A 142,428-nucleotide genomic window follows, 5' to 3' on the forward strand; every position below is an offset into this window, starting at 1 on the left:
CACACACACACCACTGGCCTGGGCGCTGGTTTACACACACACACACACACACACACACACAGCACACTGGCCTGGGCGCTGGTTTACACACACACACACACCCCACACTGGCCTGGGCGCTGGTTTACACACACACACACACACACACACACACACACCCCACTGGCCTGGGCGCTGGTTTACACACACACACACACACACACACACACACAGGTGACACGGCAAGGTAAGACTGATGCCTGGCGAACTCCTAGGCTGTGAGCTCCCCAGAGCATGCCTCTGTTTCCATGTTTCTGGGGAGCTCTGTGCCTGGCCGCGGGAGGACCCCAGGAGTGGGTGGGGCAAGCAGAGCAACCTTGGGGAGAATCTCGGGGTCACCCTGCAAAGTCGAAAAAAGCAGTTGGTTTTCATGGACAAACAAGTTTGTCCCAGTGGTAGAACAGGTCACGTGCGGGGAGCCCGTGGCCAGCCCTGGAACCCGAGGCTGCGGGAGGCCGGCTCCCTGAGGGTTGGACCAGTGACGGAGCGGGACGGGGCAGTGTGAAGCCCTCCGGCAGGGAGCCGTGCCGGCGTGAGGGTCTCAGGGCCGTCCCCGGGGGCCGGAGTTCGTTCACAGAGAGGCCTGGGCCTTTGTAACCTCTGTAACCCGCCTGGCTCCTGCCCCTGACGCCCGGCAGGGGGCTCCTCCTGGGCGTCTGTGTTTGGGTTCTGGCAGCTGCGCTGATGAGCGGAACGCACCTCCGGCCCCTGCTGCTGGCTGCTCCTCTCTGTTTCTGGCTGTTTCCAAACTGAGAGGTGGAGAGGATGTCCCTTTCTGTTAAAAAATCACATTAAAAATTATGAATTTAATAACTTCCCAGCTTAAAGTTTTATTTTCTAAGGCCTCTGAGTAGCCCAATCTGACGGAATGCCTAGAAAAATAAGTCTTAAGAGGCCCAGATTAATTGGCAGCCCCCGTGCTTCCTGCGCTCACAAGTTCTCATTGTTCTCCGAGGGGCTGGCCATGACTCAGTTCCTCTGGACATAGCCCTCCCGCTCTTCGGAGACAGTGATCTCTGGGATCACTGGCAGGGCCAGGGCTGACTCACTGTGTCTTCTCATCCAGCTCGGCGCTGGGCCCCCGAGGACACCAGCTTATTAAATAACTGAAGGGTGGTGTCACCTTCAGCTCGGTGCCCCTGGCTTGGGTGCCGGCTGCCTTTGCGAGAAGCTGGTGACATCCGAGGGGCACTGGCAACCGCCCCGGGGGGCCTGGCATTGTACCGAGTGCACGGGTTTTGGATTCTGTGGAAGATTGTTTCCAAAGATGGCCACCAAACTCCACCAAAATGTCCCTGTCCCTCCTCCCACCCCTAGGTGGGGTCCATTGCCCTCTCCTTGAGTCTGGGATGCCCTTTGACCTGCTCTGACCCACAGAAGAAGGAGGGATGTTACTTCGCCCAGAGCTAGGCTTTAGTCCACCTGTGGGTTCGTTTCACTCTCTTGGAGTCCTGAGCCGCCACAAGAGGAAGTCTCCTGTCCTGCCAGGGAAACCGGTGAGGAAGGAGAGGCCCTGCAAAATGGGGCTCCCCGGAGAAGAGCGGCCTCGCAGGATGAGAAGCTGAGAGGGCCCTCTGCTGTGGGCAGATGCGTGAGTGAGGCCATCTTGGATCTTCTACACAAAACTGCAGCCGCCTGAGGAGCCAGACCACACTCCGTGGGTCAGACAAGCATCCCGATGAGCCTGCTGGCCAACCAACGGAGCTCTGGGCAAATAAAATGGCTTTCACTTTCAGCCACCAAGTTCTGGGCTAATTTGTTACACAGCAATAGGCAACAGATATACACTGATGTAGGGTGGTTCCCCCCGTCCCCCAATTTTTCACATGTTAAACTGTGTGACTGTGAGCAAAATTTTTTTAGCTTCCCCCTTTATATGAAAATAAAATAAAATAAAATACCTACTTCCTAAAATGAGTAGTAAACATGTTCTGGGGGACCTTGTCAGCCATGCCCCCTAATTTGGAGTCACCCACAAGCTAAATGCAGGGTTAGTCCTAGGTGGCCATGAATGAACCACACAGGGTTAGCACCAAAAACCATAGCACATTGAACCACACACAGGCACCGGACCCCAATGGGAAAATCCATAGGCCGGGTGAGCCTGTTCCATTTTCTCTTGAGATTAGAAACTAAGCCCAGAAATCGAAGGCAGGGAGTTGAGTCCTGGAGCTTCCAGGTCATGGAAAATCGAAGCCAGGATCAGAGTCACAAGGCGCCAAAGTTACACACGAGCTGAGGGAGTTGGAGTTCTGAGAGGCCAGGGCGGCCTGCCCACAGGGCAGGTGTGCGGACGGAAGTCCAGAGCAGAGGCTTCCGCTGACCTTCTCTCTCACTTTCCTGTCTTTATGCTCTGACCTCCTCTGAGGCCTCTTGCCTCTGGCGTGGGTAGGCAGCCGTTACTTCCCACCAAGTCGTCCCTGACCATATTTGAAAATGGATGTAAACACTACACACACAGTGGCTGCTACGTGGCGATTATTAATAATATTCAAATCTCTGGTGTAGAACAGTGTTTCTCTTTTTCTTCATAGGTCCTGGAGGCAGGGACTCTTTACCTACTTTCCTATCAAAATCTGTCTCCTGTCTTCTCATTAGGTCTGATGGCATCATCTTCTGCCCTGAGTCCCAGGGAGGATGCAACCTCTTTCTAAACTTCACACAGAAGCACCAGGGTTTCTCCTCTGAGGCCACAGATCTGCTGAGCTGGGGGGAGTGGTGGCCGCCCCTGAAGAAGGGGGAAGGAGGTCCAGGCGTGAGCAGCTCTGGTTTCTGGTACTTCCTGTGAACGGACCCACACAGAAGAGGACTTTTCCAGAGGTGCAGGCTCCAACTGGATGCTTTACAGGTTGGCTCCAGAGCAAGAATTTTCAATCTCTGGAAAAGAAGGACTCAGTCCTTTGATAATATTTTCCTAAGAGCAATAAATTCTGTGTCCTCGTTTGTATAGAACTTTCTCTCCTAGCCTGAAGCAACAGCGAATCCTTTCACTAACTAGCAATGTGACCTTGGGCGAGTCATGTAACCTCTTATTAGCCTTATTAGCTTTCTTGCCTGAATAACCAAGTTTCTTGTGGAGTTGTTGGAGATTCGAGATTGCTAGTGGCCGGCCCGGTGCTTGGCAGGTGCTTGGTGACCCGCTGCTTCCGATTCTCCCGGGACCTCCGGGTAGTCTGCTTCTCTTGTCCTTGCTCTATTTTATGGACCCAACTTTCATGTGTCCTGGACTAACTTGACTCTTATCAACTTCAACATTGAACTCTGCTTTCCTGTTGCCCTGGGTTCTGTGACCTGCCTTCGAGTCGCTGCCCCGCAGGCTCCTTCCCTGTATGAACTCAGGGCTGCCCTCCCATTCGGTTTATCGTGGCTTTGAAGTTGAGACCCAGACGCCCCTCAGCAGGCACCATCCTTCGGCTTCTCCCTGGGGAAGGGAATTGGCTATGCAGTGTCATTCATTTCTTGCCAAGATCTTCTTTTCATGTGGCTCAGGCCAGGGTTAAGGGGAAAAAGTAAATGTTTTAGAAAAGGGCCCTTCTCTACATTCTGTGTTGCTCTTCCCTTGAATCAAGGGAGATGTTTGCTAAGAAGACCTTAGACACAACCTGGAGGACAGCGCATCCTGCCTCCAAGCCCGGACCCTCCAAGGACCCTCTCCGTGGTACTTCTGCCCAACTGCTTACGCCAGCCCCTCTAACATGGGCAGCAAGCAGGAGAGCTCTCAGGCCTGTGCGTTTCTTTATCCTTTGCAGGTAGGGCACAGGCCCTGTTGGCAAAAGCTGGTTCAAATGCTGCTCACAAGCAAATAAATCACACATTCAAAAATAAGCATATCCAGCAAGAAATTAAAAATGGGGAATAGGTTTTTATGACACAAAAAAATTCTACATAATGTTAAAATAATAGGCCAATTTAGTCAATATGGTCTAAAAAAATGGGAATCAAGCTAGCCTGCATTGGAATTCGTACAGACCAAACAATGGATGGTTGTTTGAACACTGAACTTTTGAGCTGGTTCCTTTGTCTTGTTGTTGGCGCAACTCGCATCTGAGGGAAGAAGGCTGCTCAGAAATCTCAGAGTCTCCGCCAAACAGTAGAGCACATTCCTCAGATGGTTGAGCACCGTCTGTGGAAAACGACGGTGGGTGTCAGGGCGGAGGCTGGGGTGACTGAGCCGAGCATCCTTCATGCACAGCCCCCGGCACAGTGCTGCCCTGGTGCATCCTGCCCCCTCCCAGGCCTGGCTGCTTTACAGGAGAAACAGATTCACAATCTGTAGCCATCATCAGGTGATTGTCTGAAGTTGGCCTTCCCGGGGGCGGGAGGGTGGAAGGCTTTTTATTTTAATAAGCTCTGCATTTATGTAGAAAGAGAAGACAGTTTGTTCACAGCAGGAATGCTCTAATCAAGCTCCCAGTCTATGTGGGTGGAAGGAAAGGAAGTCTTTCTAACAGCAGCCGTGCTTGCACAGAATAAATAGATTTTTATCGCTTGATAGGAATTTATAATAATAAATCTCCTATTTCTTTTGGTAGCCATTTCTCGCAATTGGAAAACAGCACAATGCCTGACTCTACCTATGAGAGGGTCAATGTCACTATGGCGGAAGCATGAAAATACTGAGTTGCTGGTGGTTTTTTAAATAAATAATGCTTAGCCCTAGCTGGTTTGTCTCAGTGGATAGAGCATCGGCCTGCAAACGGAAATATTCCAGGTCAAGGGCAGATGCCCTGGTTGTGGGCTCGATCCCCAGTTGGGGGACTTGCAGGAGGCAGCTGATCAATGATTCTCATCATGGATGTTTCTATCTCTCTCTCCCACTTCCATCCTCTCTGAAATCAATAATATATATTTTATTATTATTTTTTAAAACCACACAAATTTATATAAAAAAAAGAAAGTTTTTTTCCCCTACACATTTTGCCTGTATTTGCTAAATTCCTACTTGAATTTAAGAATATTATAACAGGATGAGGATAGAAAAGAACTTTTGTAACCTCAAACATGCTTAATGATCAAATTCTCAGAAATATTTGTAATTAGCTCCTTGTTTTTCAACACTGAAATTTTGTCCATGTTCCTAAAAATAGTTCATTCACTATTGCCTTTGTTTATGCCATTAATGTGTTTATAAACAGCACACAGAAAATTTAGCCTAATATATCAGATTTCTTTTCAACTGGTAAATCCAAGTTAATGGGGTGTAACTTAATGTCTTTTTAAAATTAAACTTTTGTGTTTAGATTTGTCTAAAAATGTAAAACATTAAACCATATGATAAAGTAATTATGGAAATATATATTAAACAATTAAGGTAGGAGGTAACAATGACCTCCTTCCTTCCTCACCTGTCCTTTAGCGCCCATATCTCTCATCCCTGTCCACATCCCTCTTCTCCATCAGTAACCCCAGGTTTTTTTTTTTTTTTTTTTTGAGGACTGTCAACTTGGGGTTCTTAGCTTAGGACTGGCTTTTGAGTGAATTAAGCCCATCAGTATATGTGGCAGATATTATTTGCCACATACACTGATGGCTGTTTTTCTAGATGTTATTCTAAAATCTTCTAGAACCTTGTCACTCTTCATCAAGAGATAGAGGCTATGTACGTGCCTTTTGCATCTGGGTGGTTTTTTTGTATCTGTGTCAATCAACAGCCTAGGGCAGTGGTCAGCAAACTCATTAGTCAACAGAGTGGCAAACCGTGGCTCGAGAGCCACATGTGGCTTGGGAGCCGAGGTTTGCTGACCATTGGCATAGGGCAAAGTGAAACTGATTTCTGAACATCGGTTAAAAAATTGAAAACACTTTTGACTTGTTCTCCTGGGGTGCTACCCTATAAGCAGTCTGACAGCCCTCAGACCTCCATGCTGTGGGGAGGTCCAAACTGGCCCAACTGGAAAGATCATGTGAAGAAGCTTCAAGATTGCATGAGGGAGGGTGCCAGCCAGCTTCCAGTACCATCTACCCCTCCCCCAGTTTCAGCTCCCAGCACCATCTGACTGCAAATCCGTGAGGGGCCCCAAGCCAGAGTCACCCAGTTGAGTGTACCCAAATTCCTACCCACAGAAACCAGGAGAGATAATGAGATGATTGTTGTTTCAGTTCCTAAGTTTTGGAGGGATTTGCTACGCAGTGACAGATAACCAGAACCGCATGCCTCACCTCTCTGGCCGCAGTGATTGCTGCAGGACGGACATATGGCCCACTTTAATCTACTCAGCCTGTGCCAGGAGTGCTGGAACCCAGATTCTCTTCTCTGGACGCGCTGGCCTGAGTACACAGGCTCAGAAAGACACTGTAGCCATCTGACTAGCAAGAAGGGGAGACAGGTTGAGAGCAAAAGCAACAAAAGGAAGCAGAGCAGAGGGAGACATTGGGATGACATCATTGAGCCCTGAACCAAGTTGCATCTGAAGCTGGATCCATCCACGCAAAAAGTTTGGGAACTGCAAGTCACCGTATAGATAAAACAACTTAATTCCTTTATCCCCCAATTTTTCCCATTTTACTCCTGACCCACGACCAGCCAGACATTGGAAACCCTGAATACCAGGGAGCTCACCACCCTCTGGAGCACCTGTTCCATTCCCAAGCGGCTTTCATTGTTGAGCCCAAATCTGTCTTTCCGCAATAGTTGTCATAAGGCAAACTAAAATGTCTAACAATTCTCTATGTAAGAAGAGTGTCTAAGTCTCAGCAAGGCTCGTAAGAAAGAATTTTTTGATATTCAAACTGCCAAGATGGAGAAATGTGAGCTGGATGCTGTAATAATCAGCTAGATTGACAACTAGTTCAGTGTTTCCCAACCTTCTCTCATGATGAGAATCACCTGGTGGAGTTGTTAAAACACAGATTCCTGAATCCCAACTAAGAAGTGCTAAACTAGAATTTTTGGGAACATATAGGTAAAATTGCATACCTAACTTAGTGCTCTGTATATAAAATCTGTCTTAGAGCACTAGTTAAGTATACAATTTTACCTATATGTTCCCAAAAATTCTAGTTTAGCACTTCTTAGTTGGGATTCAGGAATCTGTGTTTTAACAACTCCACCAGGTGATTCTCATCATGAGAGAAGGTTGGGAAACACTGAACTAGTTGATCACTTTCTAGCTGAAGAGCTTTGATTCACCGATCAACCTAAATCAGCCTCAGACAGGAGCTGCTTTCCTTGGCCTCCTGGTCCTGGTCACTATGGAAACCAGTGGCCTGGTCAGGTCATTGAGGTTATGCTGTGAGTGACATGAAGCTGGGAGGGGCAACTGTTACATTAAATAAGAACCCAGGGTTCTCAGATATGCTAATATGCTAAAGAACTACGGACTCCAAGATTTAAAAGAGAAGCACTGAACGTTCTGCCCTCCAGTCTCCTCAGAATCACTGTATGAGAGAAATGAAAAATGACTGCGTTTGGCCTCTCATTGGTTGAGCATCAACCTATGAACCAGGAGGTCACGGTTCAATTCCTGGTCAGGGCACATGCCCAGGTTGTGAGATTGATCCCCGGTGGGGGATGTGCAGGAGACAGCTGATCAGTGATTCTCTCTCATCACTGATGTTTCTAATTCTCTCTCCCTCATCCTTCCTCTCTGAAATCAATTAAAGCATATTTGTAAAAAATGACTGAGTTCAGAGTAACACATATGGATGTAGACATATACTTGTCAAAAGGACTTGATGTAAGACAAAGGGGTTGTGCAGCTATCAAAAAAGTTCCCGTCGATAGCTTACAAAGAGATCACAGAGATGACCAACGGAGTTTAGATTTCCATTGCTTGTTATTGACTAGAGATGAACATGTCTCAACTTGTGTGGTTGTTTTAAATACTGTTCTGCCTCATTTCATTTATTAATATCAGGTGCAGCTAAGCTGCCTGAAGCAAAGAAAGTGCTCATTCCTCCCAGTCCCCCATCTTCAGCCTAATGCATGCCATACTCCCGGTTTACCTTCTCGCCAACGCGAGTGTGCAAGAGGTTCTTCCCTGGGCAAGAACCTCGGATAAGAGGAGGCCGTGGCCGGCAGCTGGATGCAGTGGCCATGGTCCATGGGCTGAGGCCGTTTCTGACGATAATGCATGGTGTGGGCAGAGGTTTCCAGACCTGAGGCAGAGAATTCAAGACGGTCTCTGTGAAGGGAACCTGCAAAAACATCCTTTGTCCAGCAGCGGAGGGCGCTCTGGCACGGGCTTGGGTGGGAGCGTGTTCCTTGTGTGTGTAGCGTGTTCCTCTGTGTGTGTAACATGTCCTCTGCGTGTATAACCTGCAGAAGCAGCCCCAGCCTCTCGGGTGGGTCCGGCCCGCCTGTGGCAACGCTGGCTCCGCTTGGAATAAAACCCACATGGAGAACGTGCAGAGGAAACTAGTGGAGAGGGAACTGGGTGTGTTTCAGACGTTAAGTCTGCAGAGAAAAATCTGTGACTTTTTTTTTTTTTTAAAGAAAAGCAAGCCCCTGGAAATGAACTTTGAGAGAGATCATTTGTGCAGGGAATCTTCCCAGAAGGGAAAAAGAAACAGTTTAAAAGCAATTCAAGTTTTAATAGGTTTCCCCTCCCCCCAACACCAGGAACAAGAACCGGCCGTTGGAAAACCAGCAGTTCACTGAGCCCAGATAGAGGCCGTGGGTGTGCTGAGCAGAAGCCGAAAGACATTGTTCTCTTGCTGATAAATGACTCGCTTCTCTGTTTAATAACTGCTCTCGTGACTGAGGAAATGACACTATTAACAACAGTGACCATTGTCCTGTTTGCAGCCCTGCTCACGTCTCTCTTTTTCCTTCCACTCTCTCCACTACACAGACACACCTTCTAAGTGGAGAAGTGGAGAAAAAATAAAACTGAGAAGGCAAAGCAGGACGGTGAGCTCCAGGAACATTCCAGAACCTCACTGCCTTTGCTGTTCTCTGCACGCTGGCCACCGCCCCCACCGAGAGCAGCGGCCCAGAGGCTGGGCACAGACTGGCCGGTTAGAATCGGTGTTGCGCTCACCAGACGCAGGACTTGGGTGAGTGAGTCCTTGGGGTGATGTTTCCTCAGTTACCAGTGAAGGTTGAAGCGGCATTGTCTTCACAGTGATGGCGCTGGTGTGAGAGTCCACTGGACTCCTAAACTCAGAATTTCCAACCTTATTTTCATTCTCGCCCCGGTCTCACCCAGGAGAATATTTTAGATCTATTTCTTCTAACTGTTCCCCACATGGAAGTTGGATCCCACAGTCATGCTATGGGAACAGAAAGAGAGTGCAGGTGTGTGTATACACTTGGTGCCACTGCTCCACCCGCCATCCCCCCAAATCCCTCGTGTTCAGGACCCACTGAGGCAGGAGAGAAGGCTCTTTACCACAAAGTGACACATGCCAAGCAGAGCTCTGAGGAGCGCCAGTCCTGGGCCTGGTCGTGGGAGCAAACAAGGGAATCAGAGCATGTGGTCTTCAGTGGACAGCAAATGCCCCAGGTGGCCAGAACCGTGCCTGCTGCAGTTTGGGCCCGGTGGCCCCTGGGTCCTTCCAGCTGCACTATGTTCTCCTCTCCATCCACCTTTGGTTGTGGAGCAATCACACCCGGCCCGTGTCCCCATCTGCCTCAGGATCCACGTGTGGGAGGCCGGGCTCTCCCTGGGGCCAGATCTTCAGGGGTCCTCCTCTCCAGCTCCATTTCCTCTATGTCCTGGCGCTATCTCCTCGCTACCATTCCAAGCAGCCGAGTTCCCTGTGGTCCGAAGGCCAGGCCTCCAGGATTGGAATAGTGATGATGACGTGAATGCCAAAACCCTGTGCTGGGAACCACGCACGCCAGCACATCTGTTTGGACAGAGGGACAGAGTAACCAGTTATCCTGACATGTGTCACAACATTTTAAAAGTAAAAGTTGCCAATCAACTTGGGTAAAACCAATTGAAGAGGTGTGTGTGTGTGTGTGTGTGTGTGTGTGTGTGTGTGTGTGATGTGTGTATGTGAGAGTGTGTGTGTGTGTGAGTGTGTGTGTGTGTGATGTGTGTGTGTGAGGGTGTGTGTGTGATGTGTGTGTGTGTGTGTGATGTGTGTGTGTGATGTGTGTGTGTGAGGGTGTGTGTGTGATGTGTGTGTGTGATGTGTGTGTGTGTGTGATGTGTGTATGTGAGAGTGTGTGTGTGTGTGAGTGTGTGTGTGTGAGTGTGTGTGTGATGTGTGTGTGATGTGTGTATGTGAGAGTGTGTGTGTGATTGTGTGTGTGATTGTGTGTGTGTGTGATGTGTGTGAGTGTGTGTGTGTGATGTGTGTGTGATGTGTGTGTGTGTGATGTGTGTGATGTGTGTATGTGAGTGTGTGTGAGTGTGTGTGTGTGTGTGATGTGTGTGTGTGATGTGTGTATGTGAGAGTGTGTGTGTGATTGTGTGTGTGTGTGAGTGTGTGTGTGTGATGTGTGTGTGTATGAGTGTGTGTGTGTGATGTGTGTGTGGTGTGTGTGAGAGTGTAGTGTGTGTGTATGATGTGTGTGTATGATTGTGTGTGTGTGTGTGTGGTGTGTGTGTGTGAGAGTGTGTGTGTGAATGTGTGTGTGTATGATGTGTGTGTGTGATGTGTGTGTGTGTGTGTGAGGGTGTGTGTGTGATGTGTGTGTGTGTGATGTGTGTGTGATGTGTGTGTGTGTGAGGTGTGTGTGTGTGAGTGTGTGTGTGAGTGTGTGTGTGTGTGTGAGTGTGTGTGTGAGTGTGTGTGTATGATGTGTGTGTGTGTGTGTGTGTGTGTGTGTGTGTGTGTGTGATGTGTGTGTGTATGATGTGTGTGTGTGTGTGTGTGTGTATGATGTGTGTGTAAAGTCACAAATTCAAAATACACTCACCCTCACCAAGGCTGTGCTGACATCGCTGATTCTGGGAGCATCCGGGAGACCCCACATCAGTCACCGAGGGGAGCAATTTCCTGGGGTCCCCCTCCTACACCAGACTCTCTGAAGTGGGGCCAGAGGTCAAGTTTAATGGACACCCCAAGGAAGTCCTTTGGCAAACGGAAGTTCAGAACCATTGGCTCTAAAATGCTCCAATAGTTTAGTTAGCTCAGAGGCAGCATCAAATCAGACTCCTGCCACGTCACAGAGAGATCAGTACCTTTGTTTATCCTGTAAATATGTCAGAACACGCATATCCTCGTGCACCTTTGGCGAGCATGTTGTATCTGTATGTGCTTCAAGTGTGGAGGCAGATGACAGACAACGTAGTCGAGCTAGTGACAGCTGTTCTCATCTCTGGAGAGGAGTCCCCACTGGAGCAGTCCTCCCAGGAGTCCACACCCTCCATAATTCAGGTCATGAAGAAAGATTTGACCCACCTAGGCACTGGGGGCCAGCGCTTTCCTCCCAGAGCGGTGACAGAACAAGATTAGCTTTGGGGGGGAGAGGGGGCAGGTCCAACCCGCAGCTCTTGTCCTGCAGCTGACACCGCCCGGGAGAGTGCAGCCTCCGGGAAGGCATAACTAACCTCACCTTCAACTGAAAGCAGCAGGGCTCATGGTGATGGTCAAACACAGCCTACCACGCCTTCCCAGTGCATCGCAAACGATTGCCATGTTTGCAAGGAGCTCAGCAAGAGGAGAGGGGGGCTGAGTTCTGAACCTGCTGTGAGGCCAGCATGGCTGAGCAGCCGTGAGAGGTGTAAGACAAGGAGCAGAAACCAATACGGACTACTCCAGTGAAAGGGGAAACTTACTACCAATATGTACACAAGCCGTGCTGGGCTGCCCACAGGGCACACACGAGGGTGCTCTGCTACCAGTGGGAGCACTCCATGTCCCTGCCTGCTGCTGGGGGAAGTGGGCTTCTTGCGATGTCATGACGAGAAGAATTTTCTGAGACTCGCATGGGAGAAGGAGGTACTGTGAAAAGCTTTGTTTCTGTGGAATCTGAGTTCCCAAGGCCCCATTTCTCTGCGCCCGGTCCAGGAGAAAGTCCCGGTTGCTTTTCACACAGCGAGGAGTAAAGCTCTGTCCGTGTGCTCACAGCCCAGCCACATCAGCTGCTCAGCCTGTGCTCCCAGCTGCAGTCCGTTGCCACATATTATACATGGCTGCGGAGGGAACACGGGTGAGAGCAATCATACTGTTGAGATTTGGCTCTGTTGACTAATGAGTTTGCCGACCACTGTCCTAGTTCATAGGTCGATGCTCAACCACTGAGCCACGCCGGCTGGGCATATGAGCCACATTTAAAAACGCCTGCTGCCTCAGTTTCTTCATCTGCCAGAATAGCACCTACCTCACAGGGTTTCAGTGAGGAGTGAGGAGCCCCTGAGCACAGCCTGGGCACAGGAAGTGCTCCAGAAGTGTCAGCCAGAGTTGTTATGAAAACTCTGAGGAGCCCCTGTCACCATCTGGATCAAGGAGGGAGGCAGTTCCAGGAAAAAGGGTGTTAATGGTTCACACGCTGGGCAGCTGGCCAAGGGCAGCAACTGCAAAGGGCCAAGGCCTGGGCCACATTGCCAAGCACATGGGGACGTGGAGCTCCCACAAGGGGTCTGCAGGCCGTGGTCGGGAAGAGGAGTGGACGGTGCGGGGTGTTACCGAGGAAGACGTGTGGATGGAGAGAGCGCCGCCCACTCACAGGCCGCTGAGCTGTCCAGGGAGCAGGCGTGATGGGAAGGTCAGGAGAAGGGACTGCCATCCTGGCTGCCGGCCGGGAGATAAGACTGTGTGAGCGGGCCGGTCATGTGGGAAATGACCGCGGAGACATTTACATCAAAAACGAACTTGAGCCAGAGAGTTGACATCTTCTGCTGGTCTTCTTTTGAGAACGTGACTCATGGGCCAGAGGCAACCCTGGCGACTGACAGCTGCGCCACTGCGACCTGGTGCGGACCTCCGTCCTCGGCCAGAACGCTCCGCTTGCTGGCGCCTAGAGAAGACCGAGCGTCCCTGTCGTGGACGTGGAGGAAGTCCGGACCCCTGGAGAGCAGAAAGGAAACGCTCAGGCTTACTCTAAGCACTTTAAGTCATTATCTCATTAACGTTTAAATCCAGGGACAGATAAGGGAAGTAAACGCAGAGAGGTAGGTTAGTTTGCCAAGGTCACTCAGCAAGTGGGACAGGGGGTGTGGCTGGCAGATGATGCCAACGCCTTGTCCTGACTTCATGGCCGACTTTTGGGTGTTGGGTGGGCCCCGAGAATGCTGACTTTTCCACCTCCTGCCCAAGTCTGTCTGCTTGTATGCCCCGGAGCCTCCCTCCAGACCTGCTCAGCCGACACGCCGGGCATTTCCGCCGGATGGGACAGCTAGTGGAGGACCCATCACCTGGGGATGCCGCCAGGCTGGATTACATGCTTGGGCGGGACCACAGGGGCTAATCACCCCCACTCCTAGAGGCCAGTGACAGGCTCTTCAACACCATACCACCCAGGCCTGTCTCCGGGCTCAGGCTCAGGGTGAGGCCACCATGTTTGCCAGGATTGACATCCTCTCTGTTCTCTGTTCATCAGTAACTCACCACACCCAGCCCACACGCCAATGGAGGGGGTCACCCAGGGTGTAATATCATGGGAAGTGAGGATCGCTGGGCCACCTTGGAGCCTGCCTACTCCAACACATTTGCTCAAAACACTTCTGTGAGCGCACATTGGTTTCCGACATAGTCCAATGAGGGTTACAAGGCCCGGAGATGGGAACACTGTTCCAGCCTCGCGTGTCGCTGCCTTTCCACATGCACCTGCCCTTCCCTGCGGGTGCACCGGCCTCAGGGATGCTCCCATGGCCTCAGCGCCGGGCAGCCATCAAAGCGTTAGCCAAGCAAATGCATCTTTCCCCCTCCTTTGGTTTAGTGGCCATTTATATGATTGCTTTAACTTTGCTTAATGATTGCAACTTTTTTCTCTTATAAGATTTAAATGTAATGCATTTTAATATCCTAAGAAATGTATGAAATTTTATATGTAACAACTTTCACACTAAAGCTTGCTAAAGAGCCACATTTAGAGAAAATGTATGTGTTGTTCATTGCAGCATTATTCACAGTCGCCAAGCAATGGAGGCACACCAAGTGCCCATCAGCAAACAAGCGGATGAAAAATGCTGTGGATATAAAAACACATATACAATGGAATATTACTCAGCCACAAAAAAGATTGGCTGGACCTGAGGGTATTATTCTAAGTGAAACAAGCCAATCAGGATAAAGATAGGCACCATATGATTTTATTTATATATGGAATATAAACAAACAAAACAGAAACAGACTCCTAGATTCAGAAGACAGACTGATGGTTGCTAGAGGGGCAGGGGTTGGTGGCTGGGTAAAAAAGGTAAAGAAATTAAGAAGTATAGATTGGTAGTTACAAAATAGTCATGGCGATGTAAAGTACAATGTAGGGAATTCTACATAATAAAGAGGTAATATGCAAATTGACCCTCAAGCCCTCACACCATCACAAGATGGTTGCCCCCATGTTGTCACAAGATGGCCGCCCCCATAGTTAATAATATTGTAATAACTAAGTATGGTGGCAGGTGGGTACTGGAAATATCCCAGTACAAAGAGTATATGATTGTCTAACCACAATGCTGTACATCTGAAACTATTAATAATACAAAATAACATTGAATGCAAACTGTAATTAAAAAATATTTTTTAAAAAGAAAAAAGAAAATGTCTGTGTTTCTATGTACAACATCAGCATTGAAATGGTAATTATGTCCTCAGTGTCTAAGACACTTGACCCAGAGGATTAACTTACGTCTCTGTCCTTTCTAACTTTTTTCAGTTACAAAATGAACAGCATCCCAGGAGGCCAGTGTCTCATTCCAGGGACCCCGCTGGTCCCTCCTGCCGCAGATGGAGAAAGCAGGGCGTGCAGAGAACAGAGTAAAGTGAGTAAGAGTGGAAATGGTCTTTCCTTTTGTTGTTGGAATGTACTGTTGCCCAGGCAGCAAGACTCAGACAGGGAGAGCGATGACAGCGAGGCAGGGGCGAAGGGACAGCCCTTGCCCTGGTGTTTGCAGCCCCTTACGCAGCACACGGAGGCTCGAGGGCAATGTCCAGGGCCATGGCTCCCTCTCTCAGAGCTCCTTTGGAGCTTGCAGTGCTTCTCCAGCCTCCATGAGCCCTTAAAACAGTGGCTTGTGGCTTCGGCCATTCCTTCCATCCCCAGCTCCCAAAACCTCAGCGCCAGCATCTCAGGGAATGTCTACTTTGGCGAAGCAGAGCATTACAAATCTTTCCCTAATCTCCCCTGGCTCCTGCCTCTCCCTTGTGCGCTGTTTGTTCCAGCACTCAGAAAACTGCTGGTCCCTTTATCAAACATCACAGTTTATAATTTCCCAAGTCTTCACTTTGGAGCATTTGGATGCCCCTGTTTGTGAAACAGGAAAGCATAATCAAGCCTCATGTCACATGCTCTCCGTGCTGGGGTCCCTGGAGGGTTTGCGGTTGTTTTTTTAGCTATTGGAATGGAATTCTGAAATCTATTTTTCCTGACCTAGAGCAAAACTGGGCCCCCCTTCCATACTCCAACCCTGCCCAGTTCAGTCTGGGACTAATATGGGTTAAGTCCAACACAATGGGGGCAATAGAGCTTGACAGTGAACGGGTAGGGGACTCTGGACTCAGAGATGAGCCAAGCATCACCTCCACAGCCACGCCCTGGCTGCAGCCAACCTGTGAACCAGGTGGCTTCCGGTGCTTGTTGTGAGACCCTCCCCAGGTGAGTGAAGTGATGAGCCCCTGGCTTCAGAGTTCCAAGGATGGGAGCTTACATTCTGCTCGGCCCCTTGTGACTCACTCGGGATGCGTGTCCTCCATCCGTGACGGAGGGAGAGCTGGAGTCCACGGCCAGGAGTTGTGAGGGCTGAAGGAGGAAATGCAGTGCTAAGAATAGCACCAGGAGGGGGCAGTGATTACCCCTGGTGTGGGGGCTTCCTGGGCCTCCCATCAGGCTTTGCTTCCCTACACATGGACCTCATTTTGTCCTTCTCTATCTTCTCTGGGCCGTATCAGGATGCTCATTCTCTTAGTGTCCAGCTTAGCGTACAGATAATAATGATGATGATGATAATAATAACTATAAGGAGACAAAGTTAATCAAAACCAAAGGTGTGACTAACAAGAAGCTGGACACAACGATGTCTTCCCGAGGACATGTCATGCCTCAAAGTATGCGTTTAATGAAAGCATTGGGTTCCCTCAGCGGAAATTCGAGCAGTGAGGGAAGGACAGGGCGGGGACTCGCATGTCTTCTCTGCAGTTACCGGCTCTTCACTGAGGGCAGCTTGCAGCGCCGAGCTGTCTGTGGGAACGGGGCCGTAGGGCTCTGGTAATCAGATGGGAGGGCTTGACTACGAGGAGATGCTCCTAAGATTCTTTGTTAACCAGAACCGCTGGCATAAATGACAGGTGTGCTGCAGATTGCGAGCAGAGTACAGGTGTGTGCAATTTACTTGGAAATGTATCAAAAAGTGAGGTGGATTGATAAATGGATAAAGGGTCAATAGCTCGATATATCTTGATACAACAAGTACGTTTAATGGTAGAATCTAGAAGGTGAGTCCACATGTGTTCAACATAAAATTCTGTCAACTTCGCCATGTTTGAAAATTTTCATAGTAAAAAGAAAAATGGGACAATTCCACAAAAAACAGTGTGACAGTCTTTCCCTAAAAGAATGACCAAGAGAGGTATTCAGGAAGAAAGTGAGCACAGCAGGAAAAATGATAATTGAAGAATAGTTTAGAATTTGGGAGGGGAATGATTAGAGTTAATGTGTTTTAGGTCCTGATTATTATTGAGAGAGAGTTAAGATATTAACTTTAAACTTGATCAATACTTCTGATCTGACAGGAAGTTGCTGTAGGGATTACGTATCATAGAAAAAAAACCCACAGTTTGCCACATGGCATTCTTTTGCTATATAAACAGGGGTTGGTAAAAGTAGGTTTAGAGTTGTAATACAATTAAATAATATAATCATTAATAAATAATAATATAAGAATAAACTGTTTCAAGTACCCACAACTGTAAACTTACTTTGTCCACCCCTGGATAGTAAAGTAGGAATGAGAGGGGACTTCCCTAATGATTGATAGATGGTGTTTAGCACAATGAGAGCCAATGTCAGTCACAATGGTGAAATGTTAAAGGACTTAATTTTAAATTCAGGAACAAGGAGATACCACAATAACTATTTCTTTTTAAAAAAATGTATTTTATTGAATTTTTACAGAGAGGAAGGGAGAGGGATAGGGAGTTAGAAACCTCAAGGAGAGAGAAACATCAATCAGCTCCCTCCTGCACACCCCCTACTGGGGATGTGCCCGCAACCAAGGTACATGCCCTTGACCAAAATTGAACCTGGGACCTTTCAGTCTGCAAGCCGACGCTCTATCCATTGAGCCAAATCAGTTAGGGCAATAACCATTTATATAATAACAAAAATCCTAGCTCTCACAGTGAGAAAATAAAAGTACAAGTCATGAGCATAGGAAAGAAAAAAGGAAAAGAAAACTATCATCACGGTCAGGGGATATAATTTAAGCTACATTAAACACCTCAAAAATTAAGTGTTTTAGCAAGATGATTGGATTTAAGATCAATATAAAAATCCATGGCATCTATAATAATAAAACCATATATGCTAATTAGACCGGACAGCTGAACTACCTTCTGGACGTCCTTCTGGACCACCTTTCAGATGAAGCTGTGGCTGTGAGGGCTGAGCCCCTTGCATGAATTTCATCCATCAGGCCTCTAGTTTATATTATAAAAATGTTATGAAGGAACAAACTGTAGCAAATGGACGAATCTTGGAAAATTTTTGAGTGTAAAAAGCAAGTTGAAGAAGGTTAATATTCATTATGGTACCACCATTTTTATAAAGTTCAAAAACAAGGAAAACTGAACAGCGTATTACTTAAAGATACAGATTTGAACCATTTTTAAAAGCAGCAATGAGAAACCCAAGTTTCAGGATTTTGCTTTCCCAGGCCAGCCAATCAGGAGGAGGCATCTGGGCCACTTGAAAGGTATTGGTCTCCTTCTTACGTTGAACGATGATCCTCAGATGTTCCTTGTATAATTATGTTTCCCAGCTGATGAAGACACTAAGGATATTTTCTATTAATGAACTATTACATTCAATATTTTTGGCACAAGCGAAAGCATCCGATGATTGCTGGTCATATTGCAAGTGTTGGGCTTTATTTTACCACTTAATTCTTATTTCCTAAGGGACTTCTCAGCATCATGAGGCAGGCCAGAGTGCCATTGTGCACTCTTTTGCCTGAAAAATAGCCTCTCCTTCCTTTCAGTCACACACCCTTTTTTCTGCCCAGCTACCTACGAATCAAAGACCCAAAGTGCCAGCTGACCGTTTGAGGAGCATTTTCCCAGCAGACCTCTTATTAAGAGACATGTCATTCCCAGCCAGCGTGCCTCAATAGTTGAGTGTCTACCTATGAACCAGAGGGTCACAGTTCAATTCCCAGTCAGGGCATATGCCCAGGTTGTGGACTCCATCCCCTGGGGGCATGCAGGAGGCAGCCAGCCAATCATTGATATTTCTCTCATCATTGATGTCTCTATCTCTCTGTCCCTCCCCTTTACTCTCTGAAATAAATGAAAAATTATTTTTAAAATTACAAAGAGAGAGAGAGAGAGAGAGAGAGAGAGAGAGAGAGAGAGAGAGAAAAGAGAGAGGCGTTGCACCCATGGCATCAGCCCTCCCCATCAGCAGATTGCCTGACTGTCTCACGGCTCAGGGCTTGGCGCTGTCATGGAAGCCCTTTTATCAGGGAATGGGCTTCTCAAGGCTTGACTAGTTCATGGACCAGTGATTTATAAACGTGACTTAATTGAAAGCATTCTCTTCAAAGAGCCCTGAAAAAACTTGACTTGGGGAAGTTGAGTTCAAAGCCCTTACCAGGCAGGTGTGAGGGGCCTGCTGTCCCCTTGCCTCTGCTCCTGGGCAGCTCTGTGGACTCGCTGGCTTTTTCTCTGCCTTCATTTTTCTTTCCTTCCATGTGTTGTGATCATATTAGCAGACTCCTTGGAGCCACTGGGGATTCATAGTTAAAAAAAACAACCTGCTGGAAATGTAAACATAGTGTACACAGAGGCACGTGGGAGACTTCCCCAGCAGCCCAGCTCCCCACCTGGGGATTAGGTCAGCTTGGCACCTGCCTCCTGGGGAGCTGGGGCCATGAGTCATCAGCTACTTGCTGAACTGGCCTGGGCATCTTTCCGAGCTGCTGGCCGGGCAGCGTGAAGACTGGTGTGCACCTCACAGACAGAGCGAGTGGGACCTGAGCTCCTTCCAGGACTCTGTTGTGCATGCATGCAGGCCAGCTTTCAACTGAGTCCCTCCGCAATGGCAAATGCCAAGGCCATGACTGAGTCCATGGGAATGAGGAGTTAGGAGCATATGATTTAATTAAAAGCACTATTTCTTCCAAAGAATAAAGAAAAAACTTGAGTGGGGACAGTTGAGTTCAATGCACTGAGAGGGCGGTGTGGGGTCCATGACACAGATGGGCCATGGCCAAGTCCAGGCAGAGGTGCTGACGGAGCAGAGTAGCCTAGGCATGGTGCTTCCCAGGGCCAGCGCTGGATTGTCCTCTCTGCTTCTTATGCTACAGTCTGGATCCATCTTGGTCCCACTAGGGGCCTTTGCATATTGGATGTTATAGTTGGGAGCATGGGGTGGGTGGCTGGGCACATCTCTTTGGGTTCTAGCAGAAGCTGACTTTAAAAGAAGTCCTTCATCTTTCTGGACGGCTTCTGCTTCTGCTTTTTCATTTAAAAAGTATTTTTATTGATTTCAGAGAGGAAGGAAGAGAGAGAGAAACATCAATGATGAGAAAAAATCATTGATCAGCTGCCTTCTATATGCCCTCTACTGGGGATGGAGCCTGCAACCTGAGCATGTGCCCTGACTGGAAATCGAACTGTGACCTCCTGGTTCATAGGTCAACACTCAACCACTGAGCCATGCTGGCTGGGCTACCATATTTTCTTTAAATATGCTTTTCTGCTCCCATTCTTAATCTCCTCTTTTTCTGAGACTTTATTACATTCATGTTAGTCCCCTAGATATCCCATAGGTCACCGAGGCTCTGTTGGTTTTGGTCTTATTTCTCTCTGTTCTTTAGATTGGATACTTTATATGGATAAATTATCTCTGCGTTCACTGCCATTTATTCTGCCATATCTAATCTGATCATCCAATTAAGTTTTTCATTCCTTTTATTCCTGAAATTTTCATTTTTTTATAGCTTCAATTTCTCTATTGAGATTCCCTATGTGCTTGCTCACTTAGACCATATTTACCTATAAGACTTTGAACCTATTTATAGTACCTGTTTTATTTTTATTTTTATTAAAAATATGGAATGCTTCACGAATTTGCGTGTCATCCTTGCGCAGGAACCATGCTAATCTTCTCTGTATCGTTCCAATTTTAGTATATGTGCTGCCGAAGCGAGTACTATAGTACCTGTTTTAAAGTCTTTATATACTAATTCTAACATAGGGGTCATTTCAGGGTCTGAATCTACTTACTGTTTTTGTCCTTGGTTATGGGTTAAAATTTTCTGCTTCTCACATGTCTAAAATTTTTTGTTAATAATCTGGATATTTTGTGTGGCACAGCCTAAGTTGCCATTAATTTCTAGAGTTGTTCTTAGAAGTTGGCCTTCCTAGTGCCCCAGCTGAGTAACTGGGATGCTAATGAGGGCTCTCATGCTGGCTGGGCTAGAATTCCACTGTTTTCTGCCAGTCCTGTTGGAACAATGCCAGCCAGCCCTTAACCAAGGACCCAGAGAAGCTTTGCAAAGTTTTCTAATCCTTCATGTGTCTATCTCTCCCCACTCCCAGTGCAACTACCTTCTCTTCTGAGTCCTGAACTTGAAATTCTGCTTTCTCAGCTCAGCAGGACTGCACTATGTTAGAGTGTTATCTCCTGATATTGAAGTCAGATGGTTCGCAGCCAGAGAGCCAGGTGAATGTGGGCTCACACCATGGACTTTTCTTCTCTCGGGGATCCCAGGCCTGCAGTGCCTGTTGTTCAGGGTCTGAAAACAATGCCCTCGTTTACTTGTTCAGCTTTATAGTCATTTATGGTGGCACTAGGTGCTCCAGTCTGTCCAGAAAAAGAAGTGCCTCTAGCCGAAACCGGTTTGGCTCTGTGGTAGAGCGTCTGTCTGCGGACTGAAGGGTCCCAGGTTCAATTCTGGTCAAGGGCATGTACCTTGGTTGTGGGCAAATCCCCAATGGGGGTGTGCAGGGGCAGCTGGTCGATGATTCTCTCTCATCGATGTTTCTAGCTTCCTATCCCTCTCCCTTCCTCTCTGTAAAAAATCAATAATATATATATATGTTTCTCTATGTGTTCATTTAAAATTCATGTGGTAAAGAGGAAAACTAAGATAGTTATCTTAAGTCAACTATTATTTCGAAGTCATTTTGAATCAAAAACATTTTGCATGCAAATATAGATGATATGTAAATGTTATGATTTGAAAAGTTATCTAAATATTAGATGTACCAATTATGGTTTTTGCTCTTAGGTGTTACTACTAGTTCTTGAAGATCTTAGCATGAGTTGTAGGAACTTATATTCCCATTGATACAGTTTCCAAGCATGCGATGACTATTTCCTTTAGTCCTAACACCAGATCGCAGGTTGGCCAGACCTGAGAAGCATGGACTATTATAAAAGTAATGACTTTATGAGAAATTATTTAAATAGAATGAGAGTTTAAGGTGCAGATATAGAAGGAAATTGCTGTTACATTTCAGATACTAAAGAAAGTGTGACTCAAAGAGGAGACAGATGTTTATTTTAGTTGCTTGAACTGCAGGAGTGAGAGTATGTTTGACATCCCCGAATACCATACAACCATCACTCAACCACTGTGGGCCACACGTGAGTCTTCCTGGAAGTTCTTTGTTGAATGTTTTCTTTGCTTCAGAGGTTAAACCTGGACTGTCCAGGGTCAGCCTCATGAGCCAGCAACATTTCAAGTGGAACCCTAATTAATGCGGTGACATTAGGTTCAATGGCATTTAGACATTTTAAATGAGTTCAGTTTAAAGGACTCATAAAAAAGATCTCATAAAAAGATGTGCTCACGCCGCCAAGTGCCTGTAAGGAAGTCTGCTTCCCTGTTTCAAAGGAAAGGAATTGTCAGCTCTCTGTGGTCAGTTCCACTGCAGTTTGTTTTTTTAGTGTCCAGTAAATTACTGTTTTCTATTAAAATCGGCAGAGACTTCTGGTTCAGGCAGGATGTGCCAGAGCACCTGACCTGAGAAGTATTTGGTAACTAGGCCAAGGCAGCCCCCTCCTGGGCCTGGAGACTGACTAGGTTAGTCTGAGGCCGAGGTTAAGGTGAGAGAGTGTGTGACCAACAGAGGTCATGAAAGGTTTGAGATGGTTAAGACTCAGGCTTGGAATCTGACCCACGCAGATTCCAGTCCTGTCTCTGACTGGGCAGACTAGCTTGGCCTCTCGGAAAGCAGTTTCCACATCTGCAGAATGTTGATCATAATTGCATTGGCTTCAACGAATCCGCGTGACGCTTCAGTGAGATCTTGTTTATAAGGTCCTGAGACAGAGCTTGAAGATAATAATGCTCAGTCAACGGTAGATGTTATTATGAAACATGCATGTCCCATGACTTCTCTGTAAGTTTGGGTCATAGGCTAGGTATGAGCAAGTCTTTCTCTCTTTTTTTCTCTCTCTCTCTTACCCCTCTCTCCTCCCCCAGTCCCTTCCCATGCCTTCAGAAGATTGCTACTCTGAGCAGCAGCTGGGCAGCCTCATGCTCATCCAGTGGTTACATAGGTAGACCTGTCAATGTCATTTTCAAGTGCTTGTGCTATGACATTAAGCAGACTTTGGGCACACTGCTCAGGATCAAGGGGAGCACTGTTGACTCATCCTGGAGTTTGTCCTGGGTGGGCCATGCTTTGTTAGGCCGGAAGGAGGTGTCTCTTGCTGGAAGCCCAGGAAGGGCAGGAGCTTTCCGTGAGAAAACCTCCTCCCTGGTAGGCTGTTTCCATGGACAACTACCCGGAGGATGCTTTCCGGAAGGTGGGAGGCTGGGAAAGGGTTTTCACGTTTGTAAGTTTCTGCATGGGTAAGCCAGGTGTCCCCCGAGATTCTGGCTGGCCTCTGTGCCCCTCACTCTGCTTGAGGTTCTTGATCTGTCTCCATTCCCCCCTGAACTGGCCTGCAAGGTGAGGAAATCTTAAAGCGGATAGTGTCATCTGGACCAAACTGTGCCCTGGATAGAGAACTTCAGAAACTAGAGAAAAGGAAATGTCAAGACTACTTCTGCTCCTCCTTCCCACCCACCTGGGCATCTGGGCCAAGGTGAACCCTAACCGCACCTGGTGAAGGACAGCTCAGCTTGTGACCGGTTCAAACAACGGTGACAATACTCATCAAGCTGCGATGAAAGCCTGTGCACTTGTGGAAAACTCTGCTGCTGAGATTGGAGGGAAAACAGAGCCAGCCTGGTACCCCCTCCTTGTTCACCTCGATGGCGTATGCATTTGAGCCCCTGAACCAGGAGGGCTTAGTGCAACACCTGGCAAATTTTAATTTTTTAAAATATACTTTTATTGATTTCAGAGAGAAAGGGAGAGAGACATTATGCTGACAGCGAATTATTGATCAGCTGCTTCCTGCACATCGCCTACTGAGGCTCAAGCCCACAACCCGGACACGTGCCCTAATCGGGAATTGAACCATGACCACTGAGCCACAGCACCCCATTTTAAACTTTTTTAAGAGGACAAGCCATAAATGTCTCTGTGATGTTTCACATTTCCAAGGCAAAGGAGCTCTCTGATGTCTCAGTGAGAGGGGTTTTGTTGGGGCCAGAACAACAGATGAGGTAGCACAGCCATCCCATCGGGCTGTGCACAGGGCTCGCTGTCAGCCCTGGTTCACACGCAGGAGCCGGAGGCCAACAGTGACCTCAGCTCCACTCCCCACTCCCAGCGCCAGTCACGGGCCTCAGGGCCTTGACCTCAGCGAGACGCCTAGCCCTCCGCCCAGGCCCCGACCACAGCTCCCGCTCCAGCCGCGGAGGGGAGCAGAGGTGGAAAGTTTACTGATTGACTCACTGGGGGACTTTCCAACTTGGAAGCCAGGATCTTCTTCCTGTATATTTCAGTAATAAAAAATAATTACTGCCGCTAGTGAATTTTTGTGCTAACCACCAGGTCCAGGCATCGGCGTTAAGCTCCGCCGCGGGGCCTGTGGTTGTTTTCCACAGCTGCCGAGCTCTGCACAAACTAGGACATGTCCAGCTGCTGGGCCTCCAAAGCATGGGGGAACGAGGACGTCTCAGACACAGGAGAACTGGCCGCTGGGCATGTCCTCACGGCAGAGCCCATAGAGGCTGCTTTTGGCTAACGCTACAGAGATGAGAGCTGCGCCATTGGCTGGAACTGTGAAGACAGGACTTTGTGTATCCTTCGATAGGGAGGGCATTGAGGAAGGGGAAGAAGCTAGCCCTGAGTTGGACTTAGGAGAGCAGATTCAGATTGAGATCAACCGAAGGACTTGTACACATGCATATAAGTACAACCAATGGACACAAAACTCTGGGGAGGGAGGACATGTATGGGGGGGGGGGCAATGGTATATGTACACAGATAATAATTTAATAATAATAAAAAGAGAGGCAGCCTGGAAAGCTGGGGCAGGTTAACCTCCTCGTTTCTGTCGCAGAGGAAGAGTCAGCGGCAAGAATATCGGAAGGGCTATTTGCGCGCTGTTTCTGAGCACCCAGTGTTGCATGATGGGAGCTAAGAAGCTTCATCATGACCTCATACTGGTCGTTGCAATACACAAACACGTGGTCTTATCTTAGCTGAGAATATTTACTTAGTGGGAAATTGGTGGCCCGTTTCTCAAAGAGCACAGATGTGTGGCATTTGTGGAAGTGGCCAGGCTCTGTGCACACGAATGTCACCAGGCCTGCGTGTCCTGCGTGCCTCTCAGCTGACTCGGCCACTCCTCCCTTTCCTTGGACTCCTCTTATCTTTCCAGTTACCCTTTTCCTTGGTGCTGAGAGGTTAATTAGGGAGCCACAGCCAGGGTTCTCTGGAGAAACAGAACCAAAATGAGGGCCTTCTATATGTGAGGAAAAATGCTAAGGAGTGGACACATGACTATGGGGCAGCCACGCCCAGAATATGCAGGGGAGGCCAGCAGGCCGGAAATTTGGGCAGAAGGTTTCTGTTGTAGTCTTTTGGGCGAACTCCTTCATTTTAGGAAATCTCCTTGTTGGCCCCATCCGGCCGCCAGCTGAGGAATGATGCGCACGTGTGGAGTGATCTTGACTTAAAGCTGGCCGATCAAACATGTTGATCACACCCACCAAAGACCTTCATGGCAGCATCTAGACTAGCGTTTGACCGAACCACTGGGCACCACAGAGCGGCCAAGTCAACACATAAAAGTGCCCATCACACCTGTGTCTGTCTCAGACACATTCCAGAACTCCCGTGGCTGAGCTCTGAGTGGGGCCACTGGCTTCTAAGCGTGGCCATCTTGGGACACAGAGAGAGCCAGGCAGACCTGACTGTCTTCTGTGACCTTGACAGGCGTGCACTCACTTCTGCTGTGTCCTACTGGCCAGGGGGTCTCAGAGGCCTTGGCTCAAGGGCAGGGTGCAGGATGCCACCTCTCATTGCACTGAGCAGGGGGCGGGTGGAGATATTGGTTCAGCCACCTCAGCAATGCAGCCTGTGTGGGCAGCCTCCGTGGGCGCTGTGTTTCCTGTGGACGGTGCATTCGTTATCCACCTTACATGGCCAAGGCCCCCCTGAACCCATGCTGCTGGCACTCCGTGAGCCCCAGGCGCCCCCTTCTCCTGTGGGGTACACTGCGGTTCCGCAGTTCAGCGACAGCCCGGGAAGACCGGCCAGTTGGAAAGAGTGAGCTGCGTGCTGGGCTCTCTCCCTGCTGGGCTTGGAGAAAGGTCTGGAAAGCAGGGGGCTCACCAGTCGCGAGCCGCTCCCGCTCCCGCAGCACCTGCAGCTGCTGAGCGGCTGTCTCTCTAACACCACCCCCTCGGACCTACCGACAGCAAGCCGGGCCAGGCGTGATGGTCTTTCTCGGAGGCCCCTGGTGACAGGCCACTCTCTGTCCAAGGATTCTACGTTCTAGTCGGAGGGGATGGACACCGCACAGAGCAGAACAGACGAACAGGCCCGGAGTAAGCGGTGGAGCTGCTGCGGGCATTGGGCGCCTGGCGCCCTCAGAGGGCCGGTGAACGGCTCTGCGGGCTCCTGGGTATGCCCAGCAGGTCCACGCTGGGGTGGAGGAGCTAGGGAGACCCCGGGCCTCTGGCACTAAGTCCCGCAGGTGGCTCAGCGCGGCCGAGGCGAGAACTCCCGATTCCTGGTGCAGGCCTGCCCGCTGCGGCCCCGGGCCCAGGCCTCAGGTCAGCGGGGGACGGAGGCTGGGCCAGGAGCTCTGTCCCCAGGGCCGTGTGCTCAGAGGCCCTTGAGAACTAAGTCAAGGAGGAACCCACTGAGAAGTACAATCTTCCCCGTCCATTCAGATCAGAAAAGGAGTTAATACTTCTTTCTTACGGAGTAGATTTGGTAAATACAATTTTTTTCCGGGTTAAGTTGCATTTTAAAAGCTCTCTGATGTGATGATTGGCAAAACGTTGGAGGTGAACGAAGGGTGCATGGGGGCCATTACTCTGCTCTATCTCTCTCTCCCTCTCTCTCTCTCTCTCTATCTATCTCTCTCTCTCTCTCACTCTCTCCCTCCCTCTCTCGCACTCTCTCTCTCTCTCTCTCTCTCTCTCTCTCTCTCTGCTTGAAAAGTCCTTGTACAAAAACGAAGTGTGAGTAAATAGGAGAGGGGCTCTCGCTTTCTCCTCTTAAAATGAGAACACTTCATTCTAACCACTTTTTTTTTCTTCACAACTAACTTTTGCAAAATGAACGTATAACTGTTCCCGCACCCGGGTTTCTGAAGCCAAACATTAGCATATTGAAGCGATTCGCAGGACTAGCTCCACCTTTCCTGTCACTGATGCCAGGAAATCTGGACAGCTCCTGCCCGGAGGGAATATGTTTGTGAAGCATCGGGAGGAGCTGTCGGAGATAGAGATGAACCTGGGAGCAGGGAGCAGGGTCGGGCCTCTCTCCTCCAGCAGGTCAGTGACCCGCATGCCGCCCGTGTCCTGCGATTTTAGTTTTCGAATAAGCAGAGGAGGCGTTTGCTCTGGATGCTCCACAGACCGAGCCTTCCCACAGTGGAGAGAGAATCCTGGGGTCACCGCGTGTCATAACTGAAACTACCACCGTCACTTGAGACAGACAGACGAGGAGAGAGCAGAATTGCTTTTCCGCGGACCCGAAGTCAGCACATCCCTCGAGCCTGTCAGAATGTTCACGTCACCCACAGGCTTCTCGCCTCCCAACCCTCTCCTCCCTCCCTCAGGCCCATGGTCGGCAAACTCATCAGCCAACAGAGCCAAACATCGGCAGAACATCGATTGAAATTTCTTTGGAGAGCCAGATTTTTTAAACCCAACTTCTTCTAATGCCACTTATTCAAAACAGACTCCCCCGGGCCGTGGTGTTTTGTGGAAGAGCCACACTCAAGGGGCCAAAGAGCCGCATGTGGCTCGAGAGCCGCGGTTTGCCGAGCACTGCCTTAGTCTGACCTGAGACCTCACGAACAGGAGCCAGGACAGGTGGGGAGCAGCCCTGGCTGCTGACCAGACTCTCACAGGAGTTTGAATTGATGAGATAACGGCACACAAGGTCATGCTCTTCCTGTGGAAGACGGAACAGACCTTTAGCCACTCCTGACCCGCACCCCCTCCCTGCTTCTTCACCCCAATCCCCACACCTGCACCCCCTCCCCACGACTTCACCCCAATCCCCACACCTGCACCCCTCCCCGTGTCTTCACCCCAATCCCCACACCTGCACCCCTCCCCGTGTCTTCACCCCAATCCCCACACCTGCACCCCCTCCCCACGACTTCACCCCAATCCCCACACCTGCACCCCCTCCCCACGACTTCACCCCAATCCCCACACCTGCACCCCCTCCCCGCGTCTTCACCCCAATCCCCACACCTGCACCCCTCCCCGTGTCTTCACCCCAATCCCCACACCTGCACCCCCTCCCAGCCCAGCTGTCCTGGGACCTGCCATGCCGGCACCAGCTGGCCCACGTCTGAATCTCCTCCTTCTACCCAGGGCTCTGCGCTTCCTCCAGGAGGCATTTCCAGCTTCACCTCCGCTGACCCCCTGCACCCTCTCCCCTCTTCACCAGAGGCACGTGCCCGGGCTGCTGTGTCTTATTTCTCCAGGCCGTGGTTCTTTTTGGTGTCCTTGGGGCCAGGACGATGTTAGACTCGAAGCCAGTGACCCCAGAAGTGACTCTTTGGCTGCTGACTTGATTTCAAGTTGCCGCTGCAGCCATTGTGGGTCACTATAGTCTTTCCTTTTTTCCTTCTTCCCTCCCCTTCCCCCTCTCCTCTTTTCCCTCTTCCTCCTACCTCCTTCCCCCCCTTCCCCTTCTTCTCCCTTCCCCCACCACCTTCCCCCTTTTCCTCTACCTCCTTCCCTCTCTCCACTACCCTCTACCCTTCTTTTCTTTTCCAATAAAGGCAACTGGGAAATACAGCCACAAAGAGGCCTGCCTGCCAAGGACCATCCTGGCATAAAGGACTTGGTGGGGTTACCTGAGGCCGGTCACCCCTGGGGCCTGGCCCTCTGCCTGGAGCGCCCTCCCCCAGAGCCCAGAGAGCTGGGACTCAGGGGAGTTCACACATCTGGCTGCCCCTCAGTCCCCGGCTTCTTTGAGAAGAAAAAACTCAACTATAGGAATAAGAAAATGGCAGTAAATCAACAACTACCGGTACTTTAAATGCAAATGGGCGAAATGCTCCAATAAAAAGACCTCTGGCTAACAAAGGCCAGCACTTACAAAGAATCAGGAGCTCGGATTCTCTGTGGGTTTGCATTCCACCCCCGCCTTCTCTGAGGTGGCCGCCCTGAGACCCAGTCAGAATCACCCCTTAGGAACGCAAATGCTTGTCCCAACGCAGCTTTGCTTGATGACACGCTCCAGGAAGCCAGGGGCCCACTGGGTAAAACTCAGCTCCCCTTTCCTGCCTTTGCTGCTTTCTCAAACACACTCGCAGGAAGACTACAGCATCAGCAGCCTGACAGTTTGGAACTGAAAGAGCCAGTCGAGGGTCTGGAATGTCATGTCTCTCCTGACTGAAAAAGCGAAGCGCTTTGAGGAGTATGAATCTGTGCTTGGCAGGGCTCGGCCTGGCGCCCGCTCAGTCTGCACAGACCACGCTGACGCAGGGACATCAGCCTCCGCCCTCCGACCGAGGCTCTGCCCCCCAGCCCTTGCGCACAGGACAGGAGCCCTCCTGAGAAGGGATGTGGCCCCATCACCGGGCCCCCACAGACAGGAGTGCCCCAACTGTCCCCTCCCCATCTTCCTGACCATCCGCTCCCACCAAAGGGACAAGCGTGGCTTTCCGCACCTGGCAGTGGGCGGAATGCCTTCTGGAGTGCGGGCGGCTGGGTGCGGGGCAGCAGCACCACGCAGTGTCCCCCTCCCTGGAGGCTCACGCATGGAGCTCGAGCTGTGTGACATACAATATCACGTTAGTTTCAGGTGTACAGCACGGCGAGGAAACACTTCTGTAACTCATGAAGTTCCCAGCCTGATAAGTGTGATACCCATCCCACACCATCCATAGTTATTAGGACGATATTGACTGTATTCCCTATGCTGTGCTTTACATCCCAGGCTTGTCTTTATAGCTGGCAATTCGCACTTCTTAATCCCTTCCTCTGTCAGCCCTTCCCTCGTCCCCTCCCCTCTGGCAGCCACTAGTTTGTTAGATTTCACATGTAAGTGAAATCATATGGCATCTGTCTTCCTCTGTCTGACTCATTCCTCTTAGCATAATGCCCTCTGCGTCCGTCCATGTTGTTGCCAATGGCCAGATTTCATCCTTATTATGACTAACATTCCATCCGTGTGCTACATCTTTATCCGTTCCTCTGAGATGGACACGGGGGTTGCTTCCATATCTCACCTGTGTGAGTCCTGCTGCAGGGAGGGGTGGATGCACGTGTCTTTTCAATTTAGTGTTTAGGTTTCTTCAGATAAATACCCAGCAGTGGAGCCTCTGGGTCCTTTTATCTCTTGCTATGCAGCCTTCATTTTAGAGTCTATTGATATTTTGTCAGATATAAGTATTTTGCTATCCCAGTGTTTATTTTTATTTTTCATTTCTATTTGAATAAGATATATTTTTCCATCACTTTACTTTCAGTCTCTGAGTGTCTTTCAGTTTGAAGTGTCTCTTGTAGACACCATACATAAGGTTCTTGTTTTCTCATCCATTCAGTCTCCACGTGTCTTTTGATTGGAGCATTTAATCTATTTGCATTTAAAGCGATTATTGATAGGTCTGTAGTTACTGCCATTTTATTATTCCTTTTTTTTTTTCTCCTTAAAGAAGCCCCTTTAACATTTCTTGTAATACTGGCTTGGTGGTAATGAACTTCTTTAGCTTTTTCTTGTTTGGGATCTATTGGTTTCTTGACTAGACCCCAAGAAGCCATGTTGGAGAGGCCCATGCAGCAAGGACTTGATGCTGGCCTCTGGCCCACAGCCAGCAGGCATCTGACTCCTGCATGCAGCCACTTGAACTTGGGTGTGGCTCTTTCCCCAGGGGAGCCTTCAATTGAGACCGCAGCCCTGGCTGACAATTTCATTGCAGCCTGTGAGGCACTGAAGCAGAGGGCTCAGCTGAGCTGTGCTGGGGGTCCTGGCTCACAAAAATGGTGCAAGAAGAAACGTTGTAAACCTTTAATTGACGATTATTTGTTATGCAGTAACTGATAGACGTAGTACCTTAAAAACATGCTAAACTATCTGGGGGTACATGATTGGGAGGTGCTATTATTGACAACTAGGGCCCAGGGGAACGTTTGCTATAAAACATGATAAAGAAGAAGAAGAGCACTTAATGCTGTAGTCACAGGCTGGTGAGGCTAGAGGAGCCTGGTTATTTGAGAAGTTGCTTGTGGATTATTTATTTCTCAAAACGACGTGTCTCACCCTTTGCTCAGCACCCCCTCTCTCCTCTAGTTGTTGTCCGATAGCCACCTGGGCACTGCTTTCCTGCCTGCCTTGTTGTCTCAGTGACTCAGTGGACCATGTGCCTGTCTTTGATTTCAGTTTATGCAAAAGGACTTGATCCCATTGGCTCCTTCCATGGCATCTAATGATCGAGTGCAGCTCCCACCCCCACCCCAGCCACGCTCAGGCCTGGGTTTGGGGACTTTATTTCCCAAGAGGAACCAGGATCTCTGAGACCTATCTGTGCAGAGAGGGGTTTTAGACATGGAACACTCTGTTCGAGGAAGACTTGGAGCAATCAGGGCACAGTTCATCCAAAATGAGTTTGTATAGGGCGACATTTAAGGGAATATCATCCACTTTAAACTCCGAAGCTTGGAGGCCGGCAGCGCCTCCCCCCTCCCCCCACCCCCCACAGCCTGCTGGTTGGGATCGCTGTTGCAAAGGGAATTCAGGCGAGAACGGGGCTAGAACACGGGCCAACCCATGCTGGCAGCGTCCCTTTGGCCTGTGGTCCTCTCACCACATGTGATCTCTGTATCCATTCCTGACAGTGGCGATTCCAAGCGAGCTCCCCACCGCAGGGCCTGGAGAAAGCCCAGGCCTTTGTCATCCAGGAAGTTGCTACACCCCCGCCCCCTCCCCCTGAGTCTCCATACATCTTGGCTTTACTCTGATTAATGTCAAAACCTCTTTCCTCCATGCTTTCTCTTAGTTGGAATCCAGTTGAAGTGGAGAATTTGCGTATTTCAAAGCCTACGGTTGGATTGGAGCATTCTTAATTCCTCCTCGGCCTTTCAGCCTGCGTTCTCAGATCCAGTGCTGGCCGCACTCCCCTTTAAGCTGCCTCCATGAAGCTGAGTCCTGCTATCATGCCTCAACGTTTGAGGAAATGCTGGAGAAGATTTCTGCAGAGAACAAAGTGCAGTGTTTAGGAAATTGCCCACATTATGTTGTCAAAAATGGGTTTTTCTTCGTAATTTGCTTTCTATCAGAGCATTTGGACTAAGTTTATTTTAAGCATTAACTGCTTGGGAGGTTTTCTTTAATACACCAGCCATTTGTATCTCCTTATTATGAAAGAACACCCCCCCCAAAAAAAAGAATACATCAGTGTGGGGACAGGTTCAAGCCTCAGGCTAATGAGAGGGCACAGTCCTCATGGCCACGTGCAAGTCCTCATGGCCGGGCGGAGCCTCCCGGCACAGTGAGAGCCAACAGCTGTGGTTGGGAGCTTGGACCTGTGGTCCGAACACTGGCCCCACGTGCCTGAGTGATAGAGGCTGCAAGTAAACAAAGCTGGATCGGGTGCAAGTAATTGAGGAGGAGTGAAACTCACAGAATGTTGAAAACATCTTGACCTCGCCCTTACTTTGCCTCATGGCATCGGCTATAAAATAAAGACACAGCTTGTGGGTGCTATCTCTCAGGAAGCAGCGTCCCACCGAGACCTAGCCTTGGTTCTCTCATCTGTCTTTTCTCAATCCTTCAACTGCCCCCTCTCAGGTTCACCCTTGGCCGCGAGGCACACATCACCACCTAGACCTGAAGAAAGATCAAGGGGTCCCTATGTGTGCTCACTTTCTCAGCCTTCCCTTCCCTCAGAGGTCTCCGGACAAATGTTAAATCAAGCATGGAGGTTCTCCCTCGGCAGGGCCATGCTTGATTTGACAGCCATCACCCAGTAAGGGCTCAGGATAATGTCATCCCCGTGGTGGGAAAGAAACACACCATGAGGTTTCCAGTCCTTGGGCCTGCTGCTCCCCAGTTGCTCACAGGCAGCGGGGTGGGGAACGGGGGGCAGTGCCTGCCTGTGGGGACTGAGCCTCTTTGAGGACCACGAGACGACGGTGGGATTCATTCTCCGGCCTGAGCTGCAGGGCCCGCCCGAGGACTTTCGGGGAGAAGGCAGGCTAGGGCTTCGGACAGCCAGTTAGCATTTTCTGGAAGAAGCCTGTTTGGTTCCTGTGTCCAGGCTAGACCCTGGGGCCGCGTACATGTGGGCTAGCGCTGTGGGTTCGCTGTTCTTTGCTGGCCTGAGCATTGTCAGATTTCCTGCTTCGCGGTTTTTTCCTTACTTTCTCCTTTGCAAGTAGGAAAGTGTGTGCTTCGCATTTTTCTTGAATGTGTTCTCTTCCCCCCAGGGCAGGGCTGGGTCTGGTTTTGTGGGCCCGAAGCTTAACAGGTTGGGAGGGTCCTCTTTGAGAAAAAGAATATACATTTGAACACAAAATATTGTAGGTACAAAAGCGCTGATATTCATTTGAAATGAGAAAAGAAGCCACAGTATGGTCCAGTTTTTAAAAAGCTGTCAAATGTAAAACATCACAAGGTCTAGAGAAATATCACACTGATTAGCTGCCTGACCATAGTATCCTTTTCCCTATGTCTTTGGCTGTATACTGTGGTGGCCTCCTCCTATAGCAGTAGTTTTTGTTTAGAGAGAGAAACAGTGACATGAGAAACACTGATGGGTTGCCTCACGTACACACCCAACCGAAATCAGGGTTTGAGCCCACAACCCAGGTGTGTGCCCTGGCGGGAACTGAACCAGCAGCGTTTCGGTGTGGGGGCCGATGCTCCCACCCACCACCTGAGCCACCGTTTTTGTTTTGTTTTGGTTTAACTTTTACTGTCAGCGCTGCAGGGAACCCTCCTGACTCCCTTTGCCCCAAGGAGATGGGTGTTTGGCAGAAACACTTGTTCCAGTGAGACTGAGCTAACTAGCTGGGTCCTCCTTCTCCCTTCGGCAGCACCACAGCTCAGACCCCGGAGAGGAGGAAACATTTCCCATTTTAGAGCCTCCAACAAGAAGATTCCAGAACCCCTTCATGCATTCAGTCAGGCAGTCAGGCAGCAACCCTCCACCGGGCGCTGATAGGTGCTCAGCTGTGGTGCTAGGGTGGGAGGCCTGAGACAGCCTGTCGGGGAGGCCGGCACAGCCAGGGGCGGGGGCGGCTGGAGTCCCTGACGACGGGGAGAAAGAAGGAAGGGGGTCGCACACACTGGCGGTCCCAGGCAGCTCTGGCTCCCACGCGTTTTGTGTGGCTGGAATGGTGTTGTGCTACGTTCATTTTTAAAATTAGGAAATAGCTGCCAATGTTGAAATATTTGGAAAAAATTTATACACACTCAAGAACACTTACTTCCTACACATTTACAACCTGGATTTCCAGTGTCTCTCAAAACGGTGGTGAGCAGGTTCCCAGCCTACGAGCTGGGAAGGTGGAGGTGGAGGTGGAGGTGGAGGTGGGGGTGGGGGTGGGGGTGGGGGTGGTGCCAGGCCTGGTCCCCACCCCATGGGGCTCCATCAGCTTTATGTGTATGTGTGTGTGTGTGTGTGTGTGTGTGTGTGTGTGTGTGTGTTATGGGTGAGGAAGGGGATGAGATTTCATTTATAGAAAGAGCTCCGCTGGTTTTGTTAGTTTTTTACTGTCTGAAAAACACTGTTATGACATAACTTTCCAAAACATAAACAGTCTCTTCCATGTTGGCTAAGTTCTTGGTGTGTTTTCGTTCCCTCCATATGTCTTTTGTGGACCCTTTATTCTGGGAGGCCCAATACAAATTGGGTGGCAAGTGTGGTCACATTATGCTAAAAGAGACCATTTTATGGTCACATTAGGCCTAAAATACAGTCGTATATAACGCCTTAAAGCCTAACGGGGCTATTTAGTTACCAAGGTCCTTCACAAATCTCATGTTAATGAGAAACTATGGAACTGGTTGTACAATTACAAGCTTCTAAAATAACCATTAAGTTCCATTTTTTATTAAATAAATCTGGACAGTAGTCTTTTGTAGAAAGAGATTTTCTACCAGGAGGAAATGGACTGTGAAGAAAGAACTGGCTCCTGAACCTTCTAACCAAACTGACCAAGCTGCCCCTCCCTCCGGCCCCTGTAAGGTGATCTCTTCCCATTTTCCTGGCTCCGGTGGAGAGGAGCAGGCGCCTCAGACTGGCATCTCCGGCTCTGCGGCCGGCCTGTGCTGTGGCAGAGGGTGGGCCTGGGCGCTCTCCGGGGCTGAGACAGGCTGTGAGCGGGGCCTCCTTCTCCTCCCTCTGCTCCTCACAGGCTTCTTTCCATTCTGGTTAGTAACCGACCATGTCTTACCTGTCACCAACGGGAGCACTTTATGTTTGCAAACACAGCTTTATGGCACCGGGTGGTTTCTTTCAACAAATTCGAAAACCCAGGGATAAATCCACATACATGGTCAGGTAACATTTGTTAAGGGAGCCAAGGGTAGTCTCTCAGTGAATGGTGTTAGGGAAACTGGATGTTCACATGTAACAGAGTGAAATTGGAGCCGTATCTGACATCACTCACAAAAATTACCTTGAAATGGATCAAGGACTTGAACATGAGACCCAAAACAGTAAAACTCCTGGAAGACAACACAAGGAAAAAGCTCCCTGACATTGATCTTGACAATGATTTTTTAGATACAACACCAAAAGCACAGGCAACAAACGCGAAAATCAGCAAGTGGGACTGCATTAAACTAAACAGCTCTGCACAGCAAAAGAATCAACAAAATGAAAGGCAACCCACAGAATGGGAGAAAATAATTGCAAACTATACATCTGATAAGGAATTAATATCCAAAATATACAAGAAGCTCATACAACTCCAAAAAAGTCAAATCTAATTAAAAATGGGTGAAGAACCTGACCAGACATGTGTCCAGAGCAGACATGCCAGCGGCCAACAGGCACAGGACACGCTGTCCACGTCACTGGTCAGCAGGGAGACGCTAATGAGACCAGTGAGATGTCACTTCTCACCGGCTGGAATGGCATCGAAGACACCAGACCGCCGATGCTGGCGAGGATGTGGAGGAAAGGGAGCCCTCGCGCCCCGCTTGTGGGAATGTAAATTGGTGCAATCAGTGAAAACTGCATGGAGCTGCTTAAAGAACAAACCAGCTAATAGGACTACCATGTGAGTGAGCCATCCCTCCCTGGGTGTGACGTCTGAAGGGAATGAAATCAGTGTCTCCAGGAGCTGTCTGCACCCACATAGTCATCGCAGCGTCACTCATAGCAGCCAAGACATGGAAGCAGCCCAGTGTTCACCGGCAGAAAAATGAATAAAGGAAACGTGAGATACACAACAGAATGTCACTCAGCCACAAGAGAGAAGATCCGTTTGTGACCAGGGGATGGACCTTGAAGGCATCATGCTAAGTCAGTGGTCGCCAAACTCATTAGTCCACAGAGCCAAATATCAACAACACAACGATTGGAATTTCTTTGGAGAGCCACATTTTTAAACTTCTTCTAATGCCACTTCTTCAAAATAGAATCGCCCAGGCCGTGGTATTTTGTGGAAGAGCCACACTTAAGGGGCCAAAGAGCCGTATGTGGGTTGGGAGCTGCAGTTTGCCGACCACGGAACTAAGTAAAGTAAGACAGAGAAAGAAAAATGCTGTATGACCTCTTATGCGAAATATTAAATAACCAAACTCATCGGAACAATAAATGCAATTGCCAGGCGCTGGGAGGCGGGGGAAATGGGACGTTGGTCGAAGGATACAAACTTCCAGTTTCATAAGATATTAAGTCCTGGGTGATGTACCACACGGCAGCCATAGTTAACAGCATATTGTACACTTGAGAGTTGTTAAGAGACTAAATTTTAAATGTTCTTACCTCTGTCACCACAATAAAATAATAGCAATTGTGTAAGATGATAACAAACCTTATTGTGGTAATCACTTGTCATATAGATGAGTATCAGATCACCGCATTGCACACCTTAACCTTACACAGTGTCCTCTGTCAGCTCCCTCTCAGTAAGCCTGGAGGGAACAGTGGTGTGGTGCTGACCCATGAGAGGCATAGAGGGAATTTGGGGTTAAGATGCTTATTGCTATGGCTCACATGGGGGCAATAATCAAGATTGTGAGGCTTCCCAGACCTGGAGGTGTGTTTGGAAGTTAGTGCAACCCAGTGCTGGCAGGTGGGGATCTCAGTGGGGCCGGGAGGGTTCCTGTCGCAGCCAGCGGGAGTGCGCAGCTTCTTCCTGGGCTGACTCTATGCAATTTATACATCCTGGCGGAGGGCATGTTGAAAGCCTGTTGATATAATCCTGACACCATGTAGACCATAATAAATGGGGCAGGCCAAGTAACCAAGGCAAATAATTCTACGCCTGAACTTGAAAAGCATATTCTAGGTATATAAACATACAGAATACACATGTTTATAGGACTGCAACAATGACAGTAATTTATCCACTTTTCTTGAGGACTTAAGAAAATAAATTGGGTCATCTTTCGTGCTCATTGTTTTCGGTAAAGTAACATAGATGTGCATAGATAAATATACAAGTATTGGCGGCAATTGGAGGTTTGCTACAATAGTCTAACCGCAGAACTTACAGTGGTTCTGCCTCAAAGGCAGCATATTTACCCTGAGATGGTGACTACAGAAATGCATTGGCGGGGGGTGGGGGGGGGGAGGCAGGGAAGCATATTCTTCAATAGGAGGGACGCTACCCACTTGGCCTGGCTCTTAGGTTTGTCGGTTCTTCCCGAGGCTGGGGACTTGGACCCGTGAAGCCATCTTCCAGGGCAATAAGAGCCCTCTCACGCATGATATTCTTAACAGCTCACATTTGGAGACGCCATTTAAGACAAGTCTAATAGAGCTGGTTTGACCCAGTTTCCAATAACGGTAGGAGAGTTTTTTGGGATTCATGTGGTTCTGCAGAGAATTAGTCTGTTTCTCTGTTAATTCACTTTCTGTGGGTCACCCAGTATTTCACTTCTCCTCTAAAACGTTTGAGAAGTTGTCCCTGATATGTGTCCTCCATCAGCATGCTCATTCCCAAATGAGGTCGACCAAGATGGAGAGTCTGAGGTCAGCCTCATCTGGAGTCTAGGCTCTGACTGCACCAGCAGGTAGGAAGGATCAGGGGCTACAGAGAAGGTTTGGTTTAACTGCCTGATTCTACTGCTGGAAGCATCAAGCCAACCAGGTCTCCGTCCCCCATGGAGGGGGTCCAGCTCCTGCCATTGCGTCAGGACGAGGACCCTGTGTGCAGAGCTGAGGACTGCAGTGCCCTGGCTTTCCCCGGACCTGGAGCCCAGGCTCTCCAGGGAGGAGGAAGCCCAGGGGTCTGGGCAGGTCCTCGGTGGGCTCAGGGTTCTCTGGATGCACGGAAGTCGACAGTCTGATGAGAGTGCTCACTTCTCTGAGAGACCCAGCGTTGCCTTGTCTGGCCTCCGTCCTTTAGAGTCACTGTGTAGGGACGATCGAATAGCCTGCTCTGAACCTTGGGTAACAGTCTCCCACATAAAGCTGACTCCTGTCCTGTCGGGAGTCTCTCTTCTCACTGGTCCTCTCATCTGTGCGAGGTTTGCTGTCCTCCCTGATTTTGTCCCTGCTGGCCGGCCGGCTGGTGTCTCTGTCCTGGGCTACAGCCTGTCTGGACACAGTGCCACCCAGGTGGCCTCGCTGGGCTGATCAGCTCTTTTGGATTCTATCAACCTAACAGCTTCTGAGTAGCTCTGAGTCTACCCTTGACTGACAAGGGGTTGAACCAACCAAAAGGAAGAGCTAAAAATTCATCTATAGGATCACACTCAAGGATGTGAACAAGGGTTTCTCTATGTTAACTTAAAACACACATATTTTCACATTACAAAGAAATTATTGCTTATTGTCCTGTAAGGGAGAAATTCTAGATCGTTCACGCTCCTGAACATCACTGGATAAGGATAACCAAAGGGGAAGGACTCACTAGGTTCCTCTCAGCGGCTTGTCTGGCATCTTCAGTCATCCCACTGCATCCTGAGAGCTTCTTCCCAAGGAAATGCTGCACAGGGATGGTCATGCCGTTCAGTGCTAACTTCCCCGGAGGTGCCCACACGAACAGCCCCCGCGGAGGAAAGAGCTTTCTCCTGACCAGTTTCCATTGAGTGAGCGAGGGAAGAGCGGCATTTGGTAATTGCTGGTCTGGTTCTCATGAGGTGTAAACCCTTGAGCTCAAATGTCCTCTTCTTGCCCCACGTGGTCTCTCTGTTCTGTTTGTTATGAAATGGAGACTGTGCTAATGGGCTTCTAATTTCGGGGAAATTCCGTGACCAGTTGGGATGTAGAAATGGCTTTGGTAGCTCACAGGAGTTCGTATTTATTATATAAAGCCCCAGCCTGGTGCCCACAGGATCCTCCCTCCGCCGGCTCCCCCGAATTCTGGGCGGGGTCCTGTGTCCCCGGCTCTGCAGACACCAACTGCGGCCCCAGCAGGTGAAGACAACCTTGTGGGGTGGGGAGCTGCTGGCAGTCACGGGGTTTGAGTCCCGGTTGGTGCCAGACTCCAAACTTGTGTCCTTACCCCTCTCCTCGTCGGTGAAGCCATCACTCCCCACAGGTGAGCAGGGAGAGCCTCAACCTCCCAGCTCGCAGTGTCATTTTAAAATTGTTACACGCTTAGAAGGTTACTTTTAGTTATCCAGGGACCATATCCATACTGGCCTGTACAGTTAGATAAAATTTACTTCTAAAGATCATTCTGATGCCATGGAGTGAGGCATCTCCACACACACGTGTGTTCTCTGTAGTTCATCCCCATGGAGACCCTGACTCAGCAATCAGCTACACAGCTTCCCTTTCTCCTCATCGCCGGAGGTGGGTCCTGGGGAGACTGAGGCCCAGCCTCGCCCCAGGACCAGGCTGAGAGGCTCCGTCTCATCTGAGGCTGTCCAGGAGCCCCGCGGCCCCGGGGTCAGCTCTGATGCCAGCCCGGCCAGGCCTCCTCGCGCACACACGTGAACACCGGCCCTTGTCTGTGGGGTCCCCTCCTCCCGGCTCCGGGCCTCCCCCTGCATTCCTGCGGCCGTGCGGCCTGTGCTGTTCCCCATTAGGCTGCAGACGGCGCCCTCAGATCCTCGCCACCATCCCTGCAGCGAACCAAGAAAAACAAACGGCGGTTGGCCACGGGCCAGACCTGGGCTGTGGAAAGCAGTCCTATCATCTGACCCTTCACAGCGTGAAACCACCCTTCTGCTCGCCTCAGGCTTTCCCCTCTACTGTACTTCAATATTCACAGAGCCAGCCTCAGCCTTCTTTCTGATCGGTGAGCCTGGGGTGCCTTCCCTAGACCTTCACTATCTCTTAGTGGTGTCTTTAGTATTAAAGTGGCTTCCTGTAGACGGCACGGTCTGGCCCGAAGCCTCTGCCTTGCAGTGAGGGGGTCCCTCCTGAGTATTCGCCCCCATGCCGGAGGGACGGACGTGGCCGGTGGGGCTGTGAAGGGCTTCCTTACACACCCCTGTTAATTCCGAGCGCTCTCCTCGCATCGTTTTGGAGTTCCTTTTCCTTGCCTCTGTATTTTTTCACGTGCACAAGTTGATCCGTTCTTTGCTGAATACGCAGGCATACTAGTGCTCTGCAGACCTACTAGGCCTGTCTCTCTCTGTGAAGTCCTCTCTCTCCCTCTCTGAATTCCCCTCTCTCTCTGAAGTCCCCTCTCTCTCTCAAGTCCTCTCTCTCTCAAGTCCTCTCTCACTGTCTTGCATTTTCACTGTGAGCCCTTCCTGCCTCCGTCTCCCTGGGCTTGAGCTCCAGCCTCTTCACTCGGGATGGCTCCCAGCCCATCCAGGTCCCCCTCCCTGAGCTGCATTCTGGAGACTCCGGTGGTCAGCTGGGGCAATTGTAGGCCTTTCTCCCTTTGTTTCCCATTTCTCAGATCACTGTCCGTCACTGCCCGAAGCTGAGTCTTAGAAAATGTTTTCATATGTTGTTTCTGTTTATTATTGTTTGAGGTGGAGGGTGAGTCTGTCCCTGCGGATGAGGGTCCCGGGCCCTCCCCCCGTAGTGAGCAGAGGCCGAGTGCAGGGGCAGATGGTGAGCCTGGGAAGGGTGAGGAGTCTCCCACTATTAGCCATGAAGGGCAACATGCTCTTGTTTTTTAAGCAAGTCCAACGGATTTACAAATTAAATTAGGCCACTTAGTTATTAACTATTTCCTTTTCTTAGACTTTTCACACTCTGTGATTGCCTTTTCTGTGGAACTTAAAGATATAAAATCATGGGAAAATAAAGTATTCTTGTATACAATTCCCAACAAACAAACTAATACATAAAACCTCAAGGGTCTGGGCAAACACGTGGGCCAATTCTGGGTGTCCATTTTTCACCTTCTAATCATGAGTCAGAATCACTGCTTGTAGAACTGCTGTCACACCTCACTGCAGAACGAATCGCCTCATCTAACGCTGAAGTGAGGGACATAACTCTGTTGTCACTTTTCTTTATATATAAGGACTATCTCCAAGTGTGAGGTGACCAGATCATCCTGCTTTTGGTGGGTCAGTCCCAATTCTTAACAAATTTTCCTGCTTCCCACGGCGTTTTAAAAAAGTCCCGATTTTTGGAAAGGATCTCTTTCCAAAAATCGGGACTTTTTTAAAACGCCGTGGGACGCGGGGAAAATTGTTGAAAATCAGGACTGTCCCGCCAAAAGCGGGACGATCTGGTCACCTTATCCAAGGGGAACACATCACAGTGAAACCTTCCTACAGGAATAATAGGAACTAGGTTTGCTGCGGGTTTCCTTCTTGAAGGAGAATGAAAATGCTTCGTGATTCCACCAGCCTGCCACGGACAAGGTCACAGGACCCCTCAGACCAGGGAGGCGGCAGGCTACAGACGCTCCACACGCTTCTGGGGAGGCCAGACAGCGTCGCAGGGAGAGAATTCCGAGGTCAGGGGAGGAGCCCGAGACACTGGACACGAGGAGAGGCAGTACTGGAAGAAGTGACAGGAAACCCGAGAAGCAGAGACTGAGCTCTCCGGGGACTCCCGAGCGTGCTGATGGCAGTGGGGCCCAGCCGTCCAGTCTCACTCACTCAGTGTCCTTTGTTGTTAGGAGAAAGACATGCAAACACAGTGTCTCTAAGGGTGTTTTAATTGCTCAGAACATGTGTTTGATTTAACAAGGCACCGGAACTGGACATCTTCCAACAGCCTTCCACAGAGGATGACGTTCGTGCCACGGATCTGGCTCACTCATCGCAAAAGAAAAGAGGAAAGAGTGGGTGGGACCCAGGGAGGTCTTTATCTGAGAGGGAGGGGACGTGATTCCAGCAGGCAGATACCTCCTGCTATCTGTTGTTTATCAATATCCAAGACAACTTCCTTCCCGGCCCCACAACAGGCAGCCAGAACTCTGCATTTGCAGAGGCCATTCTACATAGAGAGGAAGCGGTTTGGGAGGGGTGCTTTACCTTTAAATCTTAAAAAACAAAACCATGAGTAGCTGGAACATTAAAATAACTACAGCGCATTAAAAAGAATCTGTTTGCGGGTAGATTTTCGATTGCAGGAGACTCCTGGAAAAGTCTCTTTATCTTCCTGGCAATAGTGCTGTGTGTTACCTTGAGCTGCTCTATGCTGGTATGGTAACAGTGGGGATTTGTAACCTACCGCTCTTTTTTGAAAGATATATTTTTATTATTGATTTCAGAAAGGGAGAGGGACAGAGAGATAGAAACATCCATGATGAGATAGAATCATTGATCGGCTGCCTCCTGCACGCCCCACACTGGGGGTTGAGACCATAACCTGGGCCTGGGCCCTGACGGAATTGAACCGTGACCTCCTGGGTCATAGGTCAATGCTCAGCCACTGAGCCACTCCTTTTATTCTTTTGACACTGTTTCTGTAAATGCGGACTCTGGCTAATACGTAGCTTGCAGAAGAACATAAGAATCCTAGGAACTAACTTCAGAAGATCAGGCTCTGACTTTCAGTCACCCCTGAACCAGATTTGCTGACCTTCAACAGGAAAACCAGGGTGACCTTGGTTACGGTTACAGCGCCTTCAGGAAAGCTCCCAGATGCACTTTGTTATGGCTCAGCTCCCACCTTATCTCCTCCACCTGCTTTGCTCCTAAGTGTTTGTCTGCAGAAGTGGTTTCATCCACAGGCAACCCCCTATCAGCACCACAGTAACTGCTGCTGAACTGTGGCCAGAGTCATGCTCATCGGTGTAATAACAGCTCATTTAATAATTGCGCAGTTCAGGAACGAAGGTGTAGAGGCCCAGGCGGGAGAGCCCCAGGCGCCTAACCACAGACAAAACTCCGAGCCCGGGCACAGTCTCTCCCTGAAGCTGGGCCCGCAGGCGAGAGGCTTCAGCTGCGTTCCAGCTCCAGGCCCAGCAGAGCAGCAGGACCAGGCAGGCAACACCACGCTGCCATTGGAACCAGCTGCCCTGACTAATGACCCTCGTGCCGACCAATCAGAGGAGACCACTGGCCCCAGGAGAGCTGATGAGCGTTCTATAAAGGCCCCGGCCGCTGGGCTCAGGAGGTCAGCTCTTCAATTCCCGCCAGGGCCCATGTCTGGCTTGGGGGCTGCAGCCAATGGATGATTCTCTCATGGATGTTTCTGTTGCTCTCTCCCTCTCTCTCTCTCTCTCTCTCTCTCTCTCTGAAATCAATCTTTAAAAAATTTACCAAAAGTAAGCCCGCAGGAGGGAGGACCCAGCCTTCCCTGTGGGACATGCCAGCGGCTTTCCCCTCCTTTCCCAGGGGTGCTCACCCCTTCCCGCCCCTGCGACTCCCCGAACCTCTCCCCCCTCCACCTCTCAAGGCGCATCTCCCTCCTCAGCTCCAGGGCCCTTCTGCTGAGACTTGTTCCTGAGCTGGTTTCTTCCCCAGCTCACTCCTTCCTCTCTGACTCTGTAAATAAACTCGCCCTTATAATTTGCGTCTTGGCTCTGAACTCTTCGCCAGGACGAAGAGCTGAGGTTGCTGAACCGAGGCTGACGCCTGACAGAGGGCTCCCCCTTTTCCAAGCCTGAGCCGCTCCAAGTTTATCTCTGTCTAGACAGCGCTCGGCCCTCTGCTAGCACTGCCATCAGCATTTCTGCATGCGAATCGCTCTCATGAAACAGGCGTTGCCAATTATTTAAGTGTTTTTTAAAAGTTAAGACGTTTTACTTTCTAAACTTTAATACCTCATTTTAATTTCCCATGGAGCACCGTTATTCCAATGCCCGAACATCCGAGTTTAGGAAAAAGTCACAGCTCACCAGCGTTGGTTTGCTTTCTGGCTGTAACAGGCCGGGTATCCACGGCCGGCACGTGCAGCTGCCCCGGGCTCCTGGGCAGAGAGAAACCTGCCTGCAGGCCCGGAACCGGAGCCCCCACCCTGCCCTGCCACAGCCGCTGAGGTCCGAGAGGCCCCTGAAGCAGGTGTGGGGTCCTCTCCCGGCACAGCCGCCTGGCCAGCCGCCGGAGAGGGGTCTGGCTCCAGCAGCCGCGTTGGCAGGAAGTGGGCCTCTGGTGGGTTGAGGGGCCCATGTAGACACGATCCTGGGAAGCCAGCGAAGAAGGCCCATCGGGGGGAGACACCTCAGCTCTTATCAGGCATCGGGAGGGGTAGGGACCTGTGTGACCGAGGGTGGGAACAGACAGATCTAGAATGGAAGGAGCTGAGTGCAATCAAAGCAAGCGAGGCAGGGGGGGGGGGGAGGGCAAGGAGGGGGGAGATCCGCCCACTCACGATGGCACGTGTGCACCTTCCCGTGGGGAGCCGAGACCACCTGAGGCCACCTAGGCTCGGCCCAGAGGGGAGGGGCTGGGAACCTGGGCGGGAGGGGACTGAGGTGGACTGGCCTGGGCAGGGCCTGAGCAGACAGATGGGTGCTGTGCCCACAGGGCTTCTAGGTCCCCACCGACCCCCCCCGCCCCTCCAGGCTCCCAAGTGGAGATCCGGAGCCCCAAGAGCTGGGCCGTGAAGTGCACTTATGGCGGTGCTGGGTGGGCCACACTGTCCCCAGAGGACAGGGAGCAAGGAAATGGCTTCCTGCCTGCGTGCTGAGTCCCACGTGAGAAGCAGAGCAGGCACTGGGCCCCGTGGGGAGGAGGCGGCGTGCAGGCGGAGGATGGGCTGTGGGAGGGAGAAAGCCCCAGCTCCGTGGGGACAGGGTGAGGCGGAGCTGGCCTTGGGGGGCTTCAGCCACAGGCCCTGCTCAAGGCCCCTCCTGCCTGGTGGGGTCTGCCCAGAGCACGGGCCCTCAGGGACTCCCTCCCTCCCGCCGGGAGAGGGGCAGCAGGAGAAAAGCAGGACAGATGGTGAAGGAAGAAGCCAGTAAAGTGAAAGTGGCGAGAGCCAATGTTTGTAAACAACAACTCAGGTTTTCCAAATCACGGGTACACTTTCCACCCTTCACACAAGCATCCCCTCCTCTGGTGGTTTTCACAGGCACGTGGCGTCGGCCTGGCTCAGTGGGCCACCAGGGCCATGCTCCCTGCTGTACAGGACGCGGGCTCCTGCCTTTCGGCTGCCCTCTCTCTTGCACACAGTGTGACCGCACACAGTGTGACCGCGCACAGTGTGACCGCGCACAGTGTGACTGCAGAAGCTCCTGCCCACAGGCCATCCGTGGCCCCTGCCGCTGCCAGCTCCTCCAGTGCCACAGTCCCTCTCTCCTTCGGAAAGGCTCCCACCCTCCCGGTCTGCTCACAGGCGCCGTCACCCTCCCTGGCCGGGTCCCTCAGGGCCGTTGGCCAGCTGGGCCGGGGGCGGCCTCCTGCATTCGAACATGAGCTCTGGGCTCCCTGCCCCGAGGCGCGGGCGGCCGGCGGCGGCTAGGCCGTCCAGGGAGCGGGCCGGAGTGCAGGGCTCCCGTACGGATCCCCCTCTCAGTGTCACGTAGGCTGCCATCAATCCTGCGGACAGGAGGGAAGCGCTAGTTGTTAGCAAAGTGACGGCCCTGGGAAAAGCGCATGAAGTTCTAGCAAATCCCAGAACTCTTCTCGGCTGCTGACCTCACTGTGCGCTTTGCCAGGGAGGCTTGCTGAGCAATGACTTCACTTCTCTGTCCTCAGACTGGAACTCGGAGCTCTCAGGTGGGAGAGCCCATTTCACTGACTTGCCCTTAGCCCTTCAAAGAGAATCAGAAATACGGAATGGCCGCAACACACTTCCGAATCAGTCCTGGGATTTCCCTTAGAGTGTTTTCTCACTTCCGGGCCAAAACAAAAACTTGATGGTGACTTATTTTGATTTAGAGTCATGAGTTCTTAAAGGCAAACAGACAAATAGTTACCCGTTTGTCTAGACTCCTCTAAAAGCAGGACTGGAACCCAACACTAACCCCCGGACCTCAAGAAGTCACAGCATTCGGTGCCCCTGACCTTGGCTCCTGTAGCTGCCTGCCCAGACCCTCATCTGCTTGTCTTTGGAGGCCCCCTTTTCCAGAGTCTCCATGAGCCCCTTTCATTTCCTGCCCCCTCCCGGCCACATAGATTTGGCCACCCTGTCCATTGAGTCCCCACCGCGTCCCCACGATCCCGGTTCTGTCACACGCTAACACTTGATTGCACGGAGAGTCTTACACATGATTTCACTTTCTCAGCCAGGGTTTCTCAGTCCCGGCACTGTTGACATTGTGGACCAGGTAGCTCTTTGCTGTGGGGCTGTCCTGTGTGTTGTGGGAAATTTAGCAGCATGCCTGGCCTCTACCCACTGGATGCCACCCTTCCTCCAGGAGTGACAACCAAAACTGCCAGGCAGCTGTCCTTTGGGAGGCAAATGGCCTCTCCTGGGAACCGTTGTTCTAAACTCTAAGGTCAGAGGGTGGTGACAGGTTATATTACCTTTAACTTCCTAGCACCCAGCAGAATCCCTGCTCTGAGAATCGAGTGAACCAATACATGTCCATATGGTATTAATATTCAGTAAATGTTAACTTCTATTAACCTCTGCTCTCGTTGAGTGGGGAAGACAGATAATAACAAATAATCATGTACATCTACAATCAGCCGCCAATTCTAGAGCGAAGTCAGGGAAGGCTGCCTGCGGAGGCGATGCAGAAGCGCCATCCTGAAGGACAAGCTGGAGTTCCCTAAACCAGTGTCAGCACACCCAGGCAGCTTACAACTTCCTTCCTCCTAGGAGCTGCAGCAGAAACGAGTCCAGGAGGTCTGAGGAGGCCCGGGAGGGGGTTTCCTAAGGTTGTGTCCATTGAGACAGCGGTCCGTGGGCTGCAGAATTGTCAGCATTTCGGGGTGGAGACCACACAAGGAAATGCAAGTTAGAGAAAGTCTGATCTGTCCTCCAGCTCCAAAACCCTCTTCCTGAGCTGGGAGCCCAGATATTACCATTCCTTTGGACTCCACTCCTTTAAAAGAGAATTCTCATTTAAAATAATTTCTAATGATCCTCACCTCCAGCTCCAGTGAGTGCTCCTGACATTGGTTCCCAGTCCGGCTGAATGGTGGCTAAGCTTCTTGGTCCTCGTGTTCTTTTTGAAACTCACTAGGTTCTGTGTGAGGCCCAGGGTCCCCTGTGAACAGTCCACGTTCTTCAGAAACAGAAGAGCTTGCAAAATTGTGAGTTCATACCAGAGGGGTGCTCTAGAGAGGTCTCGTTAGCTATTTATGAGTGAGTGATCAAAAAGCAGGATTTTGTGAACTGATTTAATTTGCCTTTTTCACCTTGTGTGAGTTCAATTTCAAATCCAGCAAGACAGAATTCATAAATGGGATGGTGTTAAGAACCTGTAAACACTCTCCAGCACCCCCCTAGCTGGTCAAGGCCTGAGCAACTGGAGACCTTGAATGCAAGAACCAAATCACCAAACACCTTCTATTAGAACACAAACCTTTATAATTACACTAGAGGCCTGATGCATGAAGATTTGTGCAAGAATAGGCCTTCCTTTCCCTGACTATTAGCACTGCCTTCACTCCGGCCAGAGCCCCCTTCCACCTCTCATCTTGTCATGTCAATTTGCATATTCCCTCTTTATTGGCTGCGGGTGCTGCCATCGTTGTTGCAGAGTTATGGTCAATTTGCATATTCCATCCTTATTAGATAGGATATATAATTACATATGACTTAAAGGTGGTAGCCATGCAGAAACCGGTTTGGCTCAGTGGATAGAGCATCGGCCTGCGGACTGAAAGGTCTCAGGTTTGATTCCGGTCAAGGACATGTACCCAGTGGGGGTGTGCATGAGGCAGCTGGCCAGAGCCCCCTTCCACTTCTCATCTTGTCATGTCAATTTGCATATTCCCTCTTTATTGGCTGCGGGTGCTGCCATCGTTGTTGCAGAGTTATGGTCAATTTGCATATTCCATCCTTATTAGATAGGATATATAATTACATATGACTTAAAGGTGGTAGCCATGCAGAAACCGGTTTGGCTCAGTGGATAGAGCATCGGCCTGCGGACTGAAAGGTCTCAGGTTTGATTCCGGTCAAGGACATGTACCCAGTGGGGGTGTGCATGAGGCAGCTGGTCGATGTTTCTCTCTCATCGATATTTCTAGCTCTCTATCCTTCTCCCTTCCTCTCTGTAAAAAAATCAATAAAATATATCTTAAAAATAAATAAATAAAATAAAGGAAGTAGCCATACAATATGTTTAGGAGGCCCTGACCCTTAGATGGCCCAGTGAAGTGCAGGATCCAATGAGTCTGTTTGTGGCGTTATAAATATAGCCCCTGGAAGGTCTTTTAATTTGTTTTTGAACTGGTGTCAAGAAGAAAATGTCAAAATACTAAAGACAGAGTGAACTTACAATCTGGCCTCAAAGTCCATTAGAAGAATATTCATTCCCCTGATTTAAATACACAGAGGTAACTGCAGTCTGTCACATGCAGTGGGAGCAGAGGAATATGAAACAATCAGATGGCTACACAGAAGGTCCAATATGGGGACCTCATGAGTGAGTGTGTGGAGGTGCGGGGCCCGCACCATGTGCTCCATCAGCTCACCTTCCCCCCAGACCCAGGAGTTCCGGAGTTCGTCATCGCCATCACGCCTGGCACACTGTACAGAGTTGGATCTAGCTGATTTATGTTCATTAACACATACAGAGTTGGAACAGTACTTAAAGAACCTCTTGTTTAGTTATCAAAATGTGTTCCTTAATTGCTAACATTCCTTGCAGAAATTCCAGAGGGTTCCATACGATTGGGGTGGAGGCTGAGGGGAAGATAATGGGGGTCAGGGCCAGGCTCCAAGCCTCATCTTCAGCCAGACACTTTGCACTTTTATCTGTTATTTATATTAGGGTGCCGAATCCAGATCATTTATTTAAAAATGCTGTGAAAACATTACACTTCCTAACCCATGCTGAAGCTCAAGTGCACAGAAGGTTGAGAATAACCCAAGATCACATGATTAATTACTGGAAAAGTACAATGGGAGCTTGCTCATCTGAGTCTCAATACACTTTGCAGATTTGGAAATTATAGTCTCCATTTCAGATTTCAAAACTCTCTCATTAATCTCCCAAATGCCTCTTTGTAGTCCTGTGTATAAATTCATGCTTGTGAGTCGACTGGAAAAAATTCAGAAAAGATTCATTTTCTTCTAATTCATTCTCAACCATCAAATCCTTGAAATTACCAAGCTACTCTGTTGTCTTAAGCACAGAGCCTACAGACAAAGGCCCAAGCGAAGTTCTCCCATTTTGGAATCCATCTGAGCATTTGTGTAATTAATTCCAGGGATTGGATAAGGGCCTCAGGTACCATGCCACTGCTAGTCGCTGGGTAATGATGACTGAGGAAGATGCTGGGACTCCATTGACCACAGAGCTGATGCAGCAATGACCCGCAGTGTCTGCCATAGACGTGGCGGGAGAGGGTGGTGAGGTTGCTCCTCTCTGTTGGCCCTGTCCTCTCCTAAGCACCGTGTGTCGACTTAAAAATCATCTTAGAATTTTCCCCTCTTCCCAATTAGACTCTGAGTTTTTTCAAATTTGGGGACTGGGACTGAAATGTCTAGCAAATTGCTATATCTATAAATGTAGTGTTAATAAATAATAAGTGTGATGGAATTTAGCTGAGTTGAACTAAATCAAATCAAATTGACTTACATGGTTTATCTCCAATGAAACATCAAAGTAAACACTCAACAGGGAACACACATCCACTCAGAGGCCAAAAATATTTGCAACAAAAAAATAAAAACATTCTGGATTTGAGACTATCTCCCAACAAGTTAGTTTAAATTGGCAACAGGGTTTCCCAAAAATTTCTGTCTGTAGGGTGTCAAAGCAGAGGGCCTTGGAACAAAATGAAATCTAAGCAAAATGAAATGTATTCTGTGGTTGTGCTGTCCTTGGCTGCTGAGCTATCAGCATCATGAAAAGCTGGGAAAGATCATGAGAAACTGATCCTCAGACACTTGGAAATAGATGGTTAGAGACAGGAACGAATTAGCTCACAGAAAGGAGCTGGCACCACAGAGACCTGCTAGCACCACGAGGGCGGGGTTTCTCTCCCCAAATGTCGTTGTTGAGTTAACTGTCTCTTTCCAGAGCCTTCGCTCCCGGCTCTCCTCCACAGCTTCCTGGTCTCCATGCAAAGCAGAGAGGAGAATGCTTTGGCTGCTCCAGCAGAATCCCCTGGGCCTGGGGCTTGAACATCAGACCTTTACTAGTATTTCTCACCGTCCTGGGGCTGGAAGTCAGGGTGCCCATGTGGTCAGGTCCTGGTGAGACCCTTTTCCTGGCTCAGACACCTTCTGGCTGCGTCCTCGCATGGCAGGGGAGGGAGGGAGCAAGCCCTCTGGTGTCTTGTCTTCTAAGCACTCTACCCTCATGAACTAATCACCCTCCAAAGGCCCCGTCTTCTGACACTTTCACATTGGGATTTAGGGGTTCAGTATATGAGTTCTGGGGGCAAACCCACAATCAGTCCTTGGCCGAGTGTGGGAAGAGGGGCAGTCTGGCCTTCCTGGCTCCTTTGAACAGAGGTCATTAGCAAAGGAGCGGAGGTGAGGTCGCAGAGCTGAGTCATTCACAAAAGTCCTCCTGTCTCTCAGCCGCCCCAGCGCCTTTGCTCACCAATTCAGCCCATAAGACACGGGTGCATCCGTTCCCATGTCACTCGGCACACACCGTTGCCATCTGGTTACCTGTCTTTCGTCGCATCTAAGAATTGTGTTGGGGGAGCCCCAGGGATGGGCAAGTCTGTGACTCCCTGTTGTTTCTGTTCCAAGTCTCAAACCCCTCCACTTGATGCATGCTCAAAAGCTCGGTATTGACCTGCGTAACTGTAAATGTGAATCATTAAATGTAAGTGCCTAGAACATTCTCCCAGTGCCCAGGCCCAGCTGAATGCGGGTTGACAACGCTGAGAAAAGGTATACAGGCAGTCTTCACTTAGGGTTTTCTCCAAAAGACTTGTATACCAGCAGTGAAGTTGATTTTTCAGTAGAAACAGGCATATATAACATTATAACTCCTGTCTCATATGCATACACTTCATTCCCTCATGGAAAAATTTTAAGAAATCACTTTATGATGGTGTCACAGATCAGAGGTTTCCTTTGAGGAGGTCCCATCAGCCACATTTGGGGAGACAGTGGAAAGGTCTTGGAGCATCTTGGTGTTTTGGGGGGAATGGATCTAGAGGTGTCTATTTTGCACCAGTTATCATAGCAGAAACCAAGGAAGTATGAATATTTTGTAAACTGAGGGCTATCCCTTTAGGCCCAGATCAGAAAAATGGGTGAGTTTAGAATTTCAGACTGAATTCAGATTTTTGTTACTTTTCAGTTGCAAAAGTGTAGCTTTTGCTTTTTTCACAGAGAAGACAGCCTTCTTGGCTCCAGCTGAACTGAATTCTAGTCAGTGAGATACAGGTGGATCATCAGGGTAGGCATCCAGTTTCTGTTCCTAGGTGGATGGCATTGAAATTACAGAAAGAGGATGTGTAAATGCACTTGAATTTTAATCAAACCCAGAGCATATGATCTGAAGGATTCATGAGCCCATAACAGTCTAAGCAGTTCATCCACCATAACACGGTGAGTGAAGGAAACCGCGTGCATTTATGAACATGTGGCCAGCTCCTCGAGACCAGAGAACTGAGATACACCGTCGTTCACCAGAGAATAGCTGCAGTTTATTGAATAGTGACTACATGTGGGCACCATTTTATTTTAAACAAATTATCTTGCTCAATCCTCACAACGGTCTTCTGAGTATTTATCTCAGGTGCACCCTTCCTGCTGTGTCACTCTGGGGGTGGATCTCTCCTGCGTTGGGTTTACCATGCACATGGCCCAGCACGGAGTCTGGATTCCCTGACCTGTGTGCTGGGCATGGGTCCAGGCGCTCAGCACACCACATCCTCCACCTCTCGGAGTTCTTCCAATGTATGATGGTGTTTTACATGTCAACTTGACTTGGCTGTTGGCTAACATCATACTTAGTGCTGAAAGACCAAAAGCTTTGCTTCTAGAATCAGGAACAAGGCAAAGATGTCTACTTTTATCAATATAGTGAGGTCTTTGCCCGAGTGATAGGCAAGAAAAAGAAATAAGATGCAAGGAATGGATGAGAAAGGAAGAAATAGAAATGTCCTTTTACATGACCATCTAGACAAGGCAAAGACATGACAGAAAGCAGATTAGCTGATGACAGACTGGGCGGGGGGAGCAGGGGAGGAATTTGTGTGTGGGGGGAATGGAACTGTTGTCTATTTTAATTATAGTGGTGCTTACATGACTATAAATTTGTCAAAATTCAGGAGTGTACACTATCAATCTTGTGGTACACACACAGACACACACAATGGAATATTATTTAGCCTTTACTAAGAAGAAAAATCCTGCCAATTGTGACAACATGAATGAACTCAGCGGACTGAGTAAAATAAGCCAGTCACAGAAGGACAGGTATTGCATGATTCCACTTACCTGTGGAAACTAAAATAAACTGAAGCAGCGAGTGAGTGGTGGTTGCCAGGGGCTGGGGAGGGGAAGGGCGGAGGCATTTGTCTTGGTCATGTATGACCAGAGGTCTGCTGTACAGCACAGGCCTGTAGCTGACAATACTGTATCACACACTTAAAACCTGCTCAGAGGGCAGGTCCTATGTTAAGTGTTCTTATCACGCACACACAATAATAAATTCAGAGGTGGGAAGAAACTTTTGAAGGTAATGGGTGTGTTCTGGTACAGAGGGTGGTGATGGTTTCACAGAGATATACTTATCACGTTGTACACATTGATTTTATACAGCCTTTTGTATGCCAACCACGCCTCAATGCAATGGTTGCTGTGTTTTTTAACTTTTTTAAAAAACACCAAAGAAGGAATCTATACTCAGAAGGTCCCTGACACTTAGGAAGGACTTAATAAAGTCTGTTACAGATGTATATTCATGGATGCATTGATAATAACTACCTTGTATGTGAACTATAAGCTAGGATACAGATATTTTCCACTCCATCATTACACATTACTTCAGAAATCTCCCTGCTACAGAGAAAGCCCTAACTGCACACCAAGAGGATCTTCCTGCTAGTCAACAAGTTCCGTACCTCTCAGACCACCATCTGTTCCTTGTTAACTAGAACATTCCCAAAGGACAAACAGCATTTTCCAATTCAGCATCAAAAACGGAACGGAGCTGTGGTCACCAAACAAATATTTCCGATACAGCGAGGCAACCAGAAATGCTGTGAACGGAATTGACAAGGTCTCAGAGCAGCTGCACTCCGACGAAGCTAGGGCAATAGAGATGCAGCACACAGCGCAGCGCACGTGCACACACACACACACACACACACACACACCCCACACACCACACACCAAACCCGCCCTTCATGAATCTCAAACGTTTCTAGAGCAAACTAGTTCCCATACAGAGCTTTCAGATCCACCTTTGGATCGCCCCCACACCCACTGAATTCCTCCACTTTTTTATCCTGAGGCATATCCATAAATTTCCAAATGTAATTCAAGTACGAGGAAAGCCAAGATCTATGAAGTCCTATATGATGTGATAGCTTTTAACTAGGACCTTGCTTAAACTGTCTTTAAACCTCAGAGAACTCTAACCTAAGCTGTGCACACTTTCTTACAGGGTGAGACGGTAAATATTTCAGACCTGTGACCACACATGGCTTCTGTTGACTACCATGGGCTTTTCCTTGTCTGTCCAGTTTAGAACCCATTACAAAGCCGTGCTGTCTGGTTTAGAACCGTTACAAAGCCATGCTGTTTGCCTTAGAACCGTTACAAAGCCGTGCTGTCTGGTTTAGAACCGATACAAAGCCGTGCTGTCTGGTTTAGAACCGTTACAAAGCCGTGCTGTTTGCCTTAGAACCGTTACAAAGCCGTGCTGTCTGGTTTAGAACCGTTACAAAGCCGTGCTGTCTGGTTTAGAACCGTTACAAAGCCGTGCTGTTTGCCTTAGAACCGTTACAAAGCCGTGCTGGCTCGCGACATGGGAGCACAGGCCGGCCTCCAGGCGGGCTCGGAAGGTCCCGTTCTATTGCGGCTTCTCGGTGCGGGCACCTCCCTGCTTCCCTCGGGCGCTCCTCGCCGTGTCGTCACCTGTTCTTTTTCTTTCATTCCCACGTGTGCCACTTCCGCCTCTGGAGCTGGCCAAGTGGCTGCTTCTTCAGAGCCTTTGAAATAGATGATGTCCCCAGGGATGCCCTCCTGACTCGACAGGAGTGGCTTCAGGCCCCTGGTGTTCCTGAGACGCGGCCTCCGGAGCGGACACGGGGCCAGAGCTGGACGCGGCCACGAGCACTCATGTGAACCGTGATGTAACCACATTTGGACAGAATTTGGTAATAATACCACCTGGCTTAGCGCCGGTGTTTTTGTTTTGGCTGCTCTATCATCTGGGGTTTGTAGTAATTTCCATCAAAACTTGCAAACACTTTTTTGTTGTTAATCCTCAACTGAAGATATTTTTTCCATTTCTTATTTCTTTCTTTTTTTTAGAGAGGGGTAGTGGGAAAGAGTGGAGGTAGAGAGGAAACACACCGATGTGAGACAGACACATCTAACAGTTGCCTCTCACATGTACCCCCAACTGGGGGCCAGGAATCTGCAACCCAGGGGTGTGCCCTTGGCCGGGAATCAAACCCATACCCTTTAGTGCGCAGGCTGGTGCTCTGACCACTGAGCACACTGGCCAGGGCACAAACACTTCTAATGAAAGTCGGTTCCTATAATGAAATACAGCCTGAGGTATCACAGGGCTCGGTAGTCATGGCGTGAGTGAACGCCAGGGGATCCCTGAGTTGCTGAGGAGAGGAAGCCCTTTGGTGTGGAAGGAGCAAGGCACTGGGGTTGTGAAGTGAGTGGATCTCGAAGGAGAGGCGCCTGCTCCTCCGTGCTCCCGGCTCCCCCAGAGGAGGCGGGACCAGGCCGGCTGTGGGACAGCCCAGCACTCCTGTCCTGAGCGCACTGAGTGCTAATGATGCTTCAGACCCAAGGGAACACTCAGGAAATGGCAAACCGAGGCTCTCCCAGGGGCCTCAGCAGGGAGCCTCTCCCCTGATGGCGATGGTGATGGCGGCGGGTGGGTGCCGAAACCAGTTAGCCGCTTATTAGGAAAATTCACTTTTACTGAGATCTTTACTGAAGTATGTTTGAGTGTTAATAAGAGTAAAATATAAGGTGCTTTTAGACATCCTTCTTTTAAAAAACCCACCTCCTTTCATGTACAAGAGCCCCAAAAGCTACTTAAAGGTTCCTGTCACTGCACGGAAGAACACATTTGCCAATGTTATCTCCAATAAGGGCTTAATCTCCAACACTTCCAGGGAACTCATACAACTTAACAAAAGGAAGATAAACAATGCAATCAAAAAATGGGCAAAAGACCTAAATAGAATCTTTTCAAAAGAGGACATACAGAAGGCCAAGAGACATATGAAAACATGCTCAAAGTCACTGATCATCTGAGAGGCAAATCAAAACAACAGTGCGGTACCACTGCACACCTGTCAGAATGGCTATTATCAACAAGTCAATAAACAACAAGTGCTGATGAGGATGCGGAGAAAAAGGAGCCCTCGTGCACTGCTGGTGGGAATGCAAACTGGTGCAACCACTGTGGAGAACAGTATGGAGTTTCCTCAAAAAGTTAAAAATGGAACTCCTATTTCACCCAGTAATCCCACTTCTAGGAATATATCCCAAGAAACTAGAAACACCAATCAGAAAGGATATATGCACCCCTATGTTCATAGCAGCACAATTCACCATAGCTAAGATTTGGAAACAGCCTAAGTGCCCATCAGCAGATGAGTGGATTAGAAAACTGTGGTACATCTTCACAATGGAATATTATGCTGCGGTAAAAAGGAAGAAACTCCTACCATTTGCAACAGCAGGGATGGCCCTGGAGAGCATTATGCTATTTTGCAAATGTACACGCGAGTAGCACAGGAGCTGGGCGTCTGGTCTGCCCTCCTAAGGAATTCTCTCTTCTCCCAGCCGCCTGCATGCTCACACCGTCTCTACTGTTGTTCGCTGTGCAAAGGGGATGGTGGGAGCTGAGGGAAGTGTCCATCATCACAGCCCCCATGCAGTGGCCTGCAAAGTTACTTGTTTGTTTGTAAGTTCTACCTTCACGTCTATACAATACACCCGCTTCCCCTCAACACAGCGCCGGCCCGCGCTGGTTGGCTCCAGGAGCCTGACTGCATCCCACGTGACATTCACGAGGGGAACGCCAGCGGGCCCAGAAACACGCCCACCTCTCACCCATCCCCAGCCCTGCTTTTCTTACGTGTAAACCTGCAGAGGCAAGCCCTTCATTGTGCAGAGCTGCCGTGGACACGGGGAGCACGTGGAACAGACACCGTTTTAAATAAACTCACGTGTGCTGCGGCGAAGAGGGGTAAGGTGCTTTATTTCAAGAAGGTCGACACTGAGGTGGGCAGGAGAGGAAAAGGAGTTTAAGACTGGATTTGTAAATCATTTGGGACCTAAACTCTCAATCTGGAAACACACGAGGTATGTCCCCACAGAGACAGCTGTGCGCTTCCACACGGGCGTGGAAGAGAAGGCACTCGGTCTGCAACGCGTTTGCCATCTGGGGGGCATATCCCTGCCACCCACAGCTCAGCAGCATCGCAGGGGGAGGCGGGGCTTTCCACTGCTCAGTACGCATGCTCTGCACACTTCAGTTAGATGTTCATAAATAGCACCTGTGCTCCGAAAGCCTCACACACATTCATCTAGTAAACATTTAGCGATTTTAATGACGTTCTTGCAGACAAGTGGGGATATGTATATGCATATATACATATATATCTCTCTCAAAATGAGAATTTACAAAGATGTGATACATTTGGTCTAGCGGTGGGTGAGTCCATGGGGTAAATCTTAAGTGGGATATGTTTCCTTGGGTGGTAATTTGAGTAACCCAGTTCTGCTGCAAAGGCAGAGACCAGAGCATAATGTCAGCCAGTCTGGGAGGAGTCCGATGAAGAGAGAAAGCGTGTAGCGTTCCATGGAGCCAGCTTCTGCTGTTCTCTGGAGACACAGATGGTCTGGACATTGTGCCTAAGAAGGGTGAAAACCGCCCCAAATCGGCGGGCTTCCCTGGTAGCCATGTGCTTTGGTTGTCTCTGGGATGAGCTGTTATAAGCAAAACGTGTGGAGAAGCAAACTGGTCCAGGCCAGGAAGGGGGCTGAGTCCAGTCGGAAGATGCCCCAAACATCCAGTGTCCACCTCGTGGCCTTGCTGACAGACACCGTCTTCCTTTTCCTGCTCAGGCCTCAGTGCAAGTTAGTCAGGGGGCCGGGCAGGGCGAGCTTCCTGCACGCTCGTCCCGTTACCACTTCCCGGGGATGGAGACGCCACACTCGTACCAGCCCACATAGTAATAGGGGGTCCCGAAGCCGATCTTGCCGAAGCGGACGGGCTCCTGGCGATACTGGCGGTAGTAGCCTGGACAGGAGAGAGAGAGGAGAGACATGTATCTGTGGTACTGCAATGGGCAGTAAGAGGTGTGTATGTGGTCTGCATCCCTGTTCCCGGCACAGAGTTCCTAACATCCATGGGATTCCTAAGTCAGTGGTCAGCAAACTGCGGCTCTTGAGCCACATGGGGCTCTTTGACCCCTTGAGTGTGGCTCTTCCACAAAACACCACGGCCTGGGCGAGTCTATTTTGAAGAAGTGGTGTTAGAAGAAGTTGAAGTTTAAAAATGTGGCTCTCCAAAGAAATTTCAACCGTTGTCCTGTTGATATTTGGCTCCGTTGACTAATGAGTTTGCCGACCACTGTCCTAAATGATGAGTAATAACTGAGTCCTGATATTGGTAACAAACCCCTTTCAACCACACCTGAGTTGAATTTGATAAGGTGATTTTAAAAAAGCACTTATACCTGTATAAGTGCTTATGGAGTGTCTCCCCCAAAGTGTATACATGTTTTAACAGCCGATAGCTCAGTTTTGAAAATGGAATGTATTTTAACAAACACTATCTTTATAATTATTCAAAGTGTGTGTATACATTTGTTGGGACACCCTATATTTAGTATGCTTATTTTGATGGTTAATTTTCTGTGTTCAATTTGGCTGGGGGCTCTGGGGCCCAGATATTTGGTCAGCTATTCTAGGTCTTTCTGTGAACATGTGTTTTTAGACGAGATTAACATTTAAATCGGCAGACTTTGAGTAAAACAGAGTCCCCTCCGTATTGGGGGTGGGCCTCGTCCAATCAGGCGAAGGCCCTAAAGAAAAGGACTTATTCCCGCGAAGAGGACAGTGTCGCCGGGGCTCACACGGAAACGCTGCCTCTCCCGGGTCTCTGGCTGCTGGCGCCCCTGCGGATTTGGGGTCAGCCAGCCTCTACAATCGTGAGGCAATTCCTTGAAATAAGCACCTCGTTCTCTTTTTCTCCCCCTTCCCTGCACTGGTTTTGTTTTTCTGGAGACACTTATTTTATTGTTTTGTATATTTTATTTCTTTGGAAATGAATAATTTTGTACCATTTCTCCCCTTCCGCCTCCCCCACCCCCACCCCTAGAAATGTCTCATATCTTGAAAATGCCAGATTGCTGAGAATTGAGTGCATAATGGGAAAAGTGCTGACTCCGTTCAGTTCTAATTGGTGGTTTATTGGGGGAGTAAGTGTTCATATTGCAAGGTGTTCACATTTGAGGTGAGAACACCTGTTCTGGCCTTAAACAGCCACAATCGAATAGCTGACACACTGTCTCTGGAAGCAGGTCATGGTTGGTGGGCACTTGTTTATTTTCCTGCCTTCCTCCCCCCGGAGGCCCTCCAATCTGTGTGTATCTAGGCCTCTTTTTGACTCTGTCTCTTCCGAAAACCTTCCCCACAGCGCCCGATGGCCTGCCTCCCTCACCCTCAGACAGCGCCTGACAGCAGGACGACCATGTGACATAACTCTTGTCACTGTCTACAGTTGAAGTTATACCTGTTAGTTGCCTTTCAGATACTTAGCTTCTCTTTCTGCCCGTGGACCATCTTCCTGAGAGTAGGGATGAGGTCTCATTCATTCCACTGAATCCCTACCTTCCCTAGCTCACCCAACTCCAGCACACAGTAGGTGTATTTTGTTCATGTTTGATTGTCGTGAGCTATAATGCTGCCAACAACCTGTCATCAAGCGGTACGCCAAAGGCAGGCCCACGGCGAGTTTTCTCCTCACATCAGCCCTACTCTCTCACCCCCAGTGGGATATGCCAGGTGTGTGTTCTCATTACCTTGAATGCTGGGGAGGGCCTCTATGTAGGACTGAGGCCCTGTTCTTCCATCCAGGTGTGAATCCACAAATTGGCAATGGTCTTCACCTCTGCCCCAGCTGTCTCCGATGCTGTAGAATGTGTCTTGATGGAGGAATAAGATAAGTCAGTGACGGTTCAGAAAGTGCCACGGCTGGTTTAGGAGTCTGCACGAGCTTTGGAGACTATTTGACGTGGATACATTACTGAAATCTGTGTGTCATACTTTCTGAGTTCGAAACTTGGTGATAATGGCGCCAACCCATAGATGTTTAGAGATCATGTATGTTAAATACTTAAGTATTCACTAAATGGAAACTATTAATATTACGGGAAGTCTCAGGCTATAATTGTATACTTTTTAATCCTTGGTCTTTTAAAAAAAGGACAGATGAAACTATAGAGGCTGCATGGTGAAAGGCACAGAGATCTATACAGACAGATTAACCTGTTTTCATGTATATTACTAAAGAGTGTGTGTCAGGGGCCAGAGGCACTGTCCATGGTGCTGAAACACAGCTGCACAGTAGGACAAAGTTGTTCTTCTCAGCCCTGGGATGCTGAAGGCTATGCACCTCTCCCAGGAATTCAAGTCACAGGAGGAGAAGGGAGAGAGACACAGACGGGGAGCGTTGGGAGAGGCATATATACTGAGGAACTGCCAGAGTGGAGGGTTGTAAGGGAGATTTTATTTTGACATTGTCTTGAAACGATACCATTAGCAAGAAAAAACAACCAAAAACCATAATAAAATATAGACCAGATGAGAAAAAATTGAAAAATGTATTTACTAAAATCTGTGCAAATTTTGAAATAAAAGAAATTGGGGTCTGTGTGGAGGCAGGAAAGGGTGGGGAAGGGAACATCTGTAATAGTGTCAACAATAAAAATAAGGGGAAAACTCAAACCAAAAAAGTAAATATAAACAAATTTGCATAGGTGAATGAGGCAAAGCCAGCTGGGGCAAATGGCATTTTGAAATGTTCGTAGGTCAAAGTGTGTATGTTATCCTTTGTTTTAATCCCCACCCACGATAAAGACGATGTAGTTTTTATTTGGGCAGCGAACAAATGGTACTGATGGTGTATATTTTATTTTATTATTTTTTTATATATAATTAATTAAATTATTGTCTGTGTACATATTTTAACATTGCCCCCCCATCTATGTCTTTTTCTCTGTAAAGTTGTGCCAGTAGCAGGAAGTGAAGGGAGTGTTCTCAGCACTCCCAGCTCATACTCATACCTGTTACTGAGTTAACAGCAGACACTGGCTTTTAAATTTATGTCAGAGTTTTGGACTTCACTTCTAAAAGGTAGATTTAAAATATGTATTTTTCTGGGTGCCAGTGTAGAACTAACCACCCTAAAACAGAGCCTGCCAAGCTGGTTTGCATTTGAGCTAAACCTAAATCTGTCCTCACACACCTGCTATGTCAAGTGAGCAGCTCATAAAATAAAAAGTTTTCCCACCCTCCCCCAGCCGCCGGCCACAAAGACCCACCTCTGAGGTTGTCACTGAGGTAGATCTTGTACCGCAGCGAGTTGCAGAGGATGACGCCCACAAACTTCCGGTACCACGTCCGCTTCACATACTGCCGGCCGTGGCAGTCCGTGTAGTCGGGATTGTGTTTGAAAGCAAACGGGATCCAGATGGGCTCCCCGCCTGGACAACAAAAACACACCGGGCCCGGCGGGCCGTGTGCATTCCTGCACCGAGCACTAGAGGTCCGACCTATTTGCTGGGCCTCCTTTTCTCAGGGCTTCTCTGAGAAAGCTTTCCCACCTCCCACTGGGCATCCTCATCCTCCTTCCTTTGCCTTCTTAGGACTGACACACCGTTGTGGAGATCCTTTTACTTGAACATGGTTAAGAGATTCTCAGAGCAAGGAAAAGGTATTAGGCCACCAGGGAAATAAGCTGTAGAGGCAAAGTTGATCTGCAAGGCATGCCATCCTATTCCCACCAGGTCCCTCTGCATAGACCCCTACTGTTCTTGTCATCCACAAGACCCGTCCTAAACATGAGCATAGAGCTTTCTCAGGTTATTTAAACACAAAGTAAAATTTTGTTACACACTAATTCATTTTGCTACCTTTTCAGCAATTCAAAATATTCAAAGGGGGTTGAATGAAAATAAGCATATCTATTCTCAGAGATACTGGCCACCCATAATGGGTTTTTATAGATATTGGTTGCTATTAAAAAATTCCCAGATCACTTTTCCCTGGATTAGGATGAAGGGAGCAAAGAAACCACCGATGTTGTCATAATATTATAAAAATGCAAAAATAGTCCAGCACTTGTAATTGTAATAATCTCATCATCAGTATTCAACGTGATCACTAAACTGTGAAGTTTATCGAGAAGACAGACTTACCCGGTGGCCTCACAACAAGCAGAGGGTTGTCTGTAGAAAGAAAAAAAAAACACAAAACTTCATTATCACATTTCACAACAATGAGAACACTTAAATGTTTATTATAACCAAGATGGCTAACCCAAAGAAAAAATATATGGTTTATTTGTCAGAGGCCAACATTTTTTTGTTAGTTTTTATTTTCTGAGCACTTTCTTTTGAGAAATACTTCATTTGATTTTTATAGAAGTTGTGGATCTCTGAAGATAATACTTTGACACTGGGTACCACAAAATAATGAAATACTCATTATGTTTTAAAACTTGTCCATCTTGGGAAAACAGTTTGGTGGTTTCTTAAAAAGGTAAATATGCATCTACTGTACAATCCATCCTTTGTGGCCTTGAGAATTTATCCAAGAGAAATTAAAACATGTCCCAGCAAACACTTATTCATGAATGCTCACAGCAGCTTTACTTTTCATAGCTGGTTTGGCTCAGTGGATAGAACGTTGACCTGTGGACTGAAGGGTCCTGTCAGTTCTGGTCAAGGGCACATGCCTGGGTTGTAGGCTCGAATCCCATTAGGGGCCATGCAGGAGGCAGCCAATCAATGATTCCTTCTCATCATTGATGTTTCTATCTCTTTATTTCTCTCCCTTCCTCTCTTAAATCAATACAAAATATTTTTTGAAAAGAAAACTTTTAAATAAGCATCTTAGAGATGTAACTTAGAAACAGCCGAATGTCTACCAGCAGGTGAGCAGAGAAACTCACTGGTGCAGCCGCAGTGCACGGAATGCTGCTGAGGAATAAACGAGAATGAGCTACACATGTACCTTCTTATGCTCAGACTTCAGACCTCAGGTTCTGATAAATGCTTAAATGTGAATAATTTTGTTTTTATCATGTTGATTCTGGAAATTGCCAAAAGTCCATTTTCTTTGTAGGAAATGCAGCCATATACATAGACACATTGCCTATATTAGCACCTTAACCACTGATAATGACTTCCTCTTACTCCTTCTCGATTACTAATGAGAAACACACTTCTTAGATGAAATAGATGAAAGTGCTGTTGAGTCCTTTGCCTACATTTCCAGAATAGAGCATGTTCTCACAAAGACTTCATTTTCTTCCCCATATTTTGATGCAGTAGATTTCAAGTCATTGCATATAAAAACTACCTTCCAATGACCTATGTTCTGGGATGAGCTACATGTAAGAAATAATAGAACCAAATAGAAGCTCCAGCTGCTACTTCGGTGTGCAGCTGGCAGACTGAGCGTCTGAAGGTAGCCTCAGGTCCCAGCCGCCAGCGTGGCTTCCCACACTGAGAGGCTGCGACCCAGGAACTGCCTCCAGGGGCGGCTCTGTCTCTACAGACCATGAACATGGGCACACTTAATCGAAGGGCCTCAGCCCTGCACACCGGCACTCCCGACACAGGGACACCCTGAGTGATGCTGCTTGTAAGGCTGAGCAGTATTTTACTTATTTGAGAAAGAGAGGGTGAGATCTATTTGTTGTTTCACTTATTTATGCAATCACGGTTGATTCTTGCATGCGCCCTGACTGGGAATTGAACCTGCAACCTTGGTGTCTGAGAACGATGCTCTAGGCCAGTGGTCGGCAATCTCATTAGTCAACAGAGCGGCGAACCTCGGCTCGCGATCCGCATTGACTCACAAGCTGCGGTTTGCCAACCACTGCCCTAGGCAACTGAGCTACCGGGCAGGTTCTGAATAGTATTTTAATTAAACTCTCCACGTCAAGTAAAGTCATCTTCACTTCCTGGTTTAAAAAAGCATCTTCGTCTTGGCTGGTTTGGCTCGGTGGATAAAGTGTTAACCTGTAGATTGAAGGGTCCCGGTCAATTCTGGTCAAGGGCACGTGCCTGGGTTGTAGGCTCAAACCCCATTAGGGGGCGTGCAGGAGGCAGTCGATCAATGATTCCCTCTCATCATTGATGTTTATATCTCTTTATTCATCTCCCGTTCTCTCTGAAATCAATATATTTTTTAAGAAGAAAAGAAAAATCTTAAACAAATAAGCATCTTAGAGACGGAACTCATTGTTGGAAGCAGCTTCCTCTCAGCCTCAGGCCAGTTATGCTCCTCAGCTGTTTGCAATGGAAAACTTTCCTCTGCAACGAAACCTTTGCAGAGATTCAGATTCTCTTTCCTGCGTGGCTGAAAACTAGATCCCCACCCCCCCTTCCACTGGAATCCGACCTTTCCATTTCCCAGGCAGTTCCAAAAAAGTCTACTTTGACTATTGTTGTCCAAGTTTTAAACTAGCAGAAAGTAGTGTTTATTTAATAAAGCAACAGCCAATATGAATTCATTAACCGGAACAGTCAGGATTCTAATTTTCCAGTTTTTGTTCTATTACAGTCATTAATCCAAATTATTTGTTTTTGAGAAAAGGGAGGCATGAGAAGTGAAGGCAGCCGTACCTGACTCCGTGACAAATGAGACCGACGGGCTGACGGGTCCATAGCCCTGAGGATTCTTGGCCTGAACTTTAAAATAATACCTGGAATTGGAAGAAAACGCTTTCTGAGAGACGCTTGTTTGAGTCTGTCTGTAATGAGACAGACTTCCCAACTACTTACTCTGGTGCAGACTTTGAGTCCTTTTTTATTTTATTTTTTTTCACTAATGCACACATCCCTGCTATTTCTTCACAGTTCTCTGAACTTTCTCATTTCCTAATAACTTTTCAAAATAATACAATGAACAGCATAGACCTTGGCTAATGGGAGCAGACAGGGCGGCACTGAGAGTGTGTCCCTGGGCACCCAGTGCTTCTGCTGTGGACCCTCCTCTCGTCCTGCTCTGGCCCGGCTGGCCCGGCTGGAGGGGGGGGCGCGGCTGGAAGAGCAGGCTGTGTGACCCGCAGTGACCGAGGCAGAGAGGGAGAACCGGTCCAGAGGCTGGGTCCTCGGGGAACCGGTGTGTTTTGGTTGCATGACAAGTGCTGTGGTTGGCCTGAAGCCTTGGAAGAGTCTGGGGCTCCTGCGCCTCCAGGAGAGAGAAGCCACCAGGAAGGGGTGTGCACCAGGCCTGAGAGCTTCTCCGGGGTTCGCCTCGGTCTTGGAACAGAGAACGGGCAGCAAGAACACGTCTGAATGGGCTCGTCCCCCGGAGGGAGGCTGCTGGCCCCGGGGTGGGAGTCCGGGAAACCTTGCTTTGCTCTGCTGGGGGCCACAGGGCAAAAGCGGTGGCTGCACAGACGATGCCCACTCCGCCTTTGTGAGCTCTGTGACACCCCCCCCCGGGCCCTCCTCTCAGGGGCACATCCTGCCCGTGTGGCTCTCCACCGCTCTGGAGAGTTCCTGGTGAGCCTGCCCCCATGCCTCTGACCAGAGGAGTCCCACTTCAGTTCCAGAACTCGTTGTCAGGCGCACAGAGGCCATCGCTGAGCGCCTGTGAATTAAAATGTTTAGCAACGGCTGCTCCACCACTGTCACCCGTGGAGGGTGTGGCCGTCTAGCGCCACCACACCGGCGACGACAGAAGATCAGTTCCTTCTCAATCAGAACAATTTTTCTGACCCCGTGGCGGGCAGAGCTGAGTCTCTGGAAACCAGGGAACAAAATGCCAGCACGACAGACTAACAATTCCAGTACACACAGTGACTTCTTCCAGGAAAACCCCATGACCTGTGTGAGGGTTCACGGATATTCTGTGAGCACTAAACAGGACGCAAAGGGAATCATGAAAACACTCCAACGGAGCTTTCTCCTCATAAGCCCAGGGCCACCCGTCGCTGGCGGCCGCCCTACCTGGTGTTCGGCTTCAGGTTCTCGATGGGCAGGTGCGTGACGGTGGAAGCCTGCGTGGACCACTTGTTCCGGATGAAGTCCTCGTAGGACGCGCTGTAAACCAAGTAGCCTGCGGGGGGAGAAGGAAGAACACGTGAGCACGAAGGAACACGCGACCCGGAAGGGGTGCCCTGTGGAGGAGGGGGGTCAGGCCACAGTGTGGAGGCCGCTCTGCGGGAGACGGTCCACACACAGCTCCCTGCGTGTAGGGTTCCGATAAAATAAAGGAGACCTATGAGGATATGAAAAGGGATCAACTAGAAATGAAGAAAACATTGTCCCAACATTACACTTCACGGTTAGTTACACCTGAGGCTCAGACGCCTTGACCATGCACCATCATGGCTCCTCTGGGCCCTGCAACCTCACCTGGCACAGTTCCTGGGCCATTCTTTCCTGTGTCCCTGATCCTGGCTTTTGTGCTACTGTGCAAACTCTATGAGAAAAGTTGCTTTTTGGATGTTCTTGAATATTTTTTTTTCTCATTTTAAGAGATAGTATTAGAGACATTAAGCAAAAGTACTATAAGTTTTGACTTTGATGAACTACATTAGCATAACAATGACAGATAATGCCAAGCTTTGACTTATACCACCATCACCCACCTACCCGGACACACGCACACACATATCCCTTCCTCTTATACAATTTGCAGGCTCAGAATAAATCATTCACAAAGGAAGGGTCTCTTTAAAGAAAATAGTAATTCTCTTCTGTAAAAACTTATTTCAATGTATTTATCCTCAAATATATCCTTGGCAGACACAGATGAGTTCATGATCATCTCACAGGCCAAGAATCTAAGAGGCTCAGGATGCTGGGCCTTTGTCCATCGCATCCAATTCCCACATAAGGAGTTCAGAAGCACCATGACTGATCTGGAAGCGCCCAGCAGGTGTGGGAGGATGGAAGAGGCAGAGTCACAAGGCAGCTCACGGCAGGAGCTCTTCATCATCCATCCTTCGCAGGATCGAATCCTACAAGTGGCTACAGGTCTCGCTGGCCATTGTGCGGGATTAAGAATGCAAAAGGTGTAACAACATTTTGCAGAAAAGGAAATAAACGTGCAGGGAGATGAAGTAGGTAGCTCAAGGTCATGCAAATCTATCTTGGACTAGAATTCTGAACTTCTGACTTCCATCTAGTGCTCTTCATACTTCCCTACAGGGCTTCCCTATTTGCCTATATTTCATCCTTTTGAAAGGAGGCATCTGCATTTATCCATCCAGTCCACCCAAGCACCTACTCATCCATTCACCCAATCCACCCATGTATCCATCTATCCATCCATCCATCCATCCATCCATATACTCATCCTCATCTGTTCATCCATTATTATCTCTGTGTCCCACCTACATGTTGATGGGAACTCTGAACATCTGCCTTGGACACACCTGTTACCACATCTCCCGGGGTGGCTTTGTCCCAGTCCACAATGACAAAGGAGTGGCAGCCTTCCATGGCAACAATGGTGATATTGCGGGGCGCGTGCTGAGGAGGCAGGTCATTCTTCCTCATGTCAGTCGGAATGATTTCATCCAGGCTCTCCACTTGGAAGTGATCCAGAGCATCGGTCAGAGAGCAAGGGGCTGCTGGGTCTTTATTTAGATACGTCACATAAGGAGCTGAAGGAGAACACAAGTACCCAATCAGATCGCTGGAGCTTTCTCTGGAGGCAGAAACCTAAGGTCTCCATGGAATAGACCAATCATTCAGTCTCCCTGCTAGACAGAGGTTCCAAGGTCATCGGCCCTGATCCCAAACCCAGAAGCACACCCCTCGCTCTCCTTAATGGATCCAACCATTTATATGTGTTAATCTCGTGATTTCAAAAGATGCTATTGTCCCATGAACACTGATAACTATGGCCTCAGCTATTTTGAAAGATCCCCAAATGGCAGTTCATTCATATAAGTTGGAGCTGCAGCATTTCACCATGCCTATGCCCAAACATTTGGAAAAGTGTGAATCAGGCCCAGAACAAAATTCATTCCCTGGACAGTCTTGGGACCAGAAAGTAACATACACTGATCAAGATATACAACCTCTATCATAGTCCTAGGAGGCCTTCCCTGGGGCTTCCGTGATCCCCACACCCATCTGGAATGTCTGCCAACAGCCTTCTACAACACTCTGCTCAGCACAATAGCTACCCACATTTATGGACAGGTTCGCGCTTTTTCTACACACATCCCAGTGGGTACCAGGGCTTCAGGAATAAGGCGGGACTTGGACTCATGTCCCAGGCCCTGCTGAGTCTGCTGACACTGGGGGACTGGGGAACAGGAAAGAAGGGTCCAACAGGGCCTCCAGTCCACAGCTTTTTGAGACGCACGCTCTGTAAGAAGTTGGAAACGCCAGGGCAACAGGGTTAGGCTTTATACACGCAGGCTCCAGAGTGCTCTCATTCTACTGGCAGTTCTTTTCCTCTTGTCCATCCTCACTCGAGTATGCTTTTCCATTGATTTTTAAGGAGAGTGGAAGGGAGGAGGCGAGACAGAGAGAAACATCTACATGAGAGAGCCACATCAATTGGTTGCTTCCCACATGCACCCATCCAGGGCCAGGGATCAAGCCTGTATCAGAGGCATGTGCCCGTGACCAGTATCAAACTCAAAACCCTTCAGTCCAAGGGCCAACACTACCCACTGAGCAAAACCGGCCAGGGCTCTAGTAGTTTCTAAGTGTTCCACTGCATCTTTAGGTGCCAGTTCTCATTCTCAGTGGCCATTACAACCAAAAGCAATTTTTAGCTCCTCTATTTCCCAATAATTTGTATAAAATTGGGCCTTTAGGGCTTGTCCATGGATCTCGTCTGGAAGTTTTGGAGAGTAATCTATGCTGTATAGATTACAGACACATGGAATTAGCCAGACAACGGCAGCCTCGCTGTCTTCAGCAGAGCTCTCTGGGGCAGCTGATAGCAGTGCTGACAGGCGTTCCGAGTCTGGCGTGCAGCTAGAGAGAGTCCGATTTGGTGACGCCGGCAGGCTGCCCAATGCCACGGCCAGCACTGGCGATTCCCGCAGGAAGGCAGCCTCACGTTAATCTCTCTCATTCCTCAAGTGCGTGTCATGGAGACACTCAGCACTACATCTTGGCTGGCAGGAGCTGTTCTCTGCTTATAGCAGACCATTTGTTTTGGAAACAAAAAAGTGTGAGATTAGTTTAAGCCGTTGCCAGTCTACTTAGTCATATATTGTGTTTTCCCACTTAGTCAGACGTGCATCTAAGTGCCTCGTTAGAGAAGCTCGTTAAGGACGTGGGAAAAGAAGACTCCCAGAGGGAGGGAAACACGGGTTAGCAAAACAGAGTTTCCTCTCGAAACTGTCTCCGTGGCCGCCAAAGAGCACGAGAAATTCCTGGGTCCCAAGGCCGGGAGGTAACGCAGAGATGGGCAGTGACTCAGAGGGCCGGCGCTGGCTCTGCGGGCCATCCATCGGGCGGCGCTCATCTCCGGAGAGGAATGTGCAGGCGAAGCCCCGGGAGGTCCTGTCTCAGACATCGGCCACGACAAAACACTCGTGTCCCTGGCCTGATGCTCCCTGCGTGTCCCTCACTCTCAGGCCACACAAAGCAGCCATCTCTACTCCGTCCAATTCCAGTGTCCCCCGCATGCGCCCCTCTCCTGCTGTCTGCAGAGAGGCCCTGTGGTCTCAGCAGGGTGCCGCACTGACACCCAAATGGAACTTCTCTCCGGGCAAGCTTCCGCTCCAAACGGGCCTCCTGGGCCAGGCCAGGGGACTGGCCAGGGGGTTGGCTGTGCTCGTCCTCGGAGGGCACACGCTAACACCCGTGTCTCGAGCGAAGGAAGTTCTACTTACCAACAAATCGTTTCTTCCCGGCCAGGTCCAACTCTTCCTCAGGGAAGGAGCTGATGGTGCCTTCCGCAGGGACAATGGCGGGCGTGGTGGCCGCGGGGGAGGGCCTGGTGGAGGCCGGTGGCCTCAAGGTCTCAAGTTCATAGTCTGAAACGGGATGAGGCTGTCTGTGTGACTGGGCACCCTGCCGAGGGGCGCGTCTGCAGTCAGAGAGACCTTCCTAAGATCGTGCGTGCCCCACGATCAATGCCGGGCCCAGACATAATTTGTTCCTAATAAAACAGCATTTCCTCCCCCCATGTCAGTCCCCTCAGAAAGCAGCTGCAGAGAGAAGGATGGGAAAAAGAACCACAGATGACCAGAAAAAATGAAGTTTTTGAATCAAAGCTGGAGAGAGCCTCAGAATTCACCCGGTTTAGCACGGCCCTGGTCCTTGTCCCAGGCCAATCTCTACCTCAATGAGTTCCCCTCTAGAGCATCAGATTCCCATCACACAATAAACTTGGTAGTTTTTCCCCCCGTTTATCATTTTTGGCTTTTTTCTGAGGTGGAAGTGGGATTAACTCCATGAAGAGAAATGATCTTTTAACATTTAAAGAAGAAACTAAAACTGCTCCCTTTCCAGCTGCTCAGAGGCATGGAAGCTGCAGTGTCTACAAAGGCGCTAAGAAACCGTCCTCTGCCTTCTGACACCCGTCTGATGTGTTAATCTTGTTTGCAAGATTCAACCACCGCATGCAGCTGTCTCATGACTGCAGCAGAGGAGACTCTGCTCCCACGTCTGTGACTTCAGACCAGCGGAACGATGGCTAATAGCAGGCGAGGTGAAGGGCAAGAGTGAGGACCTCTGCGTGTCAAAGGCTGGCACCAGGGTGGGGTCAGGAGGCCGGCATGATTTTCTCCAGCTGCAGAGGCAGCTTAAAGAGCGCAGAGTCGCAGGGTCGTAAGCAGAACAGCACTTTGTTCCCATTCATCGAGAAACTGTCCCAGGGACTTCCCAAGGCATTTTGTGTCCTAGGCTTGCCCTTACTTGAAAAGATTCTGTGATTTAAAAAAGCAACACACCCGTAGCATTGCATTTGTAATGGAACTAGAAAAGGAGAGGAAGGGGAAGAACGTGAAGAGCCAGAGAGGAAGCGGAGATGGTCGGTCTCATGAAGAGCAGAGGGGAGGCCCAGAGTTCCTGGAGGGAGAGGAGGGGAGCAGAGGGCACTTGTTTGGAAGCTGTATTTTCAATCAAGCACACTTTCTCTTTGAGCAAACATGTACTGGGGGTCACTCAGCAGTGCGGGGTACAGCCACCTTCCTGAAGCCTGGCCGCCTCCCCTGAGTTCTGAAGGAAACTGCAATTCAGAGCATCTACTCAGTGATTAGAAGGCCCTCCCACCAGGAAAGGAACTAGCCAAGCAGTGTGCTCACAACCAGGGAGTACCTTCATCATAGACGACATAGGCTTCCTCCGTGGGCGGGGCTGTGTCCAATCCGGAGGAGTCCTCTGGAGAAGAGGGAGGGAGGAGGTCACCGGGCCGGCTTTCTCCCCGGCGGGTCAGGGTGCTGGCCTGGGCGCAAAGGTTCTCCCCTCCTACTCCCCACCACCACCCCCACGGCCGGCCCATGGGAATAAGTCCTCAGAGGCAGGGCCTCCTGCGCTTGCTCAGAAGATACACGCAAGGACTTATACCCACTTGGCACCACAGACACCAAGGGTTTACGGTGTGCCTGGGGTCCCACAGCTGGCGCAGGCAGAGCTAAAACTGAATTTGAACTTCAAACCCTCTGGCTCCAAAGACTGTACTTATCCTTCATAAACCGTCTCTGCTTTTTAAACGTTCAACTAAGCAATAAACATTTGCTTAAGCTGCTCTATGAGAATCACCGTCCCATGGCTTAATAAAGGTGCAACTGAGCAGAAAGTGTATGAACCCCCTCCCCTAAGAAATTACAGGCACCAGTTTGAATTTTTCATTGTTAGAAAATCAGTGATCATTCCCCAGGACTCCAGCAGTCCTCCCACTGGCCTACTTTGAGGCTCGTTTGGATAATGTCACGAACGCCATGGCGCCAAAACAAACCACCAGCGGAGACCTTGGCCGCCGGCCCTTCCGAGGAACACAGTGCCAGGCCCGAGGCCACCAGGGCCTGGGGACGCCCAGCACCCACTTCACGCTCGCTGCCAGCACTGGGCCTGCTCTGCTCTGATGGGGCCATGGGTGTCCACCAGAGAAGCGAACAACCCACCCTCAGGGCTCCCGATGGTCGTTTCACGAAAAACCATTAGACATGGTTTCCCTTCGGTCATTCCAATGTCAATATGCCTGGATCCAAGAGGAGTTACTCCCGGGCTGGGTCAAGTTCAGGGCGCCGAGCGCCAGAGGCCACCCTGCCATTGTTTCCAGGAACGCACCTTTCTCTCCCGCGTCCACTTAACTGCTAAGAACGTAGTCTTGTTTGTCCTCATTATGGGTTCAGACCCGTTCTTTTTACTGTTATTTTTGGCCAGGTCAGAAATGAATAAATCATGCAATTTTTGCATCTCAGAGTGAACAAGGAAAGGGAACGTGTGGGTTTCCTCCGCGGATTCCCAGGGGGAAGTACAATTCCTGGAGGCGCTGAAGTACCCCAGCCCAGCAGCGGGTCATAGAAACGGTGGGGTCACCTCTTCAGCAAAAGTAATCACCATGTTGAGTCATGCAGTGCTCCTTCTTTAAAAACAAAGTCAGGCTGATTTTTCCAAAAGAGCACCATATTGATTCCAAGTAAAAGTTACTTCCCAGGTGGAATGAAGTGTGTTTTTAAGCTGACCACCAGAATTTGCCCCACCTGATGCCTTTCCAACCACCTGGAACATACATCAGAGTGCATGTTGTATGTGTCAACCCTGCATCAATGTCAAAAGCTTCCACTTCTTCATATAAAAGTAACTGCCAGCCACCAACCATGGTGGACTGTTTATTCTCTTGAGTGGTTTATTCAAAATGGCCATAAAAGACGAGTGCAAAGTATCTTCAAAGAACGAGGGCCTCAGCTCCAGAGAGAGGTTTGAAAACTACAAAAACTATTCCTGGTAGAAGTTCAGAGAGGAGGTGAATGACAGTCATTTGAAAACGAGGACATGTGCCAAGGGTACGGTTGGTCCAGTGAGTTTTTTGTTATCCTCTTTGTCTTCTCTGTCTTGGAAGGGAGCCGTGGTAAGTGGGGCCAGAAACAGGCCCCAGAAACAGGCCCCAGAAACGGTCAAAGATGCTCAGCTGGAGCCTCCCATTTCCAAACACGTGACCTCATCAGACCTGCTGCAGAGCGGGAACCTGAAGCCAAGGCCCTTCCTCCGCAGGGGAAACAGGACGCCTGCCACTCTAGGTGTTTAGATACCAAAGATGAAGGATCAGGGGCCGTGAGGAAGGCACTCTCTACTGCAAGGCCTTTAGCATCTAAAGTCAGAGCAAGCAAAAAGGGTGTGTGTGTGTGTGGTGTGTGTGCGTGTGCACGCACGCACTCAGGAGGGAATTCCAGGTCTGCCAGTGATGCTGAAATGAAGGTCTCTCTCTGCAGTAGCTTAAAAAGACTTAAGCTCTGCAGGTGACACACACTTCCCCTCTCCCTGCGGGAAGAAAAAGACTCGGCCTCCTCCAAGCCTGACGCAGCGCAGTGACCGCATCCAAAGCCTCTCAGCATCCAAAGGCGTCCCAGCTCCACGCGCCCTAACCATGGTCCCGGGTCCATTGTCAGGAGGAAGACACGCACGGGCAGGGAGGAGATGGCCTGAGTGGGTGTTGCAAAGCAGGGAGCTGGTGTCACCCCCTCCCCCAGGGGAAGCCCCTCCTGCTGATCAGTGTCCCCTCCAAACGTGCTGGGGAACAACTTCCCGGAAACGCACAGGAGACTGAAACACGGTCTGAGTGGCCCCACAGTGAGACAGTCATTTCTCCTTGGTTAAATCACACAGTAATCACAGGACCACATGCATGCAGGCTACGAGCTCTATCTACCTGTGCCAGCCAGCCAGCCATCCAGCCAGCCATCCATCCATCCATCCATCCTTCTAACAAATACTAACCTACTGATACGCAGGGGACACACTTTGGAAATGCTAGTCCAAACTAATAATGCCCCGTGTTTTAGCTAATTTTTTGACTTGAGCTGTGGAAAGGGCTGCCGGGTAAAACCCAGGAAGCCCAGTTACACTTCAATTTTAGGTAAATAATGAGTAATTTATATTGTGAGCCTGTCCTGTGCAATACCTTTGTTTGCTAAATTTGACAGCGCTGGCTGTGGCACAGAGCTGCTGAACAAACCGTGTAGGCTTAGAGACACCCTAGTTTCCGTCCCCCCGGACCCCTCCCTCCCCTCCCTGCAGCCCGTGGACCCTCCGCTGGCAGGCAGCGAGGCAGAGGCGTGAGGCGTGGCCACGTTAGATGGAGACGGTTACCTTCCTCAGGGACGCACTCCGGGGCCCCACGGGAGCCCATGATCAGGTTGCCGTCTTCGTCGTGCCGCTCCAGGGTCCCAGGGGGACAGGTGGGCACGGGCGTGGTGGGCTCGGGGGTGGTGGTGGTCTGGATGGTGGTGGTTGGGCGCCGGGTGGTGGTGCGGTGGGTGGTGGTGGCGGTGCGGCGAGTGGTGGTCCTGGGCCGCGGGGTTGCCGTGGTGGGCCGAGGGGTAGTGGTGGGTCTCTCAGTGGTAGTGGTGCTGGTGGTGGTGGTGGTAGTGGTGGTGGTGGGCGCCCGGGTGGTTGTTTTGACGACCTCCAAGCCCACCAGAGGCTTCCCTCCAAGACTCAAAACGGGCTTATCCTGGGCACTGGCCAGGGGTTGGCCATGTCGCCCCTGCCCGAAGAGGGGGAGCCCGTCAGGGCTCACCACGGGGGTCCCTCCCAGATCTGAAACAAGATCAAACACAGTCTGTGCAACCAGGGGACACAATCAGGGGAAATAGGACGCTTGTTATTCCGGTATTTTAATCAGCAAAAAGGCAAAGGTAGGGTCATTGGAAGTCTGTTCTCTGAGGCAGACATGCCTGCTGCTACCCAGACACCCCAGGCTCCCATCCTGCCCATCACTCAGCTGCTGCATCTGAATTATTAATAATAACAGTCATCCGCCTGCCCGGCCCCCGTCAACGCTCAGTCTTCAGTCAGGAGAGGGTCCTCTCCCCGCTCAGCCCCAGCCCGAGGAGGAAGTGCTCCTGGGACCCGGGTGCAAAGCTTTCTGTCACAACCACAGAGGAAGCACCTCAAGTTTATGGGCCGGACTCCGCCTGCTGTGACCACTCAGCGCTGCCTGCCGGGGGCAGAGGCCACAGGCGCGCACAGGCGCGTCTCCTGTGTTCCATGAGCCCCTGGGCGCGAACACTGAAATGTGGATGTCATTTAATTTCCACATGTCACAAATATTATCCTCCTTCGATTATTTTTGCAATCATTTGAAAATGTGAAAACTCTCCTGAGCTCACAGGCCATACCAAAACAGGCAGCAGGCAGGGTTTGGCCAGTGGGTCAGAGTTGGCTGACTCCTCCTGCTCGAGGCTGCCAATTTCCAGGACAAAGGGGAGTGCCACCTTTTCTGAGAGGGCGGATTCCATTGGAAGTGTTGCTGACAGCTATCTCCGAGGAAAGGCACGTGGCCAAAGGTAACTAGACCAGGGGCACCATTAGCAGGCAGGGCGAGGAGGAAAGGAATTGTTATTCCACAGCTAAGCCCGGACACTGTTCCTTCAGAACCACTCTCACTTACCCACAATGGTCCGACCGTCTCCTCCTAGCTTAACCCGCAGAGGATTGCCGTGGGAATCTTGGAGGTACCTTCCTTCAGCATTCAGTACTAACCCGCGATCAAGATCCACCACCTAAACCCGTGACACAGAGTAAAGACTATAACGGACATTCAAAACCGTCACAGTCACCCGACTGCAGGGATACATGCATGAAGCTTCACAGAAGAGAACACTGAAGTGGGCAGGAAACATTATTTCTGTCAGCATCCTTCATAAGGTTGAGTGAATAATAAAGTGTAAAACAACTGTAGTTCCTATTATAATTGCTTACCCATGCAGCATGTAAATTACTTTGTTTCTAGAATATACAGAACATGTACAACTACCACTGAGTACGATGTATGTGCTGCTGGAAAGCAGGAAACTACCTAAGCGCCCACGGATGGGGGACAGACATTAGACATGATGGCATATCCACACCGTGGAAGACCATGCAGCCGGAGAAAAGGATGGAAAATTTCTACACATATTGGCATATCCTGATACAAATTCAGAGTACAGAGATGATTTTTCAAAAATAAAAATATAGTCATTTGTGTCTATAAGCTTAAAACTGCAGCGAAAATAACCTAGAAGGCTACATCCCCACCAGTGATGATCCTTGGAAAGGGAGGTGGGATGGCTCAGTATATTTTTCATGTATTTCTGAATTGTTCCCACCTCTTGCAATGAACATGCATTACTAATATATTAAAAACATGATATGCTTCTACTTTACTGTTAATGTGAAAAGTCAAGGTTACTATAACAAAAACAACTTCATTTGGAATTACATTGCCCAATATAATATGTATGCAAAAGGCTAATACCCTAAGGTAGTGGTCGGCAAACCGCTGGACTAGACTAAATGTTACCGTGTAGTTGGAAGCTGTGAGGATTAGGCAACTGCAGCACATTGAGTGAGAAGAGGAGAAGGGTAGTATGCGACAGTGGTCTGCAAACTCATTAGTCAACAGAGCGGCAAACCGGTTTGCCAACAACTGCCCTAAGGAATTAAAAGTTTGAAAAGAGGATATTGCTATCTCTATGAAGGAACAAACTCATGCTTCACACCAGTGGTTCTCAGAGTATGATCCCAGGCCAGCAGGCTCAGTATCGCCTGGGAACTTATCAGATGTGCAAATTACCTGGCCACACCTGAGACCATATTTGGTAAAGCCCCAGGGACTCTGACACTCAAGTTTGAGAACCACAACCGTGCATGACGGGACCAGTGAAGCAGCCCCTGGCAGCAGGCCACTTGGTTGAATCCTGACTCAGTGATACATAAGGCTCATGGGTACAGACTCTACTTTTGAAGTCTACCCATACAGTTCAATTCAAAACTGTTTATATGACATTTGCTTTAATATGTATTTCTTCCTAGAATAAATATCAGTTCCTTTGAGAAATGAGAAGATCTATCTTTAAGTAACCTGTACTGACCATTTCATGAAGTCCAATATGTTTTCCTAAACCTTATTGCTATAAATGGGAAGTGTTGACTGGGAATTCCACCATGATTATTTTTTTGATGCTTTGAAAAAATATTTCAAATCTCTGAATATTATAAAGTGCTCTTCCCATTGCCCCCAAGCCACCTAAAATCATAAACATTTTTCTTAAATCTAAGAAGTTAGTCATTTGACTTAAACATATATAAAACACTGACACCTATTTGTTATTTTAGACAAATAATAATTATTGGAAGATCCAAAAGGTGATCTGATAAAAACTGCCTGTTTGATTCAGGGTTTTCTTGCTTGTTCACTTATTTTCACTCTGTCTCCTTTTGACAAAGGGTTTAAGACAATTTGCAGAAAACATGTGTTTTTAACTAAACAAAAAACAAAAAACAAACTGGGAAAATAGAAGTTAATTTGAGGCTCTGCCTCAAGTTCTCTGTCACGGCTGTGGTTAGCCAGACCTTTGTCTGAGTGCCCTGGCCTCATCTTATTCGCTCTGAGAAGAACTAGTCGCTCGGGACGATCAGAAATCTCTCTGGTGGCTGGAAGAATGCCATAGTGCAGCACAGGGACAGAGGAGTGGTGAAAACCAGAGAACAAGAGGAAAAGACCGCTTCACTATTGTCACACAACGCCCACCATCTTCCTCTTCCCAACAGCATGAGAACAACCAAGACGTGTAAAGAAGTTCACCCTACCCACTTTGTTCCTTGAGGGCCATTGATCACTCTCTGTCCGCTCGGTCTGCCGTTGGTGCTGGGCAGCCCTCTCCCCTCCACGCTGGGCCTGCCGTTATAACCTGCCCGGAAACAAGCAACAGAGCCTGGTCAACGCCACATGCCTACAGAGCTGGCTTCTGCCAACCTATGAGCGGTAACATCCTTTCAAACAGAACGGGAACAGGGACTCATGTCCATGAGATGATGACAGTCTAAACTGTGACTTCCACATGACAAATACCAATGTCCAGAGCACATCTCTCTCTCTCAAAATCTATCTCTCTACCAATGTCCAGAGCACAGTCAAGGCAGGCTTTCTGACTGTACTGGAGGAATGGGAGTGTAGAACATGAGTAAACTCTCCAGAGGAGGATTCCAGGCGTAGTCGCTGTGTTTTAACCTGGTGGAAGTTGGAGGGAGGGAGGGTTGGAGAAAAACGGTCTCTAAATGTCTAGCTGCTGTCCTGCTCTCCTCAGCAGGTTTACTCGGCACAACTAGTCCTGGCCGACTCAGTCCCCATGTCCACCGCCACTTACAAATGCCCGGGCTGACGGCTTGCTGAGCTCTGCCGGCCGCCAGCGAAGTACCTACTCCGGGAGGAAGTTCAAGGTCCTGCTAGCGGCCCTCTCGGTTGCTGTGTCCACCTAGTCCTGTCTCCTGCCCTTCCTCTCTCTCCTGCCATTTCTCGGCCGCAGTTCCCCTCGGCTCTGCTGCGCACTGTGCGGTCCAGCCCCTACCACGGGGTCAAGGGCTTGGGCTCCCTGACAATTTGCAGGTCAGAGACTTATTTCCTTGCACAAACGGTAAATGAAAACTAAACATTTACTGAGGACTTTTACGAGGGCATGTGAGTTTGTGTGTTACCGGGGTCTCGGGCTGTCTTAAGGCAGTCCACTTTAACGGAACTGGACGTCAGTGTGCGGCGTGTTCCATCTTTCCATGGAGCTCACCCAGTGGTCGGCCTCATGCCTCCATCAGACTGAGGACGTTTTTAGCAAAGGCCAGCTTAGGAGTGCCCTAATTAAGTTAATAACAATGTACCTACCTATATAGTTTAAGTTTAAAAAATTTGGCTCTCAAAAGAAATTTCAATCGTTGTCCTGTTAATATTTGGCTCTGTTGGCGAATGAGTTTGCCGACCACTGAGCTAAGCGAACAATACCTTGTCTAGATGAACAAATACAATAGTTCACTCAGAGCTGCTCTGACAGGCCCTGATTCCAGGCAGAGTGCCAGGGGCCCCTTACCTGGCTGCGGACCTGGGAAATGCTCTGCTTAGGTCCTGCCCTGGGGTCCAGCCAGACTCCCATTCCCAGCTCACAGCTGTCTGCCTTCGTCCTCAGTGTAAGTCACACCCTGCCTGTTCCAGCTCTAGGTGACAACTGTCTTAAACAAGAGTTTCCTACCAGTTTTAAACAACACCCACCGAGAGCAACGTCTAAGCCAGCGGTCGGCAAACTGCGGCTCGGGAGCCCCGGTTTGCAGCTCTGTTGACTAATGCGTTTGCTGACCACTGACCTAGACTCTCGCCCCTGAGGAGTTCATGGCCAAGACATCTGAGTTTGCCTGAGTGTTCGATTGAGAGCTTTGTGTGCAGAATCAACAAGAACATGACCCAGGCCCACGGGAAGTGCCTTTCTCACTGAGCCCTTAGGTTCGGGGCGGAAACAGCTCAGAGCGCCCAGTGCAGGACCGGACCTGGGGTCGTGCTTCCCAGGAGCAGAGCCTGTGCCACGGCGCTCAGGGCGAGTGGGCGAGGGCCGCGGCCGGGGCTGCGGGACAGTCGCTCGGCCTTGGGCTGTCTGGCCCGGGGCAGCCACACAGACCCCGCAGCCCCGCCTGGGAACCAGGGAAACCCCGGACCCTCCGAGAAGGCCGGCCGAGAGGAGGGCACCCCCAGCTCTGTCTGCAAAGGGCTGATGGGGCCTGGGCCCGGCAGAGGGAGAACTGAGGACACGGTGGGGGAGGCACCTGGCCCCTGGCAGAGGGAGAACTGAGGACACGGTGGGGGAGGCACCTGGCCCCTGGCAGAGGGAGAACTGAGGACACGGTGGGGGAGGCACCTGGCCCCTGGCAGAGGGAGAACTGAGGACACGGTGGGGGAGGCACCTGGCCCTGGCAGAGGAGAACTGAGGACACGGTGGGGGAGGCACCTGGCCCTGGCAGAGGGAGAACTGAGGACATGGTGGGGGAGGCACCTGGCCCTGGCAGAGGAGAACTGAGGACACGGTGAGGAACTGAGAACAGAGGGAGGAAGAACAGGTACCTGGCCTGAAGGAGGGCCTTGGCGCGCGGGACAGCGGGTTGCGGAAGCGCGCCCGCATCATGCGCTGGCGCAGGGACAGCACGGGCGTGGGCGCCGGGCCCGGCGGGGCGCGCGTGGCGGGCCGGGGCGGCGCCGGGGTGCCCGCGGGCGGCCGGGGCGGCGGGTGCGAGGCGCGGGGGCCGCCCGGGGGAGGAGGCCGCTGCACCGGGCTCTCCCCGCGCGGGGCGCCCCTGTCCGCGGGGCCGGGGGGCCGCCTGGGAGCCGCGGACAGCGGGTCCCGGTCCTCCCCGCCCTTCAGGAGCCACGAGTCCTCCTCGTCCTCGTCCTCGGCCGATGCGGAGTTGGACTGCGGGGCCCGGGCGGCCAGGGCCTGGCTCCCGGCGGCCGCCGTGTCCTGGGCCCGGGGCTCCGCGTCGTCGCCGGCGCCCCCGGGGCCCTCGGGGAGGGGCTGGCCGCCTCTGGAGCCGTGGGCCTCCGGGTCCGAGCGGGGGGCCGCGGGCCGCCGTCGGGGGGCGCCGGCCCCGGGGCGGAGCTGGGCCTCGGGGGTCCCGGCCGGCGGGGGGCCGCGCTGCCGGGAGGAGGCGGGCACCTGGCCCCGCACCGCCGTGGCCGGAAGCGGCTGCTCGTCCTCCGCCCCGCCCTCCGGGCCCCGCCCGCGGCCGGGCGTGGGGCGCCCCGGGGGGGCGCGGGTGGGCGCCGGGGCGCTGGCGGGCTGCACGCGGGGCCCGCGGCCCGGGCCGAACCGGCCGGGGTGCCTGCCGGGGGCCCAGGGCCGGCCTCGGGGCGCGTGGCCGTGTCCCGGGACCGCCCGCAGCGTCTGCGCCGTGGCCTCGGCCGGCCGCCCGGCGCCGTGGCCGTGGCCGTCCCCGTCCGCCCTCCGCGGGGCCTGCGTCCGGGGCGCCGGGCGCGGGGAGGCCGGGGCGGCCCTGGTGGCGGGGGCGGCGGGGCCCTCCGTCCGGCCGCGGGGCTCGGGGGGCGGCGGCCGGGGCGGCCCCCCGCGGGGTGCGTCCTCGCCCGCCTCCGCGTGGGGCGCCCTCCGCGCGGGCAGCGCCGGCCTGGCGGCCTGGGGGGCCCGCGGCCACGGGCCGGGCCCGGCGGCCGCGCTCTTGGGGCGCAGGGCCTCGGGGGCGGCCTTGAGGTCCGGGGAGCCCGGCGCCGGCTCGTCCTCCTCGCCGTCCAGCGAGTCGTTGTCCTGCCGGGGCGGCGCTGGCGCTCGGACCCTCCCCGGGGCCCGTCCGGCCGGGCCGGGGTGGACGGGCCTGCCCGGCGGCCTGGGCTGGGAGGGCGGCGTCCGGGGGTCCCCTCGGGGGTCCGGGAGCTCCGCCGCCGGGGGCTTCCGGGGCAGCCCGCCGGGGGCCAGGAGCCCGTCCTTCAGGTCCGGGGGGCTCGGGGCCTGCCGGCCGTGGGGGGGCGCGGTCCGGGGCGCAGGGGAGGGCCGCGAGGTCTCCTGCTTCCAGCTGTCCGTGTCCTCCCGGGGCCTGGCTGCAACAGACGGAGAGGATTGGCCATCAGAGACCAGAATCAAGGCTTTGGGATGCCAAGCGAGCGTCACAGATGGCAGGGGAGGCATTCCAGGTCGGAAGTTTTAACTGACAACGTCTCATTCTTCGGAATATCGGACCCTTCCATCAATTACAGCAATTGCTTGGAAAGTCCCTTTGCTTTAAGCTCTAAGCAGCACGAGTGAGAATTTCTATGCATGCAGTTAGGTCAGTCCCGGCTCAGTATTTGAAGGAATTCCCAAATGAGTACTTTGAAGTCATCCATTGGTTTTGCCAGAGCAAGACCTTCCAGCGGACTTTAGTAATAAAAGGAATTCTCGGTGTGTTACAAACGCGCCACAGCCTGCTGGACAGCTCAGGCCAGGCCTTCTTTATAGGAGCCCGGTATAAAGAAGTGGTCTCTGCACACAAAGGCGTGGGGCTGTGTTGCAGGCCTGCGAGGTGACTTGAGTGAGCCACAGATTTGTAAATTTTGAGCATTACAGAGAGTTCCCTGTCCCCCTAACGTGTCCTTGCTTGCTTTCTCCTTCCCTATTAAAATCTCTTCAGTAATAAATACATTTGTAACTCCAAAATAAAGCCAAAAATAAAAAGACTCCTGAGGTGGGCAAAACATTGGGTGCACCCTATGACTTACCCTTTCCTGAGAGAGGAGTAAGGAAAGGGGTGCTGTCAGGGCGGGAACCTGCATAGCGAAGGGGAACGCAGCCGGGAGCAAACACCTATTTCACTTCCTTCCTGGACAGACGGTGTGGCTCTGGGGTGCCCTGGGGACCCTCACAGCACATCGCGGAGAAGAACAGCTATGGGGTGTGGATGGGGGAGGCGGGAGGGAGGCACCATCCAGACCCAGTCCGTGTCTGGGTTTCATTAACTTGCTGGTTCCGATCCCGATCAGATAGACAAGGTAGTGAAGTTCTTCTGAGTCACGCTCACTCCCAGGGAACGGAATACAAGCTACGCATTTCAAAAGCTATTTGGAAATTGAAGAGCGCTGACAACTAGAAATGCCGCAGCACGCCTGTAAAAATGTCCTTTCCCTGTCATCATCCCCCCAGTCACACGGTGATGTACGATTAATCACAAAACTCATACTCGTACGTCTGAGTAATAGCGTCAGAGTGACGAGTGTTATTAGCAATCAATAACATCTTAGTCCTTGGGGTGACTGCTTTCTGAAGGGACTGTCAGATGTCCTATAAGTCACTGCAAACTCAGCCTGAAAAGTATCATGAAAACCCAAGCAGGAGCCATGGTTCATAAAGGATGCAACCCGTGAAACGAAAGGAGGGAGTCCCACCGCAATGCTTACTTGTTGGCATGGCGACGACGAAGGCTTTGGAGTGCGGCCCCGCTCCCCGCCTGTTGGCCGCCCGGATCTTGAACAGATAGCGCTCCCCGGGCTGCAGCCCGTCCACGCGGGCAGAGGTGGTCTCTCCGGGGAAGCTGAGGGACTTGGCTCCGAAGGGCTTGAGCGCGGGGGCGTAGGAGAGGATGTACTCTGAAATGATGGGCAGGTGGTTGGAAGGACAGTGAAAACAGTGCTGTGTCCCGAAGACAACTGTAGGGGCGGGAGGGACTGGAGCGCATCACTGGCGAATGGACCCGGGGGCGGGAGGGACTGGGCGAATGGACCCGAGGGGCGGGAGGGACTGGGTGAATGGACCGGAGGGGCGGGAGGGATTGGGTGAATGGATTGTAGGGGCGGGAGGGACTGGGTGAATGGACCGGAGGCGGGGATGGACTTGAGCGCATCACTGGCGAATGCTCCGGCAATCACGCCAGGGCAAGTGGGAACATAAAGGCGCCGGGAGGGGTACTGTTCGCCCGGGAGCGGGACAGACTACCAGTTAATGAGTTGGCGTTGCCGGTTCTCAGGACATTCAGTGCAGGGAACCCTAGAGGCCAGTCTCCATACAGTTTATCAAAGGCATTTATGTCGTGTTTGGGTTTTTCCCATCGGAGTTCTGTGCCAATTTACTTTGACAGAATTATACCCTGAATGGACAAAGCGGTGGGAAAAGAAATGACAGCTGCTAGGAACGGATTCTGGACAGCTGCTGACATCTCCAAGGGTTCCCGTGACATCATCGGGGCAGTTCTGGTTTAGCTTAAGCCCATTAAATTTCATATTTGGAATATAATTTCACTTTTGTAGGGATTATAAAAGCTCTCAGTGTATGCAGACAAGGATAGTGCACAGTATTTAAAACTGTTAGGAAAAGTTGCTAATAGATTTATGCATTGTCTAATGTTTCTATCTTTAATTGGCCACAGCTGTAAACATTTAATGCCCTTGATTGGACATCATAGCAAATTCAGTCCAAAGATCTCATATATCTCTATGCTTATATGGAAACACTGTCCCATAAAGAAGCCTATTTAAAACTGTTATTTCCTCCCACTGACCTCAAGATTTACAAAACTTATCAAATTAATATGACTGGGAGCTAACAAAAAACGGAATTTCAGGAAAACCAAGCAATTGCCATACTTCCTCTGGAGGCATGGGAAAGCTTTTCTTTTACCTATGAACTAATCTTTAAAAAGTGTTTTTTAAAGCATTTGTAGGAAGAAAAAAGTGTGCTTGTTGAAAGTGAATAAACTGGTCATCTGTGGTGGTAAGAAGTCAAAATTAAAAGAATGCCTATCTATGAAATTTGGTAATTCAGATATTTTTATGGATTCATTTCGTTTAGAAAAAAAAAAGGTTAACCATGTCAAATTATATTCTATTGTGTTTTATATTAATAGTTCTCAGACATAAAAAAATGTCCTGGTATAATTTTGAATTTTCAGTCTCATTACCACACCTTTCACCTTTATGAAAATCTGTGGGTTCTTTTGGATGTAACTCAGCAGCTGTTTTATTTCTGATAATATTGAATTGACTGCTGGGAGCTTCTTTCACCAAAGAGAGAGAAGTGTAAACAAGCTGTGGGAGAGGGAACGAAGACAAAAGCAGCACGGTAATAATGGCACTGACGAAGCCATGATGGATGTTTTTATAACCGAAAAGGGTGGTCAGCCCAATACTGTCTTTACTCACTTCCCAGCATTACCACGATACTTAGTCCAGAAGGAGCCAGTGTTCAGATTTTTATAAAAAGAATTACTTAAAAGGGCCAGCTAAACATTTCTTCTCTTCATTTGTTTCTAATTTATTCCACTAGGAAAAAAAAAAGAGTAAGAATAGTGCAATATTTTCTTCTTAAACAAGAAAGTGGGAAAGCCTTACGTTTAGAAAAGACTATCTCATGTCTACCTTCCTCCTAGTGTCCCATGGAAAGGTCCTTACAGGTCAACAAAGACAGCACACAGTTGTGTACAAAACAGAACAAGCCATTTATTTCAATTGAGAAATCCTCAAGGAAAATCAGTGGTCATTTTCTGGATTTCTTTAAGCTTACGCAAACTTTCCATAGTTTCTGGACAAGAAGTCTCATAGTTTGTGAAGACTTACATATGTCTTCCAAGATTGTGTAACAGTAAAAAGTACCCTTAGGGCACATTTGTATCAATGATATCAAGGGAAAAGTTCACAATATCTCCACAGACTTCTGGAAGGTTCTTAGATGTTTTTAAATTGAAAAGAAAGGATTTGTGCTTTTATTTACTATTCTCAACAGACATTTTTTGAATTTAACTATTTGTTAATATTTTATCCTATTTGTAAATCTACAGTATTGTTATTTTAAGGTCAAATTTTCCTCAACTCCCCCAAAGTAATTAATTTTAAAAGCTGACTAATTTTTGATTTTTTACTTGAGTTCTCAATCCCATTAAAAAGATTTTGGTCCCACTCAAGACACTCATGGTCCCTGGGGTTCCTGCTCACTCCCACTTTCCGTGATCTTACTGGCACAATGAAAAGACCCGGAACATGGAAAACAAGGGTCATCGGTGTGGGTCAAGGTTAGGATGTCACTCCCATAGTCAAAACCAGAAAGCACCCTCTGGTAGCGGACCCAGGTCCTTGCGTACGCAGAGGTGGGAGCCATCCTCATGACCCCCTGGTCTCAGCGATAGGAAGCCCCGCGTGAAAGTCCTCGCCTGCTGGGTTAGTGCCGCACAGACGGTAGCTTCCCTGTTCGCAGTGCAGCCACAGGAGTCAGCGCAGTGGGGCGGCCCCTGTGCCCTCGTGCCCCTGCCCGCTCCCTACCTTTCACTCTGCCCTCCGTCTCGGGCAGGGCGTCCCACGCCACGGTGACAGCCGTGGTTTTGCCGTGGACCGGCCAGACTCGCAGGTTCTCCGGAGCCGTAGTGGGAGCTGCAAAGCAAGGCCAAGGGTCCAAGGTTTGAAAAGGCCCGGGGCGCCTTCCGGAGCCATCGGCAGCGCCCTCACCGCGGCCCATCGCAGAGCAGAGCCGCCGGCCGCCGCCACCCGCCACCCGACGGAGGAGAGCGCGTTTGCTCCGGGGGCGGGCGGCTTCCCAGTCCCGGGCCCAGGGGGAGCTCCCCGCGAGCAGATGCTTTCCGGATTCGGAATTTCTCTCATTGCTCAGCATTGAGATATTCCAAGAGGATTAAAATCAAGGCTTTTATAGAATAAAGACACGGTTTAAAAAGACGTGATTATAACTTTCGCGCCAGTTCCTCCGCCGCAGACTCACATGCAGCCTCGGCCTCAGGAGGGACCCTCCCCCTCGGGGCCGCGCCGGCAGGAGGACGAGCCCTGGGAACGGCCCGCGGGGGGTGGGCCGTGGCCCCAGGAAATAGTTCCTGCTTCTCGGCGTCCTTGTGTACACACCCCGCCAAGATCAGGGGTTAGTGTCACGTTTTAAAACGCCGCTGCTGGCCTCTCTCACTGCTGGCCTCTTAAAGGGCCTCTGGATCTTACTTTAGGGGCGTTCCCAGACGGACCCCCCAAACGCCACTCATACAGACCGGACTCCGGCGTCCTCTGGAAGACCGAGGTGCTCCACTTGCCGTCCCGGTCCCCCTGCGACAGGCGCACCGCGAACTCGTACATGGTGTCGGGGAGCAGCCCCTCGATCAGCAGGCGGCGCTGGGGGCCCTGCCGGTAGTCCCAGCGGGCCAGCTCCCCCTTCTCCCGGTAGCGCACCGTGTACTGCCTGGAAGAGACACCGCAGTGGTGCTCCCGGGCAGCCCCGCCAGGAGGGCCTCCGGCTCTTCCCCCCGGAAACGGTGACTTCGCGAGGGAAACGGGAATCAGAGCACAGAGGCCTGCACCTGGGGCTGTTTTGGTGTCTAACTGTGTCTAAAGCGGCCAGGGAAGGTGACCTTCACAACTATTGGAAACTCATACATCTCAAAAGCTGAAGCAGAGAGGCAGCAGGGCGGGGGGAGGAGGAGGTGGCTTTGATGAGGAACGTGCCTTAGGGGGTGAGGGGTGCACACATGTGTGCATGTGTGCGTGTGTGCAGTGTGCAGTGTGGAGAGGGCAAGGTAAGAATCAGAACTGGCCCAAGGTAGCCTGGCTTCCCAGAAGAGAAAGACAAAAAGACGCCTTTCGGGCCAAATCAGGCATGTTTCCTGGTGGTGAAGGGGAGGCAGCACGGGGTCTGGAGTAAACTTACTGCCAGGAGAAGGAGCAGCGGATGTCACAGACAGAGCGGGATGAGGAGCTGATAAGCAGACCTGGAGTGTGAGATTGTCATGGAGAGAAGCACGTGTGAGCTCCTTCCCGGGCCCAGCAGGAAGGCATGCTCGGCTCCGGGCACTGCCATGGAGGGGTCTCTGCGGACACTGTGCACAGGAAGCACCTGGTGCGTGAACTATGACAGTCACTACGGTAGGCTAACACTTCCGGTGCAGACAGCACACCGTGGACACGGGAAACGCAGCCCTCTCTGTTCTCATCACGATGCTGGACTAGAGCCCCCGGGAGCCGGGAGCCGGGAGCCGGGAGCCGTGCATGTTGAGGAGGCCAAGGGCAGGGAGCATCGCTATGAACCGTGAGAGTCCTATGATCTCGGAGGTCTTAAGGGAAGCAGGTGTCTTTTCACCAGTGGGCAGACGGAAACTCTAGATTAGGGGTGTCGAACTCAATCAGAGAAGGGGCCAAAATCTAAAATCCAGCCTAAATCGCGGGCCGAATGGTTTACTGAACAGTCATAAACTGTCATTGTGATGGAAACGCAGCGGAGTGCAGTGATGACAGCGCGGTGCGGGCCACATTGCAAGGCCTGGCGGGACGGATTTGGCCCGCGGGCCTTGTGTTTGACACATGTGCTCTAGATCAATCAAATAACAGTATATACAGCATGTTACCTATCTTTCTCAGCATTGTGTCTCTTTCGTTTTATAAAGTACACTCACTTTTCCTGGTTGCAGACAGGTTCAAAGATCAGTACGTAATGACAAGCCACCAAATCTGTGGCTGTCTCTTGGCTGTATAAACTCTAAGTCACATGACACAGCAGCTTTTGGTGACGACTACTAAGTCACGTGACACAGCAGCTTTTGGTGACGATTTTAATCTACCACTGACTGGAACTGGTGTTCACCAGTGGCCTTTTCAACACAAAAGTTCTTTTAACTTTACGGTTGGTTTTTCTTCTATTGCTATTGCAAACTATGGTAGTATACAAATCAGAACAGCATCTTGTCGTGGCTTGAGAAGAAATACGTTCGTCTGTTATGCACAGTGAGCTGCACCAGGCAGGGTGTGCTTGGAGACATCTAAAGAGGAACTACAGGGCGCGAGGGTTAGACGGAGGCCCACCTCTCTCAGGAGAGCCTGCGTCTGCCTGCTGCCACTCTCCATGGGGAACTGAGGGAGGTCAGGCTCCTCCTCACGTGGGCCTGTAGCTTCTACACGTGAATAGATCACTAATGCCCAGCTGGTGTGGCTCAGTGATTGAGACTGACCTATGAGCCAGGTTACGGTTCAATTCCCAACTAGGGCACATGCCCTGGTTGCAGGCTCGATCCCCAGTAGGGGGCGTGCAGGAGGCAGGCGATCAATGCTTCTCTCTCTCATTGATGTTTGTATATCTCTCTCCCTTCCTCTCTGAAATCAATAACAACATACATTTTTTTCAAATACAGAATTAATAAGGCACAGCAAAGCAAAGGGGGGCAAAGAGAGAAGTAGGATTTGCAGACACAGGATGAGGCGGAGAAGGCGAGATGTGAGGTGCTGCCCTGTGCATCACACACGAGGCCCTGGTGGCACGCTGCCCGTGGGGATGTGTGGCCACGTTCAAGGTTAGCTGCATCGCCACAGGACAGTCTATTGTCCGGTTTCAAAAACCACCAGCCCTCAGAGATGTCAGAAAATCACATCCCTCAAGTAAATACAGTCTCTCTGGGGCCGCACAGCCCACGTCTCACACAGACAAGGAAGACCAGGAGGTCAGGAAAGTACCTGGACGTCACGGCTTTCTTCTGTTTCTCCACCACCGGGTCCGCCCAGGCCACCAGCACAGACTGGGACGACATCACACGAACGCTGATGTCCTCAGGGACGTCCAGCTCCTCCTCCTCTGAAACGACAGTGGGCGCATGGCAAGGCTGTCCCGGCAGTAACTCCACGCCGTTCCCCCGGCCCCGAGTGCAGTTCCCCCGGGGCCGTACATGAAGTGAACAGGAAGTTAACAATGATTTGATTGGTCCCTGGAGAGAAACCCGAATCTCCACGCTTGCCCTTCTCAAGCGCAGTCCCTTGCAAACTGCCCAACCCAATGGCCGTGAAGCACAAGAGAGAGGCTGGGCCGGGGTCAGACACTCCCAGTTACTCGGGTCTCCTCAGCAGACACGGAACGTTTCCGGGAAATAATCCAGTTCTTACAGGAAGCAAAACTTTAAGGGAGGAAAAGCTCAGGGAAGCGTTTCCTTGGCGATCGTGGCACGAAGCAGAAATTCTGGTGCCAACAACAGCGTGAATCACAGGGGCCGGCCCCTCACATTTCAGCGCGGGCGCCAGGCAAAGGCACGGGTGTTATTCCGTACGAAAGAGAACTCAGCCTGCGGTTTCCGGTAGAACACATCACAGACTCAGCCTCACAGTCTGCTCAGTCACTAACCCACTGAAACACAAGATGTCTTCAAGCTTGCTTTTGAGTCTCTTAGGCTTCTGGGGTGTTTTTGTTTGTTTTGGTTTGGTTTTTGTTCTGGGGTTTTGTGTGTGTGTGTGTGTTTTGTGGCTTTAACTACAAGTAGGAAAAGGTGGAAATATTTAGCCTTAGGAAACTGATATAGTGACTTCTTGGAGAGCAACAACTAATGACCAATAAAGGTGAAAAATCCCGTATATGGGCCTGTTGTTAGGCAATATATAATATATATAACATTATATATAACATTATATATAACATTATATAATAACATTTTGTAATATAAAGCTATAATTAACAAATAAGTTATAAGTTCATAAAATAATTATGCTACAGGTTACCTCTTTAGGTAAGGCCCAGGAACCGGAAAAGATGTATGTAATTTGTTATATATGGGTACTATAGAAAATCTCTGTGAACAAATGTGGAAAAATATCTTAGATCAGGCTATCAGCACACCATCCCTACATCCTTTCTCACTCTTCTCGCTGCCATTGTTCCTCAAGTTTAGCTGAAATAAAGTTTCCCTGCATTCTTGCACGCTACCCCATCCACTCCCTCTCTCTCTTCAGTCTAGCACCAGGGGACATCTCCATGGGGATCACACTGTGCCCTTAGATGGAATAAATGTGTGGCTGCTCTTATGGCACAGTAAAGACAGTCAGAATACACAGAGAACTAGAGTTCATCACAAGAATCCCTCACCCTCTGGCTAGAGCAGAAACACACTTGTTTCCAAAACGTGGCCAAGCTGCCCTGCTGCTTCCTTTACCCTCAAGAAAATCCACGGAATTCGTCGCCTGGCAGCCCCATTTGGAAACAACACTGAATTCACACTGGACCGTGGCTGACCGGATGCGTCCTTAGAAACATACCTGAGATCTTCCGCTTCGTGAGGGCGGCCCTGTACACCGGCTGGCTCTGGCCTCTCGAGTTCAGGGACTGCAGGGAGACCACGTACACCGACTCGGAGGCTGTGGACGAGGCGCCGGAGTGAGGCTCTGCGGCCGGTTCCCGGGACACAGCCCTCTGGCCTCGGCCCCCTCCTCTCTCCCGCTCCCAGCTCATCTTTCTAGGGATTTCCCTTCTTCCGGGCAATTGAATTTGAGCCCAAGCAATGGTAGAAACTAAACCAAGAAGAACACTGTTATGGTGGGATATGTGGAGGTGGTGGTCACCAGTTATTCCGGAAAATGGGTTTCTATCTCATCAGCATCAAAGATGAACAAGGCCTTAAAAAGAAGGGGATTGCATACATGCCCACATAAGTCCCCCAATTTCCTCTGATTTCCAAATAGAGACAAGGGGGGACTCTCTTAACTGTCATCAAACAGGAGGGAGAGGAGACGAGAGCAGCCACAGTGCCGGGTCAGCGCCTAGTGGAGGACTCACTTCAGATCCCTGAATGCCTGGGTGCCACCGACAGTGGAACATGCTGAGTCATCAAAGGAAGAATGCTGCCATTTCTCTCCCGATCCAGGGACGTGCCTACGTAGCTAAGCCTGGAGGGCAGTGACCAGCATGGACCGAGAACCACCAAGAGTCCAGCCAGAGTGGCTCGGCTGGTTGGGTGTCATACTGTGCACCGAGAGGCTGCCGGTCAGTTCCCCGTCAGCACAAGCCTGGGCTGCAGGTTCAATCGCCGGTCGGGGCGAGTACAGAAGACAATCGATTGACGTGTCTCTCACATTGATGTCCAGGCCGGTCACCCACCGAGGCCAGCAAAGGCCAGGCCTGGACTGATGCCAGACCTCTCCTGGTCACGGCGACTGTCCCCTCAGCTCCCACGGCCAGTGCTTCCTCCCCCCAACGAGGCTTTGCGAAGAGGGGGGACGGCAGGCCGACGGTCAGGCTCCATCAGCTGCCCCCACACTTCATCTCGCGGGGCCCACAGCCCAGGGTCCTAGGACCTCAGGCAAAGCTTGGGGAGCAAAATGGTGAAGGCAGAGCCAACATGCAAAACGCATGAGCGCCCATCCCACGTCCGGGAAAGGACCCCGCGCCAGGGATGGGCTGCAGGCAGGAAGCAGCTGCCGGGCCAGCGCGCAAAGGCAGCCGCGACCTCGCTGAGTGCAGGCTGAGGGCAGGCGCACAGGCGGAGGACCGGACAGAACCTCGTTCTGAATCACCATCATACCTGGAGAATGAGCTGCACGACCGAGCTGCGACGCTGGTCATGATGGAGCTTCTGAACACGGAGTGGCGGGAAGCCCACCGAACCCTGGCGCCAGCCCACGCCACTCACCCAGCTTCTTGATCTCGTGCGCCCGCTCCTCTCGGCCCAGGGGGACGTACTTCATCTTGCGGCCGCTCTCCCCGTAGCCCAGAAGGAAGCCCCGCGATCGGCGAGGGCTCTTGGCTCCGGACAGGCGTGGCGCCTTCCACGCAACGGACAGCCGGTCCTCTGAGGGTCGGACTCGGACACGCAAGGGCTTGTTTGGCACTTCCTTTTCTTAAAGAAACACGACACAGAAACTGTTAAACAGGATACCCTCGGAGCCCACCAGTGCGGATGGAAAGTCTGTCCAGAGACGGAGCCGCAGCCATCACGCAGCTGGCTTTAGACATCCGTGTAGGTGGGCGGTTCCGGGAAGAGCACCGTCCCCCGAGGGCGCCGACCCTGGTGCCCGGGTTCCTCCCGTGAGTCAGGCCGAGGCCCCGGGGACTTCCTGTGGAAACCGACCGTGCGTGAGACGCCATCCAGAGGTCCTGAGAGTTTACAAATGTTCTTTTTCATCCACTTCCTTTGCCCCTCTAAAGCCAAAACTCTACATTCCCTGGTGAGAGCAGGAGGTCAGCATGACCGTTCAGCAGCACACAGGAGCGCTGCTCTGACTGCCCTGCAGGGGGCCCCCTCGTAAAGCCGGGAGGGCTTTCCTGGCCTTGGCGGTGAATCACTCCGGCCCACATAGTAACTGGCTCCTGGTTTTGATCTTAATTCTTCTGATATGTCTAATGTGCCCTCCAGACAGACCCGGGCCCGCCCCGCCATGGCTGCCACCTGTCTCCGCTGTTCCTGCTTCTACGTTTCGAGAAGTCCTCTTGCTAAAACGGTCAAGCTCAAGAAACACTCCCACTGTAAGCTTTCTCAAAGCAGCACGCTCTGGGGCCAGTGTTTGAAGCGTTGCTTTTACATCGATGAAGAACTGCTAAGTTTGGGAACAAGGGCCACAGGCCATGTGACGGCTCCATTGTCCCTTGCCGACAGCAGACCACATCCTGGTCCTATCTGGGGATCCCGTTAGGCCAGTGAGAGAACCTCTAGTTCTGTAAGCCAGGGACTTCCCCAGCATTCTTCCTCCACCATATACATTAACCCCATCCTCGATGCTGCCTAATTGTATCAGACTGGGAAATCCACAACCTAATGCCACGGGTTAGTGTGAGCTCCAGTGATGCAGTAAGTCAGTCAGTAGCCGTTGGAGATGGCTCTTCCGGAAGCAGGACGCCTGGTCCGTGTTCTGGACCTGCCAAAGGGAACGGCCCTTTGCTCACTAGCTGGGGTTACCCGGCCAGCCACCGGGCATCCCGTTCCTGAAGCTCCTCGGAGCATGCTGGGGGGTGGGGGGTGGGGTCCACAAACGTTTTCCCCGTCCCAAGTGCAGCTTAGAAAGGTTTTGGGTTTTGAGTCCAATCGTGTAGCCAACGGCCACCTGATACAACTCGCCTTGCACCTGGGCGTGCAGCCACTTGCACTGGGTTCTGTGAACTGATCTCAGTTTTGTGCTCAGGTTCCCAGGTGAGCGCTCCCTTTCAAGGTGTGGCTTCTAGAACAATCAAGGACCTGCAAGTGATTCTGGGAATGACAGAGACGCTCATTCACACAGATCGGGAGAACAAGTCCCTTCCCATCAGACACCACACCGTCAGGCATCTTTATGGATCCGTTACAGCCATCTGCTAATCCTCTCTAAGCTGATGGGCACACTAAGAAAACTATCCAGATGGTTCGAATTCACTGGGGCTGAGATTTTTTAAGTGTTTGTCTAAGCCAAATGGAATAGCCTCATGGAAGGCTCCTGAAATTCTCTAATAAACCCCAGGAAGGCTTTTATCTGAAAAACAAATGTCAGAGTGCCGGGAGCAATCCCGTTCTCCCACGTGGACTGCTGTGTGGGCCCCAACGTGGCAGGACGCTGGCCCTCGCCGCCCGGCCCGGCACCAGGCGGGCCTCCCTCAGAGCCGGCTGACACCATTAATTACAGCCGTCCCCTTGGGGGTCACAGCGGAAACAAGGACTGTTGAGATTAGACTTCAGAAAGCCAGACAGCCACGTCTCCTAAATTGTGTTGTCAGCTACACAAGCGGGCAAATATTCCTAAATTGCACAAAATCAAAACCTGTTCTTGAAAAAAAAAATCCAAAATTCAGCACGATGTTTGTCCATTTAGGTTTACAATTTGGTGCCCGTTAAGCGTGGTAGCTTCTGGTTTGGGCTCCCGCAGGCTCTCCAGTCCAGTGTCGGTCTGTTACCTGCTGTCTGCGTGACTCTGAGGCTCCCACCCACTCTCATTCCTCCCTTGTGTAGGAATGGCGTGCAGCGTATTGTGTTTTGTAATATAAAAGTCATGTAAAGCATATGTGAAGCACACTTTAATTGCTAATTGGGGTTGTGATTGTGATAAAAAATGAAACCCCTCATCAGATTCACTGGATGTGTGGGCAGCCCCCCAGAATGGAAACCAGGGACCCATTACAGATTCTCCCACAATGCCTTGCACACGAGGGACACTACATACATGTGTTTCAAAGAACTTAGTGTCACCGGTGTTTACAATAAAACCTCAAATATGAGCTTGTCTCTGTCCAGACAGCTCCTGGCACGTGCACTGAGAGCTCTGTGCTTGTCTTCATCCACACCCAGCAGCGGTCCGTCACTCCAGCCAGTCCCTTCCTGCTCCTGTTGGCGCCAAGATGAGTCCCCGCCATCAGCTCCTGGGCCTGGGCCCAGCTGGCAGGACCTTCTCCTCTCCCGGCTGAGTGTGAGGGGTCATTCAGTCCACGGCTTTGGAGAATAAGCGGTTTGACCCTCTCACGCCCGACACCCACTGCACTGACCTCCACGCTCCTCAAAGAGGGCCTGGGTCCTCACCCTCTGAAAAAGGCGGGCCCGCGTGCTCACTGGCCTTCCGCTCGCCACCCTCAGCCCCAGGCAGCGTCCCCACCATCCCCACATCAGGGCTCAGGGCCGCCAGGGCCCCTGGCTGTGGGCAGGAGGGCACCCACCCTCAGGCTGACAGGTGGTCCTCACCCTGCGGCAGCATCACATCCCCTGGGCGGCTTGGAACCAGGCCCTCGGCTCCCACCTGTCGGGCCAGGGGCCATCCCAGGCTCAGTGCACTGGGTGCATCAGCATGAGGAGGACGAGGGGGCTTGTGGGCGGGGGTGGGGTGGGTATGAGTTGGAGAAGGTGAAGGTGGTTAGGCACCACCAGAATACAGAACATGTGCTTTGCTGTCCCCACTCTGAGTCTGCATTCCCTGCCCGGACCCGGGCCCAGACCCCCAGCTGACGGACGGCTGCCGAGGTGGGTCAGCAAACGCCTCCCTCCCGCCTCCGTCTGCCAGGCTCCTTCCCCGTGAGCTCTGACCGTGCCCCCTGAGGCCTTTGTGCCTGACTCTCAGGCGTCCCTCCCCTCTCAGCCCCGCAGGGCTCACTCGGCCATCTCTCTTGAGCATTTTCCTCTCCCTTCGGCCACCCAGCACTTTCTCTGTTTACTGAGCGCGGGTGGGCATTGGGCGGGCCAGCCATCTACCTACGAGGAGGAAGGGGCTCCCACCTCTTTACTTTGGAACAGTGTCTGTCAGAATGTCGCTCACCTTCATCATTTATTGGACCCCGACCAGCCATCAGGCAGGTGACAAAAACCCTCACAGTAACCAGAAAACCAAAGCCTGACACTTGGTCAGGGCTCCATCTGGACCCCAAGGTGAGGGCACCCCCGCCCGCACTCAGAGCTCAGCCATCCAGCGCTTCAGCGTGGCTGTACCTGTTGCCCTCGGAGCCCTGCCGGACCTCTGCATGGGCTGTGCCGCCCCTGCCACCACACCCGCGTTTCACCGCAGACACCACCCGCCAGCACTTCGCGCAGACCTGACTGTAAGCGAGTCCTCCTCACGGCCCCGCCGGCCGGGAGGAACCCAGTCCGCAGGTGCATCAGCCGCTCCGCAGCCAGGCCCCGGGACCAGAGGCGAGAATGAGGGTGTCGGGGGAATGAGAGCAGCACTCAGTATTGGACAGCCTGGCCCGCCCGGACCACCCCAGCATCAGCAGCTGACGCATAGGTGACCTGACCCCTGACACGGCCCTGCCTCGCTCGGCACCCACACTGGCCCACACAAAGGAAGTGGCCTCTGGCGCCTTTCCAGTAAACACGTATTGAGCGATGCCAGGCGCGTGTCCCAGGCCCCGGAGGCGGAGAGGAGCAAATCTAAGAGACCACCCTTGAAGGGCTCACCATCCCGGCCATGAACAAGGAACTGAGATTTGCTCTCAAAATTGCATACGTAATAAAACTGAAAGTCGCTCAAGGAAATAATGCCAGAGGCAATATTCTTTCCCCATTGGCCGAAGACCTTAATTAAACTGCTCTGTGCGGAGAGGACACTGTCTGATTGGTAATTTGGCTTTCGCTGACCCCATGATCTGGCCCCAGTGTGAGCTGAGCATGCCCTGAGGCAGCGGTATTGAAACTGCAAATGATCCCAAGGAGCCTCAAACCTCCCAGGGAAGAGCGGGGCGAAGGCAGGCGAACTGGCGGCTGTGTCCTTGGCTGGGGGAAGCAGTCAGGCCTCCTGGCCTCGCCCCCCAGTGCCTGTCTCTGTGCGTAACAGGTTAGCTCAGATCCAGGGACAGGAGAAATCTAAGGCAACCTCAGAAGAGAAGTCTGCAGGGAGGTCAGTAAGAGGATCCAATACCTGGACACCTCTCCTGGGGACAAAACAAAAGGATGTGGATTTGCATCTCGAAGGAGCTATGAGGTCTTTGTGAATGGTCACCTGTGTGTCTTCAGGGGCGGAAACCTCTGGAATAAACTTCCTGTCCCGTTGTACACATGGCCTCACTGAACCACCTTCTGACTATCTCTGCCAATGTCTTCCAAGCTGTGCTCCTCGCCTTCTTCTCACCTCTGCTAACCCTCGCCCTCATGTACCCTCTCTCCTCCAACTCTCCCTCCCGCGTGCCTCCTCCAGCCAGTCTGCCTCGGACTTCTCTCTTCCAGCGTTCATTCCCTCCTCTGCAGCCAGCAGGCCTCTCCACACAGCGCCCCACGCTCCCCTGACATCCGGCATCTGTGAAGAACGAATCACCCCTCCTCCAAAGCCAGTTTCCTTTCCTAACGTTTTATTCCTCCCTCCCTTTCCACATAAAATTTGCCCACACCCACCAAATCTTAACTGAGAAGCAGATCAGAGTCATTGTTTCTAATATACTCACCTTCCTCTCAATAGCGTAAGTTTGATGTATTTAAATGCATGGTTTATGAGAATAAAACCCAGCTCCTCTCCCTGTTGCCTCGAGACAGTAGCCAACATACTCAAAAATAACCACATGCATTTTCCATCATTTTGCATCATTAATTAAATATATTCAAGGAACACACAGAAATGTCAACACTTCTCCCAACAAGTAAAACCACATGATTAGACAACACCAACATCCCAATGATAAAACATACATGTACAAATATGGAGCAGAGATGGAAGGCAGGTCATCTAGCATTTCACCAACTAGCCCATGGTTTTAAGAAGAGAAGGACTCGCTGCATTGGATTAGCCAATAAAAGCCACCGGTGGGTGGGTCCCATCTGCTTATGCCAACCCGTCAGGCCAGGACTGCCATCTCCGCCACCACATTTTTTTGGAAGTTAGTGTTAATAGCATAGGGTACCCCCAGATGTAGACACAGACACCTCCCGACACCAGGACATGAGGGAACAGTGAGGAATGAGTGACACTGGCTGCGGACCGGCCCCCTGGGTACACGGCAGGTGGACCAGCACTGTGCGGCGTGCGCGTTAGTTCAGCGATGGGGACTGGGTGAAGGTTTGTGAGCGCATGTGTGTGACAGAAGCACGACCCTCTCGAGAGACGGTGCCTCAGTGAAGACATGAACCGGATGAGCAAATAGTACCTGTGACGGTTTCATTAAATGGTCCTGGACCCTTAATGGGGAGACCATCAATCTGGATCCATTCACCTCCTAAATTAGGAAAATGCAACCTGATAGTTAGAAACGAGGTCCGGATGAACTCCCACATTTCAGAGCATCCCTAACCATTCACAGCATCCCTAACCATTCAGAGCATCCCTAACCATTCAGAGCATCTCTGACCATTCAGAGCATCCCAAACATTGCTCTAAGCTTAAAAGGGACCGCCTGGGGCCAGTTTAGTGACTCAGCACCTAAGCTCTATGGACAACACATCCTTTTAGTCTTTTGCACATGACTTGTTCTAGTGAGCACTTAAGAATTTACAACAAAAACGCTAACCACCTACATTAACTGACAATGAAAGAAGGGATAAATCTCTCCCAGTTTTTAGTCTGTCAGCTTGTTCTACAAATCTAACGCTAATGATTCTACAATAAACTTGCATTGGCGTGAAGCTGGGAGGGACGCTTCTCCCTATCTCAGTAACAGAAGCACAGCCTCTCATCCTAGGTGAGACTTACCAGGCAGGCTCTCCGCTCTGTACACGGGCCGGCTCACTCCACTGTCGTTCTCTGCAGTGACCAGCACAAAGTACACTACCCCCGGCTCTGAAACACACGGTTTGGATCAAGCCCCGTTTCAAATCTCCAAGAACGACAGCTTGATTCGCTGTCTTCCTTATACCAGTTACAACCAAACATAAGTATTTGAATTTAGTGACAAGTCTAACTATAGCTGTCTCTATTTTTAACCAAAAGACTAACATCCCTCCCACGCAACAGAAATATACCTGACCAGAGAACACAACATTTATTTATTACAAAATACATGGCATGTGAATTAAACCTGGATTTGTGAGCAGTCAACAAAAAAAGCTTTTAAGCCTTTTAACGTGACATTAATGTAGGAAGTAGGAGCACACTGTCCACTAAATCCATGTTTCAACCGACCGTGTCTGTAACTACAAACAACGTTTCCTCATGAAAGCCCCCAAGGGAAATCTTCCAAAATAATTAGAAAATGTCAACATAACTCATAAAGAGTAGCACCTGGGGACTCTTCAAGGCAGTCAATAAAGCTTCATGAAATATGTCCCTTCTCACAATTAAACAGACCCCTGCTGTCTCTGCATGTGGTCTTTGACTCTTTCCACAAACACCTAGAAAAAAATATTTCCTGGGATCTTGTTAATGCTAATCTTGAAATAATTGGGCTTCCCTTTCTACTTGGATCTAGGGGTCAAGGTCAAATGGCAGTGGTGTCTTTGGTTGAGCTGCTGGAGTTGTTGGGATGTGGAAGGGAACGAAGACACCAAGTTAGCCCTGAACTTGCCACCTTGAAAGAAAACTCTAGCGCTGCTGGTTTTCCTCGAGATGAATTATTATCTTAAGAAAGGTAAGAGGAGCCAGCCCCTTGAGGAGATGGAAGCTGGCAGGCATGTGAGGGGATGGATGGTGAGATGTTAGTTCCATCGAAGGCCATCATGGTACGGGCATTCCTCAGCGTGAGCAGCATTCCCCTAACGGCTTCAGTGCTCCAGCCAGAGCCCCAGGATACAGCCGCAAGGCCAAGGCCGTACTGTGGGGGACACCTGCTGTGCGGGACTCCCATGGCCTCTTTCTGACCATGGCAGGGTCTGGTGGCATTTAGGGTTTGGCATGACTTGCCAGACTAACCAGGAAATGCTTCAGGTTCGAACTGAATGTGAAATTATGCTCTGCCAGGCACTTTCTCTCTTCGTCCTGAGCTTATTTGTATTTCAGAGAAATTTAATACCCGTCTCTGCTTCCGTTGAGTTAGCTCATCAGAGTTGCTTGGGACACATTGCTGCTCAGAGAGCTCGGAGTCTCTCCATTTGCATGTTTTTCTTCTCGGCGGCCACATAACAACCCAAGCTTTGAGCAAGCAGGTGTGAGCCTGCACTTGCCTTTGGTCCAGGAGAACCTCCACTTAGCCCCCAGTTGGACTCCGTGGGGCCGGGGGGATGTGGGAGAGACTCAGAGAAATGTATGGAGCCATGAGGAAGGAATCTGACCTAAAAATTGTTTCCGGCATCAGTGGGGAGAGAGGCCCAGGAAGGCCCACGGCAGGAGGAAGACCGTAAGCAACAGACTCATGCCCTTGGCTTCCCGTCCCCAAGGAGCCAGTGAGTCTGGCCACCCCTGGCTCACGGAACCGGGAACAGGCGCACAGGCGGCTCTGACTGAGAAGGAGCCCGGAGGTCACTTACCCACGTCCTCAATGAGGAAGGACCGCGTCTCTGCATTCACCTTGATGTACTTAAGGCTTTTCAGGGACTTCCCGTAGGCAATGTTGTAACGCTCCACGGGCCTACTGCTGGCGTCTTTGGGCGGGTCCCACGTGACTTTCAGGCCCGTCTTAGCGGACAGCAGTTTCACGTGCCTCGGCTTCAGCGGGTGGTCAGCTATGCAAACAGCGCAACTATCAACCGACGGGCATGGCGGGCGGGGGAAGGGAGCTCTCTGACATGGTTAGCAAGAACGGCTGTACGCGCAGGCACGTTCAGACATTGCTACAGAATGACAGCAACGCAAACACACCAGACCCACAGGCTCTGAAGCGTTCTTGGATGGCTGTGGGTGGTAAGTTTAAACCAGAGAGAAACAAACCGAAATAAACCCCGGGCCTTCTCCGCTGGCTCACGTGGCCTCGCTGGTGTGAGAATACACAACTGGTCATGTGACCTCTTCCCCAGAGGCTTCATACACTCAGTGACTTTCTATGTTAATAAGCATGTTGCCTGGGGCCGTGACCTGGCCTTTGCACGCCTCAGAGGAGAATGACAAGAGCACTCTGACCGGGAAGGTACGCCCCGTCTGCAAGAGGAGCAGAAGCACCGGTTTCTGCAAACACCACCAGCCAGGGCTGCCGTCTGAGGGGTAGGCACGCCTCTGGCTTTATCTGCAGGAGCTAACTTAGTATTTCCTGTTTTGTCACAGAAGAAAACCAAGTTATTAAGGACATTGCATTTTTATCTTTAATTGTGAGGTTCTAAAAAAAATTTTTTTCTTCATTTTTAAAAACTAGCCAAAATGAAACACAATATGTAAGTGATGTTGCAATGCCACATGACATAAATATAAGGTAAAAATTCGCACAACAAAGTTGGGGCAAACCAGGATCTGAAGCTGATTATTCAGTGATGCAAGGCATTGTAGGGGGTGGAGAGGGAGTACAAATAAAAAAGCCAGAACGCTTTAACCTTAGTAACATTAAGAAAAATGGATGTGGACACGCTGGACGGAGAGAGGGGAGGGCGGGCGTAGGTGATGACCACAGGGGTCAGTACGGACAGCCTGCACGGACACCCCGCCCAGGCACCTGCGGCTGACTCTGTACCCGCCGCGTCCTCGCCCACAGCTGCCGCCGCCTCTGGGGAAAGCCTGTGGGGAAGGGGAGGCGCCTGTGGCCTCCCTCAGAGAAACTCAAGGAATAGAAAAGCATGAAAGAAAAAGTTATGAAGATGATTTTAAAGCATCAGAAAGTGCTGTGCTGGAGCGGAGAGCGCTGTCGGGCTGCGGGCACGGGGGCAGCCAAGGGCAGTCCCAGCTAAGCGGGGGCTCCGGGCCGATGGCAGAGGCGCGGGCGGTGGCAGAGGCGCGGGCGGAACGGGGCGGGGAGACCAGGACGACAGTCTCTGTGCACAGCAGGGGAGGGTCACGGTCTGTGTGCATGGCTGGTGAGCGCTCACGGCTACTCTCCATTCGCTCTCTCGGACCTTTCTGCCCATGAGGACCTGCAGGGTTTTCTCTGCCGAGAACAGGAGTGCCCCTTCCTGCGTTCCCTGCGTCTCCCCCGAGGCTTCCCTACGAACTCCTCCTTCTCTGCCCCTGTCGCCTACTTGTTCTCGTTGCCACCAATACCTTTTCCCAAGACAGCAGGCACCGCTCCAGGTTCCCTGCCCCACACCGACGCAAAGACAGGGCCACAGAGCAAGTCTCTCCAGGGAAGCAGGTGTGAAAGCAACGCTTTCCTGATGGTGACTGCGCCCTCTCCGGGTACCTGCACCCCCACAGCCAAACCGGAGCACGAGGCGTGACTTCCCAACATAAGCGTTCGAGGCCTTACACATGAGCCAGTGAAGGCTGATTTTGAACACAGAGGCCTTTGGGCGACCCAGAAATCATGCCTTCGGGGCAACCTTGGGGTCAGGCTCCTTATAAAAGTTCTGAATGTAGGTTCTCTGGCGTCCTTAAGCCAATAACCCCCCACACCGCCTCTCGCCATAACCCCAACACCCACAACGGGGCCGAGTGAAAAGACACCATGGTGACCTGTGTAGGTGTTTGCATTCCCCGGGTTCCCACTGACTTTGATATTTAAGATTGATATCATGATTGATATCACGATTGATGCTTCCGAGGGACCGTCATCGTTGCCTTACGCAGAAAGGACGGGACGAGAAGAGGAAGGGCCAGTGTGCATGAACTTGGATTCCGAAAGCTAATTCTTGGGGCTAGAAACATGACAGTGTGTTCTACCCACAGTGTGTGTAGGCCTCGTGACCTCGTCCCCTAGATGTGACGTGAGGCAGAAGGAGGTGGAGTTGGTTTTGGGGGCTGTGGGCTGGGTTCCGTGTTACAGGGTCCACACTCTGAGAGCTAACGGTGAGCTATGACAACGTGGCTCCTTACTAGGCTCACGTGCTCTCAGAAACTCACCACAGACCACCCTCTCTGCTGGACAGATGAAGCCCATGACCTTCCGAACAGCGTTCAGCGTTCCCACCTTTCCTAATGGGTGCATTCTGCAAAGCTCTGTTCCCGTGAGCAGCCGCTCTACAGACAAAAAGGACAAACCCGAAGTCAGGGCCCCAGGAATGAAAGGCCCAGCAGAGGCATCACTGGCTCCTCAGAGCCACGTGGCAGTCGGGCCCCGGCCAGCCGCGTTCACCTCCGCGGATGGAACGTGGGGAAGTGAGCTGCAGCCACCGGCTTGGGGTGAAGCAGAAAGAATTTCCTGCCCGTGTCCTCCCCCCTCCCCGCCCAGGGCTGTCTGATGGGGACAGCCCGGCGCTCCAGACGGAGGAGGAAGCCGCTGGGCCTGCTGGGCTCAGGCCATTCCATCCCGGGACAGAGGCGCTGCTGTGCTTCGTGCAAGTGGCCTTTATCCGCATTCAACAACGTTTTGCCAGGTGCCGAGTGGCACGATGATATTCCGGTGGCCTTTCTGATACCTGGCCCCTGCCACGCGAGCGGCTGCATGCCATGGCGCCCTGCGGCCTCTGCCGGTCTGCTGGGGCACCGGACAGGAGGGCACAGCCAGCGCCCGGTTTCCACTCTGACCCTGTCCACACGCCAGGTCTCATCCACGCCCGCCCACGCCCGCCACTCTGGTTCAAGGCCTAAGCATGCGTCTGCTCTAGGATGGGAACCAAGATCCTGCCCTCAGAGGGCTCTGCCACTCCTGCCCTCAGAGGGTCCTCAGCCTCCGCAGAGCGGCCTGGGGGGCTGACAGCCTCTCAGAAGCCTGAGTCCAGAGCCAGATCCCAGGGCAGCCTGGCCTGACCGGTGTCTTCGTGGCCCATGCATCATGGTAGACAGGGCACATCCCTCACCTGCCCCTCCCTCATCTTTACACTCCAGCATCTCTCCTGGCACCCAGGATGCCCACATAGCTGGTACTCAGGTAAAATGCTGATGGATTCAAGGAAAAAGTGTTAGGAGGATTAGACTGATGAGGTCAGCGAAGGGTATCCAACCCAAACACCGCCAAGGACCAGAAAGATCAAGCAGATGAGTAAAGACATATCAAGGCGTGTACACTCCAAGAAGCATGATCTTGGTTTTTAGGCACCTTTGACAAATACCTCATGGAGGGGACGGACTAAGGGATGAGGTCAGATGGGCGTTTCCTAATATCCCAGCAGGCTGTGCCCCCACACCACTGGGTGTGACTGTCACCCTGAGGTCAGGTGGTGGCTTCCCTTCAGAGCGAGGACCAGGACCCCCTGCCTCTCCTTCTGGGGCCTCCCCAGGACTAAGCACGCACCCGCCAAGTACCTTCCTGAGGTTATGGATGGGAATTCCCCACCCCCCGATTTCAAAAATGAGGAAGACTCCTTCTTTGGCCAACTCCAGAGCCACGTTGACACGTAGGCAGAAAACCCATTCCTGGCCTGTCCCGTTCCAATCCCAGATTTCGCCCAGCTCAGGCCGTCCACCACAGCCGCCCAGGGATCCAGCGAGGAGTTGAGGTCTCAGCGCAGAGGAACCCAGTAATACCAGAGCAGCCACAGAGCCCGTCCTCCTCCCAGCAGAAGCCCCTCCCAGGCCAGAATTCCCAGGTGTGTGTGAAGTCCGAGTGTGACACCTACTCGGTCTTATGGCTTCATTTCCATCTAAAGAGACTAAGGTCCACACTTCTTCCCTCTCCGACGGATCGGATTCTGTGTCGCCTCAGCCAGAGAAGACCTGTTGAACTGCCCAGAAGGGTCTGGGCTCCCTCAGCAAGCCCGGCCTCCACCCCTTTCCCTGGACGTGGTGTTGGATCTTCAGGATTCCCTGGAATAAAACAACCGACTCCACAGCCCCCCATTCGCCTAAAACAGCCGAGATGCTGAAGTCTCTGAGAGGCAGCGACTCCAGCCTGTGCTGTGTGCAGGACGCATCCCAGCTCTGTCTACCGGCACAGCCCTGGTCCGAGGCATCTCTGGGGCCCCCTTGGCCCTGCCCTTTCCAACACGCGGCTCCAAAGCCAAGAAACTCTGGGATTTAGATCAGTGCAGCTTGGGTTTTTGCCACTCAAAGTCAGACCCTAACGGACAAAGAGACTATTAATCAAGATCTCTTATGAAAGTCGAAAATAACATTTTGAAGCAGCCCCAGAGCCAATACGCCTGGTCCCAAAAGGCTGCCAGGGCAGACACACCCAGGGAACCGGAGGCAGAGCCAGCCCAGCGGGGACGGCTGCCATCCCCCGCCGCGCGCCCGGCAGCCCACCCATGCTCCCAGCGCCGGGAGCGGGGAAAGCCAGCCTCGGGTAAGAAGAAAACCCCAAAGGAATGTTCAGGGCTTTTGAAATCAGCTAGACCCTGAAAACCCCAAAAATTCAAAAATCATTTCGGTATTCCAAGGATTGCTCTTTAATGCAGCAAACCCCCGTGTTTATGTAAGCCTCCCCGCTTCATCTTTGTTTGAAATTCTGGTTTTACTTTCCACTGGAAACCGCCAAATACTTTCCAGACCCCGAGATGAAGAAAACACGAAGCTCAGGGAAACCGTGAGTGTCTGACCAAGAATCCAGTCCGCCGGCCAGGAAAGGTGGGGATGTGCGAGCGCCTCAGAACGGCTCCGGGGGAGCATCCACGTGACCGAGGAGAGGTGGGGAAACCCAGCTATTGTCCACCAGACACCAGACGGCTCCGGAGAAGCCCAAACTGTCGGAACAGCCAGGAGGTTGGCAACATGTGGGCAAAACACTGAAATGACTGCGTTTTAAATAATTTTTCAAATGGATGTTGGGATCGTATTTGCCAAATAATTATGTCCCTTCCCTAAAAAAAGAAATAAAAAAGAAAGAGAAGGAAAAGAATGGAGAGTAGAGGTTGTTTGCAACCCGGTGGCATAGCCTGATCCCAGTGGATGTACAGCTGGAGCGGGTGGGCTGCGCTCCCACCTGGGGGGCTGGTCGGGAGACGCGGGCTGAGGACTGAGATGATCGCTCCACTGGCCTTTCTCAGCATGCCTGGGGCTCAGGGAAAGTTTTCCACAGCTGCCTGGCTCTCCAGGGGTAACAGAATAAAGAAGGAAACCAAAATCTAGGTCTTTGGAGTCTTTAAACTTAAAAACCACTCCAGGGAGCGGAAAGAGCTTTGCAAACAGGACCTGTGACCCCACCATGGGGGACCCCACAGCGCTGTCCTCCCATCAGAGATAAACTCCACGGCCAGCAGCTGGCCCGGTCCCTTGGGGAGCCGGAGCGCGGGCTCTCAGACTGTACCCCTACTCCACGGTCCTCAGAACCCGTCCATCGCCCCATGTCACTATGACTGACGATTCTACCCCCACGCCCCCTGTGCTGTCCTGGTCACCTGGGGAGGGGGTAAGCCAGTGCAGTGAGAACCTAGAACAGTGGTCGGCAAACTCGTCAGTCAGCAGAGCCAAATATCAACAGGACAAGGATTGAGATTTCTTTTGAGAGCCAAATTTTTTAAACTTAAACTGCTTCTAACGCCACTTCTTCTGTCATGTGCTTTTGGCCTTTTGTCTCTTCCTCCTTTCCCCCCTCTGGGATGTCAGCATGATACCTGGAGGTGCAGCAGCCATCTTGGGACATGACGAGTCCATCTTGGGGCCTGGGAGGCAGGAGTGGGGAAGGGGAGTCCGGAGTCCCTGGCAGCCTCTGCTCCCCGCTTACTGGTGAGGGAGAGAAGCCACCCCCTGCCCTGTTCAGCCCCGTCATTAAGACGGTGTGTTCTCAGCGGCTCCGCCCATTGCTACCTGCGGTCACCATCTGTGAATCCATAAAATCGAGTCACTGCTCTTCTTGGTTTCTAAGTGCAAGCTGCTTTGTTTTAACGTGAATTTCTTTCTGCGTGCTGTCCCTAAGGGATTTGGTTTTGACAATGTCCGCGCTTTCTTTGTCGCTATGCCACGGACTTGAGTAAGTGCATCTGTCCAGAGAAGGATGCGGGCCAGAAATTAGAGTGAGTTTGAGCTGGCGGAACCTCGTCATTAGGACTTAAGGTTTTTAAGCTCTTGGCCATTTTACTCAGGAAACAATGTAAGCAAAAGCTACTGTTCCAGAGGAAAACACAGGATGTTTCCCATGTAAGTCATGAGCTTCCCAAATGGTTTGGGGCAGGGGTCAGCAAACTCGTTAGTCAAGAGCCAAATATCAACAGGACAACGATTGAAATTTCCTTTGAGAGCCAAATGTTTTAAACTTCAACTTCTTTTAATGCTACTTCTTCAACATAGACTTGCCCAGGCTGTGGTATTTTGTGGAAGAGCCACACTCAAGGGGCCAAAGAGCCGCCTGTGGCTCGCGAGCCGCAGTTTGCCGGCCACTGGTTTAGGGACATGAAATTAGAGGGACTCCACAGATATGTTTATTTATAACGACGATGAGGAAACGAGGGCCTGAAGAGAAGATGCTCTGGGTGGCAGGAATGACGCCTGCTGCTGAGGGCAGAGACCTGCGCACAGAAGCCGGTCCTTCCCAGGTGGGGGATCTCCCGCACATTCGTCACCTTCAGCCCGCGGCCGAGCAATCGTTTCTTCAGAACGGCCATTGCCGGCTGGTCCGGCTTGAACTCGGCCTGCTCATAATCGGCTTGGCATGCCCGCCAAAAACAACTCCCTACAAATCCATTCCTTTCCCAAAGTGGGAAAGTCATTGTCTGACTATGTTAAACGCTCGGGGATTGCTGTCATTACCATCCCCGCTGCCCTTCCCCGGAAAGCGCCCTGAGAACCGCCTCAGACAGCGGGCCAAGCCAGGGCTGCGGCGAGGCGGGTATGAAACAGTGAGCGAAGCAGACAGAGGCCGCAGCTCCCCATCCATCGGAGAGTAATAGGAGGAGATGGGGGAAGGGCGGGCGGAAAGTGGCATTTAAACAGCGGGGCCGGGGCATCTGCCCGCGGAGGCAGCGTGGCAGCTCCCCCCGTAAGGAAGGCAGAGGGTCAGGCCGCTGCGGGAGAGCCAGGCTGCTCCTCGCACCTGCTACCAGTCTGGGCTGGAGGAGAAAGTCTGTGTGAGAGGCAGAATGTTACTGGAAAGGGAAAGAGGCTCAGGTTAGTCAACATCCCAGTGCGCCTCCAGGCACAGCCCTCAGACGTGGGTTCTCTCGCTGACCTTGGCACTGAGTCCCTGTGCGAAGCTCCAGGGCTGAGCACCGGCTACATTCGCCTCGGTGACGCCGTTCTTCCCGGCCACGGGGGCCCGGTGTCTTTAGTGCGTGTGGCTGTGCCTCCAGGGGCAGTGGGCGCCCACCGCAGCTCCGAGGTGAAGACCATCGCTCGCCTTATGGATGAAGGCTCTGGCCAGGCCTGAGCCGCGGACCGGCCGCTGGATGTGCGTGGGACTCCGGGACCTGGGCTGACAGTGCGGCCCACGCAGTCCCACCCAGGGGCTCACCCCTGCGCCGGGAGCCGTGTGAACCCCTCACCCCGCACGGGAGCATGGCTGGCTGGCATTCCACCCGTGATGGGTGAATTGTGTGTCCCCCGCCCCCACCCAAAGGATATGCTGCCAGGCCCGGGGTGGGGTTTTAAGGTGTCATCAAGTTAAATGACGTCATGCTTGACTAGGGTTGGCCTTCATCCACCAGGACCAGAGCTCTTAAAGAAGACACGGGGGTGGGGGGGGCCTGGTGTGGCTCAGTGGATAGAGCGTCGGCCTGCGCACTGAAGGGTCCCAGGTTCGATTCCGGTCAAGGGCATGTACCTTGGTTGCGGGCACATCCCCAGTAGGGGGTGTGCAGGAGGCAGCTGATCGATGCTTCTCTCTCATCATGTTTCTAGCTCTCTATCCCTCTCCCTTCCTCTCTGTGAAAAATCAATAAAATATATAAAATGAATAATAAAGAGCCTCCTGTAGTTATGGGGATGTGGAAGGCGCTGGTCCCTGTGCCCGGCGGGAAGGAGGGCACCACGGGGACGCCTGCTTCCTGGAAGCTGAGCCCGGAAACGCAGGAAGCCCGGGCTCTCAGGGCCCGCACCCCGGCCTGCCCGGAGGAGGCCCCTTCCCTCACGCTCCTGGGAGGCCACACCACCCTCCGGCCCGGGCCTCCTCACCCGCCCAGCCCCGGGGACCTGGCCACAGCCACTGACTGTCCGGAGTCTCCTCCAGACCAGCTCGGCGTCATCTCAGATCGGAGCCACAGATACTCACGCTGGTCACCTGCTCCCTCCGGTGCTAACGAGTCCCGGCATCAGGGCTGGCGCTGGGGCACCCGCTGCCCCCGCTTCTCCCGAGAGCACACAGCCTGGTCCCTATGGGCCTGCGGCTCTAGCCGGCCGCCTGTCCGCGGCGGAATGGCCTCTGAGCCGAGAGGAGCCGATGCTCAGCGGCCGTCCGAGCGGCTGTAAACACCTGCACCAGTTCTCTCCACGGCCTCCTCTCTGAGCCAGCGGCCTAGCGCAGTCACACAGATCTTCCCCTCACAAACCACAGGCATCTGCCCGCAGGCCCGTCCCGACTGCTCAGCTCTGTGCGGTAAACCCGCCCAGGTGCCCGCCTCCAGTGCACGGCGCCCCCGCACCCTGGGACCGCTCCAAAGGGGCTTTTCGGGAACACAAGAGCCGTTTCAGACGGGGCTGGAGGTAAAGACCGTCAGCGTGGTCTCTGTGGGAATGAAGCCCAAAGCCCAGGTGAAGGAGAAGACACACCAGAGCCCGCAGCGCCATGCCCGAGGCCCCATGGCCCCTGCCCGCCTCCAGCGGCCCCTCCGCTCAGCTGCCCTGCGGCTCCCACGGGGGGGGGGGGGCACACTGCGGACGCTGCCCCCCGGCCACGCTCGCTTTGGGTTCCAGGACCTTCCTGAGCTGGTGGTTGCTGACCCCCAGCCCCATGTGTCGCTGTAACCCCGGGCCACCTGCAGGAGCCACCCAACACTCCCGTCTCCGCAGACACGGCACCAGCTCCGGCTTCCGTGCCTCACACAGCAGCGCGGCCCTTCCTCGCCTTCCCGCTCTCACTGATGCCCGGCCGCTGGCCAGACCGGCTCCGTCAGGAGACCCGGCGGGCGGGCGGGAGTCCATGCAGCTCTGGGGGGTGCTGGCTATAAACCTGCCTGGGCATCCCTCTCCCCGACACAGAAAGAACCCTCGGAGGGTGGAGGGGGGTACGTCATGAAACGGAATAATCCAAACTCGCTCACAACTGTGCTTCCTGCCCAGAGGCGGCCACACCCCTCGGTGGCCCTGGCCCCCCCCTCGGCCCCCCAGCGGCTGCAGCTTCAGCAGGAACCTGCTGGCCAAAGGCTTCAAATTCTCTCTCACCGATGGTCAGCGGGAAATGAATCACAAGTAGCCACCTTGTAAAAAAAAGACAGACAGCAGAGGGAAACCAAAGCAGATAACCGAACGTTTGACCCAATTCTCTCAAACCCAGCGAGCTGCGGGCAGCGGGGAGGCCGCAGGAAGGCCGGGAGCGCCCTCTGAGGGCCCAGGGCCGCCAGCGCAGGGCCGGAGCGAGCAGGAAGGAACCAGGACAAACTGGCAGGAAATCTGTCTTCCACATGATGTCACCTACGGCTCAGCGGCACAAAAACGCCACAGTCAGAACTTCTAAATGTTAACCCTCTGTCCCGGGAATGTTTCTGAGTAATAACACAACTCCCCGAATTTGAATTAATTCATATTCCTTGTAACTAAGACAAGGATAACTTCTAAAAGGAAAAGAGAATGTTTGCTCATTTGCATAACCGGTACCTGCCCGGTCCCACAGGCTCTGGCACACGTCTGCTAGGTTAGTAAAAGGAAGAAGTGACTGTACAGTCTGTGACGTGCCCCCCTGAGGCACCCACGCTCGTTTCTGGGGTACCCTAACATCAATGTGCTATTAACAAGTACTTGTACACGTGTTATTTTATCGCCCATATCCGTATGCCTTTAAATACCCCCTCTATATTTTCTAACTAAAATAAGAGCTCCTGAGCAGGGGGTTAAGAAATCTCCAGTTTCCACAAGGAACGGTGGGAAGAAGTCTGCTCCCCAACCAGCACAGCGGGATGGGTTTCCCCTCGCCCCGAAGGTGGCCCGGCCTCATCTCTGTAACCTGGGAGCATGTGGCCTTCGGGGCAAAGGGATTTGGCGGGTGTGATTCCATTAAAGGTCCGGACACCGGGAGATTGTCCCTGGGTCCAGCGTCCTCACAGCGTCCTTGTGAGCGGGAGCATGTGGCCTTCGGGGCAAAGGGACTTGGCGGGTGTGATTCCATTAAAGGTCCGGACACCGGGAGGTTGTCCCTGGGTCCAGCGTCCTCACAGCGTCCTTGTGAGCGGGAGAGCAGACAGGCCGTGGGAAACCTGTGACTGTAAGGGGAGGGGTTGCCTACGGGGCTCAGAGCGGAGGCACGTGGCACCTCTAGAAGCTGGGGGAGGGGGCTGGCTCCTGCCCTGGAGGCTGCAGACGGAGCACAGCCCTTGCTGCTAGCCCACAAGATCCTTCGAGCTTCTAAGATGATACATTGGTTTGGGTTTAAGCCACCACGTCTGTGGTCATTTGTGGCAACAGCAATAGAAAGTAATGCACCCTGCCAGTCCCCTGCCTACGCTCAGGGAATGGGCCTTTAGGACCGAAATAAAGAGATGAATGGTCTTGGGAGGACGTATTGATGATGCTCTGGAACCTTCCAGGGGTGTCTTTCCAGGGACATGAATGGTCTCTCTGCAAGCCTGGTACAACCTCTGACTCCACAGCCAGGAGCCGGGCGCTCAGCTGGTGAGTACAGCAGGTCTTTCACTGCGTGGGCTCCAGGCACAGGGGCCAGGGGCCAGGGAAGGCGTGCTCCCCCTCCTCTCGCTGCAGAGCCGGAGGCAGGCTGGCCGCAGGAGAGCCCCCCCCCCCCACCAGGATGCTGTGGCTCTCGAGGGCGGGGCCCCTTCTTCCCAGCAAGGGGGACCAGGACTCATGAGATGCAAAACCACAGGTGGCAGAGTTCTCTTCCAGGACACGCTGACACCTCCCGAGATGAGTGGGCAGAACTCAGGGCGCCATGGAGACGGCCCTGGCCTTGGAGAGAAGCCTGACCCAGGCCCTTTGGAGCTGCAGGCCCTCAGCTCTGGCACTTCCTGGAGAACCGCTTCCAGGTGAGGAGGTGAAACTCATCAAGGAGATGGGCGACAACAGACTCCCCTCCGCAGGCTGCGGCCCCAGGCTGGGCTGGACCCGGAGCCTGTGGAGCCAGAGGCCTTGGCGGGCCCCTCTGCACCCCCTGGGGTCTGGCTTTAGCCTGAGCCTCTCCCCGAAACCACTGGCCATTCTTTCAACCACCCCGGAGCCCTCTCCCAGGCATTGGGCCAAATGAAACAATAAAGCTGTTTGCAGAGAACAACTATTTTATGGGGGGAAAATAATAACAACTGCTTTCTAAACCAAAAAGAGATAGTGAGAAGAGATTGTGCATTTTGGCAAATCTCTAATAGAAGATGGCAGGCCCTTTGTCCACTATCCCTCCGGTCTACTGCAGCTGTTTGGTAGAAGCATCTGAAAAAAAAAAAAAAAAATCTAACCTCACAGAGATACGGAGTTGGAAAAAGCACTGTAACCGCCTTATGGATCATTCTGGAAAAACCTTTGCTACAAGCCCAAATTCATCAAGTAGAAGTGTCTTCCAGGCTAGTTGCCATGGGGGCTCTGAAACCAGAAAAGAAAATGCTTCCATTTGGTCCCCTTAGAAGTCCTTTGGGCTCCTGGGTTTGGGGTGGGCTGTTCAGGCCGGCAGGCTGGGTAACACCTCGCATCCGTCACTTGGACCTACAGGTTCACCTGGCTGTGCAGATCAGCTACAAGCCGGCATGCTTTGTAACAGCATTTCAATCTCACACCCATTGATACCGCCGCGGAACTTGCTAGAAAAGGTGTTAAGTATAAAAGCTCCTAAATGAATGAAGTTGGAGATGGCAAAACTCTAACTTCCTCTGGAAAGCTCGAATGCTGCCCCTGGCAGGACCTCCAGCAGTCATGCCCCTGCGGAGGCCGGCCCCCTCACTCACTCAGACGCTGTCTGCCGGACACTCAGGCAGAGACGCGGGACCGTCTGCGGTCACTCTTTCTGGGGAGCGTGGTGTTTGGGGGGAGCAGCTATTTCCGGTCACAGCTCACACCATGGGCCAGTGCTTGTCCAGGGGGTCCCATCTAACGTGGTTTCCGCAGAAGCGTTCTGTGTGCCTTCCTACCTCCTCACACAGAACAGCAAGGGCAGGGATTGGGACAAATTCAGTTTTTACTATTGCACCAAGGACATTCTTAACTAAAACTGGCGTATCTTTCCTTCACTTCAGAGGCTGAGCATGCAGTGGCTACTAGTTCGTTACGGTGCCAAGACCTGGATTCGCCTAACGCGCCCGCGGATTCACCCACCGAGCCCGTGCGTGAGCCTTCTGGCAAGCGCAACGCAGCGGGAAAGGCGGGCGGGCCTCAGCATCACTGGGAAAGCAGCGTTGGTCCTGCGGGTTCCCGGAAAGGGTCTTTAAGCTTTAAAGGAAAAATTAAAATCACCCACAGCTACCCTAAGAAAACCACTACAAATGCATGTGAGTGTGTGTATCCATGTTTTCAGGAAAAGATCTCCTGGCAAGCACCAGGGTGGCATGTGTGCATGCATGTGGGGGGAGTAGAGGGGTGATCACTTGCTTGTTTTATGTTTTAATTGACCACCAAGTGAAGGGCTTACTTAGACCCTCAGCGTGCCCTGCACACCGCCTCTGTCCTCAGGGACACCCCTCGGAGCTGTGGGTCTGCCACTGTTTACTGGGGGCGGGGGAGCCTGACTCCGGCAGCTCCCGGGGCGCAGGCACTGATTCAGCCAGAGAGGGCGCCCTGGCCCGGCCTCACTGTCAGGCCCAGCAGACAGACAGGACCCGGTCCAGAGCACAGATGCAACACATTATGTGCCCCCTGATCTCTTTCCCAGCCGAGAGCTGGCCACGGGCACGTCTGCCCCTCCTTCCCTCCCTTCCTCCCTCCCTCCCTCCCTCCCTCCCTTCCTTCCTTCCATCCTCCTTGTAAACGGGAAACACCTACTTCAGACTGTGCTTGTCCCCCTGTCCATGCCCCGTCTGGTCATCCTTTTACTGCAAACTCCACACCAGCATACGGGAGAGGAGTGCCAGCCAGGGCTCCTTCGGCCCAGCATTGCCCAGCCCAGCCGGCAGAGCCCAAGGCCGGGGGTGGATGCCCGGACTGCCCCCCCCCCCGACGCCCCCGCCCCGGGCAGCGCCCTGGGCAGGTGGCAGTGGAATCTAACAGGCACAAAGCTGGAACCATCTCGAAGCCAGCCTGGCATCGGTTCCCTTGCAGCCCGCCTTCCGAAACAAAACCTCTTTCAGCCTCCAGAAAAGGCCCTTTCGGAGAGGAGAAGGCGTGGGCTGTCGGTGGAGAAGGCGAGAGCTTTGGTTTTATGCTGTTAAGCGACTGCTCTCCCGGAGAGGACAGCGACAAGGACGGCGACTGTCCTTTAGGAGAAAGTGGCGTCCGGCACCCCAGCCCCTGGCGCACCGGCAGCCAGCCCGGGCAGGGTGCCCTCCGCGGAGAATCAAGAGGCCGTGTGACCCCAACAGCCGTCCCCTGGAGCGGGCGGCCACAGAGCCCTGAGCAGCATCCTTCGCAGAGGGGCCCCGGTGGCACCTGACTTTCACAGCCGGCTGGGAGGGGGCGGCAGGGACAAAAGCGGGCTCCTTGGGTTCCTGCAGACCCGGACACCCAGGCTCCGGAACCCCTGGCCCTGCGTCCCCTGCGCCCAGACCGGTCCCCGCAGCTCCGGTTCCCGCCGGAGCGCGCTTCCCCGGCCGCCCGGCACCACCGCCCGGAGCCCGCGCCTCCCCCGCCTCCCGGGCGGCCGCCTGCCCCCGCCCCAGCGGGCACCCGCCCCGGGCAGGTGGCGGGGGCAGCAGGCGCCCGGGCCAAGGAAGGCATCGCCCGCCCGGCGCCTCCAACGAGCGGCTCTCCCCGCGCCCCGTTCGCCGCCTCTCCCGGCCCCGGCCCCCGGCCCCCGGCCCCGGCCCCGGCCCCCGGCCCCCGGTCCCCGGCCCCGGCCCCGGCCCCCGGCCCCCGGCCCCCGGCCCCGGCCCCCGGCCCCGGCCCCGGCCCCCGGCCCCCGGTCCCCGGCCCCAGCTCCGGGCTCCCGGCCCCCGGCCCCCGCCCCCGGCTCCGGGCTCCGGGCTCCCGGCTCCCGGCCCCCGGCCCCCGGCCCCCGGCCCCGGCTCCCGTCTCCCGGCCCCCGGCCCCCGGCTCCCGGCCCCCGGCTCCCGGCTCCCGGCCCCCGGCCCCCGGCTCCCGGCTCCCGGCCCCCGGCCCCCGGCCCCCGGCTCCCGGCTCCCGGGCGCGGAGCCGTCGGGTCCGGGACGAGCCTGGGGCCCCTGGCTCCCTCCTGCGCGCGGGACTCGGGGTCCCCATCCGAACCCGCGCCCCGGCCCGCGAGCGGGGAGCCCGGGTCAGAGACAGAGCCGCGGCCGGCGGGGTGCGGGGCCGGACGGTTGGGGGCCGGGCAGCCCCGGGCGCGTACCTGCAGCCGCGGCCGCGGAGAGCGCGGGCGCCAGCGCCGCCAGCAGCAGCAGCGCCGCCCAGGGCGCCCCGGCCTCCGGCGCCATCGGGGCGGGGCGGCGGGGGTGGTCGGGGGCGCCGCCGGAGGGGAGGCTGGGGGGCGCCGCGGGGCCGCCGATCGGCAGGTGTGCGCTGCGCGGTGCGCTCTGCCCGCCCGTCTCCGCCGTCCCGCGCCGCGCGCTCTGAGGCCGCCGCCGCCCGCCGCGCCTTTTAGCCGCGCGGCGCCCCCTGCCGGCGGCGGGCGGGGTGGCAGCGGCGGCGGCCCGGGTGCCGCGCCCGGATCCCGCCGGCGGCTGCCGTGCGGGACGGCGTGGCGAGGAGGCTCCGGCCACCGTCTCACTCCGTTTTCTGCTCGGAGACGGCCCGTGCGTCCGTGGCTGCCCCCCAGGCCCTGTCCCGCTAGGAATCCTCTGGCTCCCGCGCCGGGGCCGGGGCCGGGGCCGGGGACAGTCCCTCACCTCCACCGCACGCTGCGGTCCCCCTCCGCTCCCCCTCCGCACACCCCGGCCCCCGCCCCGGCCCGCACCGGGAGGGGCATCCTCCGGCCGCGCCATCGGCTGAAGGCGGGTCTCCGTGCGCAGGAGCCGGGGCGCGGGCCCGGCCGCGCGTCCTCCCGCTCCTGCTCCGTGAACCGCGGGGTCTCCTCTCCGGGACCCCCTGCCGGCGGCCAGCCCCGCCCCGGAGCCCGGGCCTCCGCGTGGATCGCAGCGCCCTCTGGAGGCCGCGAGGCCCCGCGCCCGCGGGCCGCCTTCTGGCGCCGCGCGCTGCCGTCCTGTCCGCGCTGCCCGGCTCCTCGCAGACCTGCTCCCTGTCCGCTGAGCTGACGGCCTGCAGGGCACGGCCCGGAGGGGACGGCCCGGAGCGGACGGCCCCGAGGGGACAGCCCGGAGCGGACGGCCCGGAGCGGACGGCCTGCAGGGCACGGCCCGGAGGGGACAGCCCGGAGCGGACGGCCCGGAGGGGACAGCCCGGAGCGGACGGCCCGGAGCGGACGGCCTGCAGGGCACGGCCCGGAGCGGACGGCCCGGAGCTGATGGCCCGGAGGGCACGGCCCGGAGGAGACGGCCCGGAGGAGACGGCCCGGAGCTCACGGCCCGGAGCGGACGGCCTGCAGGGCACGGCCCGGAGGGGACGGCCCGGAGCGGACGGCCCGGAGCGGATGGCCCGGAGCGGACGGCCCGGAGCGGACGGCCCGGAGGGGACGGCCCGGAGCGGACGGCCTGCAGGGCACGGCCCGGAGGGGACGGCCCGGAGGGGACAGCCCGGAGCGGACGGCCCGGAGCTGATGGCCTGGATGGGACGGCCCGGAGCGGACGGCCCGGAGCGGACGGCCCGGAGGGGACGGCCCGGAGCGGACAGCCTGAAGGTGACAGCCCGGACGGGGAGCAGAGCGGCCATCCTGCAGAGGGGCAGTCGCTCAGTGCCCTGCAGCGGGAGACGCAGCCGCTCCTCTGAGACGCACAGCACAGCCGCCTCCAAGCCCAGCGGAGCGCCGGCCCAGAGCATCCGACACCGAGTCCTTCTGTCCTGTGCTCTGCACGTGGGGCGGAAGCTCTGCATTTGAACGTGTGTGTGTGTGGGGGGGCAGTAACAGACTCCACACGGGGTGATGGGCACTCAGCATGTAAAAGTCCGAGTGGAGAGGATAAGCGGAGCGCCAGTGCCTGAGTGACCGGGTGATCATTCATTCACATCTGCAGGAAAATGGAAGCTGGGATCCCATGAGCAGAGGGGAAAGGGAGAGGAGAACAGAGGTAGACAGGAGACTTCGCCTTGGCAGGGGAGAAGGAAGACCGGGATTGCTGCTCACCAGCCACCAAATGAAAGAATGTTGGTTAAACTTTTCTCGCACTGTACCCACTTTGCTCTGGCCCCCACAGTGCCTTCAGAGGCACCGCCTGATTTTACAGAGAGGTTGTGTGGCTCCCCCCACCCCCCTAGGGACTGCTGAGGGTGAGAGTCCAGTGGGAGCCATCTGTCGCCAAGTGCACACCCATTCCCATGGCACCGTGGCCCCGGAGCATTCCCCACCAGGTGCCCAATGGCGGCATCCAGGTTGAGAGCCCAAATACATGTCACAGGCCCGGAGTCCAGGATTGGCCTATCCGAGGCACCTCCTCAGCATCCACATGGTGAGCGAGGATCCTCAGCAAACAGTTGCACAAGACCTCGGTATCACATCACTCATCTTCTCGGGGTTTGGAAGGTGTGGGAAAGAAATGATGCTTCTCAAAAAAAGAAACAAGAAAAAAAGGCCATAAATCTTTCATTGCGGCAACCAGCTTCCTCTGCACAGAAGTCTGGACTTGTCCCGCTGCGAGGCAGTGCCAAGGCAAGTCCTCCTGTGCCAACACCCGGGAATCAGCGAGGCCGAAGGATTAGGGGGTCAGGTGCCAGCCCACATGTGCACTGTGAAGTCGCGGGCTGAGGCGGCTTCTGTGTCTGCGATGTGGGAGCCACAGGCGAGCGTGCTGGCTCCCTGTCTGGGGCCTGGCCGGAGACACAGCCTGCAGGGGAAGCAGCCACGTGTCCCAGTTCCACCGCCCACCGCTTGTCCATGGGCGAAGGGCTTGAGCCTCAGCGAGGAATCGCTCACTAATCTCTCCTTGATGCGACCTGACAGGACACCCGTTTTTGTGTCATGTGATGTGTTAGGGCCTAGGGATACCCGGGGGACTGAGACTCAGGCAGCGCTTCCTCAAAGAGCTCACGACCAAAGTCAGAGAAAAACAAACAAACAAACAAAATTACACTCCAGATGGCCACGGTCGTCAGGCCCTGGCCTGGCCAGTGAGGCTCAGAGGATGAGTGTCGACCTCTGAACCAGGAGGTCACGGTCCAATTCCTGATCCGAGCACAGGCCCAGCTTGAGAGCTCAATCCCGATTGGCCCCTCTCTGCAGAATGACAAATCCGAGAGGCAGCCAGTCAGTGATTTTCTCTCATCATTGATCTCTCTCTCTCTCTCTCTCTCTCTCTCTCTCTCCCCCTCCTCCCCTCCCTTCCTCTCTGAAATCAATAAAAACATATATTTTTTAATTAATTTTTTACAAAGACTTTGATGGGAATGGATCTCAATGGTGCTTATGCCTTCTCTCACTTTCTTTCCCCCCAGGAGGGTTTTTGACCGTGAGTGGTGAGTGTAGCTACTGCTGCAGGCAAACAGCAGGGTGCGTTCCCGCCGATGCTGTGGCCGTAGAGCCCAGGGTGGGAGGAGGCTGATAAATCAGGGCGGGACGAATCTCAGAAACGTACAGTCTTCGCGTTGCAGTTGGCAGCTTTAGGAGTTGGCCCAGGCATTGTGCTGGGAAAACACACGCCTGGCCGCCCTCCAGCCTGCGCTGGCCGGGCCGCCCACCCTCTGCGGTGATGGGTGGGTCTCCGGACGGGCACCGAGCCGCTGTGCCGGGGCAGGTCCCGCCAGCCACCCGCGCCGTGGACCGCGCGCCCTGACAGCGCTGCCATCCGCGCTCAGCGGGCTGCCCCCGGGCGAGCCTCTGGAAGGCCCGGCGAAGTCCTGGTGCCCGGCAAGGCCCTTCTCTCCCCAGGACCGTGCACCGCCAGCCCTGGGGAGGGTGCCCCCCCCGCCCCGCCCCGCCCCTCTCAGCCAGGGTGGTGTCCTCTCTCCTACACTCCCGGGCACGGTCCCCTTTGGCAGCTGCCTCCGCCCAGCAAACATTCCTTCCGGGACGATGTGATCACTCCTGCCGCTGAGATGTGAGTGGCTGATAGGGCTCCGGTCCTGGGTACCGGGGTGTGTGCCAGCCCCGTGCGCACGGCAGCCGTGCAGAGCGGGACCAGCCCGGAGGGACGCCACGGGCCAGGGGCAGACAGCCCGGGTGGGAGGAGCGGCAGGGACTCCGCAGGGAGGCACTGGGACCCAGGTCTCTGCTCAGGCCTGGGTTTCCCCGCTTTACGAAAGGCACCGCTGTCCTCACCGGCATTAAAACAAGCCTCGTACCTTGGTTGCGGGCACATCCCCAGTAGGGGGTGTGCAAGAGGCAGCTGGTCGATGATTCTCTTTCATCGATGTTTCTCACTCTCTATCCCTCTCTCTACCTCTCTGTAAAAAATCAATAAAATATATTTTAAAAATTAAAAAAAATAAAACCAAGCCTCTGGGCCACATCTGAGAAGCACAGGAAGCCGCTCCCCTCCCATCCTTTTTTGTTTTTTAAGTACATTTTTATTGGTTTCAGAGAGGAAGGGAGAGCAGAATCAAGAGGGGGAGGGAACATCAATGATGAGAAAGAATCATCTATCAGCTGCCTTCTGCACGCACGCCCCCTGGGGATCAAGCCCGCAACCCAGACATGTGTCCTTGAATTGAATCAAACCCGGGACCTTTCATTCTGAAGGCCCAAGCTCTATCCACTGAGCCAAATCAGCTAGGACTCCCCTCCCATCCTTCACCATCTGCGTGACAACCAGATCCAGGAGGAAATGGTCCAGGATTCTGTGTGTGCCCTGTGTGTGTGAGTGTGTGTGTGTGTGTGTATGTCTGTGTGTGTGTGTCTGTGTGTGTGTGTCTGTGTGTGTGTGCTGTGTGTGTGTGTGCTGTGTGTGTGTGTGTCTGTGTGTGCATGTGTGTCTCTGTGTGTGCGTGCTGTGTGTGTGCTGTGTGTGTGTGTGTGCTGTGTGAGCTGTGTCTATGCTGTGTGTGTGTGTGTGTTTGTGTTGTGTGTGTCTGTGTGTGTGTACCCGTGCCCGGTGTCTGTGTATGTGTGTCTGTGCCGTGTGTGTGTGTGTGTGTGTGTGCATGTCTAGGGGAGAGAGCATGTGTAGCTGAGGAGGCAAATGGAAGGGTCAGCATTTGAGCCAGACTTTGCAGGAAGGATAAGTCAGAACATGACAGACATGCTCATCAGAGAGGCCAACAGAGGGAGGGGCCAACAGAGGGAGGGGCAGGAGCGGTTAGAGAAGCTCCGGATGGACTGGGGTGCGTGAAAGGGGGCAGCAGGCGCTGTGGATCAAAGGTTGATGGAGCGGGTAACAGAGGCACAGAAACAGCGCTGGGAGGCTGGGTGTACTCTGAAGGCAGAGGAGGCCCTGAAAGGTGCCGTACAGAGCATGTCCTCTTATCACAGTGCAATGGGATCAGGAGCCAAAATCAAATATAAAAATTTTAAATATATTTTTGGATATTAAAGATTAACAAAATCATAACAGATATTTTTAAATGCTCAGAACTGAACAATGATAAATTTCTTCATATCATAACTTGTAGGATGTTGCAAAGGTGAAAAATATATACTCTTACCTACTTACACATGAGAAAAACTCATAGCCTAAACACTTGTGTTTAAAATTATAACATTGAAAATAAGCTGACTGTCCAATTAGCAGTTAGGACAAGAACAGAGAATAAACTCACTAAAGAAACAGGACAGACATGATAAAGACATGAATACACATTAATGAAAAGGAACACGAAGCTACAACCAAGAACAAATCCTGGAAAAAAGGGTTTTTAATACATATAATAACCAAATCTTTAGTGAGATTGATCAAGAAAAAAGGGGAAAGGCACAAATAAAGAATAACAGAATAAAAGACAGATATAACTGCACAAACAGGCCAACAGGAGGTATTAAAAGGAAAAGAAAATATTATGAATTGAAAACGTATGTGAAATATAAATTCCTGGACATTTTTTTACCTATTTAACTTGACTCAAGAAGAAACAGAAGGCCTGAATGGTTCTGCAATTATTACAGACATTTAATCAGTAGTTAAAAGTTTTCCCATAGCCCAGGCCAGTAACTCAGTTGGTTCGAGCGTCATCCTCTTGCACCAAGGTTTTGGAATCAACCCTGGTCATGGCACATACAAAAAGCAACCAATGAATCCATAAATAAGTGGAACAACAAATTAATATGTTTCTCTCTCTCTCTCTCTCTCTAAAATCTATATATTTGAAAAGTGAATTTTAAAAAAAATTCCCATAAAGAAAATAGCAGGCCTAGTCAATTTTATGAGCAAATCCTACATAACTTTCAAAAAAATTGTTCCAATTTTCTAAAAGATGGAAAATGCAGGATTATTCCTCTGGTAGCATCCCATTAATATAGCCTTGATGCAAAAGATGAAAAAAATTACAATATAAGTGGTAAATATTGATACAAAAATCCTAAACAACACTAACAAACCTAATCCAGCCAAACATAAAAAAGAAAATATATCTTGCCCTAATTTTCTCTTTCCCAGGAATTCAGGGAGGTTTAACATCAGAATAAGTGTAATTTACCACGCTAACAGTTGAGAGGAGAAAAGCCATATGGTCTTCCATTGGATTCAAGAAATCCTACATAACAAAAGACTAATACGCAAATCAACCGAACAGAGGAACGACTGGTCGCTAAGATGAGCACGACCACCAGGGGGCAGATGCTGAACGCAGGAGCTGCCTCCTGGTGATCAGTGCACTCATATGGGGGGAGCGCGGCTCAGCCGAAAGCTGGCAAGCACACACAGCAGCAGTGGCGGGAGCCTCTCCTGCCTTCGTGACAGCTCTAAGGATGTCCCACTGATGGCTTGGGCCCGTGGGGAGGGGGGCTAAGTCATCAGTTGACATCCCCGAGGTGCAGGCTGGGCTGAGGGACACCCCTCCCCCACCCCGAGTGCACAAATATCATGCACCAGGCCTCTAGTATTAAATAAAAGTGTTTATCCCCTCATGTTTAAAAAAAAATGTTTAGGACACTCAAAAAACACCAAGGGTGTTGCATAAATTGATGAATAGTATCTATAAAAAATATACGTAGGGCAGACAGACACCATTCTTAATTGTGGAACGAAAGAAAGAAGCATGGACATCCACGCACGTCCGCCCGCCGTTCGGGAGGCCTTGGCCACCAGCCTCCGTCTATTTCTGGCGCTTGGCAATTTCTCCGGCTCTCGGCTGTCAGTGGCACTGCTTGGCACACCGTAGGCGATCTTTCCCACGTCTCTTAGTGACAAAACAACACAACTTTACTTACTTAAGTCATCTTCCTTTCGCAGATCTTATAAAACAGGTCGTGGCAATTAATTTAATTCTGCTTTACATGATGATTTACATTACAATACTCGCTGTCAAATGTTTCGAATAGCACTCCTGCTCTTCCAGAAAGTCTCTGGAGACCCCTGTCCCAGCATCACCATTCTCTCTGCCCCGGCCACTTCCCACTCCTCTTTGTTTCTCAGCGGGGGCAGGTGGCGTGAGGAGAGGAGGTCCCTGTCAAAGGTGTACATTATTTCCTTCATTCACACTGCAAGACGTGTGTTGAGAAGTGGGTGGTGGGCCCTGGCCGGTTTGGCTCAGTGGATAGAGCTTCAGCCTGTGGACTGAAGGGTCCCAGGTTCAATTCCTGGGACATGTTGCAGGCACATCCCTAGTGGAGAGTGTGCAGGAGGCAGCTGATCTATGTTTCTCTCTCATCGATGTTTCTAACTCTCTATCCCTCTCCCTTCCTCTCTGTAAAAAGTCAATAAAATATATTAAAAGAAGAAGGAGGAGGAGGAGGAGGAGGAGGAGGAGAGGGAGGAATGACTGCATTCCTCCATACTCTCCCTGGTACACATGATTTCGGGTGGCTGAGTGCTCACTGTCATTCATCTATTATATGTTTGGTCCCCATGGTCCACACATTACCTGGGCATATTTCTTCCTACAGGGTAATAATCCCACATGGTTCCTTTTGATTGGATCTCCCAGAGGAGAATCTGAATTCTTTCCCACAGGCTTTTGATTGGATCACATTGTTCTACGTCGACAGCTGGCTTTTCCAATATGTATTTAAAGCGAGAATAAAGTCATCGGCAAGCATGACGGCACGGGAACTTTCTGGCGTGCTTCCCCTTCCTTGTGGCTGGCCTTTCACCAGCACATCACTGTTACGGTTGCTAAGGTGATCCCGTGAGAATACTCAGTGTGGGGATACTTGGAGTCCACGTTGGCGGCTCACATCCTTGGGAATTCCTCCACTCGGAAGTAAAATTAATTTGACACCGAGCCATTTCATCCACTGCTTTTGGCAGCGCAATCCAAACCAGCTATAGTCTAACAGTGCTAAATGAGTTATTAGACAACCCCTCTAGGAGACGACACTTCAGCTATTTACAAGCCGACAGAATCATCTGGTCGGTAGAGGAAAGACAGGGAGCTATATCTATCTTCCCTGGCGTTTCTGCTTCTCTGATCAAACCTTGACTGGCATGAGGAACTGGTCAACATTATTACTGTCGACATCATTGTCCACATTATCGCTGTCGCTATTATTGCCAGCGATATCTACCGAGAAAGCATCGGTCTCCTCCGGTCAAAGCCAAAGTCGTTAAAAGGATTCCTTTATTTTCTATTGCCTTGATAATTAGCATTGCAAATATCATCCTCCCCATATTATAGACAGGAAACAGAATGAATAACAGACATTCCTTAAGAAGCAAGGGTCTGACACTGCCGTCTTTCATTTGGAGAGCCACCAGGAAGGGAAGGTGAGGGGGAGCCACTAGCCAGGCAGGCAGGCCCCCACCTTGCGTATCTTGATTGGCCAAAAGGCCCCCCTTGGCTCTGGGTCAGACTGGGGACTCAGTACACATGAGGCATTTATGTGCATAAAAAGTGAAGCCCCTCGGATGTGTTGCTTTTAAAAGGCTGACCTGCCCTGGGCAGTTTGGCTCAGTGGTTAGAGCACTGGTCCTCATACTGAAAGGCTGTGGCCTTGATTCCGGTACACAACATGCATCTGGGTAGTAGCCTCCATCTCCAGCCCTGTGGGGAGGCACGTGTGGGAGGCAACCAATGTTTTTCTATCTCTGAGTCTGGCCCACTCCCTGCCATCCTCCCTAAAATAATCAACGGAGTAAATATCCTCTGGTGAGGATTAACAAAATAATAACAACAACATCAATGGGGAAATATCCTTGGGTGAGGGTTAATAAAAATAAAGTGAACTCTATATAATAAAAGCGACAGAATGACCAGAACTACTGGTCGCTAAGATGTGCACTGACCGCCAAGGGGCAGATGCCCAATGCAGGAGCTGCCCCCTTGTGGTCAGTGTGCTCCCACAGGAGGAGTGCTGCCCAGCCAGAAGCTGGGCCCACGGCTGGTGAGCACAGCAGTGCTCAGGAGCAGCGAGCCGAGTGGTGAGGAGTGAGCAGGTGGGTCGTAAGGAGTGAGGGATCCCGGATTGCAAGAGGGATGTCCGCTTGGGCCTAAGCCCGCAGTTGGACATCCCCCGGGGGTCCCAGCCTGTGAGAGTGTGCAGGCCGGACTGAGGGACCCCCCCGCCCAGTGCACTAATTTCATGCACCGGCCTCTAGTAAATAAATAAAACTAAAAGCTGCCCTGCCTCTGCTTGGTGAAGACTCCTCTCACCCACTCTGAATCGGGGGGTCTTGGCCTTGGGCAAACCTACAAGTAAAGCAAGTCAAAGCAAAGCATGGAATCAGGGAGTGGTTTTGCATGGGCCTTTTCTTATTTATTGGTTTAACCAACTCTTTTGCTTGCCTGGCGGTCTGAGGCATTAGACACGACACAGAAAGCACATGCCTGATGGAGCCTCTGGGCCCCTGGAAGTGTCCTGGGCCCTCTCTCCCCTCTCCCTCTCTTCCCTCTCCCTCTCTCCCTCTCTCCCTCTCTCTCCTCTCCCTCTCTCCCCTCTCCCTCCTTCTACCTCTCTCCCTCTCTCCCTCTCTCCCTCCTTCTACCTCTCTCCCTCTCTGGCAAACAGAGGCCTGGAGATGAGGGCACCGCCTGCCTCCGGCTCTCCCGCTCCCGCTCCCGGTGCCAAGCCTTGGAATACGTGCCAGGAACTCGGGCAGGAGGGGGCTGCCAACAGGAAGAAGGAGATCTTACAGACTCGTTTCCAGATCTGAGCCCCCTCCTGCTGTTTCTGCGTCCTGCCGGCCCCCGGGGAACGTCAGCCTCGCTTTCCCTCCCGCTGCTCCCCGCTGCCCCGCTGCTCCCCGCTCTGGTCAGAGCTCACAGAGGTCACAGATGGACGGGCTCACAGGGGCGAGAACCAGGGGCGAGGGAAGGAGCCGAGAGGGACCCTGAGGCGCTGGGGGAGGTGAAGGGTGGGCAGGTCTGTGTCCACCCCCGGAGCAGAGAGCAGCATCAATCTGTCGCCTCTCCCCCCTGGCTGGAGCGACCAGCACACTCAGCACCCGGTGGGGACCCCCGTAGCCTGAGCCCCATAAACCCCATAAACCCCGCAGAGCCAGGCCTGCGGGGGCTGCGGGCCACCACTGACACAGCGCAGTGTCAGCTCTCACAGCGTCCGCTCTGGAGGCTGCCGGGATCCTCTGGCCAGATCCCATCAAAAAGCAGAACCACCTCGGTGACAAAAGTTTCCGTGTGTTTCCCTTTGGTGGGATAACTGGGATGAGAACGGGAACGCCCACCGAATGCCAGCGGGCACCTAAAACGGAGGAGCTGAATCAATCATCCTTAGACGGGCCGTAAATCCACCCACATAGTTTTCATTCTGGTGTCACTTCCACCAATACAAGCCGGGGGAGGAGGGGAGGTGTACGAGTTTTTGATAAACTTGCAATAACATTTCCAGAGTCACCGGAGCAAGAATGTGAGCGCAACTAAGAATAGCACCAGGCAGCGCCCTCTGCTCCGAAGCCCAATGGGCACAGTCCCCTCTCCTTGCATCCCCCCACCCCCGTCAACCCCCCAGCTCCACGCCTGCTTCCCACCCCACCCCCAGGCGCCCGGGCTCGGCCCGCTTGGCCAGGGTGGCAGACGGGCCCTGCCGCTCAGGGCACTGGGGCCGGCGGCCACCCTCCCGGGCGCCTGCCGCGGTCTCCACTCCCGCAGGGGCGGCTGCTGGCGCTGGTGGCTCTCCTGGGTCAGGGCACCCGCTCTGACTCTAAGAAAGTGGGGAGAGTGTTTCCATCTTTGCTCTCTGGACGTGGGAGGGCCCCAAAGAGCCCCAGTCTCTCCTGAACACCCTCTGCCACGTGACTCTGCAGCTCCTCTGTCCCCTCACCCCCAGGTGGTGTCCACTCCCCCACCCGCCCTGAGGCTGGCGTGGGTGTGATGTGACCTCAGCCAAGGTGGCAGCCCTGGTGAGGGCCCAGGCCAGCCAGTCAGAGGCCACCCCAGCTGGCCTGCCCGCTGGGGGAGAGAAGCGATGACACCCTGCCCGACTGGAAGGAAGGGACCTTCCCCGGAAAGGAATGGGGACCGTCCCGGTTCTCACAGACCCGGCACCGGTACACGTTATAGACTCATGTTATAGACCCGGGACACCGCCTGGGTGACAGCGGACTGGCCTAGCGCCAGGAAACCCCGTGTCTGGGGAGTTGGGGTGCAGTCACGGGAGCTCTGAGAGTCCCGGCGCAGTCAGGGGTGCCCCGCCACAGCCACCGCTCTCCGGTCCCCAACGGAGCATCACTCGCTGCCGGGACACCCAGACTCTACCCCGAGCTGCGCCCTCCCTGCAGCAGCTGCAAACCACCAGGCCACCCACAGCCATGCATATGCATGTGCCCGTGTGCATGCACACACATGGACACACACGCACACACGTGCACACATGCATACTCTTGTGGTAGCAGTGCTTTTGGCATGTGCAGCCCCGCGGGTGGGTGACAGGGCTTCGGGCCAGGCAGAGGGAGCGGCTGCTCCAGGCCCGGTCGCCCACGGCTGAGGGCTGATTGCTGCGGGAGGAAGTCACTCGGCCTGCAGGCGGGCCTCTGCCCGGGAGCCCCATCACTATCGTGTCCAGCTCAGCGTGTTCAGCAGAGGCCGTGCCCCCCTGAAGGCCAGGGGAGACATTCCCGCCGGGCCTGAGCGTGCACCCAGCCCTGCTGGGGGTCAGGCGTGGGGCAGGGCCTGGGCTGGCTCACCTGGGGTGCCAAGGGGACAGGAGACTGTTCAGAACGGTGACCGCTGGATGCAGAGAAGGAATGCAGCATTGAGACACCTGGTGGGGGAAGGGGAGGGACAAAGGGTGCCAGGGAGCCACTCACAGTGTCATCTTGCTTCACTTAATTTTTTAAAAATATTTTATTGATTTTTTTACAGAGAGGAAGAGAGAGGGATAGAAAGTTAGAAATGTCGATGAGAGAGAATCATCGATCAGCTGCCTCTTGCACACCCCCTACTGGGGATGTGTCCACAACCAAGGTACATGCCCTTGACCGGAATTGAACCTGGGACCTTTCAGTCCGCAGGCTGAAGCTCTATCCACTGAGCCAAACTGGTTTCAGCTGCACTTAATTGTTTTAACTTTCCATACATGTCCCCCCCATTTTCTTACAAAGTGTCCTGGGGCAGGAATCACGTTATCTCTTACGGCGCTCGGGACTGTGCGCTGAGCAACGAGAAATGCCATTTGACTTGAATCAACATGGAACGGCATAACATACCCCAGCCACCTGTTCTTTTTAAACAATCACAGTCAGCTCTCTGTTGACAACGTGAAGCAAAGAGCGGGGCTTGTCTAAATCAACATCCAGATCATTCCATGGCCCCATGGAGGGAGCTCAGGCCTGCGAGCCCCAAGGCTCCTCAACCCGGGCCTCTGTGCTGCCACCGACCGCCTCGGGGCTCAGTGGCCTGCGCTGCACCCGCTCAGCATGGGCAGCAGGGGGCCCCTTACAGGGAGAGTTTGCAGACCTGCCCGTTGGGGTCCTTCATGTTCGCTGGAACTCATAAACATGCACAGTTATGAGAGAAGGGGTGACCCTATAGGCTAGGGGTGTCGAACTCAATCAGAGAAGGGGCCAAAATCTAAAATCCAGCCTAAATCGCGGGCCGAATGGTTTACTGAACAGTCATAAACTGTCATTGTGATGGAAACGCAGCGGAGTGCAGTGATGACAGCGCGGTGCGGGCCACATTGCAAGGCCTGGCGGGACGGATTTGGCCCACGGGCCTTGTGTTCGACACATGTGCTGTAGGCTGATAGATCTTCAGTATCACCAAAGCACATTTAAAAACGTTTTAAAAATAAATAATAACAACACTGCACACCAATAGGACTCAATAGGGGAAAAGCTAACGTGAGAGAGGATGTCACGTTCTGGAACGCCCCACCCCTGCCCCGCAGTGCGTGCTGACAGGCAGGCCTTCAGCATGGGGTTTGCTTACACTGCGGGGTGTGCCTGCGGTTCTCAGCCTGCACAACCTTTCTTGGTTCCGAAAGGCCCAGCCTCGCGGGGCCTTCCCTGGCAGATGAATCAGCCCCATTGGCACCAGGTGGCCACAGCACAGACACCCAGGGGAAGACTGAATGTCCGGTGGTGAGTATCAGAAAGTGGCCATCCACCTAACTCAGAATAGGCTTGCATTTTAGATCACCTCCGAAGTTCAAAGTTTTAGTCCCACAGAGAATTCAGAGGTTTTTCAGAATTGGCTGCGGCTCCAGCTGGAGAAACTGGAATAAAAAACCTCTGTGGACCCTGACTGTCCGTTCCATCTGACCTCGTTGGGGCCTCGGGAATAGCCACGGCAGTGCCCAGGCTGGCCACCAGAGGGAGCCGGAGGTCCACCGTGAAAAGACGGCGGGACCAAGCGGCCTGCTGCGGGGAGCGGGGAGCTCCCTGCCACCCAGACCTGCTATTTCCAAACCCGTGTCCCTTCTCTCCCGGAGTGCGTGCGCTTTGGGAAGGTCCAGCCAACGAGTTTTGCAGAGAGACGCTCTGAGAACTGGCCGCTCCAGGGGACCGCAGCGGAGCGGGACGGGGCCACCAGGATGAACTGTGCAGAGGAGGCTCGGCTGGTCCCAGGCCTTGGCCCTCGGCGCCCAGCAGAGCTTCCGAGAACCGCGGGCAGGAAAAGCCCTTCCGAATGCGAGAGCAGCTGCCTCCCTGAGGTCCAAACTGGAGGAGCATCGTACCCAGGCCGTGGGCAGGACCCGGCCGGGGAGGTGCCACCCATACCGCCTGGTGCCCGTCACCCTCAAACCTGGGCCGTGGGAGGGCGGTCACCCGCAGGCTGGCCTCACTGAGCACCAGGCCTGGGCCGGGCGGAGCCTCGCAGGAGGCGGGGTTGGAGGACCCCAGGTGGCCTGGCCAGGGACCCGGGAGGAGCCCAGTGCTCTGGGGAGGGGTCACCTCCGGGCGCACGGCGGTCCCCCTCACCCAGCCCCCCTCTCGGGCACAAAGCCCACCCAGCTCACGGGCGGGGCCCACACAGAGGGGCCGGCTTCCGGGAGGCGCCCGTGCCCGCAGCCCGCAGTTGTGGCGGTTCTCGTGGCCACACCAGCCCAGCGCTGGGAGGAGGCCATGCAGCCAGGGCGCCGGACTCCCTCGCCTTCTCCTGGCCTGTGAGAGTGAAGGTCACACGGCTGCTGCCTCGGGCTGCCGTGGAGTCGTGAGTTTGAGTCACTTTGGGGAAGGGAAGGGGGGCAGGAGGGCAGACCAGCCTTGGGGACCAGGGCATGGAGCACAGAGCCGTCACGCCCGGCAGAGGAAGTGGCCATGGACCCAAGCGAGGTTCCAGGCTTTAACCGCCCCGGGAGCGTCCCCGAAGCCACAGATCGCACATCCCCTCAGCAGCGCCTCCCCGCCGAGGGTTCTGCATACAGTAGGCGCTCAGTAAGTTGCTGACATTTCTGCCCTGGTTGTCATGGTGATTGGACCATCCAAAAGCCAGTGATGATGTGACTGTGACAGGCGGGATTGGGCTGCCCGTACCGTCTGGCCCGACTTAGCACAGAGCCCGCTTCCTGTCTGCTCCCGTCAGCCTGGCCTCCAGACACCGCACAGACCTACTGAGCAGCTGTGTCCCCGGCACGGAGCTGGGGCTGGGGGCGCAGGTGGTGCACGAAGGCCCTGCTCCCCAGGTGTTCCTGGCCTGGTGACCGTGACAGGTGTGAGGGCCGGAGCACGGGGCCGGGGGCTGGAGCACGGGTGAAATCTGTGCAGGTGGAGGCGGCCAGTCTGGGGCGGGGGGCGGGGAGGGACGGACCTGCAGGTAGAGGAAGCCACATGCCCGGGGCAGCGTCTGAAGGGCAGCAGGAGACACTGATGTCTCAACCCAGCATCATATGATCACAAGCGGGGGAGCTCCGGACCCTCTGCTTTGGAGGTAGTCAGGTTGTTCCTATAGAACAGTGACTTCTAGACACTCGGGGACATGGCGCCCTCAGAGAATCTGACTTTTAAAAACCAGCTATGCCCTCCCCCAACGGAGCCACCCCGGGAATCCGTCTAAAAATCCCTCGCGGAAGCCGGTGAATCCACACCGACCCGCAGCCACAGTCACAGGGCCTCTGCCTCCGGGACCAGCCGGTCTCCTCGCGCCCACAGAGCTGTGGTGGTGCCTTGGCACCCCGAGGGTGCCCAGGGGCAGGGAGCCGGGCAGCCAGCGGCAGGCTGGACCACGGTGCGCTCCTGTGCAAGCACGTGCACCTGCTTCTGCCCATCACGCACAAGTGGGTGTCCAGTGGTTGTTTAGGAGTGGGAACCACTTTGAACCGCACCGAATGGTTGTTCAGGGGCGGAATCCATTTCAAAACTCAGCCAATGGTTTTTGAGGGGGCGGGACCGACATCCACCCTCACCCAATGGTTGATGAGAGGCAACAACCACTCCAACCTTACCAAATAATGGTTTAGGGGAATGACCTACTTCCAACACCACCCAATAGTTGTTGACGGGACGGGACCACTTCCACCCTCACCCAATGGCTGATGAGAGGAGGGACCTACTTCCAACCTCACCCAATGGTAGATGAGGGTTGACCTACTTCCAACCTCAGCCAATGGTTGTTGAGGGGGTGGGACCAACTTCCACCCTCACCCAATGGTTGATGAGAGGAGCGTCCCACTTCTAACCTCGCCCAATCATGGCTTAGGGGCGTGACCCACTTCCAACACCACCCAATGGTTGTTGAGGAACGGGACCCACTTCCAACCTCACCCAATGGTAGATGAGGGTTGACCTACTTCCAACCTCAGCCAATGGTTGTTGAGGGGCGGGACCAACTTCTACCCTCACCCAATGGTAGACAAGGGGTGGGACCCACAAACCCGTCTTTGGGCTGATGCTCTTTCCACTGAACATTATTGGCCAGAGCTGTTAATCTGTTTTCCCATATAGAAGTTTTCCTTTGGCAGTCACTCTAAGTTGACCCCACAATTGCATCGTGGGTACAGGGTTCCTGCCCACAGGTCTGCATAGCTAGTCTCTCCTGTTGGTCACAGCTTCCATAACCCGGGCTGTCAAAGCTCACAAGTGAACACCGGTGCAGTGCTTGGACTGGACTATAGACTTGTGTTCCCTTGTCTTTCACTAATAGCCCTTTTCTTTCTATGGGAGGATCTAACCCGGTACCCCACACTGCGATAAGCCCCTCTGTGCAGTGTCTCTCAGTGGTCCTTGTTTTGAATGACGTTGACTAGCTGGGAGGGTGCTGTGTGGAGAGGGGCCACAGCATCTGCACAAGTTCAAGACTGGGACTAATGAGAAGACCCAGTCCTCTCGTGGCCACGTGCAAGTCTTGGCTTGAACCTAAGGTCTGAACCAGTGGCCCCTCGTGCCTGAGTGACATAGGCAGCAAGTAAGCAAAGTGTGGTCAGAGGCATGTAGTTGAGGAGGATCAAAACCCTTTTGAATGCTGCAAACATCTCGACCATGTCCTTACTTTATTTCGGTGGTCTGCGAAGTGGTCAACAGGTAAAAGGCATACTGGACCGGCCGGGGTTCTCACGTAAGCCTGAGAGTCTGGGGTTCTGGCCTCACACCTGCCTCCACCACTGACCCCGCTCCCTCACCTGCCTGGAGCTCAGGCGGCCCCTCTGTGAAGAGGGCCTGAGGGTTCCCGTCCAGTCCGCAGGCAGATGAGACTCAAAGCCAAGTGAGCTGATAGGGTGAAAGCGTTTTCAACTCTAAATCTTATTATTAGAAAAACAATTAAAGGGCGAATGATAGCATCACAGGAGAAAAGGGGGCAACGGTAACCCCAAAATAAAACTTTGACATTAAAAAAATAAAGGCCAGACACCCAGTAGAGAGAATAAACAGTGTCTGCCGCTTGTCGTGAGGCTTCAGTAATACTTTTATTAGTTTAGTATACGGCTGAGAAAGGAGCAGGAAAGAAAGGAGCCTCGGTATAGTTCCAGGGACAGTTCCTGGTAGATGTTTCCTGGAACGCTGGCCGAAAGAGGAGGCGCCCAGCGAGCGCTCATCTTTATCCCCAAAGAGGTGCTGAGCTTGGGAGACTGCAGGGCGGGGAGGCTGGGGGTGAGTCTGGCCAGGCCACCCTGTGAGGGGGCCTCCCAGCTCAATTCTTTTTTTTCTTTTCTTTTTTTAAATTGATTTCAGAGAGGAAGGGAAAGGGAGAGAGAGAGAGAAACATCACTGATGAGAGAGAATTCTTGGTCAGCTGCCTCCTGCACACTCCCTACTGGGGATGGAGCCCACACCCTGGCATGTGTCCTTGACTGGAATAAACCTGGGACCCTTCAGTCTGCAGGATGATACTCTATCCCAGTGGTCGGCAAACTCATTAGTCAACAGAGAGGCAAATCGCAGCTCAAGGGCCGCATGTGGCTTGTGAGCCGCAGTTTGCCGACCCCTGCTCTATCCAAAACAGGGCCCAACCGACTTTTTGATTGATTGATTGATTGACTGGTTGATTGAGTTGTTACTTACGTATCCTTATTCCCCCATTACCCTCCATCCCCCCAACTAATGCCCTCACTCCTGATGTCTGTGTCCCCATTCTTTTCTGCTGGAGAGCAGAGCCCCAGATGGAGTTGGCTTCCCGGGGTCCCTCCGGCTGCTTCTCCTCCCCGTCAGGCCCCCGCATGGCCCTGGCTTCACAGCGGTGATTGGGGAGCAGCCTGTGAAGGACCAGAAACGTTCAGATGGCCTGGGCTGAAAGCAGATGAAGCAACGCACACACAAGTTCAAGTGCGGTTCAGCACCTCTGTGCTTCCTTCCTTCATTCACTCCTGTGCCTTTTCCACACCCAGCTACAGGCTGGCTGTAGAAGTGAATCTGCCTGGCAACAGAGGAGACAGACAGGCTCGCAGCCAATCAGATGAGAGACTGCCTGCCAGGCTGGAGAAGGCCCTCACAGGGCACAGAGTCTCAGACAGGCGGCCGGGAGCACTGCAGGATTTAAGCCTGGGAGGGGCACAAGCTTTAAACAAAATCCCCAGGTGGTTTTGCAAAGGATGGTGGGGGATACAGAATTGGTGGAGTTAAGGTGTGAAGCAAGAAACCATCAAAAACTATTCAGATGATACAAGCAACATGCCCCGGAGCTTGGAGCTGGAGATGAGCGGGAAGGGCAGGGGTCAGTGGGAAGTATCGGGAGACGGAGCTGGACCTGTGGAGAAGGCAAAGCCCGCCCCGGCTCACCGCTCTGCTGCTCGGTAGCTGCGTGAGCTGCAGAGGGCGGGACATCACTGAGCCTCCGTTTCCTCAGCCATAAATGGGTCCAGTTACATGCAAATGCTGGGAGGATTGGTTCCAAAAGAGTGGGAGCAGAGAGATGGACCTGACCCGTGGCTCCCATGAAGGACACGGCAACTCATGCTAGAGGTTGGAGTCAGGCTTGCAAATAAACAGTAAGAAAAAGGAATGAGCAAAGGTGAGCTGCTGTGCAACCTCGTGTTGGGCAACAAGGCCGACATAGACCTAAGGAGAAACCACATTGAAATAGGACTGCAGAGCCCGGCCGGTGGCTCAGGGGCTAGCTGTGTGCGTGAGCCTGGCCAGGCCGCCTGGAACACGGGCCTCCCCAGCACCTCGTACCTGGAGCACCTCACCTCCACCTCCGGGAGGCGCCAGCAGCCCCCCCTTCCCGCTCAGGCCTGCTCTCCGAGCTTGTGCGGGCCGCACGCTGACCCTGAAGATTTCCCATGTCCGGTTCTGGGGGAGCAGAGGGGGTGTCACTAGAGCGAGGCCAGCCAGCACTTTCACTACGAGAAGCCACATCCAGCCCCCAGGGCTGGAAATTCAGCACCACGTGGGAAGGCAGAGGGGCGATGGTTTCCGTTCACCAGGTACTTGCTACATCACTTGTTTCCTATGTCAGTGCGTTTCAAAAATTTCCCCGGTGGGAGCGCTGAGGAGGCTTTGTTGTGAAATGCGGTGACCACGGGTGCTTTCTTTTTCATGACCTCACTCAGATTCCTCTCTGGGTGTGGAACTAAAGCTCCAGTGGGGTGGGTGGGGTGCCGGGGGAGTGGGACCTCAAAGAGATGCAAAAAAGGGGGAGGGGGCAGCTAGGGGAGGACAGCAATGAAGAGAGAAGCGAAAGGGGGGAAAGTGTCTAGACCAAGATTAAAATGTGGAAAAGCACTTGGCAGAGCAGAGTTCTGAAGAAAGAAAGTACTTCCTTTTACTGGTGATGGGTTATTTGTGTTCATAGTTTTAAAAGCTCAAGTGAATAATTCAGACTATCAAATAGATTTAGATCTGTTACTCTCAATATGGTTTATAAATGTCATATTAAACATATTCAAACATTTTGCCCAAATCACCAGAGGCTCTGTATCACCTGAATGCTTTCGTGTGCTCTAAATCTGCACCTGACGAGACGAATTAGGCCAGAGGTCAGAGCATTTCTCCCCTAGCATTGAAATAAATGCTGAGAAGTAGTTAAGATTTAATAGAGTTTTGATTTAGTGACTTTTGAAATAATTGGCAGCAACACTGAGTGCACATTCATATGTGGTGCCAGTGAGCTGCCCCTTTAGACACACAGCATGGCTTCTGCCATTTCCCACAATCCCCACCACTCCCTACCACTCACTTCACCCATTCACCTTTCCTGCCTGCCCCTCAGGTATTTAAGGGTGAAAATTCTGGGTTAAGCAATGTCTGATGGGTATAGATAGATAGGCAAAGTTGTAGTCCAGTAGTCAATAATCCTATATAATAAAGAGATAATATGCAAATTGACCCGCACACCTTCACATCACAAGATGCCCCCCCCCATGTCATCACAAGATGGCAGCCCCATATTGTCATAAGATGGCCGCCCCAACATCATCATAAGATGGTCGGCAGGGGAGGGCAGTTGTGGGGAACTAGGCCTGCAGGGGAGGGCAGTTGGGGCAACCAGGCCTGCAGGGGAGGGCAGTTGGGGGTGATCAGGCCAGCAGGGGAGCAGTTAGATGTCAATCAGGCTGGCAGGGAAGCAGTTAAGGGGCTATAAGGCTGGCAGGCCGAGTGGTTAGGGGCAATCAGGCAGGCAGGCAGGTGAGTGGTTAAAAGCCAGCAGTCCTGGATTGTGAGAGGGATGTCTGACGGCTGGTTTAGGCCCTATCCCTAAACTGGCAGTCATTCATCCCCCGAGGGGTCCCAGATTGGAGAGGGAACAGGCTGGGCTGAGGGACACCCCCCTCCCAGTGCACAAATTTTGTCCACCGGGCCTCTAGTATTGTAATAACTCTGTACTGAACCAGGAGGAAATATCGAGGGTGGAGAAGGAACACGTTGTAAAGTATATGGTTACCTAACCACTAGGCAGCACACCTGAAACTAATACAAAACAATGTAAACTGTAATTGAAAAACAGAAAAACAAAGTTGAACTCCACGCTAGTGCGTTATAATTCTTTACATATATGGACGTCATCTTGCATTTTCCCAAATAAATTAAGAGAAAACCCAAGACATTTACCAACAGAGCAGGGAGTTCTAGTCCCAACTCCTCTGTCCTGTTCCCTCCCTGAGCCACCAGGCAGCGTTGCAAACAGCTCGCTTCTGAACCCCCAGCTTCCTTGGGGCGCAGCACTTAGGACAGACACCTCCTTTTGCAGGAAACTAGGCGAGGGCAGTGGGAGGTGTGTGGTGGGCGGAAAGGTCAGAGAGCAGAGCGGCGCTAGAGCGGGAACTTCTCCTCAGAAGCTCAGACCAGGCCGGGCCACACCACTCATTTCTGGAGGAGACCGGGTACCGGAAATGGTCCTGTTTGCTTTTAATAACAAAACCGTGTCCTTGGGCCCCCGCTTTGGTCAAAGACCACATTCTAATTAACCAGAAGGTTCCCTGTCTGAGGGAGCTGCTGCCAGGAGTTAGTGTTGCTGTCTTTGCAAGGAAAGGAGGTGCACGTGAGCGGAAGTCTTAACGCCGGCGGGTGGCCATCTTTAAGGGCTAATCCCAGAGCGCGAGAAAGGTCACTGTCCGGCTCCCCTTTTGCGCACGCGCGCATGCAGGCACGCACACACGCACGAGCACGCGCACGCACAGCACGCACAGCACGCACGCACCCAGTGCCTCTGCCTGCTCAAGTCCCCCATCTGTGCCAGAGACGGTGAGTGACCCGGAAGTGAACAAGCTGTGAGGAAGCGGCCGGAAGAAGCCCTTCTGGGAGCCAGTGGGAGGCCATCCGGGAGCTGCGGCCGCTGGAGCGGGCTCCGGGTGCGGTGACGAAGGCCATTTCCATCGCCATTGGCTCAGGGTTCCCAGCAGGACAGCTCGGCCTCTTCCACGGTAGGGAAGCTTCTAAGAGCGTGACTGAGGCAGCGCCTCCCACCCAGCGGTGCCGCCGCCCTGCGCCGGCCCTGGGGAGGCTGCCCGCGGCCGGGGGCCGCCGTCCCGCCTCTGTGCACGCCGGGGGCCGGGTGGGGGGGTGTCGCCGTGGATCTGTGTGCTGCGCGGTGACAGTTTGGGAAGCATTGCCTTGGGTCCACGGTCTCACAGAAACACTACATTCACAATAACAAGCCGTGATCAGCGGCTCGGCTCCCTGAAGCAGAACATCCCCGCCCCTCAGGCCTCTATGGGCTCTTTATTGACCCCCCACCCCGGCTGCTCCTTATTGTAAATCTGTTATTTATCTAAAGGCCAGGTTTTAGGGAAACAGCCTGCACTTGGCCTCTAGGGCGTTTTCTCCGCTAATGTCCACCCCAGTTAGGTCAGACTCATGGCCGCTTGCTGTGCGGGGGGCCTTGCTCCCCGCCTAGAACCTGCCCTGGGTCACATGCACACATCAGCCTGCTTAACCCTCCACCCACTTCACAGATGGGAAGGTGAAGCTCAGAGGGGGGTCGGGCCCCAAGTCCCACCCAGAGGAAGCAGGCCGTCAGCCTGCACCCTGTTCCTCCAAGTGCAGCACTGCCCTCCCCCCGCCACCCCCACCTCCACCACCAGGCACATCCCTCTGATCCTGGGGGTCCCACCTGAGCCAGGGACATGTAAACATGCATTTCTCAGAAAGACGGACAGGTAACGGGAATGCACGTGTGGCAGCCTTCTGGAAATTCCACGCTGGCAGGACAGGCAGGGGGCAAACACAGGCATGAGGCTGTGCGATTCATCAGGGAAATCGTGGGGCTCCCTGCAGGGAAGCTCTGCGTCCCCCTCAGCAGCGGGACCTCACACTCAGCGTGGCCCAGAGCTGCGGGAAGCAGGAGAGGACCCGCTGTGCGTGGACGATGACAGCATGGAGGGGCCGTGGCACTGTGCCGCTGTTTTGTTTCTGAAGAAGCGTTTACAGATGCTTTTACACTTTGATTTCTCTTGAAACGTTCTATTTTAAGCTTTAGGGGGAAGTGTGCCACATTTTAACGAACTTCCCACACCTACCCACCGTGATTATGTTTTTTAGAGGCTTAGAGATTTCAAAGAATTAAAACGCATCTGGCATCCTCCCCCGAGATCCCGCCTGGCCAGGGACCTGTTGTTTTCAGGGCCCTGAGAAATCCCCGGAGACAGACACAGCCGCGGGGGAAATCCTGCCCAGCGCATCCCGAGAGCGTGAGCTGGCCCCTTCCTGCCGGGCGCCGGGCGCGTGCTGAACCGCAGCTCAGTGTCGGCCCAGTGACGCCGAATCCCTCCTCAGAGAGGCTGCACTCATCCACAGCAAGGGATGCACGGGTGCTGTGCCCACTCGGCTCCGAGGGCCCGGATCTGCTGAGACCCACAGTCAGCGGTGAGCACACCGCATGCACTGAGAGGCGCTGTGGGCTGGCTGGAGGCACCAGGTGGCTTTAGCGTGAGACCTCAGCAGACCTGGCCAGCCCCTGGCTGCAAGGCCCGTAGCAAAGCCAGCGCCCCAGGCCCTGGACTGAGCATTCAGCCACTGCTTCAAAAGGATAACATGGGATCCTTCTTTTCTGCTTCTCCAAAGGAAACGAGGGTCCTAGCACTTTCTAGGAATGTTAGATGTCTGCACCTGCCAGGGCCCAGCCCTAGGACGCATCTCCATCCCCTGTAAGAGCCCTAGCTCCTTCGTGCCTCTGTGCTTCTGTTCCTGCTGCTCCAGCCCCTGGGGGTACATTCCCTTCTCCCTGGCCAGCTCTCACCCATGCTCGGTGCACAAAGCACACGCCCTGGAACTGCACTGCTCAGAGTGAGTCCCTGCTCTGCCATTTACTGACTGCCTCTATTTCCCCATCTGTAAAATGGGGTGAAAATACTATTTGCTCATAGGATGGAGTGGGATGAGGAAGAACAGTGTTGAAGTAAGAAATGTCCAAACCCATAGGGAATTTTTATCAGAGCTGATGTGAGCCAAGCTGATGACATATGCTGGGGAACACGATCTCAAACAAAAGCTTTGAAGCTTCTTTTACTTAATTGGAATTAAGGAGGGAAGGTACATGGATATGGGAGAGAGCAAGGCAGGAACTGGATTACAGGATAGTTGATAAGGTTATGTACTGTTTTGAGGGTTAATATCCCCTTCAGGTATTTCAAAGATGCGTTGACCTAGACGCACAAAAACTATGGAAGGGCTGGGGCATGGCTGCCCACCACACCTGCTCCGTTGGGAATTTATGCTCAGGTCACCCTGTGAGGTTACTTTCCATAGAACCCTTTTTCTGGTCCACAAAAGAAGGACTGCATGCACAAAGCTGAGAAGGGACTGGCACATGGTAAGTGTTTACTCGGAAAAGGAGTCACTTTCTCTAGTGCTTTTCAGGAAGCATTCCGGGCCCCACCTTGGCCCAAAATGAGAGGAGATGGCTACCCTCTGTATGTGAGGCAGAAGGTCCAGGCTCTCCAGGAGTTTATGATGAGGTAGGAAAGTTTAAAGTCCACCAGCCTTGATGGACAAAGCAAAGGAATGATGCCTAACTCATTAATTTGTGTAATTTTTAATTCAAGGAGGGAAACTCCTGTATAGAGTACAATCTTAAAGTATGTTTGCAAAATGTACTTGGTACCCTATTCAAATATGTATAATAAGAAACAATTTAAAGATGTGTTAGTATGTTTTTACAGGATTCCATGTCTGATTTTAACAGCACTGCAGAACTCTGAGCCAGAGCGTTATTTTCAGGCCTGTGTGATTAGCATCCACGATGAAAATCAATGATAATCTCTATTGACAAGAACGCACACACCCTTTGCCTCCACAGCCAAAGGCAAATGCTTTCGGTTGCATTTTACTATAAATAGTATGAAACACAAAAAAATGTGTGTTTCACAACATGCCCAGATGGTTTTGAAATGTCCTTTTACCCCAAGGCGCTAGCAGTTCGCAATGGCTATATCATTTGCAGAGTCGAAGGCAAAATGAAAATAGGAGGTGCTTTGTTCAAAGAGCAGAACATGAAACCAAGCTCAAGTGCTTTCTGGGCCTGGGGACCTGTGTTCCTGCAAGGTCACATGTCCATGAGGTTGGCCCTGGCTGCCCCTCTTACGGATTTACTGTATTTTAACATTATCACTCATGTATTAATGTATTTAAGAAATGTCCAAACTTAAGGCCTTTACTTGACATATTTACCAGCATTTATCAATATATACAACATTTACTTCACTTTGCAAAAGGTCATTTCTTTTCCAAAAATAACATTTTAGAATAAAATAAATACAGCATCAACATTATTTTTAAAATAAAAGTTAAGTACATTTCTCATGATTTCTGAATTAAAATAAGTGGTTTTCATTGATTGATTGATTTTTTCAATATATTGATTTGATTTTTTTTTTTTTTTTTTTTTTTTTACAGAGAAGAAGGGAGAGAGATAGAGAGCCAGAAACATCGATGAGAAACATCGACCAGCTGCCTCCCGCAACCAATGTACATGCCCTTGACCGGAATCGAACCTGGGACCTTTCAGTCCGAAGACTGACGCTCTACCACTGAGCCAAACTGGCTTCGGCGGTTTTCATTGCTTTGTGTGAAAATGTGAGTTCAGTGTAGACTTCACTATGTGCTCTCATTCACGTGTTGTCACAGGCCATCCCAGCACTCCTTTCACAAGGGCTACCCTCTCAAACAGCAGGCTTTGGAGGAATTCAGGTCACCTGTGTCTGTTGACCAACAGATACCTGTTGATTCCCACACCCTGGGAAATTTTCCTTATCAATGCTTATCCAAGGCAGCCTATTTAAAAAGCGAAATTTTCGGCGCTGGCCCAAAGAGCAAACCTGTTGACTGTTGCGGACATAGCAGTATGTGCTCACTGTGTGCCAAGCACTGGTCTAAGCCTTTCCCTTGTAGAAATTCATTTAGTTCTAGAAAAAATTCCCATCGAGTTGGAAATGACATCCCATCACTTGTGCCATAGTCTGTCCTTAGAAGCAAGTTAATAAGTCCAGCCCACACTCAAAAAAAGGAGTGTTCAGCTTCACCTTCGGGGGAAAGATATACCAAAGGATCTATGAACAGATTTTTTTAAGCCATCATATTAATATTATACCTAAAGGCATGAGAACAAATAAAATCACCAAAACAGTGAATGTGAATAGAGAGAAGAGACCAAGGACTCTACCCTTGGATGCTTCAACACTGAAGGGTTCTTTTGTTTTATAGACACACATCGAAGTTATGCAACTTCCCAAGCTCACTGAGCTGTCAGTGATAGAGGGGGACCCAGGGCCCAGGCAGGCAGGCTTCAGAGCTTGCATTCTTTATTACTCTGCTGCTCAGGAGGAACTACAAAGGCCAAAGTTCAGCAAATTCGCAAACAAATGAAGGTGTACAAATTGATATTTGTCATTTGGTCTGGTGTGTAAGATCCATCAAAAGTATTGTTTCCCTAGGTTCTTGGCCTTGATGTTTCTGCCACCAGATAATAGTGCTAGTTTCTATTCATTGAGTGAATAGTAACTGTTCATTGAGTGAAAGTTTTGAGCATCTCTGTATGGCAGGGACTTAGGATAAAATAGACAATGAATTCTGCTCTTACAAAGCTTTTGTTCTAGCAAGGGGAGAAAGAAAATAGTCAGGAAACATGTAAGTGATCTACTATTTTGGAAAGTGGTATGTGCTTATGGGGGGAAAGGAGAATTGGGTAAAAGGAATTGACTATTCATGGCGAAGTAGGTTTACAGTTGTGAGCGCATGAAATAGTTTATTCTTATATTATTATTTATTACTTTTTGTATTCTTTTCCATATGAACAAATTTAAACCTACTTTTGCCTCGCCTCCTCCCCACTCCTTAGAGAACTGAAATTTGGGAAGTGGACTAGGTGATGGGAGGTCATTGGTAACCTGAGGAAAACATCTAATTAGTGATTTAAGATTATCTAATTGGAATTTACTGTGAAGCATAAATCAGCACCCTTCTCATTCAAAATATATTTGTAATGAAAATTATTAAAGAGCTAGTTAAAATGTTAACTAGTATTAACAATATATTAAATAACATACCAAATTGAAGTCAGGTTTTATTTTTTTATTTTTTTTAAAATATATTTTATTGATTTTGTACAGAGAGGAGGGAGAGAGATAGAGAGTTAGAAACATCGATGAGAGAGAGTCATCGATCAGCTGCCTCTTGCACACCCCCTACTGGGGATATGCCCGCAACCAAGGTACATGCCTTTGACCGGAATCGAACCCGGGACCCTTCAGTCCCCAAGCCGATGCTCTATCCATTGAGCCAAACCGGTTTCAGCTGAAGTCAGATTTTAAAAATCTCAAAAACAATTAGTTCACTAAGTTTTAAATCTTCTCAGTCTCTGTTAGATATAATCACAAGTTGTACTAGAATTTGAGTACACAGCTTTAATCCAAATTCGCTTTTTGAATGAAGGGTCTTAGAGAAAAAGAAATGGCCATTATAATGCTACAGAATCAATAGCTCTTCATGTTGTTGCAACAAAATAATGTGGCAAACTGGCCAAAAGGACGTCTTCAATGTGATTCAAGTAGATAAAATAGAAACAGCCATACCAGGATTTTTATTCATTCAGGATTATTCATGAAATGTATTTCATTTGACAAATATGTGATCTCCCATGGCTGCCCCTGCCCTCACCTTCTCTGCTGGCCACTGAGGAAGGAATGACCCACTGCGCCATCTCCATTAGCTTTGGCCAAGTTTAAATAACACCTGCTGTCTACGTGGCCCTCACGGGGCCCAGATGCCTGTTTATCCCTTTGCACGTTTCCTCACTTAGGTCCGTCCCCCCCCCCTCCCCCCCAGTTCTGTGCAGTTGCACGGTCCCTGCGTCGCAGCTGCATACCTGCTCTGGCCACAGAGCTAAAGACTGCCTCCCAGCGCATGGCCATTTGGCAAGTGACAGGTGAGTTATTAGCCTTGTAAAAAGCCCAACGCGGGCTCCTTTGGGGCACTATTAATGGGAAGCTGACATTAAGTCTCATCCTACTTAACTGGTGTTACATATTCTTTTCTTGGTCATTGGCTTCATTGAAAAGGTAATCTCCATGCACAGGGATGGGGGTTATTTGAACTGCTCCGGTGAGCACTGGTGAGGAAAATGGCAATAGAAATAAAAGCTATTTCTAAATTCTTTATAAGTCTCTGAAATGAGTAGTGTTCTCATCTTTGCTAGCAGAA

General features: G+C 52.2%; 1 protein-coding gene and 1 non-coding gene across 3 annotated transcripts; both read right to left on the minus strand.

Moving 5' to 3' along the window:
- Positions 1–20,361: 20,361 nt before the first annotated feature.
- LOC118706273 lies at positions 20,362–20,468 on the minus strand. Its single transcript, XR_004983978.1, has one exon. It is a non-coding gene; the product is annotated as a U6 spliceosomal RNA (small nuclear RNA).
- Positions 20,469–56,781: 36,313 nt separating this feature from the next.
- FNDC1 (fibronectin type III domain containing 1) lies at positions 56,782–114,822 on the minus strand. 2 transcript variants are annotated; one of them, XM_045572829.1, is made up of 23 exons: positions 114,723–114,822; positions 99,760–99,954; positions 98,051–98,137; positions 97,509–97,577; positions 91,621–91,827; positions 90,251–90,349; positions 88,688–88,805; positions 86,242–86,429; positions 85,517–85,624; positions 82,667–82,855; positions 79,853–81,334; positions 77,566–77,666; positions 75,383–75,494; positions 74,080–74,529; positions 71,086–71,148; positions 69,657–69,800; positions 67,227–67,457; positions 65,794–65,902; positions 64,462–64,541; positions 62,026–62,055; positions 61,150–61,311; positions 59,629–59,751; positions 56,782–57,842 (listed from the first exon to the last, which is right to left on the minus strand). In XM_045572829.1, the coding sequence occupies exons 1-23, from the start codon at positions 114,805–114,807 to the stop codon at positions 57,727–57,729; spliced, it is 4,548 nt and encodes a 1,515-aa protein (XP_045428785.1). In that variant the 5' UTR covers positions 114,808–114,822; the 3' UTR covers positions 56,782–57,726. The 2 variants fall into 2 exon arrangements, with proteins under 2 accessions (XP_045428785.1, XP_045428786.1); XM_045572830.1 differs by lacking the exon at positions 97,509–97,577.
- Between the last annotated feature and the right edge of the window lie 27,606 nt (positions 114,823–142,428).

The sequence above is a fragment of the Pipistrellus kuhlii genome, unplaced genomic scaffold (assembly GCF_014108245.1).
Source record: "Pipistrellus kuhlii isolate mPipKuh1 unplaced genomic scaffold, mPipKuh1.p scaffold_m20_p_5, whole genome shotgun sequence".
In the NCBI taxonomy this organism is placed as follows: Eukaryota; Metazoa; Chordata; class Mammalia; order Chiroptera; family Vespertilionidae; genus Pipistrellus; species Pipistrellus kuhlii.

Bases quoted from the DNA above. Each gene is read 5' to 3' on its own strand.
- FNDC1 (XM_045572829.1), bottom strand. From the start codon at position 114,807: ATGGCGCCGGAGGCCGGGGCGCCCTGGGCGGCGCTGCTGCTGCTGGCG. The intron at 98,138-99,759 runs GTAAGTGACCTC...CGTGTGTTTCAG, and splicing joins CTTCCTCATTGAGGACGTGG to AGCCGGGGGTAGTGTACTTT. The intron at 97,578-98,050 runs GTAAGTCTCACC...TTCCTAATTTAG, and splicing joins CAGAGCGGAGAGCCTGCCTG to GAGGTGAATGGATCCAGATT.